Source organism: Rana temporaria, chromosome 8 (assembly GCF_905171775.1).
Source record: "Rana temporaria chromosome 8, aRanTem1.1, whole genome shotgun sequence".
Classification (NCBI taxonomy): domain Eukaryota; kingdom Metazoa; phylum Chordata; class Amphibia; order Anura; family Ranidae; genus Rana; species Rana temporaria.
The window spans coordinates 183,465,465-183,609,643 of NC_053496.1; the positions used below are offsets into that span (position 1 = coordinate 183,465,465).

General features: G+C 45.9%; 4 protein-coding genes, 6 long non-coding RNA genes and 2 pseudogenes across 10 annotated transcripts; 4 read left to right on the forward strand and 8 right to left on the reverse strand.

The window, feature by feature from the left end:
- The first annotated feature begins 6,379 nt into the window (after positions 1-6,379).
- LOC120910600 lies at positions 6,380-17,216 on the forward strand (annotated as a pseudogene).
- Positions 17,217-19,621: 2,405 nt separating this feature from the next.
- On the forward strand, positions 19,622-40,080 carry LOC120909562. The gene is made up of 3 exons (XR_005741302.1): positions 19,622-19,674; positions 25,539-25,651; positions 40,012-40,080. It is a non-coding gene; the product is annotated as an uncharacterized LOC120909562 (long non-coding RNA).
- LOC120909560 (gastrula zinc finger protein XlCGF7.1-like) lies at positions 28,205-29,926 on the forward strand. Its single transcript, XM_040321325.1, has one exon. It carries the CDS (start codon positions 28,602-28,604, stop codon positions 29,577-29,579), a length of 978 nt encoding a protein of 325 aa, XP_040177259.1. The 5' UTR covers positions 28,205-28,601; the 3' UTR covers positions 29,580-29,926.
- Positions 40,081-52,689: 12,609 nt separating the features above from the next.
- On the reverse strand, positions 52,690-54,238 carry LOC120909573 (gastrula zinc finger protein XlCGF17.1-like). The gene is made up of 2 exons (XM_040321340.1): positions 54,203-54,238; positions 52,690-54,024 (listed from the first exon to the last, which is right to left on the reverse strand). The coding sequence occupies exon 2, from the start codon at positions 54,014-54,016 to the stop codon at positions 52,901-52,903; it is 1,116 nt and encodes a 371-aa protein (XP_040177274.1). The 5' UTR covers positions 54,017-54,024; positions 54,203-54,238; the 3' UTR covers positions 52,690-52,900.
- Positions 54,239-54,551: 313 nt separating this feature from the next.
- On the reverse strand, positions 54,552-54,952 carry LOC120909592. Its single transcript, XR_005741310.1, has 3 exons — positions 54,911-54,952; positions 54,708-54,831; positions 54,552-54,591 (listed from the first exon to the last, which is right to left on the reverse strand). It is a non-coding gene; the product is annotated as an uncharacterized LOC120909592 (long non-coding RNA).
- On the reverse strand, positions 54,950-59,511 carry LOC120909590. The gene is made up of 3 exons (XR_005741308.1): positions 59,473-59,511; positions 55,320-55,434; positions 54,950-55,045 (listed from the first exon to the last, which is right to left on the reverse strand). It is a non-coding gene; the product is annotated as an uncharacterized LOC120909590 (long non-coding RNA).
- Positions 59,512-60,397: 886 nt separating this feature from the next.
- Positions 60,398-60,526, forward strand: LOC120912537 (annotated as a pseudogene).
- A 2,955-nt stretch (positions 60,527-63,481) lies between these two features.
- On the reverse strand, positions 63,482-69,058 carry LOC120909577 (gastrula zinc finger protein XlCGF17.1-like). Its single transcript, XM_040321344.1, has 3 exons — positions 69,024-69,058; positions 65,346-65,481; positions 63,482-64,915 (listed from the first exon to the last, which is right to left on the reverse strand). The coding sequence occupies exons 2-3, from the start codon at positions 65,467-65,469 to the stop codon at positions 64,104-64,106; spliced, it is 936 nt and encodes a 311-aa protein (XP_040177278.1). The 5' UTR covers positions 65,470-65,481; positions 69,024-69,058; the 3' UTR covers positions 63,482-64,103.
- Positions 69,059-69,535: 477 nt separating this feature from the next.
- On the reverse strand, positions 69,536-71,237 carry LOC120909589. The gene is made up of 3 exons (XR_005741307.1): positions 71,170-71,237; positions 69,922-70,075; positions 69,536-69,575 (listed from the first exon to the last, which is right to left on the reverse strand). It is a non-coding gene; the product is annotated as an uncharacterized LOC120909589 (long non-coding RNA).
- An 18,272-nt stretch (positions 71,238-89,509) lies between these two features.
- On the reverse strand, positions 89,510-91,707 carry LOC120909587. Its single transcript, XR_005741305.1, has 3 exons — positions 91,666-91,707; positions 89,963-90,077; positions 89,510-89,548 (listed from the first exon to the last, which is right to left on the reverse strand). It is a non-coding gene; the product is annotated as an uncharacterized LOC120909587 (long non-coding RNA).
- A 32,861-nt stretch (positions 91,708-124,568) lies between these two features.
- On the reverse strand, positions 124,569-126,810 carry LOC120910601 (gastrula zinc finger protein XlCGF26.1-like). The gene has a single exon (XM_040322358.1). It carries the CDS (start codon positions 126,786-126,788, stop codon positions 125,232-125,234), a length of 1,557 nt encoding a protein of 518 aa, XP_040178292.1. The 5' UTR covers positions 126,789-126,810; the 3' UTR covers positions 124,569-125,231.
- A 13,773-nt stretch (positions 126,811-140,583) lies between these two features.
- LOC120909594 lies at positions 140,584-142,401 on the reverse strand. Its single transcript, XR_005741312.1, has 3 exons — positions 142,362-142,401; positions 141,103-141,219; positions 140,584-140,682 (listed from the first exon to the last, which is right to left on the reverse strand). It is a non-coding gene; the product is annotated as an uncharacterized LOC120909594 (long non-coding RNA).
- Positions 142,402-144,179: the final 1,778 nt, after the last annotated feature.

Below are 144,179 nucleotides of genomic sequence, written 5' to 3' on the forward strand. Positions count from 1 at the left end.
ATTCTATTAAACCTGTCAACGGTGATACACTAGGCTGGTGCGCCTTTCTTTCTTTGCTCTTGAAGTGATTAAGGAGCCCTGCTCTACAATTTGAAGTTCCTAGGATATATAGCTCTGGAGATATGGTCGGTTCTATCTGGGTGGATGGCTCTCCGGAACCCTTGGGGCCATGGAAACCAAACTTGGTAAACACATGGAAGTCATTAAGGAGCCCCTATTTACCAAGTTTGAAGTTCCTAGGACGTATGGCTTGGGAGATATGGTCGGTTCTCTTTGGGTGGCTGGCTCTCCCGAAAACCTTGGGCCTCGGACTCCAAACTTGGTAGACACGTGAAGGTTATTAAGGAGCCCCACTGTACCAAGTTTGAAGTTCCTAGGACTTTTGGGTATGGAGATATGGCTCCGGAGATATTGATCGGCAAATCCCAAATTCATGCCGACAAGGTGGAACCAGAGCCCGGTTCGCTGTCAAATTTCAAGTCGGTTCTCTTTGGGTGGCTGGCTCTCCAGAGGCTGTAGGGCTCAGGAGGACTCTAAGGTAGGGATTATGGTCTTCCCAGCTGAACTTATTTTTCAGACCTCCTTACAGAACTGCTAGGAGATGAAGAAAAGCTTCACCGTCTTACCATCTCTCTGGTCAAATAAAATGTTCCTGGGTACCAAGTGGAATTAAGAAGAGCAGTTTTTCACACCTTGGTGAGAACTCATTCTTAGAGGAGGTCTGTTTGTGTGGCATCACCTAACAGGTGGCCAGGGGTCAGGGCGATATTCGGCAGGCCAAAATGTCCAGTGGAAAATTTAGCAAATTATAGTTTGATCTATTAGTTCAACAACCCTCCTATTATCCCCCTCCCATCTCCTACTCAGATATTGTGTGTGATCAATACCATCCAAATAATTCTTCATTTCATTTACCAAGGTTATCTGTCAACATGGAGGCCTGTATAGATCAAATGATGGCACGAATGAGGATGGAGGAGGAACGGAGTCACATGACTGAGAGGATACTAAATCTCACCCTGGAGATCATCTACCTGCTGACTGGAGAGGTGAGGAGGATTCTGGGAGGTCACATGACATCACTCTTATCTCTATTAATAAAACACAGACCTGACCGGAGAGGTGAGGAGGTTTCTGGGAGGTCACATGACATCACTCTTATCTCTATTAATAAAACACAGAGCTGACCGGAGAGGTGAGGAGGATTCTGTGAGGATCTCATAATATTATCCTTGGTCTTTCAGAATTTTCCGCCTGTAAAGTCTGGTGACAAGGTGACCATCACAATCTCTCTATTTCACTTCCTGAAACCTGAGAGACACAACATGGAGAAGATTCTAGAAGTCACCAAGAAGATGATGGAGCTGCTGACAGGAGAGGTAAGCGGTGCTGGGAATTCTGGGACATTATCCAGTAACAGACAAGGGTCTGGATGGTGACTGTATCATTGTGTGTGTCAGGTTCCTATAAGGTGTCAGGATGTCACTTTCTATTTCTCCATGGAGGAGTGGGAGCAGGGCCGTCTTTACCGCAGGGCAAATGGGGCAGGTGCCCTGGGCCCTGTCACTGTTGGGGGCCCAAAGCAACCCCCTTTGAAAAAAAAAAAAAAAAAAAAAATTTTTTTTTTTTTTTTTTTTTTTAGGGGTCCGGAGGCCCCCAGGGGCCCGGAGGACCCAAGGGCCCCAGATGGCAACCCCCCCTTTTTTTTATTTTTTTTTAAATAAAAAAAAAAAGATTATATATTTTTATTAAAGGGACAATTTTTTAATATATTTTTATTTTATTTTTTATTAAAGGGACAATTTTTTTTAGAGGTCTGGGGGTCCCCAGGGGCCCATAGTTCCCCAGGGCCCCGGATGACAACCCCCCTTTTTTTATAAAAAAAAATCTTTATATATATATATATATATATATATATATATATATATATAAATATATATATAAATGTTTATTATTATTATTATTATTATAGGACCCAGAGGTCCCCAGGGCCCCGGATGGCAACCCCCCTTTTTTTTATAAAAAACATTTTTTTATATATTTTTTTTTTTTTTATATATATATATATATATATATATATATATATATATATATATATATTTTTATATTATTAAAGGGCTCAGAGGTCCCCATGTGGCAAACACCCTTTATCTTTTTTATAAATGTTTATTTTTTTATTTTTGTTTATATATTTTTTTTATTTTTTTTTTATTTAAGGGCCCAGAGGTCCCCAGGGCCCTGGATGGCAACCCCCCTTTTTTTTTATAAATGTTTCTTTATATATATTTTTTATTAAAGGGCCCAGAGGTCCCGGATGGCAACCCCCTTTTTTTGTAATTTATTTTTATTAAAAAAAAATATATTAAAAGGGCCCAGAGGTCCCCAGGGCCCCAGATGGCAACCCCCTTTTTAAAATATATTTTTTATATATATTTTTTATTTCTTTTTTTCTTTTTATTAAAGGGCCCAGAGGTCCCCAGGGCCCAGGATGGCTACACCCCTTTTTTATATATATTTTCTTTATTTCTTTCTTTATTTCTTTTTTTGTAAAGGGCCCCCCGCTTCTAAATTTGCGGCAGCCCCCCCCCCCCTGCTTCTCAATTTCAGGCGGCAGCACCCCCCATCCCGGTTCTCTGCTCCAGGGGGCCCATGCCTGAAGCTGTGTAAGTGGCCCCATAATTCCTGATGGCGGCCCTGTCTCCCGTTAAGCCCCTGTGCTGCCCACAAATCAGGCTGAAAATCATCAGCGGCACACAGCCAGTGACAGTACTGCTTCCCTTCCCAGTGTTTTAAAATGTACAGCACCCCTGGCTTCCCTTTAGACGCGCACTTCTCCCTTCCTGCCACTGGGTGCTGCTTGCATATAAAAGTGAATTAGAATGTGATTTTATAACATCCCCAGTTTGCTCTTCCTGAGGCTGACTTCTTCATGTCATGCTCCTCAAGGTATGTCACTGTTTGCTAATCTATATTGTAAATTGAAGTTTTCTGTAGAGTGTGCCCAAAGTCTTTATAATATTTGATGATTCACTGCAGGTCTGGTCAGTGTTTTAAAAAGTTCCTCTATTTTACACATGGCATGGCATGGGGTCACAGCACCGTCTGTCCATTCTGCTTTAGCACCATGGGACCCCATGCCATGCCATGTGTAAAATAGAGGAACTCTTTAAATCACAGACCAGACCTGCAGTCCAGGCTGAGTAAAGCCTCAGAGTACATGACATTACTGTCTGTATTTAACTGCTTGATGGGCTTATTTTGGGTCTGGCTGGTTCACATGTATGTGTTTTGGCGGCCCTCATTTGCGCAGGCACAGCAGCCCATTCATTTGAATGGGCCGCCATGCCTGCGTTTCCTGCAAAGAAAAGCGCATGCCTCATGTAATAGGCTGCGCACACGGCACGCTTATGCCCATCAAGCACTGAAATACAGCACTGTCTGTCCATTCTGCTGTCTGCTGTGACTTATCTGCAGTTCCCGCACTGTCAAACTTGCTGCATTTTTAGACATTTAGGTCACGCTTTTAAAAATACAGTGCGTTTGTGTGTGCAAGAACTGCAGGTAAGTAGCATGGTGCAAAAGCAGAATGGATTTCAAGGCAACTGTATTTTTAAAATGCTGAATGCACCTTTTTTCTGCAGGAAACAAAGGCATGGCAGCCCATTCAAATCAATGGGCTGCTGTACCTGCACAAATGAGGACCGCCAAAACATACATGTGAACCAGCCAGGCCCAAAATAAGCTGGAGGGGGGCCCAAAAAAAATGTTTGCCCTGGGCCCAAACCATATTAAAGACGGCCCTGAGTGGGAGTATTTAGAAGGACACAAGGATCTCTACAAGGACGTCATGATGGACAATCAGCCGCCCCTCACATCACCGGGTAAGAGGAGACTTCATTGTAAAGGAGAGAGCAGTACGGAGGCTCCACCTAGATCCCCCATCATCTGATAAACACATAGAAACAATGTATTCAGTCAGTGTGTGAGTTTCCTACAGATGGATCGAGTAATGGGAACCCACCAGAGAGATGTCCCCGTTCTCTGTATTCCCGGGATTCCACACAGGAAGGTCACACCATCCCCCACCATCATCAGGCAGATGAGTAGCAATTATTGATAGTTACGATATATATGTACAAGTTTGTGTGTTACAATTAATATTTTATTATATGTTCAGGTTGGAAACCTCGGGGATCATAATATTATTGTTAAAAAAGAGTATAAAGAGGAGGATGAGGAGTATGGTGTGATGGAGAAGTTTTCAGGACACAAGGATTTGATGAATTCCACACAGGAAGGTCACACCATCCCCCACCATCATCAGGTAGATGAGGAACAATCACTGATAGTATCATTAGGATCTGTACATTATCTGCATTGTTACCATTGATGTCATTTTTATTCTATATTCAGAGTGGAAACCTGAGAGATTCTAAAGTTGAGGTGAAATCAGAAGAAGAAGAGACGTATGTGAGGGATGATCAGCAGTCTATGGAGGAGGATGGAATAACGGGGACATTTATAGAGGAGGACACTCCTACAGAGATCAGCACAGGTGGGTCATTAACACTAAATCCATTCCTCCACCTATACTGCTCACTGATTGGTCCAGAGTAGGGCGGGGACTGGGTGATATCAGCCTGTAATCCCCTGATCCCTTTCCTGAGCTGTGTTCCCCGTCCTGTATACCTGTATTTCTCTCGGATAATCTTCCTTCTCTGTGCTGCAGACACAATTTATGTCTCTAGACTGGATTTATGGAAATTCTGGGGTTCAGCAAAATGTTGATTTTCACCATAGTCATTGCTCAACGTAGGCACCAATGTCATGTGTCTTGGTCTTCTGCCCCATGCCAGGGTATAGCATGATCTCTGACAGAACAATTCTCCTGGGATACTTGCTCTGTTATTTGCTGGCTGTGCCGGGTGGAGGGATAAGTCTGTATAGTCTCAGACCCAAGTCACTGAGTGCAGTCTCAGGAGATGGGAGGCAGCGGTGTGGGATCTCTGCAACTTGTCTCCAGTAAAACATTTAATCCACCACTGATTACCGAATACCAATATTATGAGTCCTGACCCTTCACTATAAAATGTACATTACATACTCCTGACCCCTGCATCATATACTCTATATTGTACATTACATAATTCTGATACTATATAGTCCTATCTGTTTTATCTTATACTCTATGTTGTACATTACATAGCCCTGACTTCTTCTCTCTCCCCTCCCCCACTGCTATATATACACATAATATGTATTCTCTTTTGTTACACCCATTTCCTACCAGCTGGACATTTTATATCTGATGATGTGATTGGAGCACAGACTTTTACATGTTGATAATAATGTGATAACATCCTCCAACTTTAGAACCTTCAACAGAAAGTGATAATGAGGGGGAGGAGTCAATAACCCAGTGATGGAGGTCTTCAGGATCAGTCCAGTCTTCATCTTGGTTATTCTCATCCCATCCTCACTCTTTGACCTCTGGTGGGGCTCAGCCCCGCTGTTATTCATGACTAAATCATGGACTAAATCAGGAAGTGCACGACTTCTTGTGTTGGGAAGATGGCAATGAGTGATAGAGGGGGTGGGGACACTCATCCTATAATCCCCTCATCACTGTCACTCCTATAAAAGACAGTTCTCGTTGTTTCCTCACTCTCTGACTAAGGTCCATGAATGAAGAAATTAACTGGTAGGAGATCAGAGGACCCATTTACTAGTTACCTTGAGGGGGGAATTGTAAGATCCTCAGAGACAAAGATGCCTGATGTGGGCGGAGTCCTGGTTTAGGGGAACCAATCAGCCCATGTCTAGTAATAATCTTTGTATTTCTATTTTAGTAGATGGACGGGAGATGAGGAAAACCTCAGAGGATTGTCTCACTTTGTCTCCAGACTGTAAAGTAGAAGATGAGGACATCACACAGTATAGTCCAGGAGAAAACCCGACTACCTCAAATGTCCATCCGGCACCACACAGTCTAGATGGACCATCATATTCCTCTTATCCTGAGGAACCTCAGACTGTGCGGGACGGTGCCGGACCATCGTATTCCTCTTATCCTGAGGAACCTCAGACTGTGCGGGACGGTGCCGGACCATCGTATTCCTCTTATCCTGAGGAACCTCAGACTGTGCGTGACGGTGCCGGACCATCGTATTCCTCTTATCCTGAGGAACCTCAGACTGTGCGGGACGGTGCCGGACCATCGTATTCCTCTTATCCCAAGGAACCTCAGACTGTGCGGGACGGTGCCGGACCATCGTATTCCTCTTACCCTGAGGAACCTCCGACTGTGCGAGACGGTGCCGGCCCATCGTATTCCTCTTATCCTGAGGAACCTCAGACTGTGCGGGACGGTGCCGTCCTTCCAACAGATAAGAGGTTTTCCTGTCCTGAGTGTGGGAAGCGTTTTAATTCTAAGTCTGGTCTTAATCTGCATATAAAATTTCATACAGATGAGAAGCCACATTCCTGTTCTGAGTGCGGGAATTGTTTTATAAGGAAGTCGCATCTTGATAGACATCAGAGGTCTCACACGGGTGAGAAGCCGTATTCATGTTCTGAGTGCGGGAAATGTTTTTCAGATAAGTGGCATCTTGAAAGACATCAGGGGTCGCACAAGGGTGAGAAGCCATATTCCTGTCCTGAGTGCGGGAAATGTTTTGTACAGAAAGCAGAACTTGGCAGACATCAGATTTCTCACACGGGTGAGAAGCCGTATTCATGTTCTGAGTGCAGGAAATGTTTTTTAAGACAGTCTCTTCTTCTCACACATCAGAGGTCACACACGGGTGAGAAGCCGTATTCCTGTCTTGAGTGCGGGAAATGTTTTTCTAGAAAGTCGAATCTTAACACACATCAGAGATCACACACGGGTGAGAAGCCGTATTCCTGTCCTGAGTGCGGGAAATGTTTTTCTAGAAAGTCGAATCTTGACACACATCAGAAATCACACACGGGTGAGAAGCCGTATTCCTGTCCTGAGTGCGAGAAAATGTTTTTCAGATAAGTGGCATCTTGACACACATCAGAAATCACACATAGGTGAGAAGCCGTATTCATGTTCTGAGTGCGGGAAATGTTTTTCACATAAGTGGCATCTTGATAGACATCAGAGGTTGCACACAGGTGAGAAGTCGTATTCCTGTCCTGAGTGCGGGAAATGTTTTTCAAGAAAGTCGAATCTTGACACACATCAGAAATCACACACAGGTGAGAAGCCGTATTCCTGTCCTGAGTGCGGGAAATGTTTTTCAGATAAGTGGCATCTTGAAAGACATCAGGGGTTGCACACAGGTGAGAAGTCGTATTCCTGTCCTGAGTGCGGGAAATGTTTTTCAAGAAAGTCGAATCTTGACACACATCAGAAATCACACACGGGTGAGAAGCCATATTCCTGTCCTGAGTGCGGGAAATGTTTTGTACAGAAAGCAGAACTTGTCAGACATCAGATTTCTCACACGGGTGAGAAGCCGTATTCATGTTCTGATTGCAGGAAATGTTTTTCAAGAAAGTTTCTTCTTCTCACACATCAGAGGTCGCACACGGGTGAGAAGCCATATTCCTGTCCTGAGTGCGGGAAATGTTTTTCAGTTAAGTCGAATCTTAACACACATCAGAGATCACACACGGGTGAGAAGCCGTATTCCTGTCCTGAGTGCGGGAAATGTTTTTCAGATAAGTGGCATCTTGACACACATCAGAAATCACACATGGGTGAGAAGCCGTATTCATGTTCTGAGTGCGGGAAATGTTTTTCAGATAAGTGGCATCTTGATAGACATCAGAGGTTGCACACAGGTGAGAAGTCGTATTCATGTCCTGAGTGCGGGAAATGTTTTTCAAGAAAGTCGAATCTTGACACACATCAGAGATCTCACACTGGGGAGAAGCCATATTTCTGTCCTGAGTGAGGGAAATGTTCCCCACTGAAGTCCTGTCTTCCTGTTCCAACTTGACTGCACACCAGTGCACAAAGCAAGGTCCATAGAGACATGGATGAGCGAGTTTGGGGTGGGGGAAATTGACTGGCCTGCACAGAGTCCAGACCACAACCTGATAGAAGTAGTGTTAATTTTGGCAGCGAATTTCGATTTGGTTTTAGTCATATTTAGTCGACTAAATCTCCAGGACATTTTAGGCGACTAAAACTCATTTTATAGAAGGGAGTGACCCCATAGAGCCCAAACGAAATGTATAATACACATCCCTCCATCCCCATACATATATGTGGAAAAAGAGGAAGAAGGGTTTTGGTGACAGAACAGGCTCTAGGAGAGATAATGATAATGTTTTTTTCTTCATTATCTCTCCTAGAGCCTGTTCTGTGGTTCACGGGTCTACCTCATCCCCAGCGGTGTGCTGTGGCTCCCTGGTCCCTTCCCTGGCCGCTCTTGCCCGCTGCACTAAATCTCCACCCTCGGTCCTCATAGAGTTCCATCTGGGGGGGAGGGGGGGTTACCCCTGCCTCAACCCCGGGTGAGACAGCCTTTCCAGAGCCACCATCCCAATCCATCGTGGGCATCTGCATGACCCTATATATATATATGTATCTGGGTTACACCGTCGGTAACGTGCTAATTTCTAGTTCCCTCTTGTTGAGTATATGGTGTGCCCTCTAAGTTTTGACCTATTATTTCTTTATCTTACTTTGTAGCCTAAGCCTTTGTATCCTCACTCCTGATGAGTGGCTGTAATTGCCACGAAACGCATCATGTCTATCAACCATTAAATATGATTATCTTTATTTCTATTTATTATGTTTCTCTTGGATGAAACCATGTGTCATGCATTATTTACATGATACATCACACATCATACTGGGTATTTTATGTATTAATGGCCCCTAGTTGATTTAATGTTATTAATTATATCCAACTATTCTAGGGTCACACGTTGCCCATTAAAGTGGAGTTTCACCCATTTTATTTTTTTTTCCTAAAAATCTTAAAATAAATAATACATTTTTTTTTATACTTGCCTGAAAGGGCGGTGGCTATGCGGAAGTGGCTCTTCTGCCTCTTCTTCCACCGCGGTGGATTTTCAGGCTCGTCCTCCGTCGCTGTGTCTTCTTGTGAATGAGCCGCGCTGCCTTTTGGGAACTGTGTGTATCCCAGGAGGCAGCCGCCCATTCACAAAGCGCCGTGCGAGTCGTGCATGCGCAGTAGGAAACGGGCAGTGAAGTGAAACGGGCAGAGGCGCCAGGACCCAGCGATCGTCGTTGGGGGACCGACATGGCCGGCGACTAGGACAGGTAAGTGTCCTTAAAGCGGGAGTTCACCCTAAAAAAATTTTTTAACATTAGATTGAGGCTCATTTTGTCAAGGGGAATCGGGTAGTTGTTTTAAAAACGAAGCAGTACTTACCGTTTTAGAGAGCGATCTTCTCCGACGCTTCCGGGTATGGTCTTCGGGACTGGGCGTTCCTATTTGATTGACAGTCTTCCGACGGTCGCATCTATCGCGTCACGAGTAGCCGAAGCTCCTGGCCAAGCTCTCGATATTCCGATGTTTGGCAGAGAAGTGAGAGCTCGGCTCAAATGCTTCTCTTAACCAGGATTCCGCAACACCCCTGAGGACCTCAGACGGCACCCCCAGGGTACTGTGGCACCCCGGTTGAAAAAAGGTTGGAGTAGAGCAGGGGTGTCCAAACTTTTTTCAAAGAGGACCAAATTTGATGAAGTTAACATGTCTGAGGGCCGACCATTTTGCCTGACATTCTTTGAACCATTACAATTCCGTCTAAGTACGTCCCCACTATAACTGATGAAAGCTTGGGGAAATGGAGTGCGAAGCTGCAACATTTAACAGTTGGTTGGTGGTTGGAAAGGCCAATTTATTTCAGCCGTTTGCTGACCCCCCAAACAAGCCAAATTCTGTCAAAAACATGAGTTCTGGCCAAACCCGGGTCTCATTGCAAGTGGTCTGTTTATTGGTCTCTTACATTAGTTACCAATAGTAGAAGGATCCAATTACATCAATGGTCTGTTTATTGGTCTCTTACATTGGTGAGAGGGATCCCCTTATATCCTTTGTCAGTGGGAGAAGGACATTCTTACATCGTCATGAAATCGTTGTTATTGAGAGACCAAAATTGTTCATTGCTCATGGAACCCCCTAGAAGAAGCCTTTGGAGGAACAATGGCTAAGAAAGTCTGGACTAGGCAGTGATATATTTTTATCCCCCTTGGTGGGAGTGGAGATGACCCCATCTATAAGGATATACAATACATACACACACAAGGCCGTGTTCACTCTACGAGACACTGCATTTCCTCTGACCTCCACAAGGTGGTGATCTCACGTCTACCCAGAGAGGAAGTGATGTCAGGTACAGACAGGAAGTTCCGGGTGAGAGGTGAGTTGGGAGGAAGTAGAGAGGAGACATTGCTGGACCTGGCAACAGTGGAGGTAATAAGATATTATTTTCTATTTATACCCAGTAACCCCCCCCCCCCCCGGTCATGTCCGTCCTCTTCCTTTATAGTCACTGTGATGTCTTTTATCTTCAGAAGATGATGATACACACATATATATAGTGTGTAAACCTAGATTAACCCCTTTCAAGATCAGAACATTCCCCCACCTACAGGGTTGGAACATTTTCTTCATTTTGGAGATAAATTCTAGTAATATGTTCCTCTAAACAAACAGCACTGATAATAAATAGACAAGACAATGACCATCCTGACCATCCAGGCCTACAACGGGCAATTATTACACCACACAGGCAGCCAATGGGAAATCATTACAATATGCAGCCAACACAATGATGGAGTGCAGGGGTCAGGAGTATGGAGCATAGAGCCCCTTACATTGATGGCTGGTAGGAAGAAAACATTCCCCAAGCCTGCCATGAAGAATATGTTCGATTATTGGTTTTAGAGGGAGGAAAAATGTATGTGTTCCCGTGTATTTGTGTGTGTGTTCCACTTTTGCCTGTCCATTCATTTTTATAGGAGACATTTCATATATCCTTCGTATTATTGGCTCACAGCGTCTAATTCCGGTTGCCTTAGATGACCCAATGCTATAGGAATGTCATTGTGAACTGAACAGGATGGTATAGCTCCTTAAAAGGTGATACCACTCCCCAAACAATTGCGTTTTGTCAAATCCTACCAGATGGTCCTGTATATACTACAGCTAAAACATTGAATAATCAGTCTCGTCTCAGGGCTGCTTAAATGCACGTCCCTGATTTTGATCATCTGTGCCAAGCCGCAATAGAAACGGGTGGGACTCCTTGGCGAAACATCTATAGTTAAGTATTCTTATTACACTTTACAATATTTTTACATTTGTTATCTGTCTGTCATTACTTCATTAAATGGTATACCTACAAGTGTTGTGATCTCTCTTTGCACGTCTCAAACTAAAACCCAGAAATTGTAGACTATCATGTAACCGTGATAAAAGACATTTCAATGGGCTGCCAAACGTATGGAAACAAGCAAAAAGTAGGTCATGCAGTAGTTCTGAAAACATGCCACCCCAAACCTCAGAACCTTCAAGGCCGGATCACACCAAAACACGGTGCAGGAATAAGGCATTCTATGCACTTCTCTCGCACCACATGTGTTTGTGAGATGTATTTGGGGTGCCATTAACAATTTATTGGCACCCGCACATTCTTGCAACGGTGTGCGAAAGGCACAAGGAATGTGCCTTTCCTGCCCTGTGTTTTGGTGTAAACTGGCCCTGAAGGGTCTCTGGCGGAAGTAGAAGAGCTGAGAGACTGTGAAGATAATGCATAGCGGATGGATTCTAGGGGCCCCTTAAGGGGTACACGAGTTGAAGGGGGGGGGGGGGGGCAGTGTAGCTGAGAATTCTGGGGCCTTTGATAGCAGGCAGCAGGTCTCTGAGGGAAGAGGAGGTTGTAGGGCTCAGGAGGACTCTAAGGTAGGAAGGGTGGGCTCTTGGTCTATAATGGTCCTCCCGTCTTAAAGGGGTTGTAAAGGAAAAAAAATGTTTTCATAATAAGCATCCTTTACCTGCAGACATTCCTCTTTTCACTTCCTCATTGTTCATTTTTGCTCAGAAGTTGCTCTATTGTTTCTCTGTTCTATTCACTTCCTGCTTGTCTGATTTTACTGACCTGGGAACTACATCTGTGTGGCAGGACGCTCTCTACTTGTTAGAGACTTCAAGGAGGTGTGAATTACTGGGCGTGCCACAATTCATACTGGGAAATGTAGTTCTGACATGAACAAACGATGCAAACCAGGAAGTGAATGAGAAAACAGAAACTAGAATGCCGGAGGTGATATAGATGAAGGAATTTAATAGGTATTTACTTGTTTTTTAACAGAATCATTACACTATTCTGTCTACCTTGCAGACGTTAATTTTAGGCAAACATTTTTTTTCCTTTAGTGACCCTTTAAATAATTTTTCAGATTTTCTTATAGAACTGTTAGAAAATGAATGCAACCGTCACCTTCTTACCATCTCACTAGGTAATTAAAATGTTCTTGGATACCAAGTATAATGAAGAAGGGCAGTCCTTCACCTCTTGGTTGTTGTTATATTAATATATATGTGTAGGTATTTAAAATATTGTGTTATATGTATGGCATGATATATATATGTGTTACATACAGGCTTTCAAGATTACACATCAAAGGGTGTTGGCTGACCAATGGGGTTAGTGGCCAAACACATATCAAAAGGGACAGCTGAAGACCCTTAGATGTGTTAATCTTGTCCAAGACTACCTAGGTGTGTGTGAGGTATGGCCCGTTAACCTCAAAGGTTATATTGTTTACATATGTTAGGAAGTATTTATTGATGGTAATTAGACTTGAGGGGGTATTCATTCAGGGAAACATTTGGTTGACCTGGAAGAACCCCTCCCTCCAGTGTGAGACCAGTATTTGAGACATTAAAGCTGGCATTCAGTCAGTCTTGTCACTGGGAATATATTCTCTGTGCATTGTATGAACATGGCACAGGTCTTGGAAAAGATGGGATTCTGAATTAATCTGTTGGATTTGTATCGTCTGTGGACTTTGGACTTTATTCTGTATTGGAAGTCAAATAAATGCACTATCTGGAGAGCCTGTGTGTTGCTGCGGAACAACAAATTTATAGTCATCATACTAACATCTAAATATCAATTATCTAATCGGACTCCACTATACCTTGATACATCACTACATTGGTGGGTGGTCATTCTTAGAGGAGGTCTGTTTGTCTGGCCTCACCTGGTGGGTGGCCAGGGGTCAGTGCTGTTCATATGGTGGGGGGGTAAGTTCAATACCTTTCCATGAAACATTCCCTGGCAGTGCCCAGGGCTGGAATTCAGAACACCAGAAACCACTGACACTCTACAATGTCCTAGATGCTTTGAAACCAATAAAGTAGACCTCTCACCCCCTGCTGTACTCCTCCTACCCACACTGGGATGCGATTGGAGGGAAGAGAGCAGAATCCTCCCCCCTAGCACTCCACTCTAGCAGCACCATCCTCCTGTCATCCAATCTATTCCCTTCTCTTACTGCAGAGAGTGACAGTGACTTCACTCCTTTCAGTCATCAGGCTGCCGGAAATTGGAGCCTTAAAGCCGGAGACAATTCTGACAATTCTCCTGATTAGCAAGTCAAAAAAGCATGGTATTTATCATTCCTTGTCTGCAGATCTAAAGCTGATCAAAACCAGTTCAGAAACAAAACAAACTCAACAGAGAGAAGGGAATTTCAGAAGGCCAAAATGGTCCAGGAACCTGCAAAATGTAGAAAATTATAGTTTGATCTTTTAGTTCCTAAGTGTACAACAACCCTCCTATTACCCTGACCTCATAACTCCCCCCCCCCTCACATCCACATCCTAATATTGTGTGACCAATACCATCCAAATAATGTTTATTTTCTTTTACCAAAGTTATCCCTCAACATGGAGACCTGTATAGATCAAATAACGACACAAATGAAGAAGGAGGAAGTCTGGAGTCACATGACTGAGAAAATTCTAAACTTCACCCTGGAGATCATCTACCTGCTGACCGGAGAGGTGAGGAGGATTCTGGGAGGTCACATGACATCACTCTTATCTCTATTAATAAAACACAGACCTGACCGGATTGGTGAGGAGGATTCTGGGAGGTCACATGACATCATTCTTATCTCTGTTAATAAAACACAGAGCTGACCAGAGAGGTCAGGAGGATTCTGGGAGGTCACATGACATCACTCTTATCTCTATTAATAAAACACAGACCTGACCGGAGAGGTGAGGAGGATTCTGGGAGGATCTCATAAAATTACCCTTTTTCTTTCAGAGTTTTCCTCCTGTAAAGTCTGGTGACAAGGTGACCATCACAATCTCTCAATTTCACTCCTTAAAACCTGAGAGACACAACATGGAGAAGATTCTAGAAGTTACAAAGAAGATGATGGAGCTGCTGACAGGAGAGGTGAGCGGTGCCGGGAATTCTGGGACATTATCCATGGAGGAGTGGGAGTATTTAGAAGGACAAAAGAATCTCTACAAGGACGTCATGATGGAGAATCAGCCGCCCCTCACATCACCGGGTAAGAGGAGACTTTATGGTAAAGGAGAGAGCAGTACGGAGGCTCCACCTAGATCCCCCATCATCTGATAAACACATAGAAACAATGTATTCAGTCAGTGTGTGTGTTTCCTACAGATGGATCCAGTAATGGGAACCCACCAGAGAGATGTCCCCGTCCTCTGTATTCCCGGGATTCTACACAGGAAGGTCACACCATCCCCCACCGTCATCAGGTAGATGAGTAGCAATTATTAATAGTTACGATATATATACACAAGCTTGTGTGTTACAATTAATATTTTATTATATATTCAGGTTGGAAACCTCGGAGATTATAATATTATTGTTAAAAAAGAGTATAAAGAGGAGGATGAGGAGTATGGTGTGATGGAGGAGTTTTCAGGACGCAAGGATATGATGGAGCCACCTAATACCAGGAACCAATCAGAGAGATGTCCCCGTCCTCTGTATTCCCGGGATTCCACACAGGAAGGTCACACCATCCCTCACCAACATCAGGTAGATGAGGAACAATTACGGATAGTATCATTAGGATCTGTACATTATCTGCATTGTTACCATTGATGTCATTTTTATTATATATTCAGAGTGGAAACCTGAGAGATCCTAAATTTGAGGTGAAATCAGAAGAAGAAGAGACGTATGTCAGGGATGATCAGCAGTCTATGGAGGAGGATGGAATAACGGGGACATTTATAGAGGTGGACACTCCTACAGAGATCAGCACAGGTGGGTCATTATGACTAAATCCATTCCTCCACCCATACTGCTCACTGATTGGTACAGAGTAGGGTGGGGACTGGGTGATATCAGCCTGTAATCCCCTGGTCACTTTCCTGAGCTGTGTTCCCCGTCCTGTATTCCTGTATTTCTCTCAGATAATCTTCCTTCTCTGTGCTGCAGACACAATTTATGTAGACTGGATTTATGGAAATTCTGGGGGAATTTGTTGCACCCATTTTCTACCAGCTGGATATTTTAAATCTGATGATATGATTGGAGCACAGACTTTTACATGTTGATAATAATGTGATAATGTTCTTGGAACCTTAAACAGAAAGTGATAATGTTGAGTCAGCAACCCAATGATTGTGGTCTTCAGGATCAGTCCAGTCTTCATCTTGGTTGTTCTCTCCCATCCTCACTCTTTGACCTCTGGTGGGGCTCAGTTATTCATGACTAAATAAGGAAGTGCAGAACTTCTTGTGCTAGGAAGATGGCAATGAGTGATAGAGGGGGTGGGGACACTCGTCCTATAATCCCCTCATCACTGTCCCCGGTTTTGTTGTATTCCTCACTCTCTGACTAAGGTCCATCAGAGGACCCATTTACTAGTTACCTTGAGGGGAGAATTTAAGATCCTCAGAGACAAAGCTGCCTGATGTGGGCGGAGTCCTGGTTTAGGGGGAACCAATCAGCTCATGTCTAGTAATAATCTTTGTATTTCTATTTTAGTAGATGGACGGGAGATGAGGAAAACCTCAGAGGATTGTCTCACTTTGTCTCCAGACTGTAAAGTAGAAGATGAGGACATCACACAGTATAGTCCAGGAGAAAACCCGACTACCTCAAATGTCCATCCGGCACCACACAGTGTAGATGGACCATCGTATTCCTCTTATCCTGAGGAACCTCAGACTGTGCGGGACGGTGCCGGACCATCGTATTCCTCTTATCCTGAGGAACCTCAGACTGTGCAGGACGGTGTCATCCTTCCAACAGATAAGAGGTTTTCCTGTACTGAGTGCGGGAAGTGTTTCCATTTTAAATCTGATTATAATGTGCATAAAAGATCTCACACAAGTGAGAAGCCACATTCCTGTCCTGAGTGCGGGAAATGTTTTTCAGATAAGTCCAATCTTTACAGGCATCTGAGATCCCACATGGGGGATAAGCCGTATTCCTGTCCTGAGTGTGGGAAATGTTTTTCACGGAAGCTCACTCTTTATATACATCAGAGGTCTCATACAGGGGAAAAGCCATATTCCTGTTCTGAGTGTGGGAAATGTTTCTCAGACAAGTCCTCTTTTTCTAGTCATCAGAGATTGCACACGGGCGAGAAGCCGTATTCCTGTTCTGAGTGTGGAAAATGTTTTGTAGTAAAATCAAATCTTGTCAAACATCAGAGGTCTCACACAGGGGAAAAGCCATATTCCTGTCCGGAGTGTGGGAAATGTTTTTCAGGAAAGTCCGGTCTTTACATGCATCAGACATTGCACACAGGTGAGAAGCCGTATTCCTGTCCTGAGTGCGGGAAATGTTTTTCACAGAAGCCCACTCTTTACAGACATCAGAGGTCTCACACAGGGGAGAAGCCGTATTCCTGTGCTGAGTGCGGGAAATGTTTTTCAGTTAAGTCACATCTTAACAGACATCAGAGATCGCACAAAGGGGAGAAGCTGTATTCCTGTCCTGAGTGCGGGAAATGTTTTTCACAGAAGTCCCATCTTTACACACATCAGAAACTGCACATGGGTGAGAAGCCATATTCCTGTGCTGATTGCGGGAAATGTTTCTCCCAGAAGTCCAATCTTTACACACATCAGAGATTGCATACGGGGGAGAAGCCATATTCCTGTCCGGAGTGCGGGAAATGTTTTTCAGATAAGTCCTCTCATAACAGACATCAGAGATTGCACATGGGGGAGAAAACACTGCCCTGTCCTGAGTGAGGGAATTGTTCCTCACTGAAGTCCTGTCTTCCTGTACATCAGGGGTCCCACACAACCCTCGAGGTGTATTAGTGAGTGTGGGAAATGTCTTGTATATAAATGTTGCTGGACATGTGGGGAAGAAGCACACCCTGATATACACCTCAGATATACTCCATGGCTGATCTTCATCATGTAAGAAACAGTTGATAAGGAGATCAGAGATCACCAAAGACATGGATGAAGTGTTGTATTGTGTTGGCCATTGATAGCAGGAGAAAAATAAAAATGGAGTCATTACCTTTCGTAGTTTGAGTCGATTTTGTGGTGGAAGATTTCACAAACACACAATAGTCGATTTTTTAAAATATTAGATGAACAAATGTGACAATGTGAAGAATGTTAATTTCATACAACAATTTCCTATGATTATTGGCTCCATCCAGTGATCATGATCCCGTACTGCTCTATTTTTTCTGAGGGAGGCATTTCAGGAAAAATACCTCATTATGGCCACTAGATGAAGCTGACAATCATAGGAAATCGCTGTGTTAATTAAATTACAGCCAGAATTTCCCATGGGTGGGGGTCCTACCACTGCGCTTTTTCGCTAGCGGTGAGGATATGGATTATTTACCTCCATGTTCTTCAAAGTTATGGTGACCCAAAGTGTACATCTGGGCCTGGTATGTATTTATTGCGGAGGGGACAAGTTATTCTTTTTTTTTTTGCAGACTTATGTCTGTGGAATGTTTTTTGATCTTTATTAAAACCCTACACTTCTCATTTTGGTCTGGAAGTTCACTGCATTACTCAGAAACTTACCGACCATGTACTCTCTCTCTTAGTTGTCCCCATCACTCCTTGCCTAGCACATCTTACCATCGCTCAGTATTGGCACTATTAGTTAATGCGGTATGGAGTTGCATTATGAAGTTTTGGAAACAATGGAACCCCCCCCCCCCTGCATCTATCGCGAATGTGAATGATTTGTGAGCTGGAGAATCTGTTCGCTATCAAAAAAAGCTCTTGTTCCGAAGGTAATGGTTCTATTGGCATGAGTTTTCCTACTTGAATATCAACATATATAGGAGATCCTAAAATCTTCTGGTTCTAGTAGATCTGGATCTGGTTGTCTTGTCCCAAGTTCGAGAGAAGTGGCGTCTTTAATTTCCCTCGTGTCTTCTCTCTCTTCCACCCTTTCCCCTTCTTTTTACATACCCTTATCTCTCTCTACGACTTGGCTGTCACCTTCTACACCACAGCTTTTCTCAACCTTATTCCCAAAAGAAAGAAAAAATCAGGTCTCGGGGGAACCCTTACTAATCCTAATTCTTTGCGGGGGCCAGTGAGAAAAATGTCCCTTACATTAGGGTGACCAGACATCCCCAGTTTCAGGAGACAGTCCCCTGATTGAGGACCAAGTCTGTCCCTGGTTTTGTCCCCAGATTGGATTTAATAGGGGGCAGGGGCAATTTCAAAGAAAGTCAGTGCAGAATTAAAATAAAAAAAATTGAATTACAAACCCCCGCTCCGCCGTGCCTACTAGCATAGGGGGGTTGTATTTTTCCCATTATCTGTGCCCCTTTCTGATGATCATGTTCTGGTCGAATATTTCTTTAGTTTCGGGTGCATGCCCATTCAGCTTCGCTCGCATGTTATTCTGCCTTGGCTCAAATCCTGGCCAGCCACCTGCCTATCTCCTTGCCTTCCCTGGCAGAGTGATCTTCCTCCGCTCCACATTCAGTAGTAGCCGGGGCCCGAAGAGTAAGACTTGAGAGGCTGTGAAGCGGGCGGCGACGGACAGAGAGTTGCTGATTGTTGCCATTACTAGTAAAGAAAAAATATGTCCCCGGATTTCATTTAAAAATCTGGTCACCTTTCCTTACATTGCTGATAGGTAGAAATAATGAAACCCATACAGACAGCTAAAAAGGTAGTTGGTATCATTCTGCTGGCTTTGCCAAGTATCATTAGCTCCAGAATTATATAGGCACTATCAGATGGGAGGTCAATCAGGCAAAGCTCAAGGAACCCCTAGCTACCACTGGAGGAATTAGGGTTGCCACCTCATCCCTTTAAAACCGAACACAAATTAATTACACCGATTCTGTGGCTGATTAAGGTGGGTTTTAAACTCACTTGGTGCCTTATCTGCATTAAATTAGCCTCAGAACCTGTGTAATTCATATGTGTTTGGGTTTAAAGGGATGAGGTGGCAACCCTAGGAGGAATCCTAGGGTTCCATTGAATGGCTGTTCTAGTAGCTCTGCCCCAAACTTTCTTATTTTTTCTATTCCCCTCAGTAAAGGGTTAGCTAAAATATGAAGTATCAGTCAGATGCAGTTTCTCCAAGTTCCACAAGGTGGTGATTTCACCCAGACAGGAAGTGATGTCAGGTACAGACAGGAGGTTCCGGGTGAGAGTTTAGTCAGGAGGAAGTAGAGAGGAGACATTGCTGGAACTGGCAGCAGAAGAGGTAATAATATATTATTTTATATTTACACCCAGTAACCCCCGTCATGTCCATCCTCTTCCTCCATAGTCACTTTGACATCGTTTACCTCCAGCAGATACTACAAATATATATATATAGAGAAATATAAAAATGTGACTCTATTATTATTATTTTACCTTTACCACATTTCCTGTGACAGAAAACAGAACCCATTCCACTGTCACTGATGGAAAACAAAATAGAGACTTTAGGAGTAGAAAAGCCAAGGAGAGACGGACACCTCACACCGTGACCCATCACCTCAGAGTTCCCGCTTCACACCTCCTCCACTGCAATTGGCTGCATTCCCTCCCACACCTACCAATCACAGGGCGGGATCACAGTCACTGGGCGGATTCTGCTCTCCACAAAGACTCACCTCAGACCTCGCCACTGCCATTGGCTGTACTCTCTTCACACCAACCAATCACAGAGTGGGATCACAGTCAATGGGCAGATTCTGCTCTCCACAGAGAATCTCCTCAGACCGCTTCACAGTCACACACTATTATTACTATACATTTATATAGCTCTGACATATACTGCAGTGCTGTACTGAGATCACTGAGCCAATCACATAAATCTCTGCACCAGAGGAGCTTACACTCTAATGTCCCACAGTCACACACTATAACTCGGATATTATTTTACCTTTACCACATTTCCTGTGACAGAAAACAGAACCCATTCCACTGTCACGGATGGAAAACAAAATGGAGACTTTCGGAATAGGAGCCGAGGAGAACCGGACACCTCACACCCATCACCTCAGAGTTCCCACTTCACACCTCCTCCACTGCCATTGGCTGCACTCCCTTCACACCAACCAATCACAGGGCGGGATCACAGTCACTGGGCAGATTCTGCTCTCCAAAGAGACTCACCTCAGACCTCTCCACTGCCATTGTCTGTACTCTCTCCACACCAACCAATCACAGAGTGGGATCACAGTCACTGGGCAGATTCTGCTCTCCACAGAGAATTTCCTCAGACCGCTTCACAGTCACATACTATTATTATTATACATTTATAAAGCTCTGACATAAACCGCAGTGTTGTACAGAGAACACTGAACCAATCACATCAGTCTGTGTACTAGAGGAGCTTACACTCTAATGTCCCCTCCCCCACAGCCGCCCACTATTATTATTATACATTTATATAGCTGTGATATATACCGTAGTGCTGTGCAGAGATCGCTAAACCAGCCATATCAGTCTCTGTACCACAGGAGCTTACACTCTAATGTCCCCCCCCCCCCCCACAGTCACATAATTCACTGTACAGAGGAGCTTACTCTCTAATGTCCCCTCCTGCCACAGTCACATCAGTCTCTGTATAGAGGAGCTTACACTCTAATGTACCCTCCCCCCACAGTCACACACTGTTATTATTATACATTTATATAGCTCTGACATATACCACAATGCTGTACAGAGAAATAGAGGGGTCTCAAGGATTCCCCAACTAACCTCGAGACTCCTATGAAGCAATGTGGGCAGGGAGGACTATACCGGTACTTAATAATTAGGTTTAGAAACCTGAATAATTCATATTTGTGAAAGCATTTATTAACAAATAAACATTAAAGACGAGAATAAAATTACAAAACATACAAACATTACAAAAAATACAAACTTGACCACAATCAGGTCACCGGTTGTGCAATCCCCATTTAGCAGACGGGGTAAATATCGGTGAAGCAATTGAAATCATGAGACCATAAGTCTCGAGTCTCGACTAGTTTCGCTTTCGCTTCGTCAGGAGACGGTCTAGAGGCACAAAGTCTCTTGTTCCCAGAGAGCGGGTCCCAGTTGAACGATAAGTGCGTATGAATTATGACCAAGTCTAATAAAGCAGACCTGTGTGCCCAATAGGGCCTTTAAAGGTTAAAGGGGTGATGGTGGGTCCCAGGACATAGAAGTCCTGTAAATCAGGAAATGCTCACAGTAATGGCCAGGTAAGGAGGCCAATGCAGGGGGCTGGTAATATATCAGTTACCAGTCAGTGGGGATAACCTTCAAGTGAGCTTTTGGTAGTTGAAGTGTGTGTATGTCCTGGGACCTGGCTCCGGTGCCGGGTCCCAGGACATACACACACTCCAACTACCAAAAGCTCACTTGAAGGTTATCCCCACTGACTGGTAACTGATATATTACCAGCCCCCTGCATTGGCCTCCTTACCTGGCCATTACTGTGAGCATTTCCTGATTTACAGGACTTCTATGTCCTGGGACCCACCATCACCCCTTTAACCTTTAAAGGCCCTATTGGGCACACAGGTCTGCTTTATTAGACTTGGTCATAATTCATACGCACTTATCGTTCAACTGGGACCCGCTCTCTGGGAACAAGAGACTTTGTGCCTCTAGACCGTCTCCTGACGAAGCGAAACTAGTCGAGACTCGAGACTTATGGTCTCATGATTTCAATTGCTTCACCGATATTTACCCCGTCTGCTAAATGGGGATTGCACAACCGGTGACCTGATTGTGGTCAAGTTTGTATTTTTTGTAATGTTTGTATGTTTTGTAATTTTATTCTTGTCTTTAATGTTTATTTGTTAATAAATGCTTTCACAAATATGAATTATTCAGGTTTCTAAACCTAATTATTAAGTACCGATATAGTCCTCCCTGCCCAAATTGCTTCATAGGAGTCTCGAGGTTAGTTGGGGAATCCTTGAGACCCCTCTATTTTTCTATTGAACTAGGACGATGGTACACCCCCTATCTACTTTTACTACCAAAAAATAAAAAGGTTTTGATCAAATGCTGTACAGAGAACACTGAGCCAGTCACATCAGTCTCTGTACAGAGGAGCTTACACTCTAATGTCCACGAACCCCCCCCCACCACAGTCAACCACTATTATTATACATTCAAATAGCTCTGACATATACTGGTAGTGCTGTACAGAGATCACTGAGCCAATCACATCAGTCTCAGTACCAGAAGAGCTTACACTCCAATGTCCCCTCCCCCACAGTCACATAAGTCTCTGTACAGGGGAGCTTACACTCTAATGTCCCCTCCCCCACAGTCACACACTAATATTATTATACATTTATATAGCTCTGACATATACCACAATGCTGTACAGAGATCACTGAGCCAGTCACATCAGTCTCTTTACCAGAAGAGCTTACACTCCAATGTCCCCTCCCTCACAGTCACATCAGTCTGTGTACAGAGGAGCTTACACTCTAATGTCCCCTCCCCCACAGTATTATTATTATACATTTATATAGCTCTGACATATACCGCAATGCTGTACAGAGAACACTGAGCCAGCACTTCAGTCTCTGTACCAGAGGAGCTTGCACTCTAATGTCCCTCCCCCGCAGTCACACACTTTTATTATTATACATTTATATAGCTCTGACATATACCGAAATGCTGTACAGAGATCACTAAGCCAATCACATCAGTCTCTGTACAGAAGAGCTTACACTCTAATGTCCCCTCCCCCACAGTCACATCAGTCTCTGTACAGAACAGCTTACACTCTAATGTCCCCTCCCCCCACAGTCACACACTATGACTCTGATATTATTTTACCTTTACCACATTTCCTGTGACAGAAAACAGAACCCATTCCACCGTCACTTCTGTCACCGATGGAAAACAAAATGGAGACTTTCGGAATAGAAGAACCGAGGAGAGCCGGACACCTCACACCCATCACCTCAGAGTTCCCGCTTCACACCTCCTCCACTGCCATTGGCTGCATTCCCTCAACACCAACCAATCACAGAGTGGGATCACAGTCACTGGGCAGATTCTGCTCTCCACAGAGAATTTCCTCAGACCGCTTCACAGTCACACATTATTATTATTATACATTTATAACATCAGTCTCTGTACCAGAGGAGCTTACACTCTAATGTCCCCTCCCCCACAGTCACACACTATTATTATTATACATTTATATAGCTCTGACATATACCACAGCGCTGTACAGAGGAGCTTACACTCTAATGCCCCCTCCCCCCACAGTCACACACTATGACTCTGATATTATTTTACCTTAACCACATTTCCTGTGACAGAAAACAGAACCCATTCCACCGTCACTTCTGTCACCGATGGAAAACAAAATGGAGACTTTCGGAATAGAAGAGCCGAGGAGAGCCGGGCACCTCACACCCATCACCTCAGAGTTCCCGCTTCACACCTCCTCCACTGTCATTGGCTGCATTCCTTCCACACCAACCAATCACAGGGCGGGATCAAAGTCACTGGGCGGATTCTGCTCTCCACAAACACTCACCTCAGACCTCTCCACTACCATTGGCTGTACTCTCTCCACACCAACCAATCACAGAGTGGAATCACAGTCACTGGGCAGATTCTGCTCTCCACAGAGAATTTCCTCAGACCGCTTCACAGTCACACACTATTATTACTATACATTTATATAGCTCTGAAATATACTGTAGTGCTGTACAGAGAACACTGAACCAATCACATCAGTCTTTGTACAGAGGAGCTGACACTCTAATGTCCCTTCCCCCACATTCACACACTATTATTATTATTATACATTTATATAGCTCTGACATATACCGTAGTGCTGTACAGAGATCACTGAGCCAGTCACATCAGTCTCTGTACCAGAGGAGCTTACACTCTAATGTCCCCTCCTGCCACAGTCACATCAGTCTCTGTACAGAGGAGCTTACACTCTAATGTACCCTCCCCCCACAGTCACACACTGTTATTATTATACATTTATATAGCTCTGACATATACCACAATGCTGTACAGAGAACACTGAGCCAATCACATCAGTCTCGGTACAGAGGAGCTTACACTCTAATGTCCCCCCACAGTCACCCACTACTATTATTATTATTATACATTCAAATAGCTCTGACATATACTGGTAGTTCTGTACAGAGATCACTGAGCCAATCACATTAGTCTCTGTACCAGAAGAGCTTACACTCTAATGTCCCCTCCCCCACAGTCACATCATTCTGTGTACAGAGGAGCTTACACTCGAATGTCCCCTCCCCCACAATATTATTATTATTATACATTTATATAGCTCTGATATATACCGCAGTGCTGTACAGAGATCGCTGAGCCAATCATTTCCTCTGTACCAGAGGAGCTTACACTCTAATGTCCCCTCCCCCACAGTCACACACTTTTATTATTATACATTTATATAGCTCTGACATATACCGCAATGCTGTAAAGAGATCACTGAGCCAATCACATCAGGATCTCTATTTTTCTCGTCGAGATTCCCGATGAGAAACCATACACACGCACGGTTTTCTCGGCAAAAAGCTCTCCCAGCAGCTTTCTTGCAGAGAAAAGCGTGCGTGTGTACGAGGCCTAACTCAACTAAATTCAAAATCGTGGAAATTTGGGTCGAATTTCAGTACAACCCAAAATCTGAATCTCATCCCTTTTTACAAGACTGCTAACCCCACAATGACGATGACGTCACCACATTCTTGCCATTCAAAAGAACGGCGGTTCTTTTGAATGTACGTCTGTACACAGGGCTTGGCAAGAACATCTTGCCAGGAATCCCGTCGAGAAAACCAACTTTTCTTTTTCTACGGGATTCTCACCCGTGTGTACGAGGCCTGAGCGTTGGGTCTGAAATCAGCCAATAATAGGGGGAGAAGGTGGATAAAGTTCTAATGAGGCAAGTAGGAAAAAATATAACAGGTTTGCTGGGGGTGAGAAACACGAAAAACATTAAATAACCCAATGTACACGTTGCCAATTTTCCACTGGGGGAGTGGTATTAACCCCCTATATTCCCATCCTAATATTGTACAACCAATACAATCCAGATAATTCTCCTCTTATCTTTTTACAAAGAAATCCGCATAGATCACATGACCACATCAATGAGGATGGAGGAGGATCGGAGTCACATGACTGAGAAGATACTAAACCTCACCCTGGAGATCATCTACCTGCTGACCGGAGAGGTGAGGAGGATTCTGGGAGGTCACATGACATCACTCTTATCTCTATTAATAAAACACAGACCTGACCGGAGAGGTGAGGAGGATTCTGGGACGTCACATGACATCACTTTTATCTCTGTTAATAAAAAACAGACCTGACCGGAGAGGTGAGGAGGATTCTGGGAGGTCACATGACATCACTCTTATCTCTATTAATTAAACACAGACCTGACCGGAGAGGTGAGGAGGATTCTGGGACGTCACATGACATCACTCTTATTTCTATTAATAAAACACAGACCTGACCGGAGAGGTGAGGAGGATTCTGGGAGGTCACATGACATCACTCTTATCTCTATTAATAAAACACAGACCTGACTGGAGAGGTGAGGAGGATTCTGGGAGGTCACATGACATCACTCTTATTTCTAATAATATAACACAGGGTTATCCAAGTGGTGACATTTATCTATGATGAAACGGGTTCTTCCCTTACACTCTACCCTAAGCATCCTGGGAGTGTTCCCGGACCCTGAGAACGATACATTTCACCATACATTCCTACAGGAATCATTATTTATGGCCAGGGTGCTGATCGCCCGAACATGGCTTAGGGCTTTATCCCCTAACGTTCAAGAATGGATAGCTACAGTAAATGCTGCATTACCCCACAAGAAAGAGATATATGTTCATAGAGGGTGTCTGGCCAAGTATGGAAAAATATGGGATACTTGGTTGGACCATACGAATGTAGAACAGATAGCACTGTATTCTTGAAAGCTGAGTATAGGACCCATTAGTCAATACCGTACCACGCTTTAATTCCTCAATTATTGTTATGCCACAGTTCAAACCTTGTCTCTATTCATCAATTTTTTCTTAAATCACCTTTCAGGACAACCTTGGAGAAAACGCAGCTCCACCCTTTTTCCAGGAAACACATGCCGTCTTTAAATCCCTCCTCTTCCACCGTGTCCTTAGTTATTGTGTTTCCTCCGCCATGGTGGAAGCGCATGCTGGAACCAGGGAGCTGCGCTCTCTCCAAGGTGGATGGATACGGCTTATTTTAAAGGTGTCTGCCTGGAGTGCAGTGACCATCCCAGCAGTCCCCCCAGTACGGGCTGGGGGGCTGTTCCGAAGTCCCCAGCCTCTCCAGTGTCAGAGTGCCTGCAGGTATGGCTCAGGTGGCCGGGGAGTATACCGCTGCTGGTCGGCGGAATATCCAGAATGGTGGTTCCGGGTCCTAACCGGCGGGTGACGTCACATTTGGTGATGCGGCTTCCTGTGGGGGCCGTTGCCTGGAACGCAGAGGCCAAAGGGAAAAGTCTATCGACCGGCACATCCGGCCCTCGTTAATGAGGCCGGGGACGATAATTTAAACCAGATGGGTTTTTTCTCAGTCCCCTCTGCGCTCTCTGCCAGGGATGGAGAGAGACCGACAGCCATGGCGGAAGCAGGCGCCCCAGGCTCTGGTCAGGTCAGGCCCAGGTAAGAGGGGTACTGTGGTACCTTAATTTTTCTCCATATGGGCTTTTGCTTATCATTTTTTTTGTGATCCTCCCCCATGCTAGAAGAGGAGGGATTTCAAGACGACATGTGTTTCCTGGAAAATAGGCAGAGCTGCGCTCTCTCCAAAGGTTGTCCTGAAGGGCTCTTAGAAATACCATCACCAGTAAGTCTAACTAAGCCTTTTCTTTTTCTGGACTGCATGTATCTTGATGTATACTCGCTAAGTTTATTGTTAAAAAAAAACACTGACCAGAGAGGTGAGGAGGATTCTGGGATTCTAACATGATATTCCTATTGGTTCTCCAATACAGAGATTTCCTCTTGTGAAGTCAGGTGATCATATGACCATCACAGTGCCTCCATGTGACTCCCTAAAACCTGAGAGACACAACATGGAGAAGATTCTAGAAGTCACCAAGAAGATGATGGAGCTGCTGACAGGAGAGGTGAGGAGGATTCTGGGAATTCTGGGACATTATCCAGTAACAGACAAGGGGTGTGTCTGGATGGTGACTGTATCATTGTGTGTGTCAGGTTCCTATAAGGTGTCAGGATGTCACTGTCTATTTCTCCATGGAGGAGTGGGAGTATTTAGAAGGACACAAGGATCTCTACAAGGACGTCATGATGGAGAATCAGCCGCCCCTCACAACACCGGGTAAGAGGAGACTTTATTGTAAAGGAGAGAGCAGTACGGAGGCTCCACCTAGATCCCCCATCACCTGATAAACACATAGAAACAATGTATTCAGTCAGTGTGTGTGTTTCCTACAGATGGATCCAGTAATGGGAACCCACCAGAGAGATGTCCCCGTCCTCTGTATTCCCGGGATTCCACACAGGAAGGTCACACCATCCCTCACTGTTACAAACTTGGTGGGATGGAGCATCTAGAACATGTAGGTGACAATTGAAGATGATGTGTGGGCTTAGCATTTTTTATGTGAGCTTATATTTTACACATGCAATTTTCTACCATTCTCTTGGTTTAGGGTGAAGATCTGATAGCTATGAAAGTTGAGGTTAAAGCAGAAGAAGAAGAGAGGTATGGGAGGGGTGATCAGCAGTCTATGGAGGAGGATGGAATAACGGGGACATTTATAGAGGAGGACACTCCTACAGAGATCAGACCAGGTGGGTCCTAAACACTAAATACATTCATAACACTATAAGTCTAGGCCTATCTTCACATGTTCTATGTGTCTGCAATTCTGAACTTTAAACCTCTGCACCTCCCAGTCCCCATTGGCTCCTGCTCTTCTGACAAGGCTGTGTAAATGTAGAAGTGATCTGGGAGGAGGACCAAAGGTTCTTTGATGGGGGGAAGAGTCCCAGCTGGTTGGGACCTCCACAGAGAACATCTCCTCACTCATATCTACCTGATCCAGATGGAATCTTGATGGAAGTGAACTAACCCTCTCATATCTATTGATGATGTTTTTCTATTTTTCCAGGACACGCCATGGAGAAACCCTCAAAGGATCATCTCACTTTATCTCCAGGTTGTAAAATGGAAGATGAGGACATCACAGGAGATTGTGGAGGAGAAAAGACAATGAGCTCCACTATGGATGGTGGACTTCACAGTGTGGATAGACCATGGAATCCCTCTGACTCTGAGCAACCTCATACTGTGGAGGATGGGGCTGGTATTCCAGGGGAGAAGACATTTTCCTGTCCTGAATGTGAGGACATTTTTAGCTCTGAATTAAGTCTTTCTGTACATCTGAAATATCACACATCTGAGGAACTTCATTCCTGTTCTGAGTGTGGGAAATGTTTTCTTCATAAATCAGAATCAATCATACATTGCAGGTCTCACACATGTGAAAAGCTTCATTCCTGTCCTGAGTGTGGGATGTGTTATTCTCAGAATTCAGAACTTGCCGGGAGTCGAATTTCTTACAAAAGTGCAAAACCCTGTTTCTGCTCTGAGTGCCGGAAATGTTTGGCATTGAAATCCGACCTTGTTGCACATCAAAGATCTCACATAGGTGAGAAGGCGTATTCCTGTCCTGAGTGCGGAAAAGGTTTTTCAGATAAGTCCAGTTTTTACAGACATAAGAGGAGTCACACAGACGAGAAGGCACATTCCTGCTCTGAGTGTGGGAAATGTTTTTCACGGAAGTCTTATCTTTCTGAACATCAGAGATCTCACACAGGGGTGAAGCCGTATTCCTGCCCTGACTGCGGGAAATATTTTTCACAGAAATCCAATCTTAACACACATCAGAGGACTCACACGGGCGAGAAGCCGTATTCCTGTCCTGAGTGCGGGAAATGCTTTTCGCGGAAGTCTTATCTTGATGAACATTATAGATGTCACACAGGTGAGAAGCCGTATTCCTGTACCGAGTGCGGGAAATATTTTTCTGAAAAGTCCAGTCTTTGCAGACATCAGAGGATTCATGAAGGCAAGAAGACATATTTGTGCCCTTAGTACGGGAAACTTTTTTCAGAGATGTACAATCTTTCTGAACATCAAAGATTTTACAGCGGGGAGAAGCCGTATTTCTGACCTGAGTCCAGGAAATGTTTACTACATTTAAGGCCCATCTTTCCATTTATCAATAATCCCACACAACCCTTGAGGTGTATTAGTGTCCTGAGTACAGGAAATGTCTTCTATATGAATCATAGTTTGCCATACTTCAGAGAGCTCACATTGGTCAAGTCAACTGGTGTTCACTAAAGATATCGAAGTTCACAAAGTTCTGTCTGGCATACTCTGCTAGAGGAGATCAAGGGGGTTTGAGTCACTACTGGATGAGTTCTTCCTGCAGTGTAGTCTGATCTCCCCTGCTCATCAGCAAAAGCATCAAAGGGAAAAAGGGTAATTTATACAATATTAAAACAAAGCAAAGCATCCTCTGCCACAAAGAGCCAAGATGAATTCACTTTCATTTCTGATGTTATTTTATTAAATAGCAAAAAGACAACGACTATGAATTTATAACAGAAGGCTCCCCTAGCGCTGCCCCACACAGTCACTGATCCTACCCTCAATGGCCCGGATTCAGGGTAGATACGCCGCGTAAGTGCAAATATGCACCGTCGTATCTGTGCGCCGGACCCACAAGCTGAGATACGCCTAAAAATAGGCTTCATCTCACCTACGTAACTTGCCTACGCCGTCGTATTGTGGGCGCATATTTACGCTGGACGCATGCGGCGCTCCCATTGATTTTCTATTCAAATATGCAAATAAGGGAAATACGGCGATTCACGAAAGTACGTGCGCCCGGCGCATGCTATATGCAGTTTGCTTAAGTTGTACTCCCGGCGTAAAGTTATTCCCCATAAAGGAGGTGTAACCCAGCAGTAGACATGCAAAGGTCTGCACCAGGGAACTCAAGCCGTCGTATTTTACGTCGTTTACGTTGGACGTGAATATGGCTGGGCGTAGGTTACGTTCACGCCGTAGGCAGTGATCCGGCGTATCTTAGAAAGTTGTTCCAACGTATTTGTGAGCATGCGCACTGGGATACGTCCACGGGACGGCGCATGCGCCGTTCGTTATACGTATCTGGCGCTCGGCCCATCATTTGCATGGGGTCAGGCCTCATTTGCATGGCTCACGCCTACTTCCACCTACACCGGCTTGCGCCGAGGAAACCCAGCGCAGTTTTGGGAACAAGTGCTTTGTGAATTCACTGCTTCCCTCTCTGCGCTGCGCCGGCGTAACATATTTTATATACGCTGCGTCGGCGTAGCGTATATTATATACGCTACGGCGGCATAAATGTGCGCCGCTGTCTGTGAATCCGGGCCAATGTGTCTGTAGTCTGCTCACCCTTTGCGTCCCCTCTACAACCCCTGTGTAGCTTCCAATCCCCACTGCTCTCCCTCCACCTCTACCTACAGAGACAGTGAGTTGTGGAAGAAACGTGAAGAGGAGACTACTGGTGCACAACTAGGAGGATCTTTTCAAGATGGCAAGCGAGGAGCAGTAAACATGTCTATCATATTTACCAATCCTTTTACTTTCATAAATGAGCAGTGGAGTGCTCAGTACTGAGCCCTCTGGTGTTTATTCATACCTGAAAAGACCAGTAAGCCTAAATGGTGTGTTTGCTATCTCTTCCCTTTGTGACCGAACATGGAAGCGCTGAGTACTGAGCATTCTGGTATTCATTCATGTCTGAAGGTATCGGTAAACACGAATGGCATGTTTGCGATCTCTCCCCCATTCTGATTGAACCCAGAAGCGCTCAGCACTCAGCATTCTGGAGATCACCCATGTCTGAAAGATCGGTAAATGGCGTGTTGCTATCTCTTCCCTTTGTGACTGAACATGGACGCGCTCAGTGGAGTACTCTGGTGTTTATTCATGTCTAAAGGGATCAGTAAACATGAGTGGCATATTTGCTATCTCTTCCCTTTGTGATTAAACATGGAAGCACTAAGTACTGAGCACTCTGGTGTTCATTCATGTCTGAAGGGATCAGTAAACATGAATGGCATATTTGCTATCTCTTCCCTTTGTAACTGAACAGAGAAGCACTCAGTACTTACTACTCCGGTATTCATTCATGGCTCAAGGTATCGGTAAACACGAATGGTGTGTTTTCAATTTCTCCCCCTTGTGATTGAACATGGAAGCGTTCAGCACTGAGCATTATGGTTTTCATTCATGTCTGAAAGATCGGTAAACATAAATGGCTTGTTGCTATCTCTTCCCTTTGTGATTGAACAGGGAAGCGCTCAGTACTGCGCATTCTGATGTTCATTCATGCCTTAAAGGATCGGTAAACATGAGTAGCATGTTTGCTATATCTTCCCTTTGTGATTGAATGCTCAAGGCTGAGTACTCTGGTGTTCATTCATGTCTGAAGGGATCGGTAAACATGAATGGCATTCTTTTTGTGATTGAACAAGGAAGAGCTTACTACTGAAAACTTTTGTCTTGTATTAGTGAGTACAAGGTGGCAGAGAAGAAGGCGATCGAAGACTACGTACACTCAACCTCTTTCTCTACCTCAAAAGGGTAAAATCCACAGTCATAATATCCATTATTTATTGGCTCAACACAGTTTACATCTTCTTAATATAATAAGATTTTTTTGTATGCTATGTGTTTGTGTGTATTTATTATTTCAGTGAATTTTTTTATGGAAAAAAATTGTTTTTCGATAAACATTTGCACAACTGATGCAGGATATTTTTTTATTGTTCCTGTGTTTTTCACAAAATGTATGGTTTGTCCGTTTGTCAGTGTCCGGTCACCCAGATCCCCGATGGTTCGTTACAGCCCTGTTGGATCACCTGCCTCCGGGTTCTCCTCAGACCGATCCCCCACCGAACAGCACCCAGCTTGGGATCTTCTTAATAGAAGTGAGGACCCAGCAAGTCACTGGGGCCCCTTTGCAGCATCAGTTGCTCCGGGCTATGAGAGCCCAGAGTCAGGAACGCGACCTCGGCCAGGTAGGCCATAGTAGTGGGGCCCGTAATGTGCACACACCCTAAAGTTGGGTGCCGCACCTGGAACCAAGAACCCGAACCACGGCCTCCGCCACAGAAATACCCCTCCCAGCATGCCCTGCGAGGGAAAACTCCTCCAATTGGCTGCTGGGAAGAAGCGGCTCCGCCTGGACCCCTCTGGCGCCACCTGCCGCACAGAGATGAGACTGCATCTCTGGAGCACAGACTGACCCACAGGACAATCCAGGTTTGGCGACAGCCAAATTTAACAAAATCAAAGAATGAGAGCAACATAACTCTCTCATTCTCCCACTAAATTTAAATATAGCACCTGTACGAAAGTACACAGGCGCTACACATATATTCACCCTCCTCCCAGTACAAATATGCCCCCCTACTGAAATGCCCTCTTTCCCAGCGCACATCTTTGCCCCCCATCTCCCCAGCTAAAATCCTCTCCCCGTATGCTCCCAGCACAAATCCCTGTCCCCCCCGCCAAAAAAAAGTGCCCCTCCTAGCACAATGCCCTCAAATCTCCTCTCCAAGCACAATTCCTTTCCTCCAATTCCCCATCCTAGCATAAATACTCCCCCAAATCCCCCTCCTAGCACAAATACCCCCCAATCATCCTTAATAGCACAAATGCCTCACCCCCGATCACCCCTCCTAGCGCAAATCCTGTTCCTCCATCCCAATACAAATCTCCCCCCAAATCACCACTCCTAGCACACATCCCAAAATTTCCCCTCCTAGAATCATTGTTACCCCCTACCACCACCCAATTTCCTCCTCCTAACACAAATCCCCCCCTTCCCCAATCTCCTCGCGGTGCCTCCCATCATACATGACACCACAGTGCCCAGGGCAGCCTCCCCTCATGCCCACCCCTTGTCCCTGCCCTGGCTACTGGCATTTTCCATGAAACATTATCTCCTTCACAGGGAGGTGGGAAGCTTCTGGTATTTCAGGTGGGCAGCTAAAGGGAACCCTGCTTGTATGGGAACTGGATTGGACAGTGGCTCCTGATAGCTGATCCAGGTCTCTTCCCCCACATCTACTCCGGATAAAACACTCAAATTCCTGTCCTTTGAGAGAAACTCTGCCATATTATGTTCCACATCCTACAGGCCCGAAGACCACCCAGTACACAGTAGTCATGTATTTCTGGCCAAATACTTGTTTCTTGGAATTAAGAATGTCCACTCAAGATACTTTTCTAAGCTTTGCTGTAAAATGATATTGGCACAAAAGGGTGACATTTATCTCAGTCTCATTGCAGTGCACTTCAGTGCCTTAATACAGAACAACAAAGTCTAACCTTCTTTCACAGCAAGCTCTTGTTAGTCCCCCAGCAATGAGTTCTCCTACAAGGTGTGTCTTCAAACCCAGGTCCCGAAGGCCTGCTCCACTCCAGGCTACAGAACAGCTAATTGAAGGTCAGGGGTAGCCGAGGTCCTTCTGCCTTTTCCCTCAAGGACCCCCCTAACATGGCTCCTCCACTCAAGTCTCCCAGTAGTGGCTCCTCCTACAAGGTGTCTCTTCAGACCCAGGTCCCGAAGACCTGCTCCACTCCAGGCTACAGACTAGCCCATTTAAGGTCAGGTGTAGCCAAAGTCCTTCTGCCTTCTCCCTCAAGGACCCCCCTAGCATGGCTACTCCACTGAAGTCCCCCAGCAGTGGGTTTGCCTACAAGGTGTCCCCTCAGATCAAGGCCCAGAAGGCCTACTCCACTCCAGGCTACAGACCAGCTAATTGAAGGTCAGGATTAGCTAAAGTCCTGTCTTCTCCCTCAAGGATCCCCTTAACACGGCTCCTCCACTCTGGGAGGTGCAGAAATAACTCATCAGCCTCAGCCCAGAATGGTGCTCTTTGTCACTTTCAAGCCCCTTCTCTGTGATAACCTGATCTTCTGCTGGGAGGTGCGGGAATAACTCATCAACCCCAGCCCGGGATGGTGATCTTGGTCGCTTTCAAGCCCCTTGTCCGATATAGCCTGATATTCTGGGAGGTGTAGGAATAACTCGCCATCCCCTTAACATGGCTCCTCCACTCTGGTAGGTGTAGAAATAACTCATCAGCCTCAGCCCGGGATGGTGATCTTCGTCACTTTCAAGCACCTTCTCTGTGATAGCCTGATCTTGGAGGTGCGGGAATAACTCATCAGCTGCAGCCTGAGATGGTTATCTTTGTCACTTTCAAGCAGGCTGACCAGACAACCGTCCCTGGTTTTGTCCCCGGATTGGATTTGAACAGGGGCTGGGGGAATTTCAAAGACAGTCAGTGCAGAATAAAAATAGAAAATAAAATCTAAGAAAAATCCCTCCCCGCTCCGCCACTCCTACTAGCTTAGGGGGGTGTATTTTTTTTCCCCATTATCTGTGCCCCTGATGATCATGTGCTGGTTGGAGCGGAGGTAATATTTCTTCAGCTCCGCTCGCATGTTCTTCTGCCTTGGCTCAAGTCCCGGCCAGCCGCCTCCTCGCCTTCCCTGGCAGAGCGATCTTCCTCCACTCCCCACCAAGTAGTAGCCGGGGCCCAGAGAGTGATGCCGCGTACACACGATCATTTTTCAGCATGAAAGAAAACGTCGTTTTTCAGCATGTCTAAAAAACAACGTTTTTCCCAACTTCATCATTAAAACGACATTGCCTACACACCAAAAAATGATCTAGCAAAGTGCAGTGACGTACAACACGTACGACGGCACTATAAAGGGGAAGTCCCATTCGCCTTTGGGCTGCTTTAGCTGATTCCGTGTTAGTAAAAGACGATTTGCTGTCTGTTACAGCGTGATGAATGAGCTTACTCCAATTATGAACGGTAGTTTTACCAGAACGAGCGCTCCCGTCTCATAACTTGCTTCTGAGTATGCGTGTTTTTTTTTTGTCGTTTTAGCCCACACACAACCCGAAAAATGACATTGTTTAAAACAACGTTAAAAAAATGCAGCATGTTCGGAAAAAAAAATTGTCGTTTTTCAGAACCTGAAAAACGACGTGCAGCTCACACACGATCATTTTAAATGATGTTTTTTAAAAACAATGTTTTTTTCATGCTGAAAAATGATCGTGTGTACGCGGCATAAGACTTAAAGTCATAGGATGCATTAAAGGAACACTAAAGGTACAATTAAAAAAAAATAAAAATAAATAACATACATGTTATACTTACCTCCACTGTGCAGATCGTTTTGCACAGAGTGACCCGGATCCGTGTCTTCTGGGGTCCCTCGGCGGCTGTCTCGGCTCCTCCTCGTAAAAGCTTTCAACGTTCATGCGATAGCCGCCGACTGTATCACTCGGCCCCCCCCCCCCCCGGCGCGCCGCGTCATCCGCTGTGATTGACAGCAGCGTCAGCCAATGGCTGCGCTGCTATCAATCCGCCCAGCCTAGCCAATCAACGGCCAGGCTGGGAACCGAGCAAGATGACAAGCACGTGCCCGGGACTTTCGACTGGTGAGGTAAGTAAAACGGGGGGGGGGGGGGGGGCGTTGCTGTCAGATGTTTTTTTACCTTAATGCATAGGATGCATTAAGGTAAAAAAACTTTTACCTTTACAACCCCTTTAAGGTGAAAAAACACGAGGGTTTACAACCCCTTTAACAGGCTGTGTGGTGGGCGGCGACAGGCAGAGTCGCCGATTGCCGCCATTACTATAAAAAAAAAATGTCCCCAGATTTCATTTTAAAAATCTGGTCATCTTATTTTCATGCCTCTTCTCCACGATAGCCTGATCTTCTGCTACAGAGGCGCAAGAATAACTCATCAGGTGGAGCCCGAGATAGTGATCTTGGTCACTTTTAAACCCCTTCTCCACGACAGCCTGATATTCTGCTGGAAGGTTTAAGAATAATATCCTTGCTTCCCCCTCAGATGAATGAATGAATGAATGAATGAAAAATTTGTATAGCGCGGCACATGCGAACTGAATCGCTTCTGGGCGCTAGTTGTTAGTGTCTCATGCTTTTCAGAAAAGCAGGGTTTTGATCTGCCTTCTGAAAGACAGGTGGTTTTGCTCCAACCGAATGCTGGTTGGCAAAGCATTCCAAAGCCTGGGGCCCTGGAAAGCAAACCTTCTTTCTCCTTTGGACTTGTATTTGGTTTTAGGAACCTTGACCAGATTTTGGTCGGTGGATCGCAGAATGCGGTTGCAATTGTGCGTTTTGATCTTGTCGCAAAGATATCGAGGAGCCTTCCCATGGATGCACTTATGTGTCAGGCAGAGTGCTTTGAATGCAATTCTGTCTTTCACTGGCAACCAGTGAAGGGATCTCAGCGAAGGTGAGATTGATTCCCAAGATTTTTTCCCAGTCACAAGTCTAGCGGCCGTATTCTGTACGACTTGAAGACGAGCGATTTGGTACTTGGGGAGCCCGAGGTAAAGGGCATTTGCATAGTCCAGTCTGGAATTCACGATTGTTCCCACCACGACTGCTATGTCTTCTTTGGGAATAAATGGAATAAGTCTGCGTAGAAGGCGCATCAAATGGTGCGTCCCGCTGACTACTGACCCTATTTGTGCGTCCATTGTCATGAAGGTGTCAAACGTGACTCCTAGACTTTTGACTTTGGAGCTAGGGGAGATGGTCTGACCCAGGATGGGCGAAGGTGTCCAGTTAGTTGTCGGTTGTCTCTTCCGACTGGCATTGAACATAAAGAGTTCTGTTTTAGCGCTATTGAGTTTGAGATAACTCATAGTCATCCAGTTTTCTATTGAAGAGAGACATTTCTCTAATCTGAGATGATGATCCTTTTTTTGGCAGATGCGAAAGTACAACTGCGTGTCGTCTGCATACGAGTGATAGAGTAGTTCTTGGCTACTGATAATATCAAAGAGAGGACGAAGATAGATATTAAACAGCACCGGTGATAGGGGGGATCCTTGGGGGACCCCACATGGCACCGCGCGTTTTTCTGACGTGAAAGATCCCAGTTTCACTGTTTGTGAACGGTTTCCGAGAAAAGAGGAGAACCATGGTAAGGCATCTTCTGAGACTCCGGCGACTTCTGTTAGTCGTCTCAGTAGCAATTTATGGTCTACTGTGTCAAAGGCTGCGCTTAGGTCCAGCAGAACCAGGAGACACGATTCTCCTTCGTCTGCGGCCTCGAGCGCATCATCCCATATTTTCAGTAAGGCCGTTTCTGTCCCGTGTCCGGGACGGAACCCGGATTGAAATGGATCGAGTAGGTTGTGGGTATCCAGATGCTGTTGCAGCTGATTTACCACCACTTTCTCCATTATCTTGGACAGAGCATTTAGACCTGTTATGGGACGGCGGTGAGTTGGGTCCATAGGATCCAAATTAGGTTTTTTCAAGATCGGCAGGATTGTGCCCTCTTTCAGCAGGGAAGGCACTATGCCTTCCTTAAATGACTGATTTATAAGCTGTGTGATCGGAGGCGCCAGGATGTCGGCACATTCCTTCAGTAGCTTGGTGGGAATGATGTCATTGGGTGCTGTGCTGTTGCATGAATTAATAACCAGTTATGCCTAATGAGTGGGTGGTAAACCAAATGATTGGATCAGGCACAACAATCTCTTGATCCAGTTATCCAATTCATTACCTGGCCCTGTGTAATTGGGTAGTTGTTACAGCAGAAAATTCCATGAGGAATAAAGGAGTCATCATTGTAAGGGGTGGTAGGTTGCCTGTTTCCCTGCAGAGTAACACAGTAACCCCCTGACATGCTTAGGGTGACCACATTTCCAAACTACCATTCAGGGACACGCTCCTTTCCCAAAAATCAGCTTGTGCTGTAACTAATCACAGCACAGTGATTGGACACAAGAGGCGGGATTTATGATTTCTCCAATCACAAGCAGGGGGCGGGGATTGTGCTCCCCCAGGCATTCCCGGCCAGGACAAGTACTGTCAGTGAGTAAAGCGGTGATGTGGCGGCCTTTTTTGGGGACATCAGATTGGCCCGGGGGGGGTGGCTGCGTCAGTTTCATTTCGGGACACTGTATTGTCCTGGAATGAATGTGCTGGGACAGACCTGCAAAATGCGGGACTGTCCCGGGCAATCCGGGACATGTGGTCACCCTAGACATGCTCTGAATAGTAATCCAGTATGCACCTTCTCTCGATTAAAAAAAAGATGCCGGTTAAAGGTTAAAGGTTACAAGGAGGTGTTCACACTATGGGACGTTTCTCGGAGCTGCAGTTTCTCTGAGCTCCACAAGGTGGCGATCTCACGCCTACCCAGACAGGAAGTCTCTATGGAAGACAGGAAGTGATGTCAGGTACAAACAGGAGTTCCGGGTGAGAGGTCACTCGGGAGGAAGTAGAGAGGAGACATTGTTGGAATTGGCATCAGAGGAGGTAATAAGATCTTATTTTCTATTTACACCCAGTAACCCCCGTCATGTCCGTCCTCTTCCTCCATAGTCACTGTGACGTCTTTTATCTCCAGCAGATGATGATACACACATATATAGTGTGGGAACCTAGATTAACCCCTTCAGGGGCAGAACATTCACCACTTATGGGACCGAAACATTGTCTACTTCTTGTCACTTTTCCACCAATGATTTTTTTCACCTCAAACAGATTATATGACTTTTATTAAGAGTGGAGGTTTTATTTGGACATAAAGAAAACTTTTTTTGGCTTTCTTTGCTAGTATATCAAAAATAAAACAGATTTTATATATCAAAAGGACTTTACGAACCATTAAGCAAAAGGGGAAAAGGCTTCCAGACCCCCAAATCCTTGAAAATGCTCAACTTAATTTCTTTGTGTGAAATCCCACTGGGGCCATTCTTACATGATAGAAACCCTCATATTCTCCCTTCCCCCATACATCCCCATCCTAATATTATATAACCGATACAGTCCAGATCATTCTTTGTTTTAAATTTTTGGTCTACAGGGAAACCCCTAAAAGGATGGATGAGAACCAGAGTCACATGACTGAGAAGATACTAAACCTCACCCTGGAGATCCTCTACCTGCTAACTGGAGAGGTGAGGAGGATTCTGGGAGGTCACATGACATCACTCTTATCCATATTAATAATACACAGACCTGACTGGAGAGGGGAGGAGGATTCTGGGAGGTCACATGACATCACTCTTATCCATATTAATAATACACAGACCTGACTGGAGAGGGGAGGAGGATTCTGAGAGGTCACATGACATCACTCTTATCTCTATTAATAAAACACAGACCTGACCAGAGAGGTGAGGAGGATTCTGGGAGGTCACATGACATCACTCTTTATATTAATAATACACAGACCTGACCAGAGAGGTGAGGAGGATTCTGGGAGGTCACATGACATCACTCTTATCTCTAATAATAAAACACAGACCTGGCCGGACAGGTGAGGAGGATTCTGGGAGGTCACATGACATCACTCTTATCTCTAATAATAAAACACAGACCTGACTGGAGAGGTGAGGAGGATTCTGGGATTCTAACATAATCTTGTTGGTTTTCACTACAGAGTTTTCCTCTTCTGAAGTCTGGTGATCATATGACCATCACAGTGCCTCCATGTGACTCCCTAAAACCCGAGAGACACAACATGGAGAAGATTCTAGAAGTCACCAAGAAGATGATGGAGCTGCTGACAGGAGAGGTGAGCGGTGCTGGGAATTCTGGGACATTATTCTAGTAACAGACAAGGGATGTGTCCGGATGGTGACTGTATCATTGTGTGTGTCAAGTAGATGAATAACAATTATTGGTAGTTATGATTTATACACAAACTTGTTTGTTGCAATGAATGTTTCATTATATATATTCAGATTGGAATCCTCGTGGATAATATTGTTGTTAAAGAAGAGTATAAAGAAGAGTATAAGGAGTATAGTGTGATGGGGCTTTTTGAAGAACAGAAGGACATAATGGAGTTGCCTAGTAGCAGAAACCCACCAGAGAGATGTCCCCGTCCTCTGTATTCTTGGAATTCCACACAGGAAGGTCACACCATCCCCCACCATCATCAGGTAGGTGGAGTTGAGGGTCGGGAACATAAAGTGATTGAACACTCTGACATGTGGAGATGATGTGTGGACTCTACAAGATGATATTTTCTATGTGATCTCACATCATAAATACTTCTATGTTACAGATGTTATTTTCTGCCATTCTGTTGGTTTAGGGTGAAGATCTGATGATCATGAAAACTGAGTGTGACGTAGAAGAGACGTATGTGAGGGATGATCAGCAATATACGGAGGAGGCTGGAATGATGAGGACATTCATAGAGGAGGACACTCCTACAGAGATCAGCACAGGTGACCCATAATATATTCTTCTCTTATCTCCGCTCTGTTACTGCACACTGATTGGTCCAGAGTAGGGCGGGAGCTGAGTGATATCAGCCAATAATAGGTTGATAGTGGTCCCCTCCCTGTACTGATACCCGTCCTGGAATTCAGCTGGCAGCATTAGGTTGTGTTACACACGTTTTCTATGCCATAAGGTCTGCAGGTCTGAACTTTGACCCTTTTGTCTATCAGAGATCACATGACCCAGTGCCTAGGCTTGTGGTTGTGTAAAGAGCACGCCCCTCCCAGTCCCCATTGGTTCCTGCTCTTCTGAGAAGGATGTGTAAATGTAGAAGTGATCTGGGAGGAGGACCAAAGGTTCTTTGATGGGGGGAAAAGTCCCAGCTGGTTGGGACCTCCACAGAGAACATCTCCTCCCTCATATCTACCTGACCCAGATGGAATCTTGATGCAAGTGAACTGACCCTCTCATATCTATTGATGATGTTTTTCTATTTTTTCAGGACACGCCATGGAGAAACCCTCAAAGGATCGTCTCACTTTATCTCCAGGTTGTAAAATGGAAGATGAGGACATCACAGGAGATTGTGGAGGAGAAAAGACAATGAGCTCCACTATGGATGGAGGACTTCACAGTGTGGATAGACCATGGAATCCCTCCGACTCTGAGCAACCTCGTACTGTGAGGGACAGGGCCGGGATTCAGGGGAAGAAAAAGTTTACTTGCCCGGAATGTTTGGAAAGTTTTACCTCTGAAATAAGGCTTACCGTACATCTGAGATCTCACACGGGTGAAAAACTTTATCCCTGTTCTGAGTGCGGGAAATGCTTTCTTCATAGATCAGAACTTGTCACACATTACAGATCTCACACGGGTGAGAAGCCGTATTCCTGCACTGAGTGCGGGAAATGTTTTTCACAAAAGACTCATCTTTCCAGACATCAGAAATTACATACAGGAGAAAAGCCATATTCCTGCCCCGAGTGTGGCAAATGTTACCCCCGGAAATCAGACGTAGTTATTCACCAAAGGTCTCACACGGGGGAGAAGCCGTATTCCTGCCCCGAGTGCGGGAAGCTTTTTTCACAGAGGGCCAATCTTTCCAATCATGTGAGATTGCACAAAGGGGAAAAGCCGTATTCCTGTTCTGTGTGTGGGAAATGTTTTTCAAGGAGAAACAACCTCTCTGTGCATCAGAGATCTCACACGGGGGAGAAGCCGTATTCCTGCCCGGTGTGTGGAAAACTATTTTCACAGAAGTGCAATCTTAAAACACACGTGCGGTCTCACGTGGAAGAAAAGCTGTTTTCCTGCCCGGAGTGCGGGAAATGTTATCCGAAGAAATCAGAACTGGTCAAACATCAAAAATCTCACACTGAGGAAGAAGCCGTGTTCCATCCCTGAGTGTGGGAAATGTTTCTCAGAGAGCTTTTGTCTTTCTAAAAGTCGGAGAACCCATACAACCCTCAAGGTGTATTAGTGTCCTGAGTGGACAGGAGTTTAGAGGCGAGGTAACAAAAACGATGGAATGTCTGAGGGACAAAACATATCAGGAAAAACTTGAGGAACCTAATATGTAGAGTCTGGAGGAAAGACGAGAAAGGGGGGATATGACTGAAACCTTTAGATACATCAAAGGGGTGAATGAGGTTCAGGAGGACAATACTTCTATATAAGATCAAGAGCACAGGGACGTGACCTCAAACTTCCAGGAAGAAAGTTCAAAACTAATCTTAGAAAGTATTATTTTACCGAAACCGAGTAGTTGATGCTTGGAATAGACTTCCAGCAGAGGAAGTGAGTATGTCAACAGTATCGGTGGATTCAAACATGCTTGGGACAAACTAATGGCCCGTACACACGATCCGAATATCGGACCAAAACTATCGTCCGAGGAAGAATCGTACGATTTTCGGATCGTGTGTACACTACTTTCAAAAGCCGATCACGACAGTTCATCTGATTATTATTTGATCGAACAAGCACGAAAATTTTCCTCGTACAATGTCAGATCGTACAATTTTCGTTTAGTCGTCGTCCGAGATTACAATACAAATACATTACAGCACATGACATCACTTCTGATTTTTTTCTATTTCTTTTTTTTTCTGAGAATTTTCGTGACTTTATAGCGGAGGTTCACCCAAATAACATGTATATAAGATCATATTCTTTATACTTCCACCATGTACAGTATGCCTTTTTTTTTTTTGGCTCTACATACCTTATTATGGCTATTTTCCACCCAGCTTCTGGGTACTGACTCCCGCGAGAGTAGGCGTTTCTATGCAGAGGCGCAATGTCACCTGGGACTTCGCCCAGATGATTGACGTCCTTGAGAAAAAGATCACTAAAGACTTCTAAATTCTATCCGGCTTACTCTGCTAGAAGAGAGAAGGAGGGGGTGTCACTGCTGGTTGGGTCCCTCTAGGAGAGAGAAGGAAGGGGTGTCACTGCTGGTTGGGTCCCTCTAGGAGAGAGAAGGAGGAGGTGTCACTGCTGGTTGGGTCCCTCTAGGAGAGAGAAGGAGGGGGTGTCACTGCTGGTTGGGTCCCTCTAGGAGAGAGAAGGAGGGGGTGTCACTGCTGGTTGGGTCCCTCTAGGAGAGAGAAGGAGGGGGTGTCACTGCTGGTTGGGTCCCTCTAGGAGAGAGAAGGAGGAGGTGTCACTGCCGGTTGGGTCCCTCTAGGAGAGAGAAGGAGGGGGTGTCACTGCCGGTTGGGTCCCTCTAGGAGAGAGAAGGAGGGGGTGTCACTGCTGGTTGGGTCCCTCTAGGAGAGAGAAGGAGGGGGTGTCACTGCTGGTTGGGTCCCTCTAGGAGAGAGAAGGAGGGGGTGTCACTGCTGATTGGGTCCCTCTAGGAGAGAGAAGGAGGGGGTGTCACTGCCGGTTGGGTCCCTCTAGGAGAGAGAAGGAGGGGGTGTCACTGCCGGTTGGGTCCCTCTAGGAGAGAGAAGGAGGGGGTGTCACTGCTGGTTGGGTCCCTCTAGGAGAGAGAAGGAGGGGGTGTCACTGCTGGTTGGGTCCCTCTAGGAGAGAGAAGGAGGGGGTGTCACTGCTGGTTGGGTCCCTCTAGGAGAGAGGAAGGGGTGTCACTGCTGGTTGGGTCCCTCTAGGAGAGAGAAGGAGGGGGTGTCACTGCTGGTTGGGTCCCTCTAGGAGAGAGAAGGAGGGGTGTCACTGCTGGTTGGGTCCCTCTAGGAGAGAGAAGGAGGGGTGTCACTGCTGGTTGGGTCCCTCTAGGAGAGAGAAGGAGGGGGTGTCACTGCTGGTTGGGTTCCTCTAGGAGAGAGAAGGAGGGGTGTCACTGCTGGTTGGGTCCCTCTAGGAGAGAGAAGGAGGGGGTGTCACTGCTGGTTGGGTTCCTCTAGGAGAGAGAAGGGGGGGTGTCACTGCTGGTTGGGTCCCTCTAGGAGAGAGAAGGAGGGGGTGTCACTGCTGGTTGGGTCCCTCTAGGAGAGAGAAGAAGGGGGTGTCACTGCTGGTTGGGTCCCTCTAGGAGAGAGAAGGAGGAGGTGTCACTGCTGGTTGGGTTCCTCTAGGAGAGAGAAGGTGGGGGTGTCACTGCTGGTTGGGTCCCTCTAGGAGAGAGAAGGAGGAGGTGTCACTGCCGGTTGGGTCCCTCTAGGAGAGAGAAGGAGGGGGTGTCACTGCTGGTTGGGTTCCTCTAGGAGAGACAAGGTGGGGGTGTCACTGCTGGTTGGGTCCCTCTAGGAGAGAGAAGGAGGGGGTGTCACTGCCGGTTGGGTCCCTCTAGGAGAGAGGAGGAGGGGGTGTCACTGCTGGTTGGGTCCCTCTAGGAGAGAGAAGGAGGGGGTGTCACTGCTGGTTGGGTCCCTCTAGGAGAGAGAAGGAGGGGGTGTCACTGCTGGTTGGGTCCTTCTAGCAGTGCAGTCTGATCTCCCCTGATCTTCAGCAGAAGCTTCGAAGGAAGACATCGTGGTGAGAGAGGAGATCGCACTACATGACTGGACTGACAATATTTGTACAGCATTTATCAGCCTGCAGAGGCAGCTTAGCTTGCTTGCAGAGCACCACCTACTTGCTTAAAGTGGAAAATATGTCATTATTTAGATGTAACGTTTTATATTTAGCCGATAAAAATGCAAATGTACCAACACTTTTTTGTTTAGTATGAAATAGATGACGATAAATAGATTTTTAAACTCATGATATTCTTTGTAATTTGATTGATAAAAGTCGGCCTTCGGATCTGTATGATGAAATGTTCTTTTCCTTTATTCCCTTTTCTAACACATTACACGTAAGGCCTATCCTGTTGGTTTTAGTTTTAGTCTTAAAGGGGTTGTAAAGGTAAAAACGTGCAGATCTACGTGCACTTGCAGACCAATGGACCTACGCGCACTCGCAGACCTATGTGCACCCACAATACACAAGTACTAACGATCCACACACACACTACTCAGGCAACACTCAGGTACTCACACTACACAGGTACTATGACCCCTGTTATTATCTCCTGTTTTAAACTCTTGGTTTTAATTAGGGTTGTCCCGATACTGATACTAGTATCGGTATCGGGACCGATTCCGAGTATTTGCGGGAGTACTCGTACTCCCGCAAATACCCCCGATACGGAAATAGAATACTCCCCGCCGCTACGCCGCATCCCGCCGCATCCCCGCTTAGTTAATACGGGCGGGGAACATTACAGCATTCATTTGAATAGCTGTAGTCTTTCCCGCCCCGCCGCATATAGACACTCCCCCTTGCTCGGGTGAACTGTCCAATCCCGAGCAAGGGGGAGTGTCTATACGCAGCGCGGCGCGAATCATTACAGCTATTCAAAGCTGTAATGTTCCCCGCCTGTATTAACCAGTCGGCGGCAGCGGGGATGCGGCGCGATGCAGGTAAGGGGGACATGGCTGCATATGGGGAGACATTGCTGCATATGGGGGACATGGCTGGATATGGGGAGACATTGCTGCATATGGGGGACATGGCTGGATATGGGGAGACATTGCTGCATATGGGGAGACATTGCTGCATATGGGGGACATGGCTGGATATGGGGAGACATTGCTGCATATGGGGGACATGGCTGGATATGGGGAGACATTGCTGCATATGGGGGACATGGCTGGATATGGGGGGAGACATGGCTGGATATGGGGAGACATGGCTGCATATGGGGAGACATTGCTGCATATGGGGGACATGGCTGGATATGGGGGGGACATGCCTGCATATGGGGGGGGGACATGGCTGGATATGGGGGGAGATATGGGTGAACATGGCTGCATCTGTGGGGGGACATGGCTGCATTTGGGGACACATTTTAAAAAAAGTTTCGGTATCGGCGAGTACTTGAAAAAAAGTATCGGTACTTGTACTCAGTCCTAAAAAAGTGGTATCGGGACAACCCTAGTTTTAATTCACCACCAGCATGCACTCGCAGACCAACGGACCTATGTGCACTCGCAGGGTGGTTTCTTTATGTTAGATGTGATATGAAAGTGAGGAAGAAAGATGATCTTGTGGATGGAGGTGGTGATGGTACGGAGGAGGAATTACGGGAGGAATGATAGACGGGTCTATGAACTGATGGACTTATCATTGGAGTCTACTACAGACGTCCTGAGATTTATGAGAAGGAGAGTCGGCTGTTTCAATAAGTACAAGCCTGAACGACCACAACATACAGGGATATACAAGGTAATACTGACATATAATCACACACAGAGGTTGGACCTGAGTCTTTTTTCAACCTCGCCTACTATGTAACTATATCAAAGACAGAGATCTGGTATAGATATTGAGGGGCAGGGAGACAATTTTATTTTTTATTTTAGGGTACGTGGCCTGGCTCCTGGACCATACTAGGCAACACGGGTCGGGGTGCCTCGTCTGGGGAAACTCTCCTGGAAAAGTACCTTGTACCCATGTTGATGAGGACAAGGGCCTCTTCCCCACAACCCTGGCCGGTGCTCAAGGGGGTCTGCAGGCATGGGACTTAGGGGAATCTGGAATCATCCTTTTATAATAGGGGTGCCCCAGATACCACCCCCCACTACGTGAATGAGTATGGGGTACATAGTTGATTTGCCAAAAAAATAAAATCTGACTACCCGGCGCACACAGTCTAACACTTGCATACAAACACTTATAAGGGGATCTGTGGGTGGGGGGCTTATCAGAATTTGGAATCATCCTTTTTATAATAAGGGAACCCCAGATACCACCCCACCCCTACATGGGGTTTAATATGGAGTAACTAGTTGAATCGGCAAAATTAAATAAAAAATCTGACGTTATAAAGGAAGGGGCAAAGACGGTGGTGACATCATTGACCAATTATGGGGATTGAAGTGACTTTAAACGTGGCATGGTTGTTGGTGGCAGACGGGCTGGTCTGAGTATTTCTGGGATTTTCACACACGACTGCAGTTGCCTGGAGGAAAATGCCTTGTTGATGTCAGATGAGAATGGGCAGACTGGTTCCAGATAATAGAAAGGCAGAATCCATATGCCCCCATGTCAGCATCAGAGCTTTCAACTACTCACCCATGGCTTTAGTGTATATATCCACATTTATACACTTCTATATTACGACCATAGTACACTATATTATGTTATACTCTAATGCGTGACAATTTTATTAGCCCCGTATGGGCTTTCCTCCCTAGTTTGTTTCTTTTGGGTTTCCTTTGGATACTCTAGGCTGCTGTTTGTCCTTGTGCATGGGCGCCGCCCACCGATGTGACTTCCTGGCAGGGGGGCGGGGTACAGAGCTCTGTGCTCCCCTCAGGCTCCACAAGGATTTCTTTGTCAGCCAGACAGGGCATCCCTCCCTGCCAGCGGCATCCCCGATCCCCTCCGGACGTTTATGTGCCTTGTGTAATATATAGGTTACCCTCAATTGGGGGAAGGCCCCAAAATGCCCCACAGGTGCCACGCCTCCATCCGCGCGCCATCCGCCTGGGGTAATTGTGCCGCAAACCAGCGCCCCTCCGCTCGTGTGATGTCACAACGTCACAAGTTTGAGGCGGGGGTGACGCCAGTGGGCGGAAACAATTGTCCTTCTGCAGCGTCGAGGGAGCCATGCGGGGGGGGTCGCTGGTTTGCGGCACAATTACCCCAGGGGGATGGCACGCGGATAGAGGCGTGGCACCTGTGAGGCATTTTGGGGCCTTCCCCCAATTGAGGGTAACCTATATAGTTACATAGTTAGTCAGGTTGAGTCCATCCAGTTCAACCACAAAAAAATAAACAAACAAAATAAAAAAACACAATACAATCCCATACACCCAACTCCATACCCACAGTTGATCCAGAGGAAGGCAAAAAACCCCAGCAGAGCATGATCCAATTTGCTACAGCAGGGGGAAAAATTCCCTCCTGATCCCCCGAGAGGCAATCGGATTTACCCTGGATCAACTTTACCTACAAATCTTAGTACTCAGTTATTTTATGTACATTTAGGAAAGAATCCAGGCCTTTCTTAAAGCAATCTACTGAGCTGGCCAGAACCACCTCTGGAGGGAGTCTGTTCCACATTTTCACAGCTCTTACTGTGAAAAAACCTTTCCGTATTTGGAGGTGAAATCTCTTTTCCTCTAGACGTAAAGAGTGCCCCCTTGTTCTCAGTGTTGACCGTAAAGTGAATAACTTAACACCAAGTTCACTGTATGGACCTCTTATATATTTGTACATGTTGATCATATCCCCCCTAATTCTCCTCTTCTCAGGAGAGAATAAATTTAGTTCTTCTAATCTTTCCTCATAGCTGAGCTCCTCCATGCCTCTTATCAGTTTGGTTGCCCCTCTCTGCACTTTCTCCAGTTCTCCGATATCCTTTTTGAGAACAGGTGCCCAAAACTGAACTGCATATTCCAGATGAGGTCTTACTATATTACACAGGAGCTATGTGGATCGTGTGATGATCCCTAGCTCCTCTCAATGGATGATCATACAGTTTTTAATTGTAAGTATACCAGCCCTGCGTAGACTGATTGCTCTGCTGCCCCAACAGTTTTGACCTCAAGAGTATACCCCTTGGGCCTAACTAATGTTACTTTGATATTAATTCATCCCAATTCCTAAAATGTTTTCGTTGTTTCTGGTTCTTTCCCTTGGCACCCACCATTGGCCTGGGATTTCCCAGCATCAAACGGAGGTATGATGCTGGGAAATCCCAGGCCAATGGTGGATGCCAAGGGAAAGAACCAGAAACAACGAAAAAATTCTAGGAATTGGGATGACACCAGATTGTACAATACACCCACTCACGTCCTATTCACCCAACATCACGCATATTCCATCATTGTTTCCTCCCCACACTCACTACATTCTCCCCACACTTCAATCATCTCACCACACGCCCCGTTCTCACATACACCTTGCACTCCATCACATTTCTTTCTCACCCCATACACCTTTTTCATTTTTCCTTTCAGGTCTTTATTTTCTTCCCCTTTTCTAGCAGATCTGCATGTTTGGCTTCTTTCGGAAACGCCCTGACTCGGACGCGCCTACGCAATACGGGGGAAGGGGGGAGCTTTTGCTGAAAAGACGTCAATCATCTGGGCGACCTCCCAGATGACATGCCTTCTCAGCTTGGAAACGACTACTCCCGCGGGGAGAAGTCCCTGGAAGCCGGAATGAAAAGATAGATTATAAGGTATGTACAGCGTAAAAAATTGCGGGCTGTACATGTTTGAAGTCTAAAGAAGTTGTTCTGAGAAAAATGTTATTTGGGTGAACCTCCGCTTTAAGTAATAATTACCATATTACCCTATATAATATACAATTACTTCAGGGGACTTTCCTTTATTACTTTGGTCTATCCATACATTACTTTAAACCAATATAATTGCTTAGGCGACATTAACAATGCATCCTATATTAATGCCCTTGATGCCTTAACACAGGTGCTGATCATGCCTTTGTGCGTACCCCTCCCCCCCTCAGCATGACTCTCTGTAAGCCACATACGGTTTGGCGGCGCTGCGCTCCGTGGGGCTTAACGCCCGGGAGACTACAGGGATCTCATTTGCATGGGTTACGCCCACTTCCACCTACGCCGGCCTGCGCCTTTGAAACCCACTCTGCGCTAGTGCAACGTTGGGAGCACTGGCTTGCTGAATTCCATGCTTGCCTCTCTGCGCTGCGTCGGCGTGGCGTACAGGGTTTGCGTTATGGCGACGTAATGTGCGCCCACCTCTCTGTGAATCGGGCCCAGGGTCTGCATATAGCCAGATTGCAGAGCTGCAAAGTGTAGATTTGAAATAGAGAAAACTGCTCTGGCAGTTTTCTCCAGATCTTGCTATTTCTGAAAGGGGCTCTTTAGTTTGGAGATTCCTGAGAGGAATGAGTGGGACGGGATCTCCGACCCTGTGTTCAGATCTTATAGATAGCCTGCAGGGTGTGTGCCCAGGTGCACACAGCCCATATAATGAAGGGCTGGGGAGAGTCAGAAGTGAGAGGAAGGTGGAGTTGGAGCAGCGGGTGCTAGAGAGTGTCTCTGTGCTTCAAAGCTGTGTGTGCGCCCAAGGAGCCTGAAGCTGTGTGCATTAAGGGACTTCCAGCTGTGTGCGTTTAAGAAGCCCAAAGCTGTGTGCGTCCAAGACTGTGAGACTGGAAGATCTGGTGGTTTAAGGTACCAGTACCTATAGCAGCAGTGCCGTTGAAGAGTAGCCAGGTGGGCTTGTATTATCAGTTATCTCTGAATATCTCTTGAGTGGACTTTTGTTTTTTCTCATTTAATAAACGTGGGCTACCAGGCCCTTAACGATATATGGCTGTTTGGTGTGTACTCACTACAAGAAAACGCATCTACCACGAGAGCTAACAATCCCCTATGTCACAGCGGCAATAGACTCACTTTTTGTTACACTTAGCGCAACATTATTTTATTTATGCTTTAAACATGTGCTTAAAAAGGGACATTATCCTTGGTACTCCGACAAAACAGTTGGGCCCCAACGAGCTAGCTAGCAGAAGAGAAACGGTACACTACAGACTGCCCAACTGTTATGGTGGCCTAACTCTTATTAGTTAGGATTGCCTCAATATAGAGTTTAGGAGGGGTTACACTCTATGCCAACTGTTTGCTTTTGCAGCTGCAGTGGCTCCTTCGATGGTAAGCACTACAAAGTGTTAGAAAAGTAATTAGAGACAAGACAAAAAAAACGTAATTAGAAGGCACATTTTTATCAACCAACTTTCAAAGAATAAAATTATTTTAAATATATATCTTCATTTCTTTTATAATAAATATGTTAACAATAAGTATCTACATTTTTTTTATAAGGTACAGTATATATGAAAGCAGGAACAAAGAGTGTCTCCGGACAGCCGCACCTGAACAAATTGTAGCCTTTATTAAAAGAAGGACACAGCAAAATAAAATAAAACCTGACTGACGCGTTTCGCACTGAAACTAGTGCTTAGTCATATGACTAAGCACTAGTTTCAGTGCGAAACGCGTCAGTCAGGTTTTTTTCTTCTGTGACTTGTAGTGCTTTCCTTCTTTTAATAAAGGCTACCATTTGTTCAGAGTGCGGCTGTCCAGAGACAATCTTTGTTCCTGCTTTGCTAAGTGCATTGCCTGCACCTGAGTTGTCTGCAGCGGAGGATATTCGTCTGGGTTCCCACCTGGAGCGGCTGCTCCCTTTTACCCTACAGTATATATGAAGCGTTAAATCGCAAAACGTCACATTAACCACTTTCAGTCAGCAGGTGGCACTCTCCATGGTTGATAACACAACTACTACAATGAAACGGTCAGCCCTGTCATGTAGACACATCGGACACTTTTGACGCCATGTTGGGACCATTGTCATTTATACAGCGATCAGTGCTATAAAAAATGCACTGATTACTGTAAATTACACTGGCAGTGAAGGGGTTAACCAGTAGGGGGCGAACTGTGTCCTAGGGATGTATTCTAACTGCGGGGGGATGGGCTACGCATGACACGACACTGATCACTGCTCCCGATCACAGGGAGCGTTGATCAGTGTCCTGTCACTAGTAAGAAAGGGGAAATGCCTTGTTTACATCAGCATTTCCCGTTCTTATTCTCTGTGAGATGATCGCGGGACTCCCGAAGGACATCGAGTCCGTGAGACCCGCCGGTCGCACTCACAGATCTCGCGGCACGCACCTACAATTTCGTATCTTAAAGGGGACGTACCTGAGGAAGAATGCTCCTCACACTTTGGGAAGATTTACCCCCTTACAGATAGCCAAAAAGATCAATGGTGTCAGTGGGAACTTATCGGAGAGGCAGAAATTTCTAATTGCTCATGGAACCCCAAGCAACCTCTTGAGGGACCCATGGGTTCCATGGAACCCTGGTTGAGAAAGGCTGATCTAGCTCCTCACCCGCCGTTATTATTTTCTTTGAAGTCTCTATTGAAGATCAGGGGAGATCAGACTACACATTGGGAGGTACCCAACCAGCAGTGACACACCCACTCTTCTCTCTAATAGCCAAGCAGGCCATATACAGGAGGTGTTTGGTAAACTTTGATCTCCTTATACAGTGGAACCTCGGATTACGATTACGATAAAAACGGTTAACGAGCGTTTTGCAATACGAGCACTGTGTATTTTAAAAAATCGTAACTCGGTTTGCGAGTGTTGTCTCGCAAAACAAGCACGATTCAGGCCAAAGCGGTGTGCAGTATTGCATTTAGCCTGAGGTGGGGGGCGCCAAAGCCGAACGTCGCCGATCAGTGCCGTTCGGAAATGCAGGGAAAGGCCCCGAAGACGGCAGTCTTTCCGAGGTGTCCTCGGGCCTTTTCCAAGGCTCTCCGGTGCCCCCCCCCGCCTCTGGTCGCATGCGGTATTGCATGCCATTGAAGTCCATGCGGAACAAATTATTTTCGTTTCCACTGACTTTAATGGGGAAATTCGCTTTGATATGCGAGTACTTTGGATTACGAGCATTCTCCTGGAACGGATTATGCTCGTACTCCGAGGTTCCACTGTAAATTGTTTCTTATCTGAAGATCAAAGTAGCGCTCAACCATGTCTATACTGCCTGTCAAGGTGTTCTTCCTCTCAGCGTGAGATCTATGATTTGCGGCAAAACATGATTCATATAGAAGACATTTCCCGCACTCAGGACACTAATATGCCTCAAACGTGGTATGGGTTTCCTGATGTTTGGTAAGAGTAGACTTCCGTGTAAAAAGTTTCCCACAGTCGGGGCAGGAAAACGGCTTCTCCCCCGTGTGAGATTTTTGATGTCTGGCAAAATCTGATTTTCGCGGAAAACATTTTCCACACTCGGGGCAGGAAAATACCTTTTCCTGATTGTGGCATACCTGATGTTCGCTAAGACTGGACTTCTGTGAAAAGCATTTTTCACACTCAGGACAGGAATGCGGCTTCTCCCCCGTGTGACACTTCTCATGTCTGGAAAGGCCAGTCCTATCTGAGAAACGTTTCCCGCACTCAAAGCAGGAATACGGTTTCTCACCTGTGTGGGACCTTTGATGTATAAGAAGGTGGGATTTCTGTGTGTGGCATTTCCCACACTCAGGGCAGGAATACGGCTTCTCTTCCATGTGAGACCTCTGATGTGTGTTAAGATTGGCCTTCTGTGAAAAACATTTCCCGCACTCAGGGCAGGTATACGGCTTCTCCCCCGTGTGAGATCTCTGATGTATAACAAAATCTGATTTCCGTGAATAACGCTTCCCGCACTCAAGGCAGGTATACGGCTTCTCCCCTGTATGAGATCTTTGATGTATAATGAGTTCAGATTTTCGAGTATAACATTTTCCACACTCAAGGCAGACAAAGGGTCTCTCACCCGTATGTAATCTATAATGTCTAGCAAGATAAGACTTCTGTGAAAAACATTTCCCACACTCAGTGCAGAAATACGGCTTCTCTCCTGTATGAGATCTGTAATGTACGACGAGTTCTGAATTATGAAGAAAACGTTTCCCGCACTCAGGACAGGAATAAAGCTCCTCACCCGTGTGAGATCTCTGATGTACTTGGAGACCTAACACAGAGCTGAAAATTTCCCCACATTCAGAACAGGGAAATTTCTTCTTCTCTTGAGTTTCGTCTCCATCCCCCACAGTACATGGTGGTTCTGAACCAGAAAGATTCCATGGTCTATCCACATTGTAAAGCAATGGCCTTTCTTCGGCACAATCTCCTGTGATGTCCTCGTCTTCCATTTTACAACCTGGAGATAAAGTGAGACGATCCTTCGAGGGTTTCTCCATGGCGTGTCCTGGAAAAATAGAAAAACAATATCAATAGATATGAGAGGGTTAGTTCACTTCCATCGAGATTCCATCTGGATCATGTAGATATGAGTGAGGAGATGTTCTCTGTGGAGGTCCCATATCTCCGACCAATCAGTGAGCAGTAAAATAGCAGAGATAAGAGAAGAATATATTATGGGTCACCTGTGCTGATCTCTGTAGGAGTGTCCTCCTCTATGAATGTCCTCGTCATTCCAGTCTCCTCCGTATATTGCTGATCATCCCTCACATACGTCTCTTCTTCTTCATCTTCAATTTTTTCGTTATTCAGATCTTCACCCTAAACCAACAGAATGGCAGAAAATAACATCTGTAACATAGAAGTATTTATGATGTGAGATCACATAGAAAATATCATCTTGTAGAGTCCACACATCATCTCCACATGTCAGAGTGTTCAATCACTTTATGTTCCCGACCCTCAACTCCACCTACCTGATGATGGTGGGGGATGGAGTGACCTTCCTGTGTGGAATCCCGGGAATACAGAGGACGGGGACATCTCTCTGGTGGGTTCCCATTACTGGATCCATCTGTAGGAAACACACACACTGACTGAATACATTGTTTCTATGTGTTTATCAGATGATGGGGGATCTAGGTGGAGCCTCCGTACTGCTCTCTCCTTTACAATAAAGTCTCCTCTTACCCGGTGATGTGAGGGGCGGCTGATTCTCCATCTTAACAACGTTGAAGAGGTCCCTTTGTCCTTCGAAATGCACCCACTCTTCCAAGGAGTAACAGTTATTGGCATCCTGACACCTTATAGGAACCTGACACACACAATGATACAGTCACCATCCAGACACATCCCTTGTCTGTTACTGGATAATGTCCCAGAATCCTCCTCACCTCTCCTGTCAGCAGCTCAATAATCTTGTTGGCGACTTCTAGAATCTTCTGTATGTTGTGTCTCTCAAGTTTTAGGGAGTCACATGGAGGCACTGTGATGGTCATATGATCACCTGATTTCAGATGAGGCAAACTCTGTATTGAGAAATTAATAGGAATCTCATGTTAGAATCCCAGAATCCTCCTTACCTCTCTGGTCAGGTCTGTGTTTTATTAATAGAGATAAGAGTGATGTCATGTGACCTCCCAGAATCCTCCTCCCCCTCTCCGGTCAGGTTTGTGTTTTATTAAAAGAGATAAGAATGATGTCATGTGACCTCCCAGAATCCTCCTCACCTCTCCGGTCAGGTCTGTGTTTTATTAATAGAGATAAGAGTGATGTCATGTCACCTCCCAGAATCCCCCTCACCTCTCCGGTCAGAAGGTAGATGATCTCCAGGGTGAGGTTTAGTATCTTCTCGCTCATGTGATGCTGTTCCTCACCCATCCTTATTAATGTGGTCATGTGATCTATGCGGGGTATTCTGTAAATGAATAACAGGGAATTATCTGGACTGTATTGGTTGTACAAGATTAAGATGGGGATATAAGGGGTTAATATGCCGTTTTGTTTCTCCCTGGCAAACCCTTTATATTATGTCCTACCTGCCTGATCAGAAACTTCACTTTCTGATTCGTCTCAGAACTATTTTTGCTCAAGATCAAAGACTATATGGTGTGTAGACATCTTTATATGTGTGCACACTTAGTTTTCCCTCTCAACGCCAAGCCTTCTGCTAGACCCACTACAATAACAACACAATCCATAGCTTATCGTGACTCACTGCAAATTCATCATATTCATTCCTCCCCACTTAGGGATCAAGAAAAATGCCACCTCAGTTTTTCAGCATTGATATAAATACCCCAAAAAACTGCTTTACCAGTCTATATCGTCTCCCAAAGGCAAAGTGTCTAAGCATTCTGACAACAAACAATCCCCAATCCACGTACTCTAATAGTCCAGTTTCTGGGTGAAGTAGATGTTGAGGTGGTCCCCACTATCCGTCCCATCCTCCAGAGGCCAGCCATCTTAATATGGTAGATAATGCAATATTAGATGCCCGCATTCTCCACCACTTGTGGTAGAAGAATGCATACTGCTGACTTATATGGTGAAAACCTAATCCAAGTTTATTAAAAGTATATACGTGCCACTTTTCCAAAGAGAAAGTACTAAATTACTTACATTTCAGGATAGATTTATAGGATTTTGATCAATTATGGAAAGAAGCTGATTAACATTTGACGCACCCTCATTAATATCAACCAAATCCACTTAGGTAACCTAGATTCTTCTTTTACTTATTCCCACTGAGATATTTTGGGGATTTAGGTAATGGACAGACCAGACAGAAAATATTTCAGGGCTTGTGGGCCCACTTTTTTTTTTTCAACTGAAAAGTTCAAAAGTAACCTAAAACGTTACCCTCGGGGTGGGGGGGGGATGGGGGGGTTTACCACATCACTTCAAAACACAAAGACAAGAGTAAATTAATCCTCCCGGTTTCTTCTTGCATGGTCACTGCTCAGGCCTCAAGCTTAGGCCTTGTGTCTGTCCCTCCAGACCGAGGGGTCGGCAAGATGCCGATCCCGATCTACCAGTTGACCACGGGTAAATCGACAGGTAGATTGGGAACATAGACCACAATTGCCGGTCTTTCCCCTCCTCCAAAGGAAAGATTCAAGCCCTATTAGTGGTGCCATTGGGAGTAAAGGCACTAATGATAGGGCACAATTCCTTCCTTTTACACCAACGATAGGGCAATATTCCTCGTAATGGCACAAAAGATGGGGCATTACAGTATGTACTCCCACCAACGCCAGGACCTTTTCTACTCCCACTGGTCACAACCTGGCCCTTCTAAAGTTTGAAGGACAGTAAACTGGCCATTTGATTGGAAAGTTTGGAGACCCCCGGTCTAGATCAACAGATCCTTCTCTCATTTCTTTATAGCCCAACATGATACTATTCTAGGTTGTTCTCCTTCCCCTCTGATATTCATTCTAGAACAAGTTCCACACCATATTCAGAACATCACCGATGTAAAGGTCACGCTTGCAGGAGATAACTATCACAAGGTTGCGGCTCATAGCATAGACCTTTGTTTTTTACATTATGAGTCCATCTACTTCTCTCTCTCTCTCTCTCTCTCTCTCTCTCAACTCTGGTACAGGAACTCTGCACCCTTAGCCAATTTTAGAATCAATTTACAAAAATCCGAGGAGGAGTGTTTATCTGTCTTCACCAGGGGCATTGAATGAAAATTTACGGAGGTCCGATCAGTAACATTTTATTTCAGCTTAGAGTCCAAATCACATTCACTCCTTCCGTCACATCACCCCCACCACTGCAGTATACTGAACCCCCTTTACATAAAAGACCCCTATCATTCACAGAAGTGCCTTCACCCCCTTTTAGATCACCCCCCCCCCCCACAGACAGTACTGACCTTCACATCAACCCCCCCCCCAACACACATACATTACTGCCCACTTCACATCAACCCCAAAACACACACACAGCACTGCCCCCCTTTAACTTACCTACCCCCTCACTTCACAAATCCCTCCCCCCACAGTAGTATGTTCTGCCTTCTTCACATCATTCCCCCCCCCCCCCACAGCACCCCCCCCCATCTGAAGCTCTGCCCCTCTTCACATCACCCACCCCCCCTTCAAAGCACTGCTCCCGTTTACATCACTCCCCTACTGCACTACCCCCTCCCCTTCACAACCCCCCCCCCCCCACAGTAGTGTGCTTCACCCCCCACTTCCCTAACTTCACAAATTCTTTCTACAGCACTGCCCCCCCTCACATCAAAAAGACCCTCCCCCCCACAGTAGTGTGCTCTGCCCTCTTTACTTCCACTCCACAGCAGTGTCCTCTGACCTTCACTCTCCTACCTTACACCGAGCGCGAGAGTGGGAGGCTGAATGGTAATAAGCTAAGCGTCGGAGGCACAGCTCTGCATTGGAAAGGAGGACAGGAGCGGGAGCTGCACAAGTTAACTTTCCAGATTAACTAGCAAGTGATTGGTGGTTAGGACCACACTGCATCCTAGCCACCAATCACCTGCTGGTTATTCTGGAAAGTTAACTTGTGCAGTTTCCGCCGTCCGGGTGGAGATCGGGAGGTAGGATGGTAATAAGCGAGTGAGGGAGGCACAGCTTTGGATGGAGGGTGGGAGGGTTATCTAACTCCTCCTCCCATTATTGGCTGAAATCAGACCCCTCTTATGGTGATGGGGTGGGGTTATCCAACTCCTCCCTCCATTCTTCTATGATCTCATACCCCCTCTTATAGTGAGGGGCAGGGATATCAACCTTCTTTAACAGTCTCAGACCCATTTTTAGTGAGGGGTGGGATTGTGAATCTCCTTCCTCCATTGTTGGCTGATCTCAGACCCCTCTTATAGTGAGGGTCGGGTTATCCACCTCCCTCCATTACTGGGTGCTGACCAGTAAGGATGAGCTCTAGCGTGTTCGCATAGTACACGTGCAGAGCCCGCCAGGAAGTGTGCACGGCGCTGTGCTAATCACAGCCAGGGAGACAATGTCCCGATGCTCGGCTGCAGAGATCGGGAAATGTCTCCCTGGCTGTGATTAGCGCAGCGCCGTGCAGACTTCCTGGCGGGCTCTGCACGTGTACTATGTGAACACGCTGGAGCTCATCCTTACTGACCAGGATCCAAGGCTGTGCAGGGCATTATGGGTGAGCGCCAAAAAGAATAAACCACCAATTCTACCAAAATGTGGATCCTGGAATTTTGGTCACATTTCACCACCCTGAATCTGAAGCTCATCCTTCGTTACGAGAGACTGCTTAATGTGGAGGTTCCCCTAAAAATAAACTTTTAACATTGCATTTATGAGATTAATGACTATTAGAATCGGCTGGTTTTTATAAAAAAATACGTCCGTACATACCGTTTCCTATATGTGTTCTCACCGCCGCTTCCGGGTATGATGGTCGGGACTGGGCGTTCCTACTTGATTGACAGGCATCCGACCGACGCATACAGCGCATCACGAGATGCCGAAAGAAGCCGAACGTCGGCGCGGCTCTATACGGCGCCTGCGCACCGACGTTCGGCTACTTTCGGAAAATCGTGACGCGATAGATGCGACCGTCGGAAGCCTGTCAATCAAGAAGGAACGCCCAGTGCCGAAGACCATACCCAGAAGCGGCGGAGAAGATGCATCTCTAAAACGGTAAGTACTGCTTTGTTTTTAAAAAAAACTAGCCGATTCCCCTTCACAAAATGAGCATGAATCTAATCTTACATTTTTTTTTGAGGAGGAACTACCGCTTTAAGGTGAACCACCCCCAAAATGAAGGCAATGTTTTGGCCCCGTAAGTGGGGAAATGTTCTGACCTTGAAGGGGTTAATCTAGGTTCCCACGCTATATATGTGTGTATCATCATCTGCTGGAGATAAAAAACGTCACAGTGACTATGGAGGAAGAGGACGGACATGACGGGGGTTACTGTATGTAAATAGAAAATAATATCTTATTACCTCATCTGCTGCCAGTTCCAGCAATGTCTTCTCTGTACTTCCTTATGACTCACCTCTCACCTGGAACTTCGTGTTTATACCTGACATCACTTCCTGTCTTCCATAGAGACTTCCTGGGTGAAGTGAGATCCCCATCTTGTGGAGCTCAGAGGAAGTGCAGCCCCAAGAAACGCCTGGTAGGATGTAGTATGTACAACGGTATGGGGCCTATTTTATTCCACTGGCACCAACAATGGGCTTATTGTATCCCACTGACACCAATAGGGATGAGCTTCGAGTCGACTCGAACATTGCCTGTTCGCCGAACAGCGAACAATTTGAGGTGTACCCAGCAAATTCAAGAAGCCACGGAACACCCTGTCAAAGTCTATGGGAGAAATCTAAAGTGCTAATTTTAAAGGCTAATATGAAAGTTATTGTCCTAAAAAGTGTTTTGGGACCCAGGTCCTGCTCCATGGGACATGTATCAATGCCAAAAAAAGTTCCTCTTCTGGATCATCCAAATGCTCTCTCGCAAACCTTAAACGGGCCCGGACATGTACTGGTTTAAACACGGGGACACGTCTGGCACTGCAGGATCTTAGTCCCTGGCGGCGTAGTGTGTTACTGATGGTAGCCTTTGTTACGTTCGTCCCAGCTCTCTGCAGGTCATTCACTAGGTCCCCCCGTTTGGTTCTGAGATTTTTGCTTACTGTTCTTGTGATCATTTTTCCCCTATGGGGTGAGATCTTGCGTGGACCCCCAGATCGAGGGAGATTATCAGTGGTCTTGTATGTCTTCCATTTTGTAATTATTTCTCCCACAGTTGATTTCTTCACAACAAGCTGCTTGCCTATTGCAGATTCAGTCTTCCCAGCCTGGTGCAGGTCTACAATTTTGTTTCTGGTCCTTCGACAGCTCTTTGGTCTTCACCATAGTGGAGCTTGGAGCTTCTCGGCCTTTTGGCTAAGATCAAGTGTAGTATCTGTTCTTATCAGTTGCCAGTAGGTGGTGCTCTGCTAACTGTCCTGAGTACACGACGAGGTGGAAAGGGATGGCGGTTGGCAGATTCTAAGCATGCTGGCGTGGAGGCGGAGGCCTTCTGATTTGGACGGAGAGGCATGCGGTCGAAGCTGGAGGGCTGGGCCCTTGGCCTTCTGGCCTGGATTTGATGCAGTTCCTAAACTGCCAGTTTCTCGAGCGGGAACGTCGGCCTCACCCTGGTGTTAAGGGGGGGGTCAGAATTTTGGCTAGTACCTCTCGGGTATAATTAGGTAGGGAGCGAAAGAGGCGACGGGGGGAGCTTGTAGGTCTCTCAGCAGGCTGTCTCCCTGAGCTTCCTGAGCTCTCGTTCCTTCCTGATGGGGAAGGGGGCTGTGACTGTCCGGGCTGTGGGCCAGGGTTCGTTGTGATGTGCCCCTGGAGTGGCAGTCCATGGGTGCCGTAATTGCACTTGTGTTTTACCGGCACACTTGCTTTTTGGCACCTTGGTCACGTCACCATATCACACTTTTTGACCACCTGCCTCTAGGGACGGGCCTTTTGGCTAGGACCAGAGGAATTTTTGATTCCTGGCCGGAGGGCCAGCCATTGTACTGCACGATGGTCACTCTTTCACTCTCCTTACCTCTCTTTCTCCCCCACCTTTCTTTTTTATTTTCCCCCCGTGTTTGTCACCTTTTTGTCTTTTTTTTTTATTAGTGCACGTTTTTTTTTCACTGTGTGATTAGTAGAGTGTCGGTCCTCGGGCCAGCCCTGAATGTCTTGGGAGTGGGTGGACATGGCCTTCTGGAAGCCCCTTTAATATCCTGAGATTGCCCCCCCCCTCCAGTGCATAACTAATCAAGGGGTACCTAGTACTTCTGCTTATACATTCCTCCAAAAAATCAAATAGTAAATAAATACAATTTACAAATCCTTTATTGAACAAACCCCCATCCAACAGAATTATGTCCCATGGTGCAAAGCCACCCTTATCACGTAGACCAGTAATCAATATTCACGTCAATCATGATGAGCACTGGCTTTCATTCAGTGTCCTCCACCCCTCTCTGCCAATCCTTCCACTGGCCTCCATTCAGTGTCCTCCACCCTCTCTGCCAATCCCTCCACTGGCTTCCATTCAGTGTCCTCCACCCCTCTCTGCCAATCCCTCCATTGCCTTCCATTTAGTGTCCTCCACCCCTCTCTGCCAATCCCTCCACTGGCTTTCATTCAGTGTCCTCCACCCCTCTCTGCCAATCCTTCCACTGGCTTTCATTCAGTGTCCTCCACCCCTCTCTGCCAATCCCTCCATTGCCTTCCATTTATTGTCCTCCACCCCTCTCTGCCAATCCCTCCACTGGCTTCCATTCAGTGTCCTCCACCCCTCTCTGCCAATCCCTCCACTGGCCTCCAGTCAGTGTTATCCACCCCTCTCTGCCAATCCCTCCAGTCAGTGTTATCCACCTCTCTGCCAATCCCTCCACTGGCTTTCTTTCAGTGTCGTCCACCCCTCTCTGCCAATCCTTCCACTGGCCTCCATTCAGTATTATCCACCCCTCTCTGCCAATCCCTCCATTGCCTTCCATTTAGTGTCCTCCACCCCTCTCTGCCAATCCCTCCACTGGCTTCCATTCAGTGTCCTCCATCCTCTCTGCCAATCCCTCCACTGGCCTCCATATAGTGTTATCCACCCCTCTCTGCCAATCCTTCCACTGGCCTCCACCTCTCTCTGCCAATCCCTCCACTGGCCTCTATTCAGTGTCCTCCACCCCTCTCTGCCAATCTCTCCAATGATTTTCATTCAGTGTCCTCCACCCCTCTCTGCCAATCCCTCCATTGGCTTCCATTCCGTGTCCTCCACCCCTCTCTGCCAATCCCTCCATTGCCTTCCATTCAGTGTTCTCCACCCCTCTCTGCAAATCTCTCCAAATGATTTCCATTCAGTGTCCTCCATCCCTCCCTGCCAATCCCTCCACTTGCTTTTTTTCAGTGTTCTCCACCCCTCTTTGCCAATCCCTCCATTGCCTTCCATTCAATGTCCCCCACCCCTCTCTGCCAATCCCTCCATTGCCTTCCATTCAGTGTTCTCCACCCCTCTCTGCCAATCTCTCCAAATGATTTCCATTCAGTGTCCTCCATCCCTCCCTGCCAATCCCTCCACTGGCTTTTTTTCAGTGTTCTCCACCCCTCTTTGCCAATCCCTCCATTGCCTTCCATTCAATGTCCCCCACCCCTCTCTGCCAATCCCTCCATTGCCTTCCATTCAGTGTTCTCCACCCCTCTCTGCCAATCTCTCCAAATGATTTCCATTCAGTGTCCTCCATCCCTCTCTGCCAATCCCTCCACTGGCTTCCATTCCGTGTCCTCCACCCCTCTCTGCCAATCCCTCCACTGGCCTTTTTTCAGTGTTCTCCACCCCTCTTTGCCAATCCCTTCATTGGCTTCATTCAGTGTCCTCCGCCCCTCTCTGCCAGTCCTTCCATTGTCTTCTGCTCACCCAACAAATAAAATTCTAAATACTAACAACAATTTACAAAGCCATCTATAACTCCGCCCCCAGCTACGTCGCTAACCTAGTCTCAAAATACTTACCAAATCATTCTCTTCGTTTCTCCCAAGACCTCCTGCTCTTTAGCTCCCTTGTCACCCAGGACTTCCCCCAAGCCTCTGCCATCTTCTGGAACTCTATGACCCCAATCTGCTACTCTGTCCACTTTTAGGCGATCCCTGAAAACCCTTCTCTTTAGAGAAGCCTATCCTGCCTCCACCTAACAACTCATATTTTTTCCCATCAGCTCATCCCCCAGAGTCATTACCTTGTGTATCACTTGTACCCTATCCCCTTCCCTTTTAGACAGTAAGCTCTAATGAGCCTCCGATTCCTCCTGTATTTAATGGTATTGTAAATGTACTGTCTGTCTTCATGTTGTAAAGCGCTGAGCAAACTGATGACACCATAAAAATCCTGTATAATAATAATGATGATGAACTTTAATTTCCTTTTGAAGCCTCTTTTACATTATAAAGATCAGAGAAGTGCTCGATCCACGTGTTTTTATTTTTTATTTTTAATGCAGCATTTGATATTTTTCACCATATACAAATACGTAAACAGCCACGGTTCTGATGATACATCATACAACATGCATTATAAATTTCTTATGTCATTATCCCAGATTTCTATATCGCTTCCCAGGGGAGGGAGTATGGAAGGAGGCCCCAAAGAGATATAAGCCTACCACCTATAGGTTCTTAAATTCCATAAGCATTAAAGAGGTTGCAATAGCGAATTCCTAAAAAGAGCAGACGTCAAGAAGGAGATGCCTTGTCTGGATGTGGTCTCCCCAGGGCGCAATCCACGTTCGGCATGCATCTGATCTTTAAATCCAAAAAGAACCAAAGTATGTCCATGAGGTTCTAGGGTGCACCTGAGAGGAGAAAACCAGTACCAACAAACAACGAAATATGGAAGGGAAAAGACCACAAGGAAAAAAGAAACATCAAAAGCAGAGAAGAAAAGTCTCTCGAAACTGGCCTCCAAGCCAAGAAAAGGATCCTTCCCAGATGCCACGGGAAGTGTATATCAAGGTGTGTTTCTTCCCACTGCGAGAAGTCTTATGTATGGCAAAATATGATTCCTATAGAAGACACTTCCCACATTTGGCACACTAACACTTGTCGAAGTTTGCGTGGGTTCCCTGATGTTTGTGAAGGTAAGACTTCTGTGAAAAACATTTGCCACAGTCAGGGCAGGAAAATGGCTTCTCCCCCGTGTGAGATCTTTGATGCTTGACAACTTCTGACCTGCGCGTATAATGTTTTCCGCACTTTGCGCAGGAATACGGCTTCTCCCCCGTGTGAGTTCTCTGATGACTAACAAGCATATATTTCTCGGAAAAACTTCTCCCACACTCAGTGCAGAAATGCGGCTTCTCCCCCGTATGAGATCTTTGATGTCGATCGAGGTCTGATTTCTGTGTAAAACATTTCGCGCACTCGGAACAGGAATACAGCTTCTTGCCCGTGTGCAACTTCTGGTGTCTGGCAAGGGTCGTCTTTTCTGAAAAAGATTTCCCGCACTCGGCACAGGTATACGGCTTCTCCCCCGTGTGAGATCTGCAATGCTTGTTGAATTCTCCTATATGGAAAAAACATTCGCCGCACTCAGGGCAGCAGTGAAGATTTTCACCCGTGTGGGACCTCTGATGTATAGAAAGACTCAATTCAGAGGTAAAACTTTTCCCGCACTCAGGACAGGAAAATTTCTTCTGAAATTCCACCTGAATTGCGGCCCCATCCCTCAAAGTATGAGGTTGCTCAGAGTCAGAGGGATTCAATAGTTTATATACATTGTGAATCGTGTCCACAGCTGAGCTCATTGTCTTCACTTCTGAGCAATCTCCCGTGAAGTCTTCATATTCCAGTCTAGAACCTGGAGATAAAGTGAGACGATCCTTTGAGGGTTTCTCCATGGCGTGTCCTGGAAAAATAGAAAAACATCATCAATAGATATGAGAGGGTTAGTTCACTTCCATCAATATTCCATCTGGATCAGGTAGATATGAGGGAGGAGATGTTCTCTGTGGAGGTCCCAACCAGCTGGGACTCTTCCCCCCATCAAAGAACCTTTGGTCCTCCTCCCAGATCACTTCTACATTTACACAGCCTTGTCAGAAGAGCAGGAACCAATGGGGGCTGGGAGGGGCGTGCTCCTTACACAACCACAAGACTAGGCACTGAGTCATGTGATCTCTGATATACAAGAGGGTCAAAGTTCAGACCTGCAGCTCCTTTACCATAGAACAAGTGACCATAGGCCTAGGCTTCTATCGCTTAATTCCCGCCCTACTCTGGACCAACCAGTGAGCAGTAACAGAGCGGAGATAAAAGAAGAATATATTATGGCTCACCTGTGCTGATCTCTGTAGGAGTGTCCTCCTCTATGAATGTCCTCGTCATTCCAGCCTCCTCCGTATATTGCTGATCATCCCTCACATACGTCTCTTCTACTTCATTCTTGACTTTTATTTTCATTAGATCTTCACCCTAAACCAACAGAATTATAAAAAACAACATCTTTAACCACTTAAGCCCCGGACCAATATGCAGCCTAAAGACCCAAGGTGTTTTTACAGTTCGGGACTGCGTCGCTTTAACAGACAATTGCGCGGTCGTGCGACGTGGCTCCCAAACAAAATTGGCGTCCTTTTTTCCCCACAAATAGAGCTTTCTTTTGGTGGTATTTGATCACATCTGCGGTTTTTAGTTTTTGCGCTATAAACAAAAATAGAGCGACAATTTTGAAAAAAAAGCAATATTTTTTACTTTTTGCTGTAATAAATATCCCCCAAAAACATATATAAAAACATTTTTTTTCCTCAGTTTAGGCCGATACGTATTCTTCTACCTATTTTTAGTAAAAAAAAATCGCAATAAGCGTTTATCGATTGGTTTGCGCAAAATTTATAGTGTTTACAAAATAGGGGATAGTTTTATTGCATTTTTATTTTTTATTTTTTTTTTACTACTAATGGCGGCGATCAGCAATTTTTTCGTGACTGCGACATTATGGCGGACACTTCGGACAATTTTGACACATTTTTGGGACCATTGTCATTTTCACAGCAAAAAATGCATTTAAATTGCATTCTTTATTGTGAAAATGACAGTTGCAGTTTGGGAGTTAACCACAGGTGGCGCTGTAGGAGTTAGGGTGCACCTAGTATGTGTTTACAACTGTTTGGGGGTGTGGCTGTAGGAATGACGTCATCGATCGTGTCTTCCCTATAAAGGGAATGACGCGATCGATGCGCCGCCATAGTGAAGGACGGGGAAGCCGTGTTTACACACGGCTCTCCTCGTTCTTCAGCTCCGGGGAGCGATCGCGACGGAGCGGCTATAAACAAATAGCCGCGCCGTGGTCCCGGATCGCTCCCCGAGCGGACCCGACCGCCGCATGTAGCGGGGGGGGTCCCGATCGGACCCCCCACCCGCTAATAGGCGAGGACGTACCTATACGCCCATGTGCCTGTACGTGCCATATTGTGGACGTATATGTACATGCGGTGGTCGGGAACTGGTTAATGTCACACTACCCCCTAAGAAGCTGCCGAGTTTTGGTCCCCCCTATAGTCTGCAGAGCCAGGCAACACGCATTTTACAACTTGCATCCAAAGTCAGGGCTTGTTTTTTGGATAGGGTGAGGGAGTTATATGGCTTGAAACAGTACAGTGCATCCAGAAAGTATTCACAGCGCTTCACTTTTCCCACATTTTGTTATGTTACAGCCTTATTTCAAAATAGATTAACCCCTTCAATACCAGGAACCTACACCCCCTTCCTGCCCAGGCCAATTTTCAGCTTTCTGCGCTGTTGCTGTTTAAATGACCATTGCGTGGTTATACAACACTGTGCCCAAACAAAATTTTTATCATTTTGTTCCCACAAATAGAGATTTCTTTTGGTGATATTTGATCACCTCTGCGGTTTGTAAATTTTGCTAAACAAACCAAAAAAAAAAAAGTTTTGCGTTTGTTTCTGTTATAAAAAAGTATGTTTTCTCCTCCCCTGATGGGCACTGTTAAGGCGGCACCGACGATGTGCACTGGTAGGCAGCACTGGTATATAGCACTGATGGGCATTAATGTGTGGCACTGATAGGCGACACTTATGGGCACTGAAAGGCTGCAAACATGGGTACTTATTGGTGACACTGCTGGGCATCTATACGTGGCACTGATGGGCATCAATGGCGGCACTAGCAGTGGTAGGCATTGTGGGTGGGCACTGATCTAATGCCGCGTACACACGATCATTTTTCGGCATGAAAAAAACGTAGTTTTTAAAAAATGATCGTGTGTGGGCTTCACATAATTTTTCAGGTTCTGAAAAACCCCCCAAAAAAAATTCGAACATGCTGCATTTTTTTAACGTAATTTTAAACTATGTCGATTTTCAGGTTGTTAAAAAATGATCGTGTGTGGGCTAAAACGATGTTAAAAACCTGCGCATGCCCAGAAGCAAGTCATGAGACGGGAGCGCTCATTCTGGTAAAACTACTGTTCATAATGGAGTAAGCACATTCATCGCGCTGTAACAGACAAAAAAGCGCAAATCGTCTTTTACTAACAAGGAATCAGCTAAAGCAAGGGTGGCGCCATCCGAATGGAACTTCACCTTTATAGTGCCATCGTACGTCACCGCGCTTTGCTAGAGCATTTTTTAAAAACGATGGTGCGTGGGCAACGGCGTTTTAATGATGAAGTTGGAAAAATGTTGTTTTTTCAACATGCTGAAAAACGACGTTTTTTTTCATGCCGAAAAATTATCGTGTGTACGCGGCATTACACTAGAGGTACTACAGTAAAATAGAAGTTTTTTTTACGATGTGAGATCACATAGAAAATATAATCTTGTAGAGTCCACACATCATCTCCACATGTCAGAGTGTTCAATCACTTTATGTTCCCGACCCTCAACTCCATCTACCTGATGATGGTGGGGGATGGTGTGACCTTCCTGTGTGGAATCCCGGGAATACAGAGGACGGGGACATCTCTCTGGTGGGTTTCTGGTATTAGGTGGTTCCAAGAGAACATTCTTATAGTGACCCTTGTGTCCTTCAAAAAGCTTCGTAATCACACCGTACTCCTCCTCTTTTATCTCTTCTTTAACATCAACTTTAGGACCTCTCAGGTTTCCACTCTGAATATAGAATAAAAATTACATCAATGGTAACAATGCAGATAATGTACAGATCCTAATGATACTATCAGTGATTGTTCCTCATCTACCTGATGATGGTGGGGGATGGTGTGACCTTCCTGTGTGGAATCCCGGGAATACAGAGGACGGGGACATCTCTCTGGTGGGTTCCTGTTATTAGGCGGGTCCATCATACTGTTCTTGTAGAGATCCTTGTGTCCTTCTGAATACTCCTCCATCACTCCATACTCCTCATCCTCCTCTTTAAACTCTTCTTTAACAACAATATTATAATCCCCGAGATTTCCACTCTAAGTATATAACAAAAAATATTTTTTGTAAGAAACATGCTTGTGTATAAATCACAGCTACTGTATTAATAACTGTTAACTCTTTGAGCGCTTTGGACATGTCTGGTACATTAAGAGCTCATGGGGTTCAAACAAGCCGAAGGCTGCAGTAGCATTTGTGAGCTTATTTCTGTTTTGGGTTGCCATCTCAATGTAAAAGTGACTGGGTGGCTTATTAAAATTGTAACGACCATCCTTATAATCTACAGGGCCTCTACTTTCTGAAAACATCTGATGTTCTGGGGTTATAATGAATGTTCGAGAGCGGAACTAGATCATGGTCTACCTGATGATGGTGGGGGATGGTGTGACCTTCCTGTGTGGAATACAGAGGACGGGGACATCTCTCTGGTGGGTTTCTGTTACTTGATTGCTCCATCACCCCATCCTCTTCCTCTTTTATCTCTTCTTTAACCTCAACTGTAGGAACATCCAGGTTTCCACTCTGAATATAGAATAAAAATGACATCAATGGTAACAATGCAGATAATGTACAGATCCTAATGATACTATCAGTGATTGTTCCTCATCTACCTGATGATGGTGGGGGATGGTGTGACCTTCCTGTGTGGAATCCCGGGAATACAGAGGACGGGGACATCTCTCTGGTGGGTTCCCATTACTGGATCCATCTGTAGGAAACACACACACTGACTGAATACATTGTTTCTATGTGTTTATCAGATGATGGGGGATCTAGGTGGAGCCTCCGTACTGCTCTCTCCTTTACAATAAAGTCTCCTCTTACCCGGTGATGTGAGGGGCGGCTGATTCTCCATCATGAGGTCCTTGTAGAGATCCTTGTGTCCTTCTAAATACTCCCACTCCTCCATGGAGAAATAGACAGTGACATCCTGACACCTTATAGGAACCTGACACACACAATGATACAGTCACCATCCAGACACACCCCTTGTCTGTTACTGGATAATGTCCCAGAATCCTCCTCACCTCTCCTGTCAGCAGCTCCATCATCTTCTTGGTGACTTCTAGAATCTTCTCCATGTTGTGTCTCTCAGGTTTTAGGGAGTCACATGGAGGCACTGTGAGGGTCATATGATCACCTGACTTCACAAGAGGAAATCTCTGTATTGGAGAACCAATAGGAAGATCATGTTAGAATCCCAGAATCCTCCTCACCTCTCCGGTCAGGTCTGTGTTTTATTAATAGAGATAAGAGTGATGTCATGTGACCTCCCAGAATCCTCCTCACCTCTCCGGTCAGGTCTGTGTATTATTAATAGAGATAAGAGTGATGTCATGTGACCTCCCAGAATCCTCCTCACCTCTCCGGTCAGGTCTGTGTTTTATTAATAGAGATAAGAGTGATGTCATGTGACCTCCCAGAATCCTCCTCACCTCTCCGGTCAGGTCTGTGTTTTATTAATAGAGATAAGAGTGATGTCATGTGACCTCCCAGAATCCTCCTCACCTCTCCGGTCAGCAGGTAGATGATCTCCAGGGTGAGGTTCATTATCCTCTCGGTCACGAGACTACGAACCTCCTCCATTCTCATTAATGTGGTCATGTGACTCCGGTCCGCGTTCATCCTCAGTGATGTACTCATGTGATCTATGTGGGTTTCTCTGTAGATGGATAGCAGAGAATTATCTGGACTGTATTGGTTGTAAAATATTAGGATGGGGATATAAGGGCTTAAAGTCTTGGGAAAGGGTGGACATGGTCTTCTGGCTTATCATAGGGTCTCCCTTCGGGGGAGCCCCACCTAGTACTGGGAGGGTTCTGTTTCGGCAGACCCTCCAAGGAATGGGTTCCGTGTCGGCTTCGGCTGCTCGGACCACTTGAGTACCTCAGTCTCCGTCTGGAGCCTAATGCCCCGGGGGATTAGGGTCAGGTCCTTCCTCACAGGAGGACCACTTGACGCAGCACCCATTGCACGTTTTTGTGATTCACTCTTTAGGTGTGTGCACATTTTTCCTGCACCGGGTGGAGTTTTTGGGTGTGTTTTGCACGCCACGGGCTTTTCAATAGAAAAGCGGCGGCGGCCGGTAATTGTAGGCCGCAAAGCAGGGGCCTTAATGTGTGTCCTGGATTAAAGGGATGATGTGGCAACCATACGTGTGCAGTGTCAGCTTTCTGGTGGGATCGGGCACGTGGGATTTTCGAACACGTCCAAACCCATCTCTAATGGTGAAGGGTGATCTTATCCACCTCTTTCGCCATTGTTGGCTACCGACCATGGTCAAAGGCTGTGCAGGGCATTATGGGTGAATATCAAAAATAATTTACCATAAATTACACCAAAATTAGAATTGTGAAAACTGAATCAAATAAAAAAAAAAAAAAAAAAACACCTGAATGCAATCCTCGTCCTTCGACACAAGAGCCTGCAAAGGAGAAAAGGTCATTGGTGGAAAAGGTGGCACATCTCCAAAACGAAGACAAACCACAAATCGAAGCCTTAAACTTAGGGGTCAAATTTCAGTACAAACTGAATGTGAATCTCATTCCTCGTTACAAGAGACTGCTAAGGTGAAAAGGTGATATCTCCATAATAAAGAACAATTTCTGCCCCTGAAGGGGTTAATCTAGGTTTCCACACTATATATATGTGTGTATCATCATCTGCTGGAGATAAAAGACATCACGGTGACTATGGAGGAAGAGGACGGACATGACGGGGGTTACTGGGTGTAAATAGAAAATAAGATCTTATTACCTCCTCTGCTGCCAGTTCCAGCAATGTCTTCTCTCTACTTCCTCCCAATTCACCTTTCACCCGGAACTGCTCATTTATACCTGACATCACTTCCTGTATGGGTAGAAGTGAGATTGCCATCTTGTGGATTTCAGAGGAACTGCAGCCCCCGAGAAATGTCTCGTAGTGTGAACATGGCTTGTGTTTTACTCAAGATGCAGGTTAAAGCGCCCGTTGTGTTGTGGGAAACACTCGGCTCACAGAACACAGCGGGGACCAGTGAGGACGGCGCTGCGTGACTCGTGCATGCGCCGTAGGGAATCGGGAATGCTTCACTTCCTGATTCCCTTACCGAGGATGGCGGTGGGGGCAGCAGATAGACGTGCGAATTGCGCGTTTTCTGCTGCAGACGTCGCTGGACTCCAGGACAGGTAAGTGTCCATATATTAAAAGTCAGCAGCTGCAGTATTTGTAGCTGCTGGCTTTTAATATTTTTTTTTTACGCCAGAGTTTCTGGGAATATAACCAAACACCCAGGGCCCATGTCACATGGGAGCCTGAGTCATATAATGCATGATACATGAGGGAGGTCTTCTCTCATGGTTAGGAGGGTGCTACGGGAGGGGGGGGGGTCATCTCCCTTTTTAGGAGGGTGATACATGAGGGGGGCTTTTCTCTTTGTCAGGAGGGTGATATATGAGGGGGGTCTTCTCTCTTTGTCAAGAGGGTGACACATGAGGGGGGCTTCTTTCTATGTCAGGAGGGTGATACATGAGGGGGGCTTCTCTCTTTGTAAGGAGGGTGATACATGAGGGTGGCTTCTCTCTTTGTCAGGAGGGTGATAAATGAGGGTGGCTTCTCTCTTTGTCAGGAGGGTGCTACGGGAGAGGGGTCATCTCCCTTTTTAGGAGGGTGTTACATGAGGGGGGCTTCTCTCTTTGTCAGGAGGGTGATACATGAGGGAGGTCTTCTCTCTTTGTCAGGAGGGTGATATATGAGGGGGGTCTTCTCTCTTTGTCAAGAGGGTGACACATGAGGGGGGCTTCTTTCTATGTCAGGAGGGTGATACATGAGGGGGGCTTCTCTCTTTGTAAGGAGGGTGATACATGAGGGTGGCTTCTCTCTTTGTCAGGAGGGTGATAAATGAGGGTGGCTTCTCTCTTTGTCAGGAGGGTGATACATGAGGGAGGTCTTCTCTCATGGTCAGGAGGGTGCTACGGGAGAGGGGTCATCTCCCTTTTTAGGAGGGTGTTACATGAGGGGGGCTTCTCTCTTTGTCAGGAGGGTGATACATGAAGGAGGACTTCTCTCTTAGTCAGAAGGGTGATACATGATACACAAGGGAGGACTTCTGTCTTTGTCAGGAGGGTGATTCATGAGGGAGGTCTTCTGTCTTTGTCAGGAGGGTGATTCATGAGGGAGGTCTTCTGTCTTTGTCAGGAGGGTGATTCATGAGGGAGGTCTTCTGTCTTTGTCAGGAGGGTGATTCATGAGGGAGGTCTTCTGTCTTTGTCAGGAGGGTGATTCATGAGGGAGGTCTTCTGTCTTTGTCAGGAGGGTGATACGTGAGGGGGGTTCTTCTTTCTTTGTCAGGAGGGTGATACATGAGGGAAGTCCTCTATCTTTGTCAGTAGAGTGATACTTGAGGGGGTCTTCTCTGTCAGGAGGATAATACATGAGGGGGGGTGGTATTTTCTCTTAGTCAGGAGGTCGATTCCCATTCCCTAACCATCACTTGCTCGTAGGCTGACCAGGTTTGCACAAACACTTCACAGTTTAACTCAACTTCACTCTTAAAGCCGAAGCTCTGGGCTTGATGACATCAGGAACAGTCCACAACTCAAGACCGCTGGTCTGGATGAAATTCTAAGAACTATCAAATACAATTAGTTGACTCTGATATTCTCTGATTGGACAAGGTGGAGAGGATGCACATCACGATCTCCACTTCGTCCAATCAGAGAACACCTTGTGTCCATTGAAATATAATAGGGTCAGTGTTGAGTAAGTGACCCTCAGTGGTGAGTTTGCAGAGGTAAACTGCCCAGACAAAATACCAACAGGGTATGCAGAAGTACTAGTCACTGGCCCCCCTATTATAGTACTGCCCTGCGCTTAGGATGGATCTGAAGGTCCAAGAGATAAAATCTGTCCAAATAAAACACCATATAAACAATAATAGCAGCTGCTTAAGTAAAATAGTCCATGTATAAAAGCAGAAAAATAAAAACCGCCCGTACAGAGCTAGTATAAAATCCTGCAGCAGCGCTGCAAACCCCTGGTTTGATGTGTATGCCGTGTGTGATGACTCGATCAAAAGAATCAATAATATGTGCTCCAATCAGGATTTCACCACGTGGGGGGATATGGGGTCCCCTTCGGGGAAAGCACTCACCAGATGGTTACTTTAAAACCGCGTTATGAGATAATATGTCGCTGTCAGATGGTGGATTGGAACAGCATACCCCTTTCCTCGATCACCGCATAGATTTTTCACTCTCCAAGTAATAGCAGTTTATGTAAGGGAAGAAAACATCCACATAGCGCAATATAGTTTTGATAATATTTAATGTTACCCAAAAACATACATGCGTATCCCCTTTAAAAACATGCGTACCAGATCAGTAAAATAGTCAGGCAAAAATATATATAATTGGTATGGGTGTTTGTGCCACTCTCACTGTTTCTCGGGACCCCTGAAGACCGCTTGGATATCTTTCCTGTGGCTTGCTTCCTGGTTCCCTCAACGAGTGGAGCGCAAAACGTCACTTCCGGTTTGGATGCTGGATAGCAGCGCTCTGACGTTTCGTCCGTTCGGACTTCCTCTTAGAGCGCTGCTGCAGGATTTTATACTAGCTCTGTACGGGCGGTTTTTATTTTTCTGCTTTTATACATAAAATACCAACAGGACCTGGAAGGTCACAGCTATCCCTGTAGTAGCACCGACTACTGCAAATTTCAGCTTTCTCAACAGCTCATTGAGATATGCCATTGCCTACTTACATGGTGTCAAGCAATACAGAGCATTCTTGGAGTTCAGATTTAAACACAAACAAAAAGCAGCCAGCTACTATAAGTAGGGGAGCGTTCTGAGACTTCTGTGGATTTGAAGGTGGAACCCAATGCAAAAAATGGTTTCTCCACCAAAATCCACATCAGATGCTTACCTGAGCATGCAGCCCAATGCCGCGTACACACAACCGTTTTTTTCAATGTTAAAAATGGGCATTCAAAATTTAGAACATGCTCTAAATTTTCGCTTCGTTTTTAACGTCGTAAAAAATGGTCGTGTGTGGGCTTTAACGACGTGGAAAAAAACGTGCATGCTCAGAAGCAAGTTATGAGATGGGAGCGCTCGTTCTGGTAAAACTACCGTTGCCCCCCTTTTCCTGGTCAGCTCTTTAATGGTCTAGAAAAAACAACGTTGTTTTCAACCCGATTATTGTTAAGCCGGCCTTGCCTACACACGATCGTGAAAAAAAAATGTTCTAGCAAAGCGCGGTGACATACAACACGTACGATGGCACTATAAAGGGGAAGTTCCATTCGGATGGCGCCACCCTTGGGGCTGCTTTTGCTGATTTCGTGTTAGTAAAACTTTGTTTTTTTTTTTTTAAAAATTAATTTCGGTTTCGTTTCAGTTCTGAAATTTCGGTGCACCTCTAATTTTAGCATCTTAAAAGGGGGTTTCTCTATGTTAGATGTGATGTGAAAGTGAGGAAGAAAGATGATCTTGTGGTTGGAGATGTGGTCGGTGTTCCAGAAACACGGCTTGACTCCTCACAAGACTGGGCCGTTTGTATCCATGCCGATCCTCTTGTTTAGAGGGACACGGGACATAGAAAAGTTACAGACAACATCATGTTTTTAAGAATGTAAATCTTTAATCTTTGTTTCATATAAAACTGTCATTATATTTGCATTTTTAACTTTCCAATGAGGAGGATGGATAATAGTTTGGGGGTAATAACTTGGATGGAGTAAATGGGGTTATGGGATGCCCAGCTTGACCGAGACAATGGATAGTGACAACGTCCTCCCTATGTACAAAACACTGGCCTGTCCTACTTTCTGGACACCATCAATCTTTAGTGATCAAAAGCAAGTCCCTTAAGGACTAGGAGCTCGGAATCCCCTTAGAAAATGGCACAATATATTGTGCTGTTTTCGGTATCTCCTCTCCTCTGTAGAACTGCTCTTAGTACCAGGCCTCCTGGCCGCTTGTCAACCAGGCTGCTCCGTAGATCTCCTAGGGCAAGGGATAGGAAGGGTTAAGCACACTGCGGCCCTCCTGAAAGGCTTGCTACATGTGAGTCGTTCCCTCCTGAATCCCTCCTGGTTGCGCCAATGTACTCACTGTCCTCTTTGCTCCTGGCTGCTCCTCAGGCAAGATTGCTTCTCAAACCGAGACCCTGATAGGAACTTCCCAAGCCAAGCCTGGAAGAAGAGCCCCCACAGACACAGAGGTCCCCTTCTAGGCCACCGGCAGCCTCCTCAGCTGGCATGGCTTCCCCATTTTTTAAGGGCTGACCTAGCCACCCAGCCAGAGCATTCTGCCTGGGGATTGGCCAAGTTCCTTCAAGTATGCAGATCAGTCTCTCCTAGCCTCCGCCCAGTAACTTCCTTTCAGACTCACAAACTAGCCATGATTCTTAACTTAAATTTTCCTACACGAACACTAGAGGGTGCTACATGTACACGTGCAAGTTAGGCGCAAATGAAACCCGTTCAGTCTGTCTGGGATCCTATGCAAGTGGTAAGTCTAGATGGGCTGACCTAACCACCCTACCAGAACATTCTGCCTGGGGATTCAACAAGTTACTTCAAGAATGCAGATCAGTCCATCCTGGCCTTCACCCACTAACTTCCTGAAGCTTCTCCAACCTTCTAGATCCAGGGGGTGGTACCAGAGAACTGCCTCTGTGAAGTCGTCCAGTCTGACCTGCAGTAACCCTGACCCAATTTCAGACTCACATAACTTACCACGAGTCATAACTTAAATTTTACTACACTAACACTAGTAGCACACTAGAGGGTGCTATGTCTAAAAGTGCACTTGTTAAGCACAAATGAAACCTGTTTAATCCGTCTGGGATCCTATGCAAGTGGCAAGTCTAGATGGGTAGACCTCACCACCCTGCCAAGACATTCTGCCTGGGGATTGGCTAAGTATGTAGACTAGTCGCTCCTGGCCTCCGCTCACTAACTTCCAGAAGCTTCTCCAAACGATTAGATCCAGGGGGAGGTGCCAATGACCTGCCTCTGTGACATCATCCAGGCTGACTTGCAGTAATCCTGACCCAATTTAAAACTCACAAACTAACCAAGAGTCATAACCTACATTTTCCTACACTAACACTAGTAACACACTAGAGGGAGCTAGATGTACATGTGCCCATGTTAGGCACAAATAAAAACCTGTTCAATCTGTCTGGGATCCTATGCAAGTGGCAAGTCTAGATGGGCTGACCTAGCCACCCTGCCAGGACATTCTGCCTGGGGATTGGTCAAGTTTCTTCAAGTATGTAGATCAATCCCTCCTGGCCTCCACCCACTAACTTCCGGAAGCTTCTTCAAACCTCTGGATCCACACTAGAGGGTGCTATATGTACATGCGCACATGTTAGACACAAATTAAACCTGTTTAATCCGTCTGGGATCCTATGCAAGCGGCAAGTCTAGAGGGGCTGATCTAGCCACCCTGCCAGGACATTCTGCCTGGGGATTGGCCAAGTTCCTTAAAGTATGCAGATCAGTACTTCCTGGCCTCCATCCACTAACTTCCAGAAGCTTCTCCAAACTTCTAGATCCAGGGGGAGGTACCAGAGACCTGGCTCTGTGAAGTCATGCAGCCTGACCAGCAGTAACCCTGACCCAATTTTGGACTCACAAACTAACCATAAGTCCTAACTTAAAAGGTCCTACACTAACACTAGTAGTACAGTAGACGGTGCTACATGTTCTACAGGCATACAGGCAGTCTAAGCCAGACAGAATTTTGACGCCTTTAGTCAACTCTGAATTCCTTTTTGAAGCCTTTCGTTAAACAGAAAGATCAGAGGAGCGCTCAGCCACGTGTTTTCTGAAGTGTATATCAAGGTGTGCTTCTTCCCAGTGTGAGATCTCTGATGTATATGGATCAAATTTGGACGAACAAGACATTTCCCGCACTCGGGACACTAATACACCTCAAGGGTTGTGTGGGTTCTCTTATGTTTAAAACAAGACTAGAAAAACATTTCCCATATTCAAGGAAGGCATACAGCTTCTGCCCCTGCGTGAGACAGCTGATGTTTGACAAATTCTGATTTCCATAGATAACATTTCCCGCACTCAGTGCAGGAAAACAGCTTTGTCCCCGTGTGCCGAATCTGATGTTCAGTGAGGTTGGACTTTCGTGCAAAACTTTTCCCGCACTCAGAGCAGGAATACGGCTTTTCTCCCGTGTGTAATCTTTGATGTCTGGAAAGATGGCCCTTCTGTGCAAAACATTTCCCGCACTCAGGGCAGGAATACGGCTTTTCTCCCATGTGAGACCTGTGATGTGTGACAAGCTCTGATTTTTGTGCAAAACATTTCCCGCACTCAGAACAGGAATGCGGCTTCTCCCCCGTGTGCAATCCCTGATGATTATAAAAACTGGACTTATTTGAAAAACATTTCCCACACTCAGCGCAGGAAAACAGCTTTGTCCCGGTGTGGCGTAGCTGATGTTCAGTGAGATGGCACTTTTGTGAAAAACATTTCCCGCACTCAGGGCAGGCATACGGCTTCTCACCCGTGTGTGATCTTTGATGATTGACGAGATCTGATCTCCGGTAATAACATTTTGCGCACTCGCTGCATTTATACGGCTTCTCCCCCGTGTGAGTTCTTTGATGACTTTCAAGGATATGTTTGAGCGTATAACATTTTCCGCAGTCGGAGCAGGCGTATGGCCTGTCGCCCGTGTGCAGTTTCTGATGTCTGGAAAGCGTGATCTTTTCTGAAAAATATTTCCCGCACTCAGAACAGCAATACGGCTTCTTCCCCGTGTGAGATCTGTAATGTTTGCGGAATTCTCCTATATGAAAAAAACATTCCCTGCACTCAGGACAGGAAAGAAGCTTCTCACCCGTGTGGGACCTCTGATGTATAATAAGATCAACGGCCGAGCTATAACTTTCCTCACAATCAGGACAGGGAAATGTCTTCCCTCCCTGAACTCCGGCACCATCCTCCACAGTACGAGGTTGCTCAGAGTCAGAGGGATTCCATGGTCTATCCACACTGTGAAGTCCTCCATCTATAGTGGAGCTCATCGTCTTTTCTCCTCCACAATCTCCTGTGATGTCCTCATCTTCCATTTTACAACCTGGAGATAAAGTGAGACGATCCTTTGAGGGTTTCTCCATGGCGTGTCCTGGAAAAATAGAAAAACTTCATCAATATATCTGAGAGGGTTAGTTCACTTCCATCAAGATTCCATCTGGATCAGGTAGATATGAGTGAGGAAATGTTGTCTGTGGAGGTCCCAACCAGCTGGGACTCTTCCCCCCATCAAAGAACCTTTGGTCCTCCTCCCAGATCACTTCTACATTTACACAGCCTTGTCAGAAGAGCAGGAACCAATGGGGACTGGGAGGGGCGTGCTCTTTACACAACCACAAGCCACTGGGTCATGTGATCCCTGATAGAGAAGAGGGTCAAAGTTCAGACCTGTAGACCCTTTACCATAGAACAAGTGACCATAGGCCTAGGCTTCTGGTGATATGCAGCACTGGGGGGAACCTTACTTTTCATCCCAACAAGACTGTTAATAGAGGTTTATGTTAGCATTTAGCTATAATTCAGCTGAAATAAGAACCAACCATCATCAACCTATTATTGGTTGATATCACTCAGCTCCCGCCCTACTCTGGACCAATCAGTGAGCAGTAACAGAGCAGAGATAAGAGAAGAATATATTATGGGTCACCTGTGCTGATCTCTGTAGGAGTGTCCTCCTCTATGAATGTCCCCGTCATTCCAGCCTCCTCCGTATATTGCTGATCATCCCTCACATACGTCTCTTCTGCTTCACCCTCAACTTTCATGTTCATCCGATCTTCACCCTAAACCAACAGAATGGCAGAAAATAACATCTGTAACATAGAAGTATTTATGATGTGAGATCACATAGAAAATATCATCTTGTAGAGTCCGCACATCGTCTCCACATGTCAGAGTGTTCAATCACTTTATGTTCCCGACCCTCAACTCCACCTACCTGATGATGGTGGGGGATGGTGTGACCTTTCTGTGTGGAATCCCAGGAATACAGAGGACGGGGAAATCTCTCTGGTGGGTTTCTGGTATTAGGTGGCTCCACCATGGTGTCCTGGTACAGATCTTTGTGTACTTCATCCACCATACCATCCTCATCATCCTCCTCTTTTATCTCTTTTTTAACCTCAACTTTAGAATCGCTCAGGTTTCCACTCTGAATATATAATAAAATGACATCAATGCAGATAATGTACAGATCCTAATGATACTATCAGTGATTGTTCCTCATCTACCTGATGATGGTGGGGGATGGTGTGACCTTCCTGTGTGGAATTCTGGGAATACAGAGGACGGGGACATCTCTCTGGTGGGTTCCTGGTATTAGGTGGCTCCATCATATCCTTGTGTCCTTCAGAAAGATCCTTCATCACCCCATACTCCTCATCATCCTCTTTATACTCTTCTTTAACATCAATATTATTATCCCCGAAGTTTCCACTCTAAATATTTAAAAGAGAAAACGTATTGTAACAAAAATGCTTGTTTTTAAATTACTGTATAGCTATCAGTGATTGTTCTTCATGTACCTGATGATGGTGGGGGATGGTGTAACCTTCCTGTGTGGAATCCCGGGAATACAGAGGACGGGGACATCTCTCTGGTGGGTTCCCATTACTGGATCCATCTGTAGGAAACACACACACTGACTGAATACATTGTTTCTATGTGTTTATCAGATGATGGGGGATCTAGGTGGAGCCTCCGTACTGGTCTCTCCTTTACAATAAAGTCTCCTCTTACCCGGTGATGTGAGGGGTGGCTGATTCTCCATCATGACGTCCTTGTAGAGATCCTTGTGTCCTTCTAAATACTCCCACTCCTCCATGGAGAAATAGACAGTGACATCCTGACACCTTATAGGAACCTGACACACACAATGATACAGTCACCATCCAGACACATCCCTTGTCTGTTACTGGATAATGTCCCAGAATTCCCGGCACCACTCACCTCTCCTGTCAGCAGCTCCATCATCTTCTTGGTGACTTCTAGAATCTTCTCCATGTTGTGTCTCTCAGGTTTTAGGGAGTCACATGGAGGCACTGTGATGGTCATTTGATCACCTGACTTCACAAGAGGAAATCTCTGTATTGAGGAACCAAAAAAAATATTGTGTTAGAATCCCAGAATCCCCCTCACCTCTCCGGTCAGGTCTGTGTTTTATTAATAGAGATAAGAGTGATGTCATGTGACCTCCCAGAATCCTCCTCACCTCTCCGGTCAGGTCTGTGTTTTATTAATAGAGATAAGAGTGATATCATGTGACCTCCCAGAATCCTCCTCACCTCTCCGGTCAGCAGGTAGATGATCTCTAGGGTGAGGTTTAGTATTCTCTCAGTCATGAGACTCCGGTCCTCCTCCATCTTCAGTGATGTAGTCATATGATCTATGCAGATTTCTCTGTGGACGGATAGCAGAGAATTATCTGGACTGTATTGATTGTACAATATTAGGATGGGGATATAAGGGGTTTATAGGTGGGAATTGGATTACATGATGTTTATACATTAGTACTGCCTAATGAAAAAACATGTACTAAAACTACCTGTATAAAAGCCTTTTTTAAACTGAGGATGTCAAGCGTATCCTTTTCTTCCAGTCCCCACATGTCTCCGCACTACTCTACACCAATTGCATGAAGGGAGACAGGACAGCCCAAATCTCTATTCCCCTCCCAACACCTCGCAAGAAGGTCCCTCCACCCCACACCAGCTGTATGCGAGGCACCAGACAGTCAAATGCACTTCTGTACCTGCATATGGTAAATGCATGGCTGCAGACCTTCCGCTCTGTGGGTGCGAATCGTTCCCCATCGGTCACGGCGCGGCCCCACTTTTTGCTCCTTGAGGGTAGGGACTGATGTGAATGTACAATTTATACGTATGTAAAGAGCTGCGTAAATTGACGACGCTACATAAGTCCCTTTAATAAAATAAACCACAAATTCAACCAAAATTTGAATCCTGTAAATTGGATCAAATTTTGAAAAAAAAAATTGAAAGGTGAGAAGGTGACACGTCTCCAATATGTGAAGAATGTTCTGACCCTGAAGGGGTTAATCTAGGTTTCCACACTATATATGTGTGTATTATCATCTGCTGGAGATAAAATATGTCACAGTGACTATGGAGGAAGAGGACGGACATGACGGGGGTTACTGGCTGTAAATAGACAATAAGATCTTATTACCTCCTGTTCTGCCAGTTCCAACAATGTCGCCTCTCTACTTCCTCCCGACTCACCTTTCACCCGGAACTTCCTGTCTGTAGCTGACATCACTTCCTGTCTGGATTGAAGTGAGATCACCATCTTGTGGATCTCAGAGGAACTGCAGCCCAAAGAAACATCTCACAGTTTGTGCAACAGTAGGCAGGGCCAACCCAGAGAAAATTACCAAACAGGGAGCATCCCGAAAATCAAAGGGGAACTAAAAACAACCCCTGCTTATAGATGCATACAGGGGTTGGGTAAAATTATGGAAACACCAGGTAAAAGAACGCAATCGTTACCTATCGTGGTGTTGGATCGCCTTTGGCATCCAAGACGGCCTGAATTTTCCTGGTAATTAACCAATAAAAGTCTTGGATGGTAGATAATGGAATCTGATACCACTCTTCACGCACAAATTGTTCCAGTTCTCGCAGAGATGCCAGAGGCCAAAAAACAAACCTAAACGTTGTTCTCCAAAATTGACTATAGTGTCTCTATAATATTGAGGTCTGGTGATTGCGGCGCCCAGGGAAGGTGTGAGAGTTTGTCTGCATGCTCGTCAAACCACCATTTAAGATCAGCTGTGTGAATTGGAGCATTATGATCTTGGTAAAAGGAGCTGTCTTCGGGAAACAATGTCTGCACCATGGTGGGCCATAATTCGTACATAGTCGTTGACAGTGACTCTTCTGGGTCAGAAGAAGGACAGAGGCTCAACTGACTCAGCAACCCTAATCAACTGATCAGACCCGAGCTGTTGAGCCCAAGTTCACCTACAACACCCAGCTTTAAGCTCAGACCAAGCTAACCCCCTCAGATCTTTAGTTATCACTAGAGGAATTACTACCAGGAGGAAGGAGGTCCTGGTTTCTCTATATAGATTGTTATATCACTAGAGGGACCACCAGGAGAAAGGAGGTCCTGATTCTTCTATATAGATTTTTATATCACTAGAGGGGTCACCAGCAGGAGGAAGGAGGTCCTGGTTTCTCTATATAGATCTTTAAATCACTAGAGGGGTCACCAGGAGGAAGGAGGTCCTGATTTCTCTATATAGATCTTTATATCACTAGAGGGATCACCGGCAGGAGGAAGGAGGTCCTGATTCCTCTATATAGATCTTCATATCACTAGAGAGGTCACCTGCAAGAGGAAGGGGGTCCTGGTTCCTCTATATGGATCTTTATATTACTAGAGGCATCACAAGTAGGAGGAAGGAGGTCTTAATTCCTCTATATAGATCTTTATATAACTAGAGGGGTCACCGGCAGGAGGAAGGAGGTCCTGATTCCTCTATATAGATCTTCATATCACTAGAGAGGTCACCTGCAAGAGGAAGGGGGTCCTGGTTCCTCTATATGGATCTTTATATTACTAGAGGCATCACAAGTAGGAGGAAGGAGGTCCTGATTCCGCTAAATAGATTTTTATATCACTAGAGGGACCACCAGCAGGAGGAAGGAGGTCCCAATTCCTCTATATAGATCTTTATATCACTAGAGGGACCACCAGCAGGAGGAAGGAGGTCCCGATTCCTCTATATAGATCGTTATTTTACAAGAGGGACCACCAGCAGGAGGAAGTAGGTCCCGATTCTTCTATATAGATCTTTATATCACTAGAGGGACCACCAGCAGGAGGAAGGAGGTCCCCATTCTTCTATATAGATCTTTATATCACTAGAGGGACCACCAGCAGGAGGAAGGATGTCCTGATTCCTCTATATAGATTGTTATATCACAAGAGGGATCGCCAGCAGGAGGAAGGAGATCCCGATTCCTCTATATAGATCGTTATATCACTAGAGGAGTCACCACTGAAGGGAAGGAGGTCCTGATTCCTCTATATAGATTTTTAGTGAGACCTCATTTAAAATACTGTGCCCAGTTCTTTAGACCTCACTTACAAAAAGATATTGATAAGATAGAACGAATCCAGAGACAAACAACCAAATTAATGAAAGATCTGAGGGAAAAACATATGGGGAGAGAATTTAGGAACTTAATATGTACAGTCTGGAGGAAAGAAGGGAAAGGGGGGATATGACTGAAACCTTTAAATACATTAAGGAAGTAGATGAGGTTCAGGAGGGCAGGATTTTTAATATAAAACTAAGTTCAAGAACACGGGGACATGACCTCAAACTAGCAGGAGCAAAGTTCAAAACAAACCTTTGGATGTACTTCAACCCAAATCCCATGCTTAAAGTAGGTGGGACATGAGGGTGAAATGAAAGAAGATAGGGAAGGTTTACGTGGCAAATAACGAGATCCCTCAATTACATATAAACCTAATGTTACAGCAAAAATGATGTTACAAAATAATAACGTAATTCGATATACAAAATCCAGCAACCTGCCGAGCAGAATGGGAGATGTTGATGGCTTCAGTGATGAGAATGTAGTTGGTGTTCCAGAAACACGGCTTGACTCCTCACAAGACTGGGCTGCTTGTATTCATGCTGATCCTCTTGTTTAGAGGGACACGGAACATAGAAAAGATGGAGGGGAGTGTCTCTATGTTAGATGTGATGTGAAAGTGAGGAAGAAAGATGACCTTGTGGTTGGTGATCCAGAAACACGGCTTGACTCCACACAAGACTGGGCTGTTTATATTCATGCTGATTAATTAGTTTAGAGGGACACGGGACATAGAAAAGATGGAGGGGGGTTTCTCTATGTTAGATGTGATATGAAAGTGAGGAAGAAAGATGATCTAGTGGTTGGAGTTCCAGAAACACAGCTTGACTCCTCACAACACTGGGCTGTTGGCATTTATGTTAATACTTTTATTCAGAAGGACATAGAAAAGGTAGAAAGCACATCATGTTTTTAAGAATGTAAATATTTAATCTTTTTAAGCCAGACAGAAGTTCGAAAATTTTAGTAAACCCCCAATTTTGAAGTATTTTGCCCTGTTCTCATTACACTACATCCCTCTCCATCCTCATCCCACTGCATCCCTCCCCCTTCTTCCCACGGCATCCCTCCCCCCGCTGTCCACGTTGTCCCTCCCCCCTCTTCCCACGGCTCCCCTCCCGGCCATCTTTCCACGTCTCCACTTCCGGTCCTCTTCCCATGGCGCCCCTCTCCATCCTACTCCCACGGCGCCCTACACCCCACTTCCCATAGCATCCCTCTCTGTCCTCATCCCACGGCGCCCCTTCCCGTCCTTCTCCCACGGCGCCCCTCATCCCATGGCAGGCCCCTCTCCACCCTCCTCCCACTGCACCCATTCCCATCCTCTTCCAAACAGGCAGAGTTTGGTGCGAATCAAACAAAGTTTTCTTTCTTTTTTTTTTTATGTAGTATTTATTGGTAGTTTTTTTTTTATATACAGAAGAATTTAAACATCAGGTGAAATTGCAAAAGAACCGATGATTAGAGTTAGGGGATAGAAAGTTATACACTATGCATCATAAACGTCATGTCTCCTTATCCCAGATTGAAATATCACTGCTGAAGAGGGGTTGCCAGACATGTAACTTCCAAGGAGGGGTTGTCATACATATGACTTCCAAATTGGGGTTGTCAGAATATGACTTTCAAGGAGGGGTTGTCAGACATAGGAATTTCAAGGATGGGTTGTCAGACATAGGACTTTCAAGGAGGGGTTGTCAGACATATGACCTTCCAGGGAGGGATTGTCAGAGATATCACTTTCGAAGAGGGGTTGTCAAACATGTGACTTCTGAAGAAGGGTCGTCAGACATAGGACTTCCAAGGAGGGGTTGTCAGACATAGGACTTTCAAGATGGGTTGACAGGCATATGACCTTCCAAGTTGGGGTTGTCAGAGATCTCACTTCCGAAGAGGGGGTTGCCAAACATGTGACTTCCGAAGAAGGGTCTCTTCAGACATATCACATCAGAAGGGGGGGTGGTTTTCAGACAGGGGGACCTTTAAGCAGATAAGCCTACCACCTATAAGCTCTTAAAGGAGTTCTCTGACCTAAAACTTTTAACCCCCGCTGTGCCCGGGCTGTAAAACTATACAAAATAAACTTTCACTTACCTGCCTACGATCCCCCGTTGTTCCGATATCGCCGTCCCGTTCTCCGGTCCCGGTCTCTTCCGCTTCCTGCGTGTCGGTGACTCACAGTGCGCTCAGCCTATCAGCGGCCGCAGCAATGTCCCGTCGCCGCCGCTGATAGGCTGAGCGCACTGTGAGTCACCGACCCGCAGGAAGCGGAAGAGACCGGGACCGGAGAACGGGACGGCGATATCGGAACAACGGGGGATCGTAGGCAGGTCAGTGAAAGTTTATTTTGTATAGTTTTACAGCCCGGGCACAGCAGGGGTTAAAAGTTTTAGGTCAGAGAACTCCTTTAAATTCCACAAGCACTAAAGGCGTTGGGGACTTCCTAAAAAGAACAGATGTCATCAAGGGTTCCTCAGTCCCTACATGGTCTCCCCGCTGTGCGGTATTAAGAAAAAATGTAATCCGAAATGCCCAAAATAACTCTGAACTATTGAGTGAAGAAAAACCAATACCAACAAAAAAAAACAAATCTAAAATGAAGGGAAAGGAGACAGAAAAAGGGAGAATAAAGATTAAGAAACAAAAACATGGAAGAAGGACCACAAGAAAGGAGGAATATCAAAAGTACAGAGGAAAGAGAAGAGCATCTCGAAACTGGCCTTCAAACCAAGGAAGACCACCATGCCAAGGTACTATGAAGCTCCTACGGCAGGGATATGCAATTAGAGGACCTCCAGCTGTTTCAAAACTACAAGTCCCATCATGCCTCTGCCTCTGGATGTCATGCTTGTGGCTGTCAGAGTCTTGCTATGCCTCATGGGAATTGTAGTTCTGCAACAGCTGGAGGTCCGCTAATTGCATATCCCTGTCCTACGGCATCCAGGTGTCTTCGGAAATGTAGAACTTCTTCCCAGTGTGAGATGCCCAAAGTATGGCAAAAAATGATTCAAACAGAGGAAAGCACCCGGGACACTAATAAAAGTTGAGGGGTATGTGGGTTGGATATGTGGGTTTTCTGATGATTGATAAGATAAGACTTCTTTGTATAACGTTTCCCGCAATCTGAACAAGAATACGGCTTCTGTCCCGTGTGGGATCTCTGATGTTTAGCAAGCTCTGATTTCCGTGCCCAACTTTTCCCACACTCACTGCAGGCAAACAGCTTTTCCCCCGTGTGCCACGTCTGATGATCTGTAAGACTGGATTTTCGCGAAAAACGTTTACCGCACTCAGAACAGGAATACGGCTTCTCCCCCGTGTGCGATCTCTGATGTATAACAAGATTTGTTGTCCGCGTAAAACGTTTCCCGCACTCAGGGCAGGAATACGGCTTCTCACCCGTGTGAGTTCTTTGATGGCTAACAAGCATGTGTTTCTGTGTAAAACATCTCCCGCACTCAGAACACGTATACGGCTTCTTTCCTGTGTGAGAGCTTTGATGTTTAATAAATTCTCCCAAATGAAAAAAACATTTCCCGCATTCAGAACAGGAATGAAGTTTCTCCCCCGTGTGGGACCTCAGGTGTTGAGAAAGACTTAACGCAGAGCTAAAACTTTCCTCACATTCAGGACAGAAAAATATATTTTCTCCCTGAATCCCGGCCCCATCCCTCACAGTACGAGGTCGCTCAGAGTCAGAGGGATTCCATGGTCTCTCCACACTGTGAAGTCCTCCATCCATAGTGGAGCTCATTGTCTTTTCTCCTCCACAATCTCCTGTGATGTCCTCATCTTCCATTTTACAACCTGGAGATAAAGTGAGACGATCCTTTGAGGGTTTCTCCATGGCGTGTCCTGGAAAAATAGAAAAACATCATCAATAGATATGAGAGGGTTAGTTCACTTCCATCAAGATTCCATCTGGATCAGGTAGATATGAGTGAGGAGATGTTCTCTGTGGAGGTCCCAACCAGCTGGGACTCTTCCCCCAATCAAAGAACCTTTGGTCCTCCTCCCAGATCACTTCTACATTTACACAGCCTTGTCAGAAGAGCAGGAACCAATGGGGACTGGGAGGGGCGTGCTCTTTACACAACCACAAGCCTAGGCACTGGGTCATGTGATCTCTGATAAACAAGAGGGTCAAAGTTCAGACTTGAAGACCCTTTACCATAGAACACGTGACCATAGGCCTAGGCTTCTGGTGATATGCAGCACCTGAACGAGCTTGCTGCAGGATTTCCTCCTGAAAAGATCAGTGTTTCAGTCTTTCTTACTTGTCATCTCAACAAGACTGGTAATAGAGTTTTATGGTAACATTTAGCTATAAGTCCTCTGCAAGAAGAGGGACCGACCTAAAAAAAGCTCAATCTGCATTATCATATCTGTGCTACTGTAACTAGGAGTGACACACAACCTAATACTGCCAGCTGAACCCCAGGATGGGTATCAGTACAGGGAGGGGACCATTATCGCTCAGCTCCCGCCCTACTCTGGACCAATCAGTGAGCAGTAACAGAGGAAGAATATATTATGGGTCACCTGTGCTGATCTGTGTAGGAGTGTCCTCCTCTATGAATGTCCTCGTCATTCCAGCCTCCTCTGTATATTGCTGATCATCCCTCACATACGTCTCTTCTACTTCACCCTCAACTTTTACGATCATCAGATCTTCACCCTAAACCAACAGAATGGCAGAAAATAACATCTGTAACATAGAAGTATTTATGATGTGAGATCACATAGAAAATATCATCTTGTAGAGTCCACACATCATCTCCACATGTCAGAGTGTTCAATCACTTTATGTTCCCGACCCTCAACTCCACCTACCTGATGATGGTGGGGGATGGTGTGACCTTCCTGTGTGGAATCCCGGGAATACAGATAAGGACGTCTTTTAGGTGGGTTTCTAGGTGGCTCCATCATATTGTCCTTGCAGAGTTCCCCACATGCTTCAGAAAACTCCTTTATCACTCCATACTCACCATCCTCCTCTTGAAACTCTTCCTTGACAACAATATTATAATGCCCGAGGTTTCCACTCTAAATAATAAAACATACATTGTAACACATTTCTGTATAAATCATAACAATCAGTGATGGTTCCTCACCTACCCGATGATTGTGAGGGATGATGCGACCTTCCTGTGTGGAATCCCGGGAATACAGAGGACGGGGACATCTCTCTGGTGGGTTTCTACTACTAAGTGGCTCCATCATGAGATCTTTATAGTGATCCTTGTGTCCTCCAGAAAGCTCCTTCATAACACCATACTCCTCATCCTGCTCTTTAAACTCTTCTTTAACAATAATATTATAATCCCCGAGGTTTCCACTCTAAATATAAAATAAAACATCCATTGTAACACATATGCTTGTATATAAATCATAACTATCAGTGATTGTTCCTCATCTACCTGTTGATGGTGGGGGATGGTGGGATCTTTCTGTGTGGAATCCCGGGAATACAGAGGACGGGGACATCTCTCTGGTGGGATGTAGAGATCCTTGTCTCCTTCTAAATCCTCCCACTCCTCCATGGAGAAATAGACAGTGACATCCTGACACCTTATAGCAGGGATAAGCAATTAGCGGACCTCCAGATGTTGCCAAACTACAAGTCCCATGAGGCATAGCGAGACTCTGACAGCATCAAGCATGACTCCCAGAGGCAGAGGCATGATGGGACTTGTAGTTTGGAAACAGCTGGAGGTCCGCTAATTGCTTATCCCTGCCTTATAGGAACCTGACACACACAATGATACAGTCACCATCCAGACACACCCCTTGTCTGTTACTGGATAATGTCCCAGAATCCTCCTCACCTCTCCTGTCAGCAGCTCCATCATCTTCTTGGTGGCTTCTAGAATCTTCTCCATGTTGTGTCTCTCAGGTTTTAGGGAGTCACATGGAGGCACTGTGATGGTCATATGATCACCTGACTTCACAAGAGGAAATCTCTGTATTGGAGAACCAATAGGAATATCATGTTAGAATCCCAGAATCCTCCTCACCTCTCCGGTCAGGTCTGTGTTTTATTAATAGAGATAAGAGTGATGTCATGTGACCTCCCAGAATCCTCCTCACCTCTCCGGTCTGTTTTTTATTAATAGAGATAAGAGTGATGTCATGTGACCTCCCAGAATCCTCCTCACCTCTCTGGTCAGGTCTGTGTTTTATTAATAGAGATAAAAGTGATGTCATGTGACCTCCCAGAATCCTCCTCACCTCTCTGGTCAGGTCTGTGTTTTATTAATAGAGGTAAGAATGATGTCATGTGACCTCCCAGAATCATCCTCCCCTCTTCGGTCAGGTCTGTGTATTATTAATAGAGATAAGAGTGATGTCATGTGACCTCCCAGAATCCTCCTCACCTCTCCGGTCAGCAGGTAGATGATCTCCAGGGTGAGGTTTAGTATTCTCTCAGTCATGAGACTCCGGATCTCCTCCATCTTCATTGATGTAGTCATGTGATCTCTGCGGGTTTCTCTGTAGATGGATAGAGAATTATCTGGACTGTATTGGTTGTACTATAATAGGATGGTACATTCCACACCACCTGCATGTAGGAAGATAAGACAACTCAAGCCACCATTGCTTCCCCAGCCCCTGACAGTTCTTTGGTGGAGCTTGTTGTTTTAAATACAGGTAGTGGCCAAGTTAATGCAACAAGGGAATGGTCCGCAGTGAAGACATCATGGTAACCACATGTCTGTTCTCTGTTGTCCACTGCGAAGTGCCCTTGTTGTTGGACACCCTTCTCCATTCCAACATACTCTCGTTCTCATTCTTTCACCTCATCCTCCTTGCTCTTCTAATCTTCTCTCCGCAGTACCCAAGTCTGGTCTGATATCTCATTTTCCACCACCTCTTCCTCACCAGAGCCCAGCCCACAGAAACTGCTGGAACGTTATGCCTGGTAATGCTGTGACATGGAACTGCCACTGTGGACAGGCAATCATAAGCCCCTTGTATATGTGCAGCTGCTAAGAGGGGAATGCCTTGACCACTTATGACTCCTCTCAGAAACCCACCTGAGCTCATCCCTACTTGGCAGATGTTCCTTTTTTCGATGGTGCTTAAGGAAGGTGTTGACAGAAATGACCCGACCAATAAAAGGGTCTACGGAGTGGCCAAGGGGATGTTAAACATGTTTAAGATCATGGCGAACGGTTTTATAAATATATGAATATTCTGAGTACAGTAATACCTTGGATTACGAGCATAATTTGTTTCAGAAGAAAGCTTGTAATCCAAAGCACCCGTATATCAAAGCGAGTTTCCCCATAGAAAATAATGGAAACTCGGATAGTCCGTTCCACAGCCACTGCTTGTCTATGCAGTACCGCATGTGGGCGTAGGTGTGGGGGGCACCGGAGACACTCGAAAACGCTTGGAGACGCTCTGAGACACTCGAGAATGGAGTGTCTCCAACGTCACCAGCGCCCCCCGCACCTCTGGCCAAATGCGGTACTGTACACCCCCAGAGGCTTGAATCCTGCTCGTCTTGCGAAACGCTCGTAAACCGCGTTACTCGCAATCCGAGGTTCCACTGTATAGAACATGTCATGATATAGTAACTAGTTTAAAGGGAAGAGGTGGCAACCCTACCCACAGTACATTTACTGCAGGTGGGTGGCATGTATAAACACGATCACGTATAAATATGTGAGTAGCCTTCTTCCCTGCTCACCCGTGCTGTGATAGGACACAGCATGGTTCGGCGGCTGATTTCAGCCAAAGATTTTGGCTAAAATCAGCTGAGCCCAATCACACACAGCGTTCTTGGGGTCAAGTTTCAGTACAACCCAAACCTGATCTTAATCCCTAATACAAGAGACCTCTAAAGGTGAAAAGGTAATTGGTGGGAATGGCAACACATCTCCAAAATGAAGAGAAAGTTCCGACCCCGTATGTGAGGGAATGTTCTGACCCTGAGGGGGTTAATCTAGGTTTCCACACTATATATATGTGTATCATCATCTGCTGGAGATAAAAGACGTCACAGTGACTATGGAGGAAGAGGACGGACATGACGGGGATTACTGGGTGTAAATATAAAATAAGATCTTATTACCTCCTCTCCTGCCAGTTCCAGCAATGTCTCCTCTCTACTTCCTCCCGACTCACCTCTCACCCGGAACTTCCTGTTTGTACCTGACATCACTTCCTGTCTTCCATAGAGACTTCCTGTCTAGGTATAAGTGAGATCACCACCTTTTGGAGCTAAAAGGAACTGCAGCACCGAGAAACGCTGCATAGTGTTTTGCCAAGTGTCCTGGGATTTAGTCTACTACCAGGGCTTTTTTTTTCAGGGGGAACTTGGGGGAACTGAGTTCCACCACCTCTGGCTCAGACCCTTTGGTGCCTGTTCACCACAATCACCTGTAAACACAGAAGTCTGGTTTCTGTGTTTACAAGTGACAGTTTTGTAACCCCTTGAACTCTGCACTCTGTATGTAATGCAATTCTGGTATTTAATGCCCCTTTAAGACCCTTCTACTGTTTGTGAAATCTGAACAGGTCGTGGTTGAGTTCCTGCACCTATTTTCTGAGAAAAAAAAGCTCTGCTACTATCCCATCAGGTCCTCAACCTTCAGGTTCCAGGACTCTGTGTAAAGTGTCAATAAGGGGATGAGGACTGGAACACTCTCTGGGTTCCATCTCTAGGCACTGCAATTATACCCGACTGTTGGCTGGAGCGATCTCCTTTCTGACAGTGAAAGTAGAACTCCGACCTTAGCAGAAAGGCAGCAGAGCAGGAGCTTGTGATCACCACTGACCACCAATGCTGGGCTGGGGTTGTTCTCATGACGCCAACAATTAATTTTACCCCCACTGACACCAATGATGGGACTTAATTTATTTCACCGATACCAGTGATTGTCCTTACTTTATTCCATTGACACCAATGATGGGGCTGATTTTATTCCACGGACACCAACTATGGGACTTATTTTATCTCACTAACACTAAAGATGGGGTTTATTTTAACAGCTTGCCGACCAGCCGCCGTCGTTTTACGGTGGCAGGTCGGCTCCCCTGCGCAAGAGCCCGTAGCTATACGTCGGCTCTCCCGCAGGCCACTAGGGGCGCGTGCCCCCTGCTCTCCCTCCGACTCCCGTGTGCGTGCCCGGCAGGCGCGATCGCCGCCGGGCACACACGATCGCTCGTTACAGAGCGGGGACCGGGAGCTGTGTGTGTAAACACACAGCTCCCGGTCCTGTCAGGGAGAGAAATGCTGATCTTCTGTTCATACAATGTATGAACAGAAGATCAGTCTGTTTCTTCTAGTGAGGCCACCCCCCCTACAGTTATAACACACCCAGGGAACATACTTAACCCCCTTACCCGCCCCCTAGTGTTAACCCCTTCACTGCCAGTGGCATTTTTATAGTAATCTAATGCATTTTTATAGAACTGATCGCTATAAAAATGCCAATGGTCCCAAAAATGTGTCAAAAGTGTCCGCTATAATGTCGCAGTACCGAAAAAAAAATCGCTGATCACCGCCATTACTAGTAAAAAAAAAAATATTAATAAAAATTACATAAAACTACCCCCTATTTTGTAAAGGCTATAACTTTTGCGCAAACCAATCAATAAACGTTTTTTCGCAATTTTTTTTACGAAAAATATGTAGAAGAATACGTATCGGCCTAAACTGAGGAAAATAAAAAAAATTTATACATTTTTGGGGGATATTTATTATAGCAAAAAGTAAAAAATATTGCATTTTTTTCAAAATTGTCGCTCTATTTTTGTTTATAGCGAAAAAAATTAAAACCGCAGAAGTGGTCAAATACCACCAAAAGAAAGCTCTATTTGTGGGAAAAAAGGACGCCAATTTTGTTTGGGAGCCACGTCGCACGACCGTGTAATTGTCAGTTAAAGCGACGCAGTGCTAATTCGCAAAAAGTGCTCTGGTCTTTGACCAGCAATATGGTCCGGGGGTTAAGTGGTTAAAGTGTGAACATGGATTTGAGCTGAGTTGAGAGGCATCTTGATATAGCGAGGTCATTTACCCCGTAGGATCCCGACGAGCTTGGCAGAGTCTCTGGAAAAAAAAAACAGAGTCTAGGAGACAGAGGCAGGTGGAAGCAGCATGAGAGATGGAACAAGAGAGGCTACGTAGGAAAGGCTTGTGTGAAGAGCCAAGTCTTCAGTTTCCTGTGAAAGACCAAGATTGTAGGGGTCTCCTGGAGCTCAGCAGGGAGGCTATTCCGCAGCACGGCACCCTGGTGGGAGAAAGCTCGACCACCACGCTGGGTCTTATGCACACGATCGGAAAATTCCGACAAGAAATCCGTGGATTTTTGTCCGAGGGAATTTCGGCTCAAACTTGTCTTGCATACACACGATCACACCAAACTCCGACTGTCAAGAACGCGGTGACGTACAACACTACGACGAGCCGAGAAAAAATAAGTTCAATGATTCTGATCATGATCAGAATTGCATACAGACGATCGGAATTTCCTCCAAGAACTTTTCTTGTTGGAAAATTTGAGAACCAGCTCTCAAATTTTTCTTGGCGGAAATTCCGACAGAAAAATTCCGATGGAGCCTACACACGGTCGGAATTTACGTCCAAAAGCTCCCATCGGACCGTTCTTGTCGGAAATTCGGACCGTGTGTACGGGGCATAAGGTTTAGATCCAGCTTTTAAGCCCAAGTCCAGCTAGCCCACTTAGCTGCCTCGATCAGAGCCAAACTATCACACTCAACTGTCAAGCCCAGGTCCACCTCCACAGGAGCTGGCTGGTGTAATTGACCAAATAAGTTCATGACCATATTTGGTCAAGGACATCATCCAGAATGCTCACCAGCCAGTGGCCACCGTCATCTTAGTAACCAATGGTGCTGTGAGACTGCAAGCATCTTAGCAGCTAATGATGCTGTGAGACTGCAAACATCTTAGTAACCAATGATGCTGTGAGACTGCTGGCATCTTAGCAACCAAAGATGCTGTGAGACTGCTGGCATCTTAGCAACCAAGGATGCTGTGAGACTGCTGGCATCTTAGTAACCAACGATGCAATGAGACTGCTAACATTTTAGCAACCAATGATGCTAGCGGTTCATGACCAAATTTGCTCAGTGACATCACCCAAGACACTTGCAATGACCCTAAAGACCTGTACAAGACGTTGTCACACCACAAGTAAAGGTTGTACTACCACCAATGAAATGAAATACTTCCTGCTTCTTCTATCAGGAGGGTCACATAGGTACATGGCCCGTCTGTGAATCAAAGGAAACCAAACCAAGTTTTCTTTCCATTTTTTAATGTAATATTTAAATGGTATTTTTTAATATACAGAAATATGTAAACATCAGGTGAACTCGCGAAAGAACCGGTGATCAGAGTTAGGGGATGAAAGGTTATACAAATATGCTTCATAAAACATCATGTCTGTTTTATCCCAGATTGAAATATCACTTCCGAAGAGGGGTTGTCAGACATATCTCTTCCACAGAGGGGTTGTCAGACACCCCTTTTTTTATGTCCAGTTTGCTTGGCTATGGTAGCAACACCCGATAAGGGTGAGTGGCATTGGGTCTGAAGTAATCTATTCACAGGTAGGTATGTCGTCAGGGACCCGTCTTTCTTTTTGTTTTGTAGTTGTCAGACATATGACTTCTAAAGAGGGGTTGAATAAAGGTTGAATTTTGGTCCCCAAACCAAAAAACAAGAAAGGAGGGGTTTGTGGGCAAATTGGACTATCGCGGTACGGTAAATGAATATAAGTAATTATAAATGTTATTGACACAGAAGAGAACAATAAATACAAAAAAAAAAATACAATTAAAAATAGTGACAATCCAGATGGATCACCCCAGTAGTCAACCCCTGAGGGGGGAGGTCACGCTGGGGATAGGAGTCACTGTGGGGTGTCTCGACTAGTTTCGCAGCCATCGGATCGCTGCCACTCCACCCAGTGGACAGTTATCTTTGGCCACAACTGGAAGTTATAGTGTGATTATTGGTCCCACTCATGTTATTAGCAGTGCTCCTGCTTCTTCCTAACCACTATGTTGTCCCAGCACCAGTCTTGGCTGGGTCCCCTTTCCTGGGGACCCCTTACTTCTGTTTTTCACCAATACAGATAATAAGTCCATTCACATATATGCCCCCCTGGTCGCCGCAGGAGATCTCATCCGGAACCTCTGCCTCCGCGGACTATGGGGGTCGTAGATTGTTCTCCTGATGAAGCAACAATGGCTGCAAAACTAGTTGAGACACCTCACAGTGACTCCTATCCCCAGCGTGACCTCCCCGCTCAGGGGTTGACTACTGGGGTGATACATCTGGATTGTCACTACTTTTAATTGCATTAGTTGTAGTTTTGTTTGTATTTATTGTTTTCTTCTGTGTCAATAAAATTTATAATTACTTTTATTCGTATATTCTTATATTCGTTTACCATATCGTGGTAGTCCAATTTGCCCACAAACCCCTCCTTTCTTGTTTTTTGGTTTGGAGACCAAAATTCAACCTTTATTTAAATTTGATCTCTGGATGATTGTACTTTTATTTACTATTACACACTTCTATCATTTGAGGCTAATTTATTCTCTAAAGAGGGGTTGTCAGACATATCACTTCTAAAGAGGGGTTGTCAGACATATCACTTTTAAAGAGGGGTTTCCAGACATATGACCCCCAAAAAAGGGGTTGTCAGACATATCACCTCCGAAGAGGGGTTGTCAGACATATCACCTCCGAAGAGGGGTTTGTCAGACATATGACTTCTAAAAAGGGGTTCTCAGACATATGACTTCCAAGGGAGGGGTTGCCAGACATATCCCTTCCAAAGAGGGGTTGTCAAACATATGACTTCGAAAGAGGGGTTGTCAGACATATCCCTTACAAAGAGGGGTTGTCAAACATATGACTTCCAAGTAAGGGTTGTCAGACATATGACTTCTAAAGAGGGGTTGTTTGGCAATCCCTCTTCGGAAGGGACATGTCTGACAAATGACTTCTAAAGAGGGGTTGTCAGACATTTGACTTCTAAAGAGGAGCTGTCAGATTTATCACATTCAAAGGGGGGGTTGTCAAACATATCACGTCCGAAGAAGGGGTTGTCAGACATGTCACTTCAGAAGAGGGGTTGTCAGACATGTCACTTCAGAAGAGGGGTTGTCAGACATGTCACTTCAGAAGAGGGGTTGTCAGACATGTCACTTCAGAAGAGGGGTTGTCAGACATATGACTGAATGACTAAATTCCACAACTACTAAAAGTCATTGCGATGGGGACTTCCTATAAAGAGCAGGTGTCACCAAGGGTTCCCCAGTGCTTACGTGGTCTCCCCGCTGTGCAGTATTAAGCAGAAATGCCAAAAACCACTGAACTGTATCCACATGGGCTCTAAGATACACCTGAGCGGAGAAAACCAATACAAAATAGAAAACTATCTAAAACAAAAAGGGAAAATAGAGATTACGAAGGAAAAGCATGGAAGGAGAAGGACCACAAGAAAGGAGGAATATCAAAAGTAGAGAGGAAAGAGAAGAGAGTATCTCGAAAATGGCCTTCAAACCAAGGAAAACCACCATGCCAAGGTAATATGAAGTTCCCACAACATCCACACTTCATCCATGTGTCTTCATAAATGTATCTCAAGGACATATGATATCTGTTAAGACATGCAGTGGTTATGGTACTGCGGCCTTCTTTCCATCCTTACCATAGGAGGTAGAGGGATAGTGGAGATGAATGCAGTTTCCAGGATGATTCTTCCCAATGGTTAGAATATTCCCCCACACATGAGCCAAGACTTCATGAAGGGTGTACCAGGCATAGAACAACTTTATTGAGAAGGCAGGCTCTTATATACACCAAAAAGAATACTTGCAGTAATCAAATGGACAATGACACACTCCACCCACAACAGCATACAATGGTTTACTAACGAGCCCCCCTCGATACACATCCTTTAGTCGACAGACATTCTTTCTCCGAGATAATCTACATGAGCTACTTACTAATCATTTACCCAGACAAGGTGACTCCGAGATAAGCTCTTCTCACCTGCTATACAATACACATTTATCATCAATAGAAATTCACACAATGAAAAGGTTCTTGAGAGCCAGACTAAGGTTCATTTACATGACAGTAGTAGACCACCTTAACAGTCTGTGTTCCCACATTGAATGAATCACTCTTTCTATTGACCGGTTGGGTTTGGAATCAACAACCTGTAATATTTCAAGATATCCTGGAATACATTGTGAATTATCATTACTGTCCCAAAAGTTGGAACACCCCTTTCCACACAAGGCATCCCTATAATTACATACCCCCTGATAGCCCAGATCTGGGGGACCAACACATCCAAATTTCACCCAGATCGGTCCAGGGGTTCTTAAAAAAAAAAAAAAAAACGAACCTATGAGAAAATACAGAATAAAGTCTATTTTTTTCACAATATCAATATTAAAATTTGAGAGGAAAGCGAAGAGTATCTCAAAACTGGCCTTCAAACCAAGGAAGAAGACCATGCAAAGGTATTATGAAGTTCCCACAACATCCACACTTCATCCACGTGTCTTCATGAATGTATCTCAACGACATATGATATCAATATCAAAAGTTGAGAGGAAAAAGAAGAGGGGATCTCGAAACTGGCCTTCGAACCAAGGAAGAAAACCATGCCAAGGCATTATGAAGTTCCCACAACATCCACACGTCATCCACGTGTCTTCATGAATGTATCTCAAGGACATCAATTAATACAGTGGAACCTCGCATTGCGAGTAACACGGTTAACGAGCACTTCGCATTACGAGCTCTGTATTTTAAAAAATCGTGACTCGGTTTGCGAGTGCTGTCTCGCAAAATGAGTACGATTCAGGCCAAAGCCGCGTGCGGTACCGCTTTTGGCCTGGGGTGGGGGGCGCCGGAGCCGAGAAGAGTCGAACGTCGCCAATCACAGCCGATCGGAAATGTACGGAAAGGCCCGAGGCAAATCTCGGGTAGGAAGTCTTTCTGAGGTCTGCCGAAGTGTCCAAGGGGCCTTTTCCAAGGCTCTCCAGTGCCCCCCACCTCTGGCCGCATGCGGTATTGCATCCCATTGAAGTCAATGTAATGTTCCCTGCACGCTGATTAATGCGGCAGTGGCGGCATCATCATCTACTAGGTATGGGGGACATGGCTGGATATATGTGGGGGGACATGGCTGCAATATATGGGGGGACATGGCTGGATATATGTGGGGGGACATGGCTGCAATATGTGGGGGGACATGGCTGCATATGTGGGGGGACATGGCTGGATATATGTGGGGGGACATGGCTGCATATATGTTGAGGGACAAGGCTGGATATATGTGGGGGGACATGGCTGGATATATGTGGGGGGGGACATGGCTGCAATATGTGGGGGGACATGGCTGCATTTGGGGACACATTTAAAAAAAAAGTATCGGTATTCGGTATCGGCGAGTACATGAAAAAAAGTATCGGTACTCGGTCCTAAAAAAGTGGTATCGGGACAACGCTAATATCAATATCAAAAGGTGAGAGGAAAAAGAAGAGGGTATCTCGAAACTGGCCTTCGAACCAAGAAAGAAAACCATGCCAAGGTATTATAAAGTTCCCACAACATCCACATGTCTCCATGAATGTATCTCAAGGACATATGATATCAATATTAAAATTTGAGAGGAAAATGATCTAAAACGAAGGGAAAGGAGACAGAAAAAGGCAAAATAGAGATTACGAAGGAAAAACATGGAAGGAGAAGGACCACAAGAAAGGAGGAATATCAAAAGTAGAGCGGAAAGAGAAAAGAGTATCTCAAAATTGGCCCTTTAAACCAAGGAAGAAGACTGTGCAAAGGTATTATGAAGTTCCCACAACATCCACGTGTCTTCATGAATGTATCTCAACGACATATGATATCAATATCAAAAGTTGAGAGGAAAAAGAAGAGGGGATCTCGAAACTGGCCTTCGAACCAAGGAAGAAGACCATGCCAAGGTATTATGAAGTTTCCACAACATCCACGTGTCTTCAGGAATGTATCTCAAGGATACTTCCTCTCGTGTGAGAAGTATGGCACAAAATGATTCAAATAGAAGACCTTTACAACACTCGGGACACTAATCAAATTTGAGGGGTATGTGGGTTTTCTGATGATTGACAAGATAACACTTCTTCGTATAACTTTTCCCACACTCTAGACAGGAATACGGCTTCTCCCCAGTGTGAGTTTTTTGATGTTTAACAAGTGCTGATTTCCGTGGCCAACTTTTCCCACACTCACTGCAGACAAAAATCTTCTCCCCCGTGTGCCACGTCTGATGATCAATAAGACTGGATTTTCGCGAGAAACATTTCTCGCACTCAGAGCAGGAAAACGGCTTCTCCCCCGTGTGCGACCGTTGATGATCAACAAGGTCCGATTTCCGCATAAAACGCCTTGTGCACTTAGAGCAGGAATGCGGCTTCTCACCCGTGTGAGATCTTTGATGACTAACAAGGATGTGTTTCCTAGTAAAACGCTTCCCGCATTCGGAGCAAGAATACAGCTTCTCGCCCGTGTGTAACCTCTGATGTATGGTAAGAGTGGCTTTTTCTGAAAAACATTTCCCGCACTCTGAACAGCAAAACTTCTCACCCGTGTGTGATCTCTGATGTTTGAGGAATTCTCCTATTACAAAAAAACATTCCCCGCACTCAGGGCAGCAATGAAGATTTTCACCCATGTGGGACCTCTGGTGTAGCGAAAGACTTAATTCGGAGCTAAAACATTTATCACACTCAGTACAGGAAAGTTTCTTCTCTCCCTGAATTCCGGCACCACCCCTCACAGTACGAGGTTGCGCAGAGGGATTCCATGGTCTTTCCATTCTAATAAGTCCACCACCCCTCACAGTACGAGGTTGCTCAGAGTTGGAGGGATTCCATGGTCTTTCCACTCTAATAAGTCCACCATCCATAGTGGAGCTCATTGTCTTTTCTCCTCCACAATCTCCTGTGATGTCCTTATCTTCCATTTTACAACCTGGAGATAAAGTGAGACGATCCTTTGAGGGTTTCTTCATGGCGGGTCCTGGAAAAATATAAAAACATCATCAATATATCTGAGAGGGTTAGTTCACTTCCATCTGGATCAGGTAGATATGAGTGAAGAGATGTTCTCTGTGGATGTCCCAAAAGGGCCTTTGGTCCTCCTCCCAGATCACTTCTACATTTACACAGCCTTGTCAGAAGAGCAGGAACCAATGGGGACTGGGAGGGGCGTGCTCTTTACACAATCACAAGCCTACGCACTGGGTCATGTGATCCCTAGGATGGGTATCAGTACAGGGAGGGGGGCCATTATCAACCTATTATTGGCTGATATCACTCAGCTCCCACCCTACTCTGGACCAGCCTTGTCAGAAGAGCAGGAACTTCTTACTTCTCATCCCAACAAGACTGGTAATAGAGTTTTATGATAACATTTATCTATAAATCTTCTGGAAGAAGAGGAACCAACCTAAGAAAGTGTCAATCTGTGTTATCATTTCTGTGCTACTGTAACTAGGAGTGACACACAACCTAATACTGCCAGCTGAACCCCAGGATGGGAATCAGTACAGGGAGGGGACCATTATCAACCTATTATTGGCTGATATCACTCAGCTCCCACCCTACTCTGGACCAATCAGTGAGCAGTAACAGCAGAGATAAGAGAAGAATATATTATGGGTCACCTGTGCTGATCTCTGTAGGAGTGTCCTCCTCTATGAATGTCCTTGTCATTCCAGCCTCCTCCGTATATTGCTGATCATCCCTCACATACGTCTCTTCTACGCCACGCTTAGTTTTTATGATCATCCGATTTTCACCCTAAACCAACAGAATGGCAGAAAATAACATCTGTAACATAGAAGTATTTATGATGTGAGATCACATAGAAAATATCATCTTGTAGAGTCCACACATCGTCTCCACATGTCAGAGTGTTCAATCACTTTATGTTCCCGACCCTCAACTCCACCTACCTGATGATGGTGGGGGATGGTGTGACCTTCCTGTGTAGAATCCCGGGAATACAGAGGACGGGGACATCTCTCTGGTGGGTTTCTAGGTGGCTCCATCATATTGTCCTCACATGCGGCAAAAAACTTCTTCATCACTCCATAAACATTATCCTCCTCTTTAAACTCTTCCTTCACAACAGTATTATAATGGCCAAGGTTTCCGCTCTAAAAAATAAAACATACATTGTAACACATTTTTGTATAAATCATAACAATCAGTGATTGTTCCTCATCTACCTGATGATGGTGGGGGATGGTGTGACCTTCCTGTGTGGAATCCCGGGAATACAGAGGACGGGGACATCTCTCTGGTGAGATTCTGTTAAGTTGCTCCATCATATCCTTGGGTTCTTCAGAAAGCTCCTTCATCACACCATACTCCTCATCCTTCTCTTTATACTCCTCTTTAGGAACAACATTTTCATCCCAGAGGTTTCCACTCTGAATGTATAATAAAACATCCATTGTAACAAACGTGTTTGTGTATAAATCATAACTGTCAGTGATTGTTCCTCACCTACCTGATGGTGGGGGATGGTGTGACCTTCCTGTGTGGAATCCCGGGAATACAGAGGACGGGGACATCTCTCTGGTGGGTTTATGCAGCTAGATGACTTCACCATGGTGTCCTGGTACAGATCTTTGTGTCCTTTTGAAAACTCCTCCATCACTCCATCCTCCTCTTTTATCTCTTTTTTAATATTGACCTGTGTGGAATTATGGGAATACAGAGGACGGGGACATCTCTCTGGTGGGTTCCTATTACTGGATCCATCTGTAGGAAACACACACACTGACTGAATACATTGTTTCTATGTGTTTATCAGATGATGGGGGATCTAGGTGGAGCCTCCGTACTGCTCTCTCCTTTACAATAAAGTCTCCTCTTACCCGGTGATGTGAGGGGCGGCTGATTCTCCATCATGACATCCTTGTAGAGATCCTTGTGTCCTTCTAAATACTCCCACTCCTCCATGGAGAAATAGACAGTGACATCCTGACACCTTATAGGAACCTGACACACACAATGATACAGTCACCATCCAGACACACCCCTTGTCTGTTACTGGATAATGTCCCAGAATCCTCCTAACCTCTCCTGTCAGCAGTTCCATCATCTTCTTGGTGACTTCTAGAATCTTCCTGTTGCTGTTTTTCTTGGGTTTCAGAAGATGAGGTAGAGGAACTGTGATGGTCATATTATCACCACATTGTATAGGAAAACAACTCTGTAGTCAAGCAAAAACATTACATTATGTAATATTCACAAAATTATCCTCTCCTCCAGTCTAGAATATGTATTATTATTATTATTAGAGATAAGAGTGATGTCATGTGACCTCCCAGAATCCTCCTCACCTCTCCGGTCAGGTCTGTGTTTTATTAATAGAGATAAGAGTGGTGTCATGTGACCTCCCAGAATCCTCCTCACCTCTCCGGTCAGGTCTGTGTATTATTAATAATAGAGATAAGAGTGATGTCATGTGACCTCCCAGAATCCTCCTCACCTCTCCGGTCAGGTCTGTGTTTTATTAATAGAGATAAGAGTGATGTCATGTGACCTCCCAGAATCCTCCTCACCTCTCCGGTCAGGTCTGTGTTTTATTAATAGAGATAAGAGTGATGTCATGTGACCTCCCAGAATCCTCCTCGCCTCTCCGGTCAGGTCTGTGTTTTATTAATAGAGATAAGAGTGATGTCATGTGACCTCCCAGAATCCTCCTCACCTCTCCGGTCAGCAGGTAGATGACCTCCAGGGTGAGGTCTAATATCCTCTCAGTCATGAGACTCCGGTCCTCCTCCATCCTCATTGATGTGGTCATGTGATCTATGCAGGTTTCTCTGTAGACGGATAGCGGAGAATTATCTGGACTGTATTGGTTGTACAATATTAGCATTGGGTTATAGGAGATTAGTAGGCAGGCTTCGCCCCAGTGGGAATCGGCACTTGTAGATTGGTTTACCTAGTATTTGTCTTGCCTCTTGTTCCCTTCAAAACGGTTATATTTTGTCTTACCTGCCTGGTTACTTGACGTTTGTGTGTTCTCTGCACGTCTATTACTACTTGTGTGCAGAGAAGACAACTCCAGCCCCCATTGCATTTCCAGGTCTTGCATGCAGCTGCTGCCAGGTCTATGGTGGAGTTTCGTGTTGTTTGGAATACAAGCAGTGCCCAAGTTGCAGTCACAAGGGTACAGTCAGCAGTGGAGACTCTATGGCTACCAGATGCCTGTTGATGGGCATAATCTGTTGTCCATTCTGAGGTGCTCTTGCTCTTGGACAACCTTCTCCCTCTTCCAACATGTCCCAACTCTCCCCTTTTCTCTTCTCCCTTATGCCGCATATACACGGTCGGAATTTCCGCCAGCAAAAGTCTGATGTGAGCTTTTCGTCGAAAATTCTGACCGTGTGTATGCTCCATTCTTGATGGTCGAAAGTTCAGAGAACTTTTTTTTGTGACTGTGTGTATGCAAGCCAAGCTTGAGTAGAATTCCATCGGAAGAAACATCCAAGGTTTTTCCGACAGAAAATCCGCTCGTGTGTACGAGGCATTAGAGACGTCCTGAGCTTTCCTTCATGATACCCAATCCTGACATCTCATCATCCAAAACCAAATCCTCACTGGAGCCCCGCTCACAGAAAGTACTGGCTGCTGTCCCTTGCCTGGAGTGTGTCTTCCTTGGTGGAGCCAAGACAATGCCCCACCTTCTCCAGCTCCAATCAAGCCGTTCTCTATCATCAGATCCAATATACTGACACACAATCGGACATTCCGACAACAAAACCGTGGATTTTTTTTCTGACGGATGTTGGCTCAAACTTGTCTTGCATACACACGGTCGCACAAATGTTGTCGGAAATTCCGATCGCCAAGAACGCGGTGACGTACAACACGACGACGGCACTATTAACCACTTAAGGACCAGACCAATATGCTGCTAAATGACCCAAGGGGTTTTTACAATTCGGCACTGCGTCGCTTTAACAGACAATTGCGCAGTTGTGCGACGTGGCTCCCAAACATAATTGGCGTCCTTTTTTCCCCACAAATAGATCTTTCTTTTGGTGGTATTTGATCACCTCTGCGGTTTTTATTTTTTGCGCTATAAACAAAAATAGAGCGACAATTTGGAAAAAAATGCAATATTTTTTACTTTTTGCTATAATAAATATCCCCCAAAAACATATATAAAAATTGTACATATTTTTGGTAAAAAAAAAAAAAAAAAATTGCAATAAGCGTTTATCGATTGGTTTGCGCAAAATTTATAGCGTTTACAAAATAGGGGATAGTTTTATTATTTTTATTTTACTACTAATGGCGGCGATCAGCGATTTTTTTCGTGACTGCGACATTATGGCGGACACTTCGGACAATTTTGACACATTTTTGGGACCATTGTCATTTTCACAGCAAAAAATGCATTTAAATTGCATTGTTTATTGTGGAAATGACAGTTGCAGTTTGGGAGTTAACCACAGGGGGCGCTGTAGGAGTTAGGGTTCACCTAGTATGTGTTTACAACTGTAGGGGGGTGTGGCTGTAGGACTGACGTCATAGATCGAGTCTCCCTATAAAAGGGATCACTCGATCGATACGCCGCCACAGTGAAGCACGGGGAAGCCGTGTTTACATACGGCTCTCCCCGTTCTTCAGCTCCAGGGAGCGATCGCGATGGGGCGGCTATAAACGAATAGCCGCGCCGTCGTCCCGTGTCGCTCCCAGCGGGAATCCGACCGCCGCATGTAACAGGGGGGGTCCCGATCGGACCCCCGACCCACTACTAGGCAGGGACGTACAGGTACGCCAATGTGCCTGTACGTGCCATTCTGCCGACGTACATATACATGCGGCGGTCTGGAAGTGGTTAAAAGGGAAGTTCAATACCAGTCGCATCAGTAGAAGTTTGGTGAGAGACGATTCGCGCTGTTCAGCCTCGTGCTTTTCAGTGCGTTACAGCGTGACGAATGTGCTATCTCCATTACGAACGCTAGTTGTACCAGACCGAGTGCTTCCGTCTCGTACTTGATTCAGAGCATGCGTGGAATTTTGTGCGTCGAAATTGTCTAAACACGATCGGAAATTCCGAGAACGGATTTTGTTGTTGGAAAATTTGAGAACCAGCTCTTAAATTTTTGTTGACGGAAATTCCGACAGCAAATGCCCGATGGGGCCTACACACGGTCGGAATTTCCGACAACAAGATCCTATCCAAAATTTGTTGTCAGAAATTCCGAGCGTGTGTACGTGGCATAAGGCTGATCTCAGACCCGCTATTAAAGTGAGTGATGGAATCATCCATTATTTGGTAATAACTTACCCCCTCTTTTAGCGAAGGGTAAAGATATCCACATTCTTCCCTCGCCATTGGCTGATCTCAGGCCTCCTCTTATAGTGAAGTGTGGGGGTTATCAATATCCTCCCTCAATATTTGGTAATCATATCTACCCCCCCCCCCCCCCCCCCCCATAGCGAGGTGCGGAGTTGAGTTATCCATCTTCTTCCCTCACTATTGGTTGATCTCAGGCTTCCTCTTATGCCCCGTTAACACTGGGGCGTTTTTCGAGCGAAGCCTCATCTGCAATCCCAATGTGCTGGTAAAGCACCGCTAATACCTTAACGTTTTAGGGCGTTTTTACAGCGCTTTCAATTCATTTCAATTAGGGTTGTCCCGATACCACTTTTTTAGGAACGAGTACAAGTACCGATACTTTTTTTCAAGTACTCGCCGATACCGAATACCGATACTTTTTTGTAAATGTGTCCCCAAATGCAGCCATGTCCCCCCACAAATGCAGCCATGTCCCCCCACATATGCAGCCATGTCCCCCCACATATGCAGCCATGTTCCCCCACATATGCAGCCATGTTCCCCACATATGCAGCCATGTCCCCCATATAACCAGCCATGTCCCCCATATAACCAGCCATGTCCCCCATATAACCAGCCATGTCCCACATATAACCAGCCATGTCCCACATATAACCAGCCATGTCCCCCCTATAACCAGCCATGTCCCCCCTATAACCAGCCATGTCCCCCATATAACCAGCCATGTCCCCCATATAACCAGCCATGTCCCCCATATAACCAGCCATGTCCCCCATATAACCAGCCATGTCCTCCATATAACCAGCCATGTCCCCCATATAACCAGCCATGTCCCCCCATATAACCAGCCATGTCCCCCCATATAACCAGCCATGTCCCCCATATAACCAGCCATGTCCCCCATATAACCAGCCATGTCCCCCATATAACCAGCCATGTCCCCCCATACCTAGATGCCGCCGCCTGGTTAAACAGCGTGCGGGGAACATCACAGCTTTCATTTGAATAGCTGTAGTGTTCCCCGCTGCGTCGCGTATAGACACTCCCCCTTGCTCGGGATTGGACAGATCACCCGTGTCTATACACGGGTGAGTGTCTATACACGGTGCGGCGGGAAACATTACAGCTATTCAAGTGAAAGCTGTAATGTTCCCCGCATGCTGTTTAACCAGGCGGCGTTGCGGTATGTGGCGGCGGCATTGGTTGCGGCGGGGGTGTAGTATCGGATGAGGCATCGGGGGCAAGTACTCCCGCAACTACTCAGTATCGGTACCGATACTGGTATCGGGACAACCCTAATTTCAATGGAGATGGGTGTTTTTGGAGCGTTTTTTTTCAGCGCCCAAAAGTTGCTCCAAAGATGCTGCTTGCAGGACTCAGTGTGAAAGGGTCCATTGAGATGCATGGAGAGCGTTTTATGAGCGTTTAAATAGCGCTATTTTTAACGCTAAAACGATGTGAAAGGGGTCTTATAGTGAAGTGTGGGGGTTATCAATAGCCTCCCTTAATATTTGGTAATATTAATCCCCCCCCCCCTTTAGCAATAGGCAGCGATATCCATCTTCTTCCCTCACTATTGGCTGATGTCAGGCCTCCTCTAATAGTGATGTGTGGGGTTATCCATACCCTCCCTCAATACGGGTTGCTGAGCAGGATCAAGGTTACACAGAGCATTATGGGTGAACACCAAAATTCTTCAACCAAAATTTTAAATCTGGAAATTGGGATCAAATTTAAATTTACAACCCGAATCTGAAACTCATTCCTCGTTACAAGAGAGACTGCTAAGGTGAGAAGGTGACACATCCCTATACTGAAGGAAATTTTTCGGCCCGGTAAGTGAGGAAATGTTCTGCCCCTGAAGGGGTTAATCTAGGTTTCCACACTATGTATGTGCGTATCATCATCTGCTGGAGATAAAAGACGTCACAGTGACTATGGAGGAAGAGGACGGACATGACGGGGGGGTTACTGGGTGTAAATAGAAAATAAAATCTTATTACCTCATCTGCAGCCAGTTCCAACAATGTCTCCTCTCTATTTTATCCCGACTCACCTCTCACCCGGAACTTCCTATATATACACCTGACATCACTTCCTGTCTTCCATAGAGACTTCCTGAGATCGCCATCTTGTGGAGTTCAGAGGAACTGCAGCCCCGAGAAATGTCTCGTAGTGTGAACACAACCTTCTTATTTTTGCCATGTGTCCTGGATGCTTCTGCAGGATAGTCCTAAAATTTAGGACACTGCCCCATCATGTCCTCAGCTTGCAGGTTCTGTGCAGAGTGGCAGTGAGGTGATGACAAATACATTGGCAACTTCAATCACAAAGGCACCAGCTAAGCGGCACCAACAGTTTGCCCTCTTTGAAGCTCAGTAAGCTCTGACATGACTCCGTATTAGGGTTGCCACCTGTCTGGGATTTACCCGGACAGTTCGGGTTTGGAAACAGGCATCCGGGTTTTAGACTGTCTGAAAACCGGACACAATATTCAGACCGGTCTATGGCTTCCCAACAGGGTTGCTGGCTGCAGGTGTCGAAACCGAGACTGTTACACTCTCTTTCATGCTGCCCAAAGCTAACACTAACAATCCCCCCCCCACACATACACACACAGGTGGGAGAGGAGAGAGGGCTCGATCTGCTCCTCTTCCTCCTGCCCCTACCCCTCTGTGTCTGCCCCAGAAAGTCCAGCAGCCTCAGATACATCTGGATGAGAGGTTCTGACTGCCATGTGGTGAGTGAGCTCACCATCCATCCTTGTCTGTGACTGAAGTCTCCCCTCTTCTCTCTCCTGCCTCTGAGTGAGTACACTAAGGTAAATCAGAGCACCCCTTACATCAGAGTTCCCCTTTACACCAAAGGCCACAGTATTCCCCCTTACATCAGAGTCCTCTCCGTACATCAGAGTTCTCAGTGCTCTCCCTTACATCAGGGTTCCCAGAACATCCCTAATGTTAGAGTCCACTTACATCAGAGTCTGCAGAGTCCCCCCTTACAGTGTAAGGAAACTTTGCGGATTCACATCTAAAAGGGGAACTCTGCGGATTCACATCTAAAAGGGGAACTCTGAGGATTCACATCTAAAAGGGGAACTCTAAAGGATGCAGATCTAAAAGGGGAACTCTGAGGATTCACATCTAAAAGAGGAACTCTGAGGATTCACATCTAAAAGGGGAACTCTGAGGATTCACATCTAAAAGGGGAACTCTGAGGATTCACATCTAAAAGGGGAACTCTAAAGGATGCAGATCTAAAAGGGGAACTCTAAAGGATGCACCAGATACCCGAACGTGCTGGCTACATTCAGATCTAGACCCTTTATGGACTGATCGATCAGCAATAGGTCGTCTAAGTATGCCTTTACCACTATACCCTGGGCTCTTAGTCTTGCTAACAGTGGAGCCAGGACCCTTTGTGAACACTCGTGGTGCGGTAGCCAACCCAAAGGGCAAGGCCACAAACTGAAAGTGTCGTTGCTCTACCGCGAATCGCAGGAACTTCTGGTGAGCAGGGAAAATTGAAACATGGAGGTATGCATCCTTGATGTCTATTGACGCCAAGAACTCTCCTCCCCGAAGGGAGGACACCACTGACCGAATTGACTCCATGCGAAAGGAGCGGATGTTTAGAAATTGGTTTAGACCCTTGAGATCCAAAATGGGTCTGACATCCCTGTTTGGTTTGGGTACAGTAAAGAGATTTGAGTAAAAACCCATTCCTTGTTCTCTTGAGTGGGTCTCTAGGAGGTGGACGGCCATGTCTTGGTAGGTTTGCAGTTGTGCCAGACTCTTTCCATTTTCCGATGATGGATTGAACAGAGCTCCGTGAGATGTTCAAAGCTTGGGATATTTTTTTTTGTTTTATAACCTAACCCTGCTTTAAACTTCTCCACAACTTTACCCCTGACCTGTCTGGTGTGTTCCTTGGCCTTCACGATGCTGTTTTTGGACTTTAAATGAGGTGGGTTTGAGTAGCCACATGAGGAGTCGATGTTAGAAAGGATACCTTTATTATCAAAAAGCATCACAAACATAACATAATGTAAATGCATATCCATTTATTGCAATCACATGTTAAAAAAACATGTATGGTGAAAACAGTTTAAGCAGCATGACCACATGGTGTGGTAAAAGGCAAGATCCTACATGTGGAAACATAACGGGCATCACAGACATATGGTACATTAAAAGTATTGAGGTCAATGAATCATCCAAAGAATAGGTGCACCAGTAGGACCAACGCGTTTCGTCTATAGAAAATGCCACTCATATGGGGCAGGTACACTTGGGTCTACAACAAAACATGAATAAATAAATATGTTCTATGGTAAAAACCATATGTAGAATATATTAATATATATATATATATGTGGAGAGAGGTGTAAACTCATCCCTATGGATACTTTACAAGCCTGTTGAGTTTGAATCTGTGAAACCAAATAGGGAGGGCTGCCAGAGGTTCATCATTCCCGGGAGTTGAGGTCGCACAGACTGGGCGCATACCACGATCCCAACAGTGATGAAAAACGCATAACCAGGTGGTAGTGAGTAGACATGTGCACTGCCGAAAAATTTGTTCGTTTTTTTTGTTTTATTTTTCGGCTGATTCATTATGATCACAATTTGTAAATTTGAAAAAATGCGTAAAATTCTGCAAAAAAAAATGTAAAGGGCAGAATCGCATAGAATCCGCGTTGGCGTAGGGTAAGCCATTTACACTACGCCGCCACAACTTACTGGAGCAAGTGCCGTATTCTCCAAGCACTTGCTCCGTAATTTGCGGCGGCGTAGTGTAAATGGCCTGGCGTATGGCCGCGTAATTCAAAGGGGGCGGCTTGTATTCAAATTAAGCGCGCCCCCGCGCCGATCGAGCGTAAAAAATAGCCCAGTGCGCATGCTCCAGCTCACGACGGAAAACGTCAATGACGCCGACGTGAGCGTCAGTGACGTAAAGTCGTATTGGCGAACGACTTAGTAAAACGACGTAACCGACAGAAAAAGACGACGCTGACCCGACGCCATACTTAACATGGCATACGGCGGACTGGCGTAAGGTTAACCCTCATATAGCAGGGGTAACCTTACGCTTACGGAAACGACGACAAGGCTGGCGCAAATTCGTTCGGGAATCGGCGTATCAGGCTCATTTGCATAGTCAAATGAGAACTGAACGTAAACGCCACCTAGCGGCCAGCGTAGAATTACATCTAAGATCCGACGGTGTAAGTGACTTACACCTGTCGGATCTACGCCGTATCTATGCGTAAATGGTTCTAGGAATCATACGCATAGATACCCGGGGCAAAAAACAGAGATACGACGGTGTATCCTGAGATACACCGTCGTCTCTCTTCTGAGAATCTGGCCCTCTGTTCTTAAATTCGAAAAAATATGTAAATACGTAAAAATTCTACAAAAAGTTGTAAATTCGTAAGTTTGTAATTTCTAAAAAAACAAAGTAAATTCGTAAAAATTTGCAAATTCTACAAAAAAATTGTAAATTGGGAAGTTCGTAAATTCGAAAAAATGTGTCAATTCGGAAAAAATGTGTTTGAAAATCCGAAATAATAACTAACTAATAATAACTTAACTATCACTAGCTATTAATTAGTGCCCTCACTGGCATCGCAATTCCTGGGTAATGACAACAAAACCCACAGGCCTGGATCACAGCAGACTGAACAGGTTCCACCTCTAACCGGGATTGACATGCATAGACATTGAACAGGATAGGTCAACGAAGCCTCAAAAAGAGGCAAACAGACAAAGGCCAAGCCTTGAATAGTACACATTTGTACGTGGTCACAGACTACCTCATAGACATTCCACGCACCTCCATCCCTGATTTGTTTTCTAGAAGAGGAAAATTTGTGACTTTGAGTGAAACATGCAGGAACACGTCTCTATCCCTATATCGTAGAAAGAGGGGGGGATTTCGGGACTTTAAATGAGGTGGGTTGGAGTGTCTAAATGAGGAGTAGATGTTAGAAAGGATACCTTTATTGTCAAAAAGCATCACTACTGAGCGGGGGATCAGCAGATCTGGAGGTTACTACTGAGCGAGGGATCATCCGAGCTGGAGGTTACTACTGAGCGGGGGATCAGCAGATCTGGAGGTTACTACTGAGCGGGGCATTAGCAGAGCTGTAGATTACTACTGAGCGGGGCATCAGCAGAGCTAGAGGTTACTACTGAGCGGGGCATCAGCAGAGCTGGAGGTTACTACTGAGCGAGGGATCATCCGAGCTTGAGGTTTCTACTGAGCGGGACATCAGCAGAGCTGGAGGTTACTACTGAGCGGGGCATTAGCAGAGCTGGAGGTTACTACTGAGCGGGACATTAGCAGAGCTGTAGATTACTACTGAGCGGGGCATCAGCAGAGCTGTAGATTACTACTGAGCGGGGCATCAGCAGAGCTAGAGGTTACTACTGAGCAGGGCATCAGCAGAGCTGGAGGTTACTACTGAGCGGGGGATCAGCAGAGCTGGAGGTTACCACTGAGCGGGGGAATCAGCAGAGCTGGAGGTTACTTCTGAGCGGGGGAATCAGCAGATCTGGAGGTTACTACTGAGCGAGGGATCATCCGAGCTGGAGGTTACTACTGAGCGGGACATCAGCAGAGCTGGAGGTTACTACTGAGCGGGGCATTAGCAGAGCTGTAGATTACTACTGAGCGGGGCATCAGCAGAGCTAGAGGTTACTACTGAGTGGGGCATCAGCAGAGCTGGAGGTTACTACTGAGCGGGGCATTAGCAGAGCTGTAGATTACTACTGAGCGGGGGATCAGCAGAGCTGGAGGTTACTACTGAGCGGGGGAATCAGCAGAGCTGGAGGTTACCACTGAGCGGGGGAATCAGCAGAGCTGGAGGTTACTACCGAGTGGGGGATCAGCACAGTGCTGTAGGTCAGTGGTCATCCTTGTCCTCAGGGCCCACTAACACGCCAGGTTTGCAAGATAACTGAAATACATCACAGTATTCTAGTCCGCATCTCCCCAAGGTGATACATAAAACCTGGCCTGTTAGTAGGCCCTGAGGACAGGGTTGATGACCAATGCTGTAGGTTACTACTGAGCGGGGGATCAGCAAAGCTGGAGGTTACTACTGAACGGTGGATCAGCAGAGCTAGAGGTTACTACTGATCGGTGGATCAGCAGAGCTAGAGGTTACTACTGATCGGTGGATCAGCAGAGCTGGAGGTTACTACTGAGCGGGGGATTAGCAGAGCTGGAGGTTACTACTGAGCGGGGCATCAGCAGAGCTGTAGGTTACCACTGAGCGGGGGAATCAGCAGAGCTGGAGGATACTACTGAGTGGGGGATCAGCACAGTGCTGTAGATCAGTGGTCATACCTGTCCTCAGGGCCCACTAACAGGCCAGGTTTGCAAGATAACTGAAATACATCACAGTATTCTAGTCTGCATCTCCCCAAGGTGATACATAAAACCTGGCCTGTTAGTGGGTCCTGAGGACAGGGTTGATGACCACTGCTGTAGGTTACTACTGAGCGGGGGATCAGCAGAGCTGGAGGTTACTACTGAACGGTGGATCAGCAGAGCTAAAGGTTACTACTGATCGGTGGATCAGCAGAGCTGGAGGTTACTACTGAGCGGGGGGGGGATCAGCAGAGCTTGAGGTTACTACTGAGCGGTGAATCAGCAGAGCTGGAGGTTACTACTGAGCGGTGAATCAGCAGAGCTGGAGGTTACTACTGAGCGGGGGAATCAAAAGAGCTGTAGGTTACTACTGAGTGGGGGATCAGCACAGTGTTGTAGGTCAGTGGTCATCCTTGTCCTCAGGGCCCACTAACAGGCCAGGTTTGCAAGATAACTGAAATACATAACAGTATTCTAGTCTGCATCTCCCCAAGGTGATAAATAAAACCTGGCCTGTTAGTGGGTCCTGAGGACAGGGTTGATGACCACTGCTGTAGGTTACTACTTAGCAGGGGATCAGCAGAGCTAGAGGTTACTACTGAGCAGGGGATCAGCAGAGCTGTGGGTTACTTTTGAGTGGGGAATCAGCAGTAGAGATAAAAGAAAATAAGTCTCTTGGAAAGTGGCCTCCCAACCAAGGAAAGGATCATGTCCAGGTATTATGAAGCTCCCATAGCATCCACTCTTCAGCCATGTGTGTTTTCGAGGACGTATATCAAGGCGAGTTCTCCGATATACTCGTCTCTCTCGTAACGGTTGTGTGGGTTCTCCTAAGATCAGACTTATATAAAAAAAAAATCCTTCCCCGTGTGAGATCTTTGATGCCTCGCAAGTTGATCTTTCCGTATGTAACATTTCCCACATTCGGTGCAGGAAAACAGACCTTCCCCCGTGTGCCACTTCCGATGTCTGGTAAGACTGCTCTTAACTTCAAAACCTTTCCCGCACTCAGGACACAAATACAGCTTCTCCCATGTGTGAGATCTGTGATGTTTGAGGAATTCTTCTATACTAGAAAAACTTTCCCCGCACTCAGAACAGTGATAAAGCTTCTCACCCGCGTGGGACCTCTGATGTGTAGAAAGACTTAATTTAGAGCTAAAACATTTCCCGCACTCAGTACAGCAAATTGGCTTCTCCCTCGTATGGGATCTGTAATGTATGTCAAGTTTTGATTTATAAAGAAAACATTTTCCGCACTCAGAACAGCAATGAAGCTTCTCACCCGTGTGGAATCTCTGATGTACAGTAAGGCTTACTTCAGAGGTAAAAATTTCCCCACAATCAGGGCAGGAAAATTTTCTCTTCCTCTGAATCCCGGGACCACCTCTCACAGTACGAGGTTGCTCAGAGTCAGAGGGACTCCAAGGTCTATCCACACTGTGAAGTCCTCCATCCATAGTGGAGCTCATTGTCTTTTCTCCTCCACAATCTCCTGTGATGTCCTCATCTTCCATTTTACAACCTGGAGATAAAGTGAGACGATCCTTTGAGGGTTTCTCCATGGCGTGTCCTGGAAAAATAGAAAAACATCATCAATAGATATGAGACGGTTAGTTCACTTCCATCAAGATCCCATCTGGATCAGGTAGATATGAGTGAGGAGATGTTCTCTGTGGAGGTCCCAACAAGCTGGGACTCTTCCCCCCATCAAAGAACCTTTGGTCCTCCTCCCAGATCACTTCTACATTTACACAGCCTTGTCAGAAGAGCAGGAAACAATGGGGGCTGGGAGGGGCGTGCTCTTTACACAACCACAAGCCTAGGCCCTGGGTCATGTGATCTCTGATATACAAGAGGGTCAAAGTTCAAACTTGTAGAGCCTTTACCATAGAACAAGTGACCATAGGCTTCTGGTGATATGCAGCACTAGGGAGCAAACAGCAGTATTTTCTCCTGCAAAGATCAGCGTTTCAGCCTTTGTTACGTATCATCCCGACAAGACTGGTAATAGAGTTTTATGGTAACATTTATCTAGAAGTCTGCTGGAAGAAGAGGGACCAACCCAAGAAAGGATCAATCTGTGTTATCATATCTGTGCTACTGTAACCAGGAGTGACACACAACCTAATACTGCCAGCTGAACCCCAGGACGGGTATCAGTACTAGGAGGTGACCATTATCAACCAATTATTGGTTGATATCACTCAGCTCCCGCCCTACTTTGGACCAATCAGTGCAGAGCAGAGATAAGAGAAGAATATATTATGGGTCACCTGTGCTGATCTCTGTAGGAGTGTCCTCCTCTATGAATGTCCTCGTCATTCCAGCCTCCTCCGTATATTGCTGATCATCCCAGACATACTCTACTTCTACGTCACACTCAGTTTTCATGATCATCAGATCTTCACCCTAAACCAACAGAATGGCAGAAAATAACATCTGTAACAATCACTTTATGTTCCCGACCCTCAACTCCACCTACCTGATGATGGTAAGGGATGGTGTGACCTTCCTGTGTGGAATCCCGGGAATACAGAAGATAAGGATGACTCTCTGGTGGGTTTTTGGTATTTGGTGACTCCAGCATGATGTTCTTATAGATATCCTTGCGTCCTTCAGAAAACGCCTCCATCACACCATACTCCATATCCTCCTCTTTACACTCTTCTTTAATAATACTATTATTATTGAGGTTTCCACTCTGAATATATAATAAAACATTCATTGTAACAAACATGCGTGTACATAACTGCCAAGAACTGTTCCTCATCTACCTGATGATGGTGAGGGATGGTGTGACCTTCCTGTGCGAAATCCCATGAATACAGAGGACGGGGACATCTCTCTGGTGGGTTTTTGTTTGTTAGTTTTCTAAAGAATTCCAACATTTTCAGATCAATTCTAATTCGGGTCGATCAAAAAATGATCGACCAATCTGAATTCTGTGTGAAGAATAGCTGGTTGTTAGCCGGCCGCCGGGTCCTTAACAACCGATGAGTTATCAGCTGCCAACAAAACTGTTGTTGTGTTTTTATTAACTCTTTGAGCACTTGCGAATGAGTAGGGGTACTATGTACCCCAACTCATTTACAAGGGTGGGGAGGGGGGCCCCTTGTTATAGGTTCTGATAAGCCCTCTGCCCACAGACCCCCCAAAACTGCCCCAGGCCAGGGTTGTGGGGAAGAGGCCCTTGTCCCCATCAACATGGGCACAAGGTGCTTTGAGGGGGGGACCCCTTTTGCCCCAAAGCACCCCCCCCCAATGTTGAAGGCATGTGGCCTGGTATGGTTAAGGAGGGAGGGGGGTGTGCTGACATTTGTCCTTTAGAAACGTCCCCTTTTATGACACTGCAGTGAGAGGAGAGCCTCCACTGCAGCATTTTTATAGGACAGCTTGGGCCAACGGTACTTTACCATTGGTCCAAAACTCCAAGCTGTCCATTGGGCTCAGTGCCTCTGACAAGAAGTGAGTAGAGGCACTGTGAGCTCATCCTCTGCTACAAACAGAGTGTCCCAGCTTGTATTTAAACTGGCCGCTCTGTATGCATCTTCTGACAGGCTGCGCAAGGAGCCCCATATCTCCGGGAACCATAGATAATAGGAGCCCCAGTGGTGGGGTAGGACTTCAGCTACCTTTGTCTCTGTGACTCCCAGGTCGCTGAGCAACGACCCTCGAAGTCCATATTTTTTTTGTTCATAACAGGGGAGGCTCTGCGTCACCTGACTGCACGTCCCTGCGCTCTGAATATATAATATATATATTGGCATATAAGCAATGGTAACAATGCAGATAATGTACAGATCCTAATGATACTATCAGTGATTGTTCCTCATCTACCTGATGATGGTGGGGGATGGTGTGACCTTCCTGTGTGGAATCCCGGGAATACAGAGGACGGGGACATCTCTCTGGTGGGTTCCTGCTATGAGGCGACTCCATTGTGACCTCCGCGTGTCCTCCTGAAAGCTCCTCCATCACTCCATACTCCTCATCCTCTTCTTTAACAACAATATCATCCCCGAGGTTTCCACTCTGAATATATAATAAGACGTTCATTGTAACAAACATGCTGTGTATAAATCATAACTACCAATAATTGTTCCTCACCTACCTGATGATAGTGGGGGATGGTGTGACCTTCCTGTGTGGAATCCCGGGAATACAGAGGACGGAGACATCTCTCTGGTGGGTTCCCATTACTGGATCCATCTGTAGGAAACACACACACTGACTGAATACATGGTTTCTACTGAGTTTCCCTCCAAAAAAGACCTACCCCAAAAATAAGACCTAGCGTTTATTTCCAGGATGGCTGCAATATAAGCCCTACCCCGAAAATAAGCCCTAGTTTAAAATGCTTGTAAAATCCTATAACCCACTCTATTACAGTACTATATAATGTACAGTGTGTGTTTCTGTAATATAAGTGCAGGGAAGAGAGCTTCTGCGGGTCACAGAAGCACAGAGCGGCGCTATAACGAAGGTATTTGGCACAATTATATTACACGAACACACATTGTACATAATATACTACTGTAATAGAGAGGATTATAGGATTTTACAAGCATTTTACTTCAGTTCACACTGGGGATTCCTATCAGGCAGGGAGAGAGAGAGAGAGAGAGAGAGAGAGAGGGGGAGAGAAGACAGCACATTACATGGTAAGACCTACCCCGAAAATAAGCCCTACTGTGTCTTTTGTTTCCAAAATTAATATAAGACACAGGCTTATTTTGGGGGGAAACAGAGAATGTGTTTATCAGATGATGGGGGATCTAGGTGGAGCCTCCGTACTGCTCTCTCCTTTACAATAAAGTCTCCTCTTACCCGGTGATGTGAGGGGCGGCTGATTCTCCATCATGACGTCCTTGTAGAGATCCTTGTGTCCTTCTAAATACTCCCACTCCTCCATGGAGAAATAGACAGTGACATCCTGACACCTTATAGGAACCTGACACACACAATGATACAGTCACCATCCAGACACACCCCTTGTCTGTTACTGGATAATGTCCCAGAATCCTCCTCACCTCTCCTGTCAGCAGCTCCATCATCTTCTTGGTGACTTCTAGAATCTTCTCCATGTTGTGTCTCTCAGGTTTTAGGGAGTCACATGGAGGCCCTGTGATGGTCATATGATCACCTGACTTCACAAGAGGAAATCTCTGTATTGAGGAACCAATAGGAATATCATGTTAGATTCCCAGAATCCTCCTCACCTCTCCGGTCAGGTCTGTGTTTTATTATTAGAGATAAGAGTGATGTCATGTGACCTCCCAGAATCCTCCTCACCTCTCCGGTCAGGTCTGTGTTTTATTAATAGAGATAAGAGTGATGTCATGTGACCTCCCAGAATCCTCCTCACCTCTCCGGTAAGGTCTGTGTTTTATTAATAGATATAAGAGTGCTGTCATGTGACCTCCCAGAATCCTCCTCACCTCTCCGGTCAGGTCTGTGTTTTATTAATAGAGATAAGAGTGATGTCATGTGACCTCACAGAATCCTCCTCACCTCTCCGGTCAGGTCTGTGTTTTATTAATAGAGATAAGAGTGATGCCATGTGACCTCCCAGAATCCTCCTCACCTCTCCGGTCAGGTCTGTTTTATTAATAGAGATAAGAGTGATGTCATATGACCTCCCAGAATCCTCCTCACCTCTCCGGTCAGCAGGTAGATGATCTCCAGGGTGAGGTTTAGTATCCTCTCAGTCATGTGACTCCAGTCCTTGTCCATGCTCATTAATGTGGTCATGCGATCTATGTGGGTTTCTCTGTAGACGAATAGAGGAAAATTATCTGGACTGTATTGTTTGTACAAATATCAGAATGGGGATAATAGGTGGGCCGCCACCAGTGGGAATATGTAGATTGAGTTTGTTGTGTTTTTGCCACCTGCAAACCTGTTATATTTTGTCCTACGCTCTCCTTTATTATTGGCTGATCCCAGACTCCCTCTTATAGTGAGGGGTGGGATTATCCACACACTATGCCCATTATTGGCTGTTGATCAGGGTCCAAGGCAGCACAAGGTTATTTTTGGGTGAACACCAATGCTAACCAACCACAAATTCCACCAAATTTCAAATCCTGGAAATTGGAGTCAAATTTCGGTACAACCCGAATCGGGATCTCCTCTCTCATTACAAGAGAGACTGCTAAGGTGACATCTCCAAAATTAATAGAATGCTCCAGGAAGTGGGGAAATGTTCTGACCCTGAAGGGGTTAATCTAGGTTTCCACACTATATATGTGTGTATCATCATCTGCTGGAGATAAAAGACACCACAGTGACTATGGAGGAAGAGGACGGACATGACGGTGGTTATTGGGTGTGAATAGAAAATAAGATCTTATTACCTCCTCTGCTGCCAGTTCCAGTAATGTCTCCTCTCTACTTCCTCCCGAGTCACCTCTCACCCGGAACTTTCTATTTATACCTGACCTCACTTCCTGTCTGTACCTGACATCACTTCCTGTCTTATATAAAGACTTCCTGACTGGGTGAGATCACCATCTTGTGGAGCTCAGATAAAACTGCAGCCCGAGAAACGTCTCGTAGTAACACGGGCTTGTCATCATTGCGAAGAGTTCCGGATGCCGCAGGACGGTCCCAGGAGTTCATCTACCGTTCCATCGCGTGCCCATCCCGCAGATTCCAGGAATCTGTGCAGAGTGGCAGTGAGGTGACGACGGCTTGAAAACTCTGAGATTCACCACCAGGCACTGCAATTATACCCAACTGTTGGGAGGAGCAATGATCCTTTTTTTGACAGTGAAAGTATACGACCGTGTGCTGTTTATGTACTGTATACCGTTGTAGATGCATACTACGGGAGACTCAGCAGATGCTCTCCCCAGTAGTTAAAGGGGTTGTAAAGGTAAATGTTTTTTCACCTTAAAGCGGTAGTTCCCCCTCCAAATTTTTTTTACCCTTAGTCTGATGCTCATTTTGTCTAGGGGAATCGGGTAGTTATTTTAAAATCAACGCTGTACTTACTGTTGTAGAGAGCAATCTTCTCCGTCGCTTCCGGGTTTGGTCTTCGGGGATGGGCGTTCCTTCTTGATTGACAGGCTTCCGACGGTCGCATCCATCGCGTCACGATTTTCCGAAAGTAGCCGGACGTCGGTGCGCAGGCGCCGTATAGAGCCGCGCCGACGTTCGGCTTCTTTCGGCTACTCGTGACGCGATGGATGCGACCGTCGGAAGTCTGTCAATCAAGAAGGAATGCCCACTCCCGAAGACCCATACCCGGAAGCGACGGAGAAGATCGCTCTCTACAACGGTAAGTACAGCGTTGATTTTAAAACAACTAGCCGATTCCCCTAGACTAAATGAGCATCAGACTAAGGGTAAACATTTTTTGGAGGGGGAACTACCGCTTTAATGCATCCTATCCATGTTCTTAGTCTGAGTGGCCCGGATTCAGATAGAGATACGCCGTCGTATCTCCGAGTTCCATCCGTCGGATCTATGCGCCTGATTCATAGAATCAGGTTCCGCATAGATCTCCCTAAGATCCGACAGGTGTAAGTGACTTACACCGTCGGATCTTAGGCTGCAATCTCCCGCTGGCCGCTAGGTGGCGCTTCCGTTTGTATACGCGATGAATATGCAAATGAGGAGATCCGCCGATTCAGAAACAAACTCCCGCCCGTCGCTTTTTTTTTTTACGTCGTTTGCGTTCGGCTTTTTCCGGTGGATAGTAAACCCCTGCTATATGCGGCGTATCCTATGTTAAGTATGGCCGTCGTTCCCACGCCCAGTTTTGATTTTTTTACGTCGTTTGCGTAAGTCGGTCGTTAATACGGATGGACGTAATTTACGTACAGGTCGAAACCAATGATGTCCTAGCGACGTCATTTGGAGCAATGCACGCTGGGAAATTTAGCCGGCGGCGCATGCGCAGTACGATTGGCGTGGGGACGCGCCTGATTTAAATAGTAAACTCCCCCTAGCCACGGAATTTTAATTCCGCCGGGGGATTTATGATCCGCCTGCGCAACTTTAGAGGCAAGACTTGCCTCAAAAACTTGCGCTGGCGGATCGTAAATAAGATAGATTACACGGATCTAAAGATCCGCTGATCTATCTGAATCTACCCCCTTGTCTTCAGCAAACTGTTTGCGGCTCTTTCTTGTGCATCATCTTTAGAAGAGGCTTCCTTCTGGGATGACAGCCATGCAGACCAATTTGATGCAGTGTGCGGCGTATGGTCTGAGCACTGACAGGCTGACCCCCCCCCCCCACCCCACCCCTTCAACCTCTGCAGCAATGCTGGCAGCACTCATACGTCTCTTTCCCAAAGACAACCTCTGGATATGACGCTGAGCACGTGACCTCAACTTCTTTGGTGGACCATGGTGAGGCCTGTTCTGAGGGGAACCCGTCCTGTTATACCGCTGTATGGTCATGGCCACCGTGCTGCAGCTCAGTTTCAGGGTCTTGGCAATCTTCTTATAGCCTAGGGCCTAGGCCATCTTTATGTAGAGCGACAATTCATTTTTTTCAGATCCTCAGAGAGTTCTTTGCCATGAGGTGCCATGTTGTCCTTCCGGTGACCAGTATGAGAGAGTGAGAGCGATAACCTCAAATTTAACACACCTGTTCCCCATTCACACCTGAGACCTTGTAACACTAACGAGTCACATGACACCAGGGAGGAAAAATGGCTTATTGGCCCCCCCAATTTGGACATTTTCACTTAGGGGTATACTAACTTTTATTTGAGTATTTTTTTTTTTTCTCAAGCAAACAAAATTCCAGCGGTATTGGGAACGTTTCTCCTCATTATAACACACATGTCCTACCAACAACAGAAACCTGCTCAGTCCATCTGGGATTCCATTCCAATGGAACTTTCTTTTGGTGGTATTTGATCACCACTGGATTTTTGTATTATATAAATAAGAAAGACAAACAATTTTGGAAAAATATATTTATTTTCTGCCTTAAAACACATAAAAAAAAAAATTTGATCAAATTTATTAATACATTTTGGTCAAAATGTATTCTGCTACACGTCTTTGATAAAAAAAAAAAAAAAAAAAAAATCTCAATATGTATATTGATTGGTTTGCATGAAAGTTATAGCGTCTACAACAGGGCTCTGCAAATCCCGGTCGCCATGGCGACTAGAAATCGCGTCCTGGCAACTTGGCTTGGAAGGTAGGCATCTGGTGGTGAGCCGTTGGTATTAGAAGTTATTACCACCAGATGTGAGCTGGCGCCATCTGGTGGTGGCCGTTGGTATTACAAGTTAAGCATTACAAGTTAAACAGCAATTCTAATGTCATTTTTCACTATTTTCACTGCCGTCTTCTTCCCTCTAATTAGAACCCCCAAACATTATATATATTTTTTATCCTAACACCCTAGAGAATAAAATGGCGATCGTTGCAATACTTTCTGTCACGCCGTATTTGCGCAGCGGTCTTACAAGCGCACTTTTTTTGGGAAAAAAATTACACTTTTTTAAATTATAAAATAAGACAACAGTAAAGTTATCCCCATTTTTTTTAATATTATGAAAGATAATGTTACGCCGAGTAAATTCATACCCAACATGTCACGCTTCAAAATTGCGTCCGCTCATGGAATGCCGACAAACTTTTACCCTTTAAAATCTTCATAGGCGACGTTTAAAAAATTCTACAGGTTGCATGTTTTGAGTTACAGAGGAGGTCTAGGGCTATTGCAGCGGTGCGGACTGTGCAGGGGGGTATACATCTTGACATGTGCCATACTACTTTTTTTTATCTTGTGAGTGGTTAACCTCTTATTACATTCTAATACTACACTCAGATTGGCACCGCTGTCCCTTCCCTATGGTCCTAAAGAGGTTAAGGCCTTAAACTCCATAAACACTAAAGAGGTTGTGATGGAGACTTCCTTAAAGTCTTCTCTTCCATTTTATGGTTTGTTTGTTGGTTTGTATTAGTTTTGGCCTCTCGGGTGTACCCTAGAACCACATGGATATACCTCAATGTTTTAGGTTTAAGCCTCGTACACACGCTCGGTTTACTCGGCAAGAACCAGCAAGAAAACTGCTGGCAGAGCTTTGTTGCCGAGTATACCGAGCGTGAGTACGAGGCTTTCAGGTTTCTCGTCAAGAAAACCGCCTAAAATTTCGATGAGAAAAATAGAGAACCTGCTCTCTATTTTCTCGTTGTGATTCTCAGCAGTGTTTTCCTGCCAAGAAACCAGAGAGTGTGTATACTTACCTGTCGCCGTGGAAACCCGTGCATGCTCGAAATGACTTTGACGCATGCGCGGTAACCTCCTAGGCATAGGTAGGCTGCAGCAAGATGGCAGCGACGGCATCGAATATGAAGAGTGCATGCTCGTCGTACGTGATGACGCCACCACGTTCTTGCGGTTCTTTTGTAAGGAGTGTCTTGCCAAGAATCTCGTCAGGAAGAACGACGTTTTTTTCTGGCCCGTGTGTACGAGACTTTAGATTTATGGGATGCTGTGTGGAGACCACAACCAGATGTCAAGAATGGGATCTCCTATAACTATGTGGTCTCCACACGGCATCCCATAAATCTAAACCTAAATCCCCCCAAAACACCAAGGTATATCCATGTGGTTCTAGGGTGAACCTAAGAGGCCAAAACTGATACAAACCAACAAACAAACCATAAAATGGAAGAGAAAAGAGTAAAAAAAAACAAAAACAAAAAAGGGAGAATCAAAAGTAGAGGAAAGAGAAGAGAGTCTCTCGAAATTGGCCTTCAAGCCAAGGAGAGGATCGTGTCCATGTATGATGAAGCTCCTACGGCATCCACTCTTCAGCCCCGTATTTTTCAGGATGTCCATGTATGATGAAGCTCCTACAGCATCCACTCTTCAGCCCCATGTTTTTGGGGACGTATATGAAGGTGAGGTCTCTAATGTACGGCAAAATATTATTCATATAGAAGACATTTCTATACTAATACATATTAACGGTTGTTTGGGTTCTCCGATGTCTATCAAGATCAGATCATGTGGTTCTAGGGTGCAACTAAGAGGCCAACACTAATACAAACCAACAAAAAATAAAAAACATAAAATAGTAGAGAAAGGAGAAAGAAAAAAAAAAAAACACAAGAAAAAGGGAGAATCAAGAGTAGAGAGGAAAGAGAAGAGAGTCTCTCGAAAATTGGCCTTCAAGCCAAGGAGGGGATAATGTCCATGTATGCTGAAGTTTCTACAGCATCCACTCTTCAGCCCTGTGGTTTTGGGGATGTCCATGTATGACGAAGCTCCTACAGTATCCACTCTTCAGCCCTGTGTTTTTTGGAGATGTCCACGTATGATGAAGCTCCTACAGCATCCACTCCTCAGCCCTGTGTTTTTTAAGGGATGTCCATGTATAATGAAACTCCTAGGGCAGCCACTATTCAGCCCTGTTTTCTTTTGGGGATGTCCATGTATGATGAAGCTCCTACAGCATCCACTCTTCAGCTTCGTGTTCTTGGGGATGTCCATGTATGATGAAGCTCCTACAGCATCCACTCTTCAGCCCCGTTTTCTTTTGGGGATGTCCATGTATGATGAAGCTCCTACAGCATCCACTCTTCAGCTTCGTGTTCTTGGGGATGTCCATGTATGATGAAGCTCCTACAGCATCCACTCTTCAGCCCCGTTTTCTTTTGGGGATGTCCATGTATGATGGAGCTCCTACAGCATCCTCTCTTCAGCCCCGTTTTCTTTTGGGGATGTCCATGTATGATGAAGCTCCTACAGCATCCACTCTTCAGCTCCGTGTTCTTGGGGATGTCTATGTATGATGAAGCTCCTACAGCATCCACTCTTCAGCCCCGTGTTTTTGGGGACGTATATCAAGGTGAGGTCTCTAATGTGCAGCAAATATGATTCATATAGAAGACATTTCTATACTAACACATATTAACAGTTGTGTGGGTTCTCCGATGTCCCTCAAGATCAGACTCCTTTAAAAAACATTTTCCGCACTCAGGGCAGGAACACGACTTCTCCCCGGTGTGAGATTTTTGATGTCTGACAAGTTCTAATTTCTCTGGGAAACATTCCCCGCACTCATGGCAGGGATACGGCTTCTTCTCTGTGTGAGTCATCTGATGACTGTCAAGTTCTGATTTCCCTGGGAAACATATCCCGCACTCAGGACAGGAACACGGCTTCTCCCCCGTGTGGGACTTTTGATGTCTGCCAAGTTCTGATTTAGATGGGAAACATTTCCCACACTCAGGGCATGGAAAAGGCTTCTCCCCCGTGTGAGTCCTCTGATGCCTGACAAGTTCTTGTTTCCGCACGTAACACTTCTCACATTCGGTGCAGGAAAACAGCTTTGTCCCCGCGTGGCGTATCAGGTGTTCGGTAAGACTGAACTTTCGTGAAAAACATCTCCCGCACTCAGGGCAGGAATACGGCTTCTCCCCCGTGTGGGATCTTTCATGTTTAACAAGTTCTGCTTTCCATTTGTAACATTTTGTGCACTTGGGGCAGGAAAAAGGCTTCTCCCCGGTGTGAGATTTTAGATGACGAAGGAGGGTGGGCTTCTGCGCAAAACATTTCCCACACTCCGAGCAGGAAAAAGGCTTCTCGCCCGTGTGAGTTCTTTGATGAAGTACAAGGGCGTACATCTGTGTAAAACATTTCCCACACTCAGAGCAGAAATACAGATTCTCTCCCGTGTGTAATCTCTGATGTCTGGTAAGAGTGTTCTTTTCTGCAAAACATTTCCCGCACTCAGGGCAGGAATACGGTTTCTCCCCCGTGTGAGATCTCTGATGTCTGACAAGTTCTTCTTTCCATGTGTAACATTTTGGACACTCGGGGCAGGAATACAGCTTCTCCCCTGTGTGAATTCTTTCATGACGTTCAAGGATGTGTTTCTGTGTAAAACATTTCCCACACATGGAGCAGGAATACGGCTTCTCACCTGTGTGGGTTCTTTGATGGCGGACAAGGATGTATTTCTGCGTAAAACATTTTTCGCACTCAGTGCAGGAATAAAGGTTCTCCCCTGTGTGCAATTTCTGATGTCTGAAAAGACTGCTCCTTTCTGAAAAACATTTCCCGCACTCAGAACAGGAATACGGCTTCTTCCCTGTGTGAGATCTCTGATGTTTAATGTATTCTCCAAAATGATAAAAACATTCCCCGCACTCCGAACAGGAATAAAGTTTCTCACCCGTGTGTGACCTCTGGTGTAGAGAAAGACTTAATTCAGAAGTAAAACTTGTCCCGCAAACAGGACAGGGAAATGTAGTCTCCTCCTGAATTCCGGCCCCATCCCCTACAGTACGAGGTTGCTCAGAGTCGGAGGGATTCCATGGTCTATCCACACTGTGAAGTCCTCCATCCATAGTGGAGCTCATTGTCTTTTCTCCTCCACAATCTCCTGTGATGTCCTCATCTTCCATTTTACAACCTGGAGATAAAATGAGACGATCCTTTGAGGGTTTCTCCATGACGTGTCCTGGAAAAATAGAAAAACATCATCAATAGATATGAGAGGGTAAGTTCACTTCCATCAAGATTCCATCCGGATCAGGTAGATATGAGTGAGGAGATGTTCTCTGTGGAGGTCCCAACCAGCTGGGACTCTTCCCCCCATCAAAAAACCTTTGGTCCTCCTCCCAGATCACTTCTACATTTACACAGCCTTGTCAGAAGAGCAGGAGCCAGTGGGGACTGGAAGGGGCGTGCTCTTTACACAACCACAAGCCTAGGCACTGGGTCATGTGATCTCTGATAGACAAGAGGGTCAAAGTTCAGACTTGCAAACCCTTTACCATAGAACAAGTGACCACAGGCCTAGGCTTCTAAAGCATAGATCCCACCCTACTTTGGACCAGTGTGCAGAGATAAGAGAAGAATATATTATGTCTCACCTGTGCTGATCTCTGTAGGAGTGTCCTCCTCTATGAATGTCCTCGTCATTCCAGCCTCCTCCGTATATTGCTGATCATCCCTCACATACGTCTCTTCTTCACCCTCAACTTTCACGATAATCAGATCTTCACCCTAAACCAACAGAATGGCAGAAAATAACATCTGTAACATAGAAGTATTTATGATGTGAGATCACATAGAAAATATCATCTTGTAGAGTCCACACATCACCTCCACATGTCAGAGTGTTCAATCACTTTATGTTCCCGACCCTCAACTCCACCTACCTGATGATGGTGGGGGATGGTGTGACCTTCCTGTGTGGAATCCCGGGAATTCAGATCAGGGGGACATCTCTCTGGTGGGGTTCTGTTATTAGGTAGGTCCATCATATTGTCTTTGTAGAGATTCTTGTGTCCCTTAGAAAGGATCATCACACCGTACTCCTCGTCCTCTTTCTTATACTCTTCTTTAACAATATTACAATCTCCAAGGTTTCCACTCTGAATATAGAATAAAAATGACATCAATGGTAACAATGCAGATAATGTACAGATCCTAATGATACTATCAGTGATTGTTCCTCATCTACCTGATGATGGTGGGGGATGGTGTGACCTTCCTGTGTGATATCCCGGGAATACAGAGGATGGGGACATCTCTCTGGTGGGTTCCCATTACTGGATCCATCTGTAGGAAACACACACACTGACTGAATCCATTGTTTCTATGTGTTTATCAGATGATGGGGGATCTAGGTGGAGCCTCCGTACTGCTCTCTCCTTTACAATAAAGTCTCCTCTTACCCGGTGATGTGAGGGGCGGCTGATTCTCCATCATGACGTCCTTGTAGAGATCCTTGTGTCCTTCTAAATACTCCCACTCCTCCATGGAGAAATAGACAGTGACATCCTGACACCTTATAGGAACCTGACACACACAATGATACAGTCACCATCCAGACACACCCCTTGTCTGTTACTGGATAATGTCCCAGAAGTCCCAGAATCCTCCTCACCTCTCCTGTCAGCAGCTCCATAATCTTCTTGGTGACTTCTAGAATCTTCTCCATGTTGTGTCTCTCAGGTTTTAGGGAGTCACATGGAGGCACTGTGATGGTCATATGATCACCTGACTTCACAAGAGGAAATCTCTGTATTGGGGAACCAATAGGAATATCATGTTAAGCCCCATACACACCCCGTCGGGAAAACTGCCACGAATCCTGGCAGGAAAAATGAGAACATGTTCTCTTTTTTCCTGCCGCGATTCCCGGTGGTCTTTTTCCTGGCAGTTTCCCTATGGGAAACACTGCGGCGGAGCATACACACGGCTGGGATTCCAAAGCCAAAGCTCTCACCGCAGTTTTCCTGACGGGAAAACCTCTGGTGTGTACATGGGGAAAATTACCGAGCAGGTTCTGTTTTCCCCCCGGGATTCATGGCGGACTTTTTACCGCCGGGAATCCCGGTCGTGTGTACGGGGCATTAGAATCCCAGAATCAGGTCTGTGTTTTATTAATAGAGATACGAGTGATGTCATGTGACCTCCCAGAATCCTCCTCACCTATCCCTTCCCCCACTTTATTTTATTTAAGCCTGTGTTTGTCACTTTTTTGTTGTGCACGTTTTGTCACTGTGTGATTAGTAGGGTGCGGGTCCTCGGGCCAGCCCTGAACGTCTTGGGAGTGGGTGGACATGGCCTTCTGGCTTAGTTCGCCTGCTCTCATGGGGTCTCCCTTCGGGGGAGCCCCACCTAGTACTGGGAGGGTTCTGTTTCGGCAGTCCCTCCGAGGAAGTTGGGTCCGTGTCGGCTTCGGTTGCTCGGATCACAGTACCTCAGTCCCCGTCTGGAGCCTAACGCCCCGGGGGATCAGGGTTTGAGTCCCTCTTCACAGGAGGACCACTTGACGTTGCACCCGTCTGCACGTTTTTGTGAACACTCTTTATGTGTGTGCACATTTTTTCTGCACCGGGTGGAGTTTTTTGGGTGTGTTCACACGCCATAGGCTTTTCAAAAAAAAAAAAAAAACCCGACTTCACAAGAGGAAATCTCTGTATTGGAAAACCAATAGGAATATCATGTTAGAATCCCAGAATCCTCCTCACCTCTCCGGTCAGGTCTGTGTTTTATTAAAGGAGTTCTCCAAGCTAAAACTTTTAACCCCCACTGTGCCCGGGCTGTAAAACTATACAAAATAAACTTTCACTTACCTGCCTACGATCCCCCGTTGTTCCGATATCGCCGTCCCGTTCTCCGGTCCCGGTCTCTTCCACTTCCTGCGGGTCGGTGACTCACAGTGCGCTCAGCGGCCGCAGCAATGTCCCGTCGCGGCCGCTGATAGGCTGAGCGCACTGTGAGTCACCGACCCGCAGGAAGTGGAAGAGACCGGGACCGGAGAACGGGACGGCGATATCGGAACAACGGGGGATCGTAGGCAGGTAAGTGAAAGTTTATTTTGTATAGTTTTACAGCCTGGGCACAGTGGGGGTTAAAAGTTTTAGCTTGGAGAACTCCTTTAATAGAGATAAGAGTGATGTCATGTGACCTCCCAGAATCCTCCTCACCTCTCCGGTCAGGTCTGTGTTTTATTAATAGAGATAAGAGTGACGTCATGTGACCTCCCAGAATCCTCCTCACCTCTCCGGTCAGGTCTGTGTTTTATTAATAAAGATAAGAGTGATGTCATGTGACCTCCCAGAATCCTCCTCACCTCTCCGGTCAGCAGGTAGATGATCTCCAGTGTGAAGTTTAGAATCCTCTCAGTCATGTGACTCCGGTCCTCCATCCTTATTGATGTAGTTATGTGATCTATGCGGGTTTCTCTGTAGAGGAGCAGCAGATAATTATCAGGACTGTATTGGTTGTACTAGGATGGGGATATAAGAGGTTAATAGGTGGGCTTCCCTCAGTGGGAATTGGCACATGTTACATTTGGTAGTTTCAAAAACAGGTACAGTGGAACCTCGGATTACGAGTATAATCTGTTCCAGGAGAATGCTCGTAATCCAAAGTACTCGCATATCAAAGCGAGTTTCCCCATTGAAGTCAATGGAAATTAAAAGAATTCATTCCGCATTGACTTCAATGGCATACAATACCGCATGCGGCCAGAGGCGGGGGTCACCGAAGAGCCTCGTAAATGGCCGAAAAGGCCCAAAGACACCTCAGCTGACCTCGGCAAACCTTGTGTATTGCGAAATGCTCCTTAACTGCGTTACTCGCAATCCGAGGTTCCACTGTATTGCAACAATGGTGGGGACACCATGGGCCAGATTCACAAAGAGATACGACGGTGTATCTACAGATACACCATCGTATCTCTGACTTACACTGGTCCTATCTATGCGCCTGATTCATAGAATCAGATACGCATAGATAGGGCTAGATCCGACAGTGTTACACTGTGTTACACTGTCGGATCTTTTTTTCAATTTAAAAATGGCGCCGGGGGCGTTCCCGCTGATATACGATAAATAATATGTAAATCAGCGAGATACACAAATTCACGAACGTACGCGGACCCGTCGCAGTGTTCTTACGTCGTTTCCGTAGCGGTTTTCCCATCGTATACTTACCCCTGTTTTTAGCAGGCGCAGCCAATGTTAAGTATAGCTGGCGTTCCCGCGTCGAATTTTAATTTTCCAACGTCGTTTGCGTACGCCGATTCACGAACACGCGCGTCGCAAGTCCCGCTGACGTCAGTGGGAGCAATGCACGCCGGGAAATTCCCCGGACGGCGCATGCGCATTTAAATCGGCGCGGGAACGCGCCTGATTTAAATAGTACACTCCCCTAGCCGCGGAATTTGAATTCCGCCGGGGGATTTAGGATCCGCCGTCGCAAGTTTGGAGGTAAGTGGTTTGTGAATTAGCCACTTGCCTCCTAAACTTGCGGGAGCGGATCTTAATTCACGTAGATCGAGCGGATCTATAGATCCGCTGAGCTACGTGAATCTGGCCCCATGTCTGTTGATGGCTGAGCTCTGCTGTCCACATTGAAGTTCCCCTCATCTTGGACACCCTTCTCCCTCTTCCAACATGTCCCTGCTCTCCCTCAGAGATTTCCTGATCGTTCCTCCATGATCCCTGAGTATGGTCTGACACCTCCGTGTCCACCACCTCTTCCTCACCAGAGGCCAGCTTGCAGAAAGCACCGGCTGCTGTTGTTTGGCTTCTGCCCCCTGCCTGGAGTGTGGCTTCCTTAGTAGAACTCAATAACCCACCTTCTCCCACTCCAACCAACCTGTTCTCTAGAACTAGCTGCAAAATATTTACACTGAGGCTGATCTCAGGCCCCCTTTTATGATGAGGGAGGAGATTATCCATCTCCTCCCTCAATATCCACTAATATCAGACCCCCCTTTCCCCCCCTTATAGTGAGGGGTGAAGATATCGAACTTATCCCCTATTGGCTGATCTCAGACACCCTCCTATAGTGAAGGTTGGGTAAGCCACTTCCTTCGTCCCCCCCATTATAGGCTGCTTATCAGGTACAAAGGCTGTGCAGAGAATTATGGGTGAACAGGAGGGGCGGCTGCCCCTGGCATAATGGTTTATAACCCTAAGAGAAAGGGGATGCAGTTTGGCATCTTTGCCCTGGGCGCTTAATGGCCTTGTCCCGGCACTGGGTACAAAGGTTGTGCAGGGCATTATGGGTGAACACCAAAATAAATCGACCACAAATTCAAACTTTGGAAATTTTGATCAAATTTCAGTACAACCCGAATCCGACCCTCATGCCGCTTACACACGATCGTTTTTCGGCATGAAAAAAAACAAAGTTTTTAAAAACGTCATTTAAAATGATTGTGTGTGGGCTTCACATCGTTTTTCGGCTTCTGAAAAACGAAAAAAAAATAAAATTCGAACATGCTGCATTTTTTCACGTCGTTTTTCGTGTTGTTAAAAATGATCATGTGTGGGCAAAAACAACGTTTTAAACCCACGCATGCCCAGAAGCAAGTTATGAGACGGGAGCGCTCGTTCTGGTAAAACTACCATTCATAATGGAGTAAGCACATTCATCACGCTGTAACAGACAAAAAAGCGCGAATCGTCTTTTACTAACACGGAATCAGCTAAAAGCAGCCCCAAGGCGAATAGAACTCCCCCTTTAGAGTGCCGTTGTACGTGTTGTACGTCACCGCGCTTTGTTCATCATTTTCCAAAAACGATGGTGTGTGGGCAACATCGTTTTTAATGATGAAGTTGGAAAAACTTAGTTTTTTGGACATGCTGAAAAACTTTTTTTTTTTTTTTCATGCCGAAAAACGATCGTGTGTACGCGGCATTAGCCCTCGTTTCAAGACACTACTATGGTGAGACATCTCCAAAATGAAGGAAATGTTCCGGCCCCGTAAGTGGGGAAATATTCTGACCTTGAAGAGTTTCATTTACATTCCCACACTATATATGTGTGTATTATCATCTGCTGGAGATAAAAGACGTCACAGTGACTATGGAGGAAGAGGACGGACATGACGGGGTTACTGGGTGTAAATAGAAAATAAGATCTTATTACCTCCTCTGCTACCACTTCCAGCAATGTCTTCTCTCTACGTCTTCCGACTCACCTCTTACCCGGAACTTCCTATTTATACCTGACATCACTTCCTGTCTTTCATAGCTACTTCCTGTCTAGACAGAAGTGAGATCACCATCTTGTGGAGCTCAGAGGAACTGCAGCCCTGAGAAAACATCTCGTAGGGTGATCAGGGTCTTGTCATTGGGCCGGATTCAAGAAGCAATTGCGCCTGTGTAACCATAGGTTACACAGCGCAATTGCTTACTTGCCCCGGCGTAACGAGTGCTCCTGATTCAGGAACCTTGTTACGCCGACTGCAGCCTAAGATCTGCGCGGCATAAGGCTCTTATGCCCGCATATCTTAGGCTGCATTCTTGCGGTGGACGCTAGGTGGCGTTCACGTTGTGCTCAGTGTATAGTATGAAAATTGCATACTAACACCGATTCACAACGTTGCGCGAGCCCTGCGTACGCAATTTACGTAGTTTACGTACAGCGGTTTTCGCGCAAGGCTGCCCCTGCTATTAGCAGGGGCAGCCAATGTTACGTATACACGTCGTTCCCGAGTCGCGAAATTAGAATTTTACGTCGTTTGCGTAAGTGAATCGTGAATGGCGCTGGACGCCATTCACGTTCACTTTGAAGCAAATGACGTCCTTGCGACGTCATTTGCCGCAATGCACGTCGGGAAAGTTTCCCGACGGAGCATGCGCTCTACGATCGGCGCGGGAACGCGCCTAATTTAAATGATTCCCGCCCCCTACGGGATCATTTAAATTGCGTGCTCTAGCGCCGGGCATTTTGCCGACGCGCCCGCGCAATTCACAGAGCTTCTGCTCCGTGAATCAAGGGCAGCGGAGCAAATTTGCGGGGGCGCAGGGCAAAAACGTTGCCCTGCGCCTCCGTAAATAATGCGCAAATCTCTTTGAATCCGGCCCATTGTTGACAAGTGACCTAGATGCTGTAGGACAGTCCCGGGATTTAGTCTTCTGTCCCATCTCGAAGGTTCCAGGACGCTGTGTAGAGTGGCAGTGAGATTATGACGGCTGGAACACTCTCTGGGATTAGGGTTGCCACCTTTTCTTCAAGCCAAACCCGAACACTTTAGCGGAACAAGGCACGTTTTTTTTCGTAGTATACACAATAGGATAATAAAAGACCTGGGGCACCTTTGGGTGCCTCAAGGACAGTGGTAATGTAGCGCGCTGCGGCAAACAGTGGGTGTGGCCAAACTGCTCTTGCTGCATCGTGGCTCCCCCTCAGTGATGCCTGCCCTGCCCCCAGACAGCGGCCCGCATCTCCCGAATTGGCAACAGATTTTTGTGTGACTACCTCAGTTACTTGGGGAGTCACAGACTAGTCGAAAGAATGTGTCCGGGTTTCAGGCAGACTGAGGCCCGAACTGTCTAGGTGAATCCTGGACAGGTGGCAACCCTATCTGGGATCCATCTCCAGGCACTGCTATCATACGCGACTGTTGGGTGGAGTGATCTCCTTTCTGACAGTGGTAGTAGAACTTCAACCTCAACAGAGAGGCAGCTGGAATGTGTAATCAGGTAAGTATCACCACTGACCACCAATGCTGGGCTAGGATAGACTTTGTTCTCAGTGACACAAACTTTGAGGCTTATTTTATCCCACTGACACCAACAAGGGACTTCTTTTATCTCACTGACTATACTTTCTATTTACCTTTTTTTTTTTTTAATCTATTGCTATTAAACCTTTATACTGAGATACTACACTTAGCTGGGGCATCCTCCCCCTTTGTTCTCTTTACCGTCGGCTTATACAGAGCCAGTCACAACTCTGAGGATAGCAGCCGAAGGTGGTTCCATGCTTCCTTTTACCACTTGCCGACCGCCGCACGAACATTTACATCGACAGAATGGCACGGACGGGCAAATGAGCGTTCAGGTACGTCCCTTTAAATTACCCGCTGTGTGGTCGCGCACCTTTTTTTTCCGCACGCGCTCAGCGTGAATAAAAGAAGAAAGCCGTTAACCGGCTTCTGTTAAAGGGACATTAGTCCCCTTAGTGCCACCTATCAGTGCCTCATCATCAGTGTCACTTATCAGTGCTGCCTATCAGTGCCTCCCGATCAGTTCCCACCAGTGCTGCCTCATCAGTGCCACCTCATCAGTGCAGCCTATCAGTGCCACCTCATCATCAGTGTCACTCATTAGTGCTTTCCATCAGTGCCACCTCTCCGTGCTGCCTCATCAGTGCTCATTAGTGCCACCCAGGGGCGTACTGACCATTTGGTCACTCGGGCACTGCCCAGGGGCCCCATGCCACTAGGGGGCCCCATCAGTGTTGCCAGCCTCAATAAAACAAGGGACAGTATGTAAAAATCTGTGTTTTTAAAAAAAATCCCAGGATTATAGCTGCCCCGCCTCTCCAGTGTGTGTATGTATACTGCGTGTATATATTGTGTGTCTGTATACTGTGTGGCCCCATAATCTCCTGTTGCCCGGGGGCCCCATGAGTGGTCAGTCCGCCCCTGGTGCCACCTCATCAGCGCCCACCAGTGCCTCATCATCAGTGTCACTTATTAGAGCTGTCCATCAGTGCCGCCTATCATTGATGCTCATCTGTGCCTCCTGATCAGTGCCACCCCAACAGTGCAGCCAATCAGTGCCACCTCATCAGCACCCACCAGTGCCTCATTGGTGCCACCTCTCCGTGCTGCCTATCATTACCCATCTGTGCCACCCATCAGTGCTCCATAGTGCCACCTCATCAGCACCGATCAGTGCCACCCCATCAATGCCCATCAATGCAGCCTATCAGTGCCAACTTATCAGTGCTGCCTATCAGTGCCACCACTCCGTGCCACCCATCATTGCAGCCTCATCAGTGCCCACCAGTGCAGCCCATCAGTACCCATTAGTGCCACCTCAACAGTGCAGCCTATACTGATCAGTGAAGGAGAAAAATTACCCGTTTGCAACATTTTATAACAAAACATGAAAAACATTTTTTTTTCTCAAAATGTTGGTCTTTTTTTGTTTGTTATGGGTACAGTGTTACATGACCACGCAATGGTCATTCAAAGTGCCGACAGCTCTGAAAGCTGAGAATTGTTCTGTGCAGAAAAGGGGTAAAAGTGCCGGTATGGAAGGGGTTAGAAATAATGTGTAGAGCTCGTACCCATTAAATTATCATGAAACTTTTTTTTTTTTTTTTACAGTATTTATTGATATTTTTTAATCATACAGAGATACGCAAACAGCACGTGGAACATCAAAAGAAACGATTTTCAGAACTAGAATAGGCATCATAAACGTCATGTCGCGTTTCGGGAGGAGGTCCCCCGAGGAGATAAGTCTACCACCTATAAGGCCTCAACTTCCATAAACACTAACTTGTTGGTTGACCTACTGTAGATGGACTTGTGTCTTTTTTCAACCTGACTTAACTATATAACTAAAGAGGTTGTGATGGCAACTATCTAAAAAAAGAAATAAAAAAACGGGCAGATGTCAGTAAAAGATCTCCCATCACCATGTGGTCTTCAGGACTATATACGTCCCGACTTTGAAGACTATATACGAGTCTTATCTCGGTAATGGCAGCAGCTGCTGCCACAACTGAGATCTCCACCTCTTCAGGCGGCGGTCCTGTAAACGATAATGGTGGTCTCTGCAGCGGATTCGCCACGAGATCACCGTTATCGGTGGCGGGAGAGGGACCCCCCCTCCGCCGCTTACCGGAGCCCTCGGCAGTGGCAGAGCCGATCGGGTCCTTCTCGTCCCCTCACATGTGGGGTTTCAACGGCGTTTACATAAGTGGGCGGGACTTGCATGCGTGTTCGCTTCTGCGCGCGAGCTACTGGGGACAGGGGCGTTTTTTTTTTTTAAGTGTATTTTGTGCGTGTACTCGAGAGAGGAGCCGGACTACAGGAGTTGGGAGTAGGCAGGCCTCCCCCAGAGGCAATCTGCCACCTTTCTCCATGCCCCGGGTGGCAATGGTGGGTGTGTGAGGGGGTCTTCCCACACAGCCGCCCTACCTGCTCCGCTTTGAAGCCCAATGGGGCAGAGGGACTCCCTATAAGGGAGTGAGAGGATCTAGCCCGCTCAACCAGCCCCGTTAGTCCTTCGCCTCTCTTTTTAGAGACTGCATGGTCAAAGTGCGTGCATGTTAACCCAATTTTGAGTGCGTGTAAGTGTGGTGGTTTTTGTGGGAGGGGGGTGGGCGTACTAAGCGGAGGCTTACCTCGCATAGCACACCCACCGGGAGCCGGGCTGAGACCACCAAACTCAATTCACATGTAGCCGAGACCGGGATCCGAACCCCTAGCTGCAGAGGTGAATGGCTTGTCAGCGCAGTGCCAATCGCGTTGAGCCACCGCAGCTCCCTATGGGACAGGGGCGTTTAAAAAAAAAAAAATAATAATAATAATTTTACTTCATTTTTTTTTTTTAATCGCTTTTATTTCTATTACAAGGAATGTAAACATCCCTTGTAATAGGAATCACTGCAACAGGTCCTCTTTATGGAGAGATGTAGGGTCAATAAGACCTCCCCCTCCCCCCACATCTCTTCTCCAGGCTTACAAGCATGAAATCGGTGAAAAAAAATTCACCGATCTCATGCCGACAGCAGCTTTGTTCACTTCCGGGTACCGGGCGTGACGTCATAAAATCGCGCCCGGGCCTCCGATGGTCATAGAGATCAGGTCCATGTATGATGAAGCTCCTACAGCATCCACTCTTCAGCCCCGTGTTTTTGGGGACGTATATCAAGATGAGGTCTCTGATGTACAACAAAATATGATTTATACAGAAGACATATCATTTGTTTTGTGGGTTCTCCGATGTCTGCTAAGATCCGACTCCTGTAAAAAACCTTTCCCGCACTCAGGGCAGGAACACGGCTTCTCCCCGGTGTGAGATTTTTCATGACGAAGGAGGGTGGTTCTCTGTGAAAAACATTTCCCACACTCGGAGCAGGAATACGGCTTCTCACCCGTGTGAACTCTTTGATGATTGGTGAGGGCGGGCTTGTGTGTAAAACATTTCCCACACTCAGAGCAGGGATACAGATTCTCACCGGAGTGCAATCTCTGGTGTCTGGAAAGAGTGATCTTGTCTGTAAAACTTTTCCCGCACTCAGGGCAGGAATACGGCTTCTCCCCCGTGTGAGACCTCTGATGTCTGACAAGTTCCGTTTTCCATTTGTAACATTTGGTGCACATGGGGCAGGAATAAGGCTTCTCCTCTGAGTGAGATCTTTGGTGGCGAAGGAGGCCGGGCTTGTCTGTGAAACATTTCCCGCACTCGGAGCAGGAATACGGCTTCTCGCCTGAGTGAGATAATTGATGACGAGCGAGGGTGGGCTTCTGTGTAAAACATTTCCCGCACTCGGAGCAGGAATACAGATTCTTACCCGTGTGCAATTTCTGATGACTGGAAAGAGTGATCTTTTCGGTAAAACATTTCCCGCACTCATGACACGAATACGGCTTCTCCCCCGTGTGAGATCTCTGATGTTTAACAAGTTCAGCTTTCCATTTGTAACATTTTGTGCACTTAGGGCAGGAATAAGGCTTATCATCTGTGTGAGATCTTTGATGACGAAGGAGGCCGAGCATCTGTGTAAAACATTTACCGCACTCAGAGCAGCAATACGGCTTCTCACGTGTGTGGGTTTTCTGATGACGAACAAGGAAGTATTTCTCTGCAAAACATTTTCCGCACTCAGAGCAGGAATACAGGTTCTTACCCGTGTGCAATTTCTGATGTCTAGCAAGACTTCTCCTTTCTGAAAAGCATTTCCCGCACTCGGTACAGGAATACGGCTTCTTTTCTGTGTGAGATCTCTGATGATTGTTGAATTCTTTCAAATGATAAAAACATTCCCCGCACTCAGAACAGGAATGAAGATCTTCACCTGCGTGGGACCTCTGGTGTAGAGAAACACTTAATTCAGAGCTAAAACCTTTCCCGCAATCAGGACAGGGAAATGTCTTCTCCTCCTGAATCCCGGCCCCATCCCCCACAGTACGAGGTTGCTCAGAGTCAGAGGGATTCCATGGTCTATCCACACTGTGAAGTCCTCCATCCATAGTGGAGCTCATTGTCTTTTCTTCTCCACAATCTCCTGTGATGTCCTCATCTTCCATTTTACAACCTGGAGATAAAGTGAGACGATCCTTTGAGGGTTTCTCCATGGCGTGTCCTGGAAAAATAGAAAGAAATGTCGTCAATGTATCTGAGACGGTTAGTTCACTTCCATCAAGATTCCATCTGGATCAGGTAGATATGAGTGAGGAGGTGTTCTCTGTGGAGGTCCCATATTGGCTGATATCACTCAGCTCCCGCCCTACTCTGGACCAATCAGTGTGCAGTAACAGAGCAGAGATAAGAGAAGAATATATTATGGGTCACCTGTGCTGATCTCTGTAGGAGTGTCCTCCTCTATGAATGTCCTCGTCATTCCAGCCTCCTCCGTATATTGCTGATCATCCCTCACATACGTCTCTTCTACTTCACACTCAGTTTTTATGATCATCAGATCTTCACCCTAAACCAACAGAATGGCAGAAAATAACATCTGTAACATAGAAGTATTTATGATGTGACATCACATAGAAAATATCATCTTGTAGAGTCCACACATCATCTCCACATGTCAGAGTGTTCAATCACTTTATGTTCCCGACCCTCAACTCCACCTACCTGATGATGGTGGGGGATGGTGTGACCTTCCTGTGTGGAATCCCGGGAATACAGAGGACGGGGACATCTCTCTGGTGGGTTCCCATTACTGGATCCATCTGTAGGAAACACACACACTGACTGAATACATTGTTTCTATGGCCCAGATTCTCAAAGGAGATACGCTGTCGTATCTCGGAGTCTAAACGGTCGTATCTATGCGCCCGATTCTTAGAATCAGTTACGCATAGATTTCTATTAGATCCGACTGGTGTAAGTCTCTTACGCCGTCGGATCTTAACTACATATTTACGCTGGCCGCTAGGGGTGTGTGCGCCGATTTACGCCTAGAAATATGTAAATCAGCTAGATACGCAAATTCACGAACGTACGCCCGGCCGACGAAGTACAGATACGCAGTTTACGTTAGGCTTTTCCCGGCGTAAAGTTACCCCTGCTATATGAGGCGTACATGCGGCGTACCAATGTTAAGTATGGACGACGTTCCCGTGTCGAATTTTGAAAATTTTACATCGTTTGCGTAAGTCGTCCGTGAATGGGGCTGGACGTCATTTACGTTCACGTCGAAACCAATACGTCCTTGCGGCGTACTTTGGAGCAATGCACACTGGGATATTCAATCACGTCGGGTCACAAGTTATTTACATAAAACACGCCCCCCTGTTCCACATTTGAATTAGGCGGGGTTACGCCGGCCTATTTACGCTACGCCACCGCAACTTATGGAGTAAGTGCTTTGAGAATACAGCACTTGCCCGTCTAAGTTGCGGAGGCGTAACGTAAATAGGATACGTTACGCCCGCACAAAGATACGCCGATCTACGAGAATCTGGCCCTATGTGTTTATCAGATGATGGGGGATCTAGGTGGAGCCTCCGTACTGCTCTCTCCTTTACAATAAAGTCTCCTCTTACCCGGTGATGTGAGGGGCGGCTGATTCTCCATCATGACGTCCTTGTAGAGATCCTTGTGTCTTTCTAAATACTCCCACTCCTCCATGGAGAAATAGACAGTGACATCCTGACACCTTATAGGAACCTGACACACACAATGATACAGTCACCATCCAGACACACCCCTTGTCTGTTACTGGATAATGTCCCAGAATTCCCAGAATCCTCCTCACCTCTCCTGTCAGCAGCTCCATCATCTTCTTGGTGACTTCTAGAATCTTCTCCATGTTGTGTCTCTCAGGTTTCAGAGAGTGAGGTAGAGGCACTGTGATGGTCATATGATCACCAGATTTTATAGGAGGCGAACTCTGTATTCAAACAAAAAAACAGTACTATTATGTAATATTCTCAAAATTATCCCCTCCCCTCAGTCAAGATTGTATGTTATTAATAGAGATAAGAGGGATGTCATGTGACCTCCCAGAACCCTCCCCAACTCTCCGGTCAGGTCTGTGTTTTATTAATAGAGATACGAGTGATGTCATGTGACCTCCCAGAATCCTCCTCACCTCTCCGGTCAGGTCTGTGTTTTATTAATAGAGATAAGAGTGATGTCACGTGACCTCCCAGAATCCTCCTCACCTCTCCGGTCAGGTCTGTGTTTTATTAATAGAGATAAGAGTGATGTCATGTGACCTCCCAGAATCCTCCTCACCTCTCCGGTCAGGTCTGTGTTTTATTAATCGAGATAAGAATGATGTCATGTGACCTCCCAGAATCCTCCTCACCTCTCCGTTCAGCAGGCAGATGATCTCCAGGGTGAGGTTTCGTATCCTCTCAGTTATGTGACTCCAATCCTCTTCCATCCTCATTGAAGTGGTCGGTCATGTGATCTATGCGGGTTTCTTTGTAGAGGAATAGCGGAAAATGATCAGGACTGTATTGGTTGTACAATATTAGGACGGGGATAAGAGGTTAATAGGTGGGCTTCCCCCAGTGGGAACTGGCATATGTTACATTTGGTTATTTCAAATAAAGGTAAAGCCTAAAGGTATTGCAACAACAGTACAGTCGGCAGTGGAGACACCATGGCCACCAGATGTCTGTTGATGGCCGAGCTATACTGTCCACTGTGAAGTTCCCCTCAACTTGGACAAACTTCTCCCTCTTCCAACATGTCCCAGCTCTCCCTCAGAGCTTTCCTGATCTTTCCTCCATGATCCCCGAGTATGGTCTGACACCTCATTGTCCGCCACCTCTTCCTAACCAGAGCCCAGCTTGCACAAACCACCGGCTGCTGCCCCCTGCCTGGAGTGTGGCTTCCTTAGTGGAACGCAGACAATGATCCACCTTCTCCCGCTCCAAATCAACCCATTGTCTATAACTAGATCCAAAATATTTACACTGAGACTGATAGGCCCCCTTTTATAGTGAGGAATATCCACTACTATCAGATCCCCCTTCTTATAGAGAGGGGCGGAGATATCCACCTTCTCCCCTCACTATTGGCTGATCTCAGACACCCTCCTATAGTGAAGGTCAAGGTGATCCACTTCCTCCCTCCATTATGTGCTGCTTACCAGGTACTAACAGGGCCGGGACAAGGGGTGGGCAGGAGGGACGGCTGCCCCTGGCATAATGGTTTATAACCCTAAGAGAAAGGGGATGCAGTTTGGCTTCTTTGCCCTGGGCGCTTAAATGACCTTGTCCCGGCACTGGGTACAAAGGTGGTGCAGGTCATTATGGGTGAACCCCAAAACAAATCGACCACAAATTCAAGCAAAATTCGAACTTTGGAAATTATGATCACATTTCAGTACAACCCGAATCCGACCCTTATCCCTCGTTACAAGATACTACTATGGTGAGATATCTCCAAAATATAGAAAATGTTCCAGCCCCAGAAGGGGTTAATCTAGGTTCCCACACTATATATGTGTTTATCATCATCTGCTGGAGATAAAAGACATCACAGTGACTATGGAGGAAGAGGCCGGACATGACGGGGGTTACTACTGGGTGTAAATAGAAAATAAGATCTTATTACCTCCTCTGCTGCCACTTCAAACAAAATGTCTCCTCTCTACTTCCTCCCGACCCACCTCTCACCCGGAAATTCCTGTCTGTACCTGACAATCACTTCCTGCTTTCCATAGAGACTTCTTGTCTCTATGGTAGAAGTGAGATCACCATCTTGTGGAGGTCAGAGGAACTTCAGCCCCAAGAAACATCCAGTAGTGTGAACAGTCTTGTAATTTTTTCCAAGTGTCCAATCTCGGGATTTAGTCTACTGTCCCATAATGTCTTCATCCTTCAGGTTGTAGGACTCTGTGTCGAGTGTCAGAGAGGTGATTATGGCTGGAACACTCTCTGGGTTCAATCCCCAGGCACTGCAATCATACCCGACAGTTGGGTGGAGTGATCTCCTTTCCGACAGTGAAAGTAGAAATCCGACCTCAACAGAGAGGCAGCGGGATTGTGTGATCCGATGTAAATAATCCGATTGGGCATACACACGGTCAGAATTTTCGATGGAAAAAGTCACTCTGACTTTTTCCATCGGAAATTCTGATCGTTAGTACGGGGCATAACACAGACAATGGGGCTTATTTTTACTTTCAAATACATCGACAATGGGGCGTATTTTGGACGGTTTTTGCTTTATGCAGCAAATACAGTAGTGAAATTACGTTTTCAGGATCGCATATGGTATTGGGGAAAACACCCAAATGCCTCATGTGACCTGCTTTTGTGATGGAGCCCATAGTTCCTTATCATCCCCTCCAAAAGTTTACATACTATTGATGTTAGACTGACTGGCCTGTAGATTCCAGGTATATATACTATATTGTCAAAAGTATTGGGCCTTTACACGCACATGACCTTTAATGGCATCCCAGTCTTCATCCATAGGTTTCAATATTGAGTTTGCCCACCCTTTTCAGCTATAACAGCTTCAACTCTTCTGGGAAGGCCATCCACAAGGTTTAGGAGTGTGTCTATGGGAATGTTTGACCTTTCTCTCAGAAGCTCATTTGTGATGCGAGTCACCAATATTGGACGAGAAGGTCTGGCTTGCAGTCTCTGCTCTTATTCATCCCAAAGGGGTTTCTATCAGGTTGAGGTCAGGACTCTGCGCAGGCCAGTCAAGTTCCTCCACCCTCAAACTCGCTCATCCATATCTTAATGGACCTTGTTTGTGCTCTGGTGCACAGTCATGTTGGAACAGGAAGGGGCCGTCCCCAAACTGTTCCCACACAGTTGGGAGCACAAAATTGCCCAAAATGTCTAGGTATGCTGACGCCTTAAGAATTTTTTTTGTAGTGCACAAAAAACAGTTTTAATCAATATAAACATATTAGTATTTCACAGAATCCCTTCATCACAGACTCCCCCCCCCCCCATTTACAGACTCCTCTCCATCACAGAGCCCCCATCACAGACTCCTCTCCATCACAGAGCCCCCCATCATAGACTCTTCTCCATCACAGAGCCCCCCATCATAGACTCCTCTCCATCACAGAGCCCCCATCATAGACTCCTCTCCATCACAGACTCCTCTCCATCACAGACTCCTCTCCATCACAGAGCCCCCATCATAGACTCCTCTCCATCACAGAGCCCCCATCATAGACTCCTCTCCATCACAGAGCCCCCATCATAGACTCCTCTCCATCACAGAACCCCCATCATAAACTCCTCTCCATCACAGAGCCCCATCACAGAATCCTCTCCATCACAAAGCCCCCATCACAGACTCCTCTCCACCACAGAGCCCCCATCACAGACTCCTCTCCATCACAGAGCACCCATCATAGACTCCTCTCCATCACAGACTCCTCTCCATCACCAAGCTCCCCCATCA

Excerpts from the sequence above, each read along its gene's own strand:
- LOC120909560 (XM_040321325.1), top strand. The coding sequence starts at position 28,602 with ATGGAGAAACCCTCAAAGGATCATCTCACTTTATCTCCAGGTTGTAAA.
- LOC120909577 (XM_040321344.1), bottom strand. The coding sequence starts at position 65,469 with ATGAAAATAAAAGTCAAGAATGAAGTAGAAGAGACGTATGTGAGGGAT. Across the intron at positions 64,916-65,345 it reads TCCTACAGAGATCAGCACAG|GACACGCCATGGAGAAACCC; the intron begins GTGAGCCATAAT and ends CTATTTTTCCAG.
- LOC120909573 (XM_040321340.1), bottom strand. The coding sequence starts at position 54,016 with ATGGAGAAACCCTCGAAGGATCGTCTCACTTTATCTCCAGGTTGTAAA.
- LOC120910601 (XM_040322358.1), bottom strand. The coding sequence starts at position 126,788 with ATGGAGAAACCCTCAAAGGATCGTCTCATTTTATCTCCAGGTTGTAAA.